The 144,179-nt window shown below is 39.4% G+C and overlaps 1 protein-coding gene and 2 long non-coding RNA genes across 3 annotated transcripts; 1 reads left to right on the top strand and 2 right to left on the bottom strand.

Annotated features, from left to right (window-relative positions):
- Positions 1 to 32,132: 32,132 nt before the first annotated feature.
- TRIB2 (tribbles pseudokinase 2) lies at positions 32,133 to 53,001 on the bottom strand. The gene is made up of 4 exons (XM_031610775.2): positions 52,918 to 53,001; positions 51,792 to 52,211; positions 47,629 to 47,921; positions 32,133 to 34,541 (listed from the first exon to the last, which is right to left on the bottom strand). Exons 2-4 carry the CDS (start codon positions 52,059 to 52,061, stop codon positions 34,073 to 34,075), a joined length of 1,032 nt encoding a protein of 343 aa, XP_031466635.1. The 5' UTR covers positions 52,062 to 52,211; positions 52,918 to 53,001; the 3' UTR covers positions 32,133 to 34,072.
- Positions 53,002 to 63,636: 10,635 nt separating this feature from the next.
- On the bottom strand, positions 63,637 to 65,348 carry LOC116240466 (uncharacterized). Its single transcript, XR_004169306.2, has 2 exons — positions 65,253 to 65,348; positions 63,637 to 63,893 (listed from the first exon to the last, which is right to left on the bottom strand). It is a non-coding gene; the product is annotated as an uncharacterized LOC116240466 (long non-coding RNA).
- A 134-nt stretch (positions 65,349 to 65,482) lies between these two features.
- On the top strand, positions 65,483 to 92,370 carry LOC149919206 (uncharacterized). Its single transcript, XR_016464846.1, has 4 exons — positions 65,483 to 65,570; positions 83,559 to 83,637; positions 84,050 to 84,188; positions 92,105 to 92,370. It is a non-coding gene; the product is annotated as an uncharacterized LOC149919206 (long non-coding RNA).
- The last annotated feature ends 51,809 nt before the right edge of the window (positions 92,371 to 144,179 follow it).

The following is a 144,179-nucleotide window of genomic DNA, read 5'->3' as shown; positions in this document are numbered from 1 at the left end:
CAGAGAAAGAACCTAGAAACTTCCTACAATCTAAAATCATCTCATGTACTGCACAGAAAATTAAATTGAAGTTTGTAACCTCCGTTTTTTAGATAAATTCTTCGGGCTGAATTGGTCAATCTGAGAAAGGTCACTGACAAATGCTAAGAGCAAAGAGCACTCTCCTGTGTCTAAGGGGGAGTTACATACAGGTGGGCCACTTGCAAATCTGGGGAACTATTTAATTCACCATCCACTTGAGCCAGTTACTGTGATGTCCTAGATACCTGGTCATTCACATATTGGCTCAAAATCTCTTAAAATCAGAGACTGCCTTTTTGTTAACTTGATCTGGCTTTGGATGAGGCCCATCAATGCTGTGCCAATGCCTTGGACCCCTATCCTGACAAGTAAGCACATATTTACCTTGCAGCATGAAAATAGTCCCATTGAACTTCTAGTATCACCCCCACTGTTTAAACACTTGCTTATGTGCTCTCTTTGGCTCACTGACCAGAATTTCAATAGTGTTGCTCCAGAAATTAATTTGGCTCAGCATTTAATGCAATGCTGCAAATATTTGAAGATGCTCGGTACAGAATTAAGCAGCAACAGTTTCATTGCAACAGTTGATATGGAATAGCAAGTGATAAATATTTCCCTTGTTGTTTTTCTGTTTGTTTGTTTGTTTGTTTTGTTTTTTGTTTTCTTGTTTTTTTTCTCATAGAGAAAGCTTGGAGAAGGTTCATTTCTACCTGAAAAATTGAAGTTAATAATGATCAAGTTTAATAATGATCAAGTTTCACATAATGTGAATTTCAAAGCAGGGTTCAAAGATGACAAGTGTGTATCTTACTATCTGCCTAGTGTTAATGCTTACATATAAGTGTTTCATTTATTGTAGGGGAAATATTGCAATGGAATAGCCTTAAAACAAAACAAAACAAAACAAAACAAAACAAAACATAAATATTTCTTTAGGATGACCATTATTTTTTTATGAATAGAATTGTAAATATGTAATGGAACATAAATATTTTGTATTTAGACTAATAAAAAATTTAGTTTCATGAAAGATTTATCCCCACTAAAAATAATCTGGCCTCAAATACGAATTAGTGGCAGTAATATCTGAGAGCAAATATTCCTCCTATAAGAAAAATACAGATGCTAAGCAATCACTCCCAAATACGTTTTACAGGGATTTGCACAAATATGAAATGAATTTGTATTGTATGCATTTACACTCGAGACAACAGGGAAATTTCCCTAAGACATCTAATTATATCTATACTTTAAAGGGTGATCTGACAATGTCATATAAAAAACATCCATAAGGGAAAATAAGACTTCCTATACAAAAGCAATTATTTTGTTCAAAACGCCTTCTTAAAACCGCACCTATACTCTGTACATAGCCAGTAGATTTTGCAATAATCTGATCCTGTCCTTGTTTTACACTAAATAAGCCTACAATTACTACAAACCAAACAGCTATTAGAAAGTCTAAAATAATTTCATGTATGCAGTTCATCAGCTCATTCCAGACTTCATCCTAAAATCTTTTCTGGTTCTTGTCTGCTTTCAATGTTGCTGAACTCCTACCATCTCATGAAACTACATACGAGCAACCACAATTAACCAACACAGCTCAGATTTTGAGTTCAAGTACTTGAAGCAAAATCTGTGTGATACCTCCTACAGAGTAAAAATAAATTCTCAGAAGACTACCAGACAAACCATAGTCATAAATAAATGCTAGGAAATTATGACCAGTCTGCAGACTTTCCATGAACAGAGGAAAAGACTAGTTTTGGCAGATCTATCTTTCATTATGAATTATTCACTTTTCTCTTAACATTTCTGCTTTAATACTTTTTAATTTCATTGCTGTTGGGTAGAGTTGTGAAACCACAATAGTAAAATTGGAATAGTAAAATGAAAGCAGCATGATGGATTTCTCTATTTGGGTTAAAGACAAGGAAAGTGCCTTCAAGAATACTGGGCCACGTGATGTAAGAATTGTAAGGATCAATGCATTTTACCTTTGATAAAATGAAGCAGAGTGTTTTACCCACACATGCACAGCCAGCTTGTATGCAGTGGCAGCAGCTCCATGGCATGAACCCTGGACAGGCAAGTCAAAGACTGGAAGAAGTATCCAGAGCTCCAGCCACTGCTGAATCACAGCACATTCCTGTAGTCCTTATTGGGCAGTTCTCAGCTAAACATTAACAGCTGACGAATGTTACAGAGCTGCTTCATGTGCGTAAGGGATGATGAACTCCAGAGGAGAGCTGTAGCTACAACACCTCACCATCTGGAAGCAACTGAGATTTTAGACTTGTCTTAACTTCAAAACTTTTTCTGAAGACTAAACAATTAACAGGTCAAACATCTTCGCTGACCTTGATTAATTCCTTGGGTCAAGATCCTCAAAAGCCAGAAGTGCTAGGTAGGCTCCCAGTATCCATATGTGAAATAAAGATAATAATCCAAGCAGGTATTACTCTTTAACACAACCAAGTAGGAATTACTCTTTAGGTATTCTAGCAAACCATGAGAATTAGAAACGTGTTAGTCACTTACAACTCTGTAGCACTCCTTAGGCCTGAAACTTCATCCAAGAAAGTGTTCTGTTTCAGAAGCATCTGGTTGATATAACAACTACTGCTTAGAAGAAGATTTGCTGCACTTAGTTTGTGCTTGAGGTTTTGCTCACCATTATTTTCATTGATTGGAGGGAAAATCATAGTGTTAAGAGCAAGACATTATGTCAGCTTTAAAATAGCCAATAAGGAGTGGGACATTTTCTAAGCAAAATTAAGTTTTGTTAAAACTCAATATTTTTTTGATAAAGAAGAATTGAGGGAATGTTAAAACAGCTTAAGGAAAGTATGTGCTGGATGTTAATCAAGTCCTTAATGAACTAATTCCTTTGCTCTCAAACTGGATTTTTGCATGCTGTTCAGACAGAAAGACAGCATAAAGAAAAGTTTGGATATAAGAGACAGGTTGGATAGTAGGAAAAATTTCCTCTCGGGAAGAGTGGCCAGGTGCAGTAATGGGCTGCCTATGGAGGTGGTGGAGTCACTGTCCTGGAAGCTGTTCAAGAAACACTTAGCTGTACTAAGGGACATAGTTTAGTGGGGGTATATTAGTGGTAGATAGATGATTGGACTGGATGATCTTGGAGGTCTTTTCCAACCTTGGTGATTCTATAAGAAGACTCTGATAAGCACACAGTGAAACTTTCCATAAACATTTTCTTATTTATATTTACAGACGGAAGTAGGCACCTCTTTAGTACTAGAACACATATGCCTCTGAAAGTAACATTTCAAAATTTCCATGGAAGATTTCAGTACCCCTGCCCAAAATCCCATAAAGTACAAACCTGGACAATGAAAGTGGCTACAATGCTGTATTTAAATTAAAATAAATAAATAAATAAATAAATAAATAGATAAATAAATAAATAAATAAATGAAAACTGAGAACATACAGATTTTTCAAAACTACTGACTTTGTGGTAAAAATATTGCAGAAAATAAAATTCAATTGATGCATCTCAATGAGAGGGCTTAAAGGACAAAGCAAAAATAATTATTTTGTTAATATCCAATATATCTGAAATCTAAAGCAGAACACTAATATTCCAGTCACATAAACTGCAAGAGTTCTGAATCACACAGTCTATTTTCACAGACTTTGCTTGGACATATCTTCTGACATAAATCCAAGAATTTTCTGATATCTACAGATCATCAATACCATATGCACACTTATCAGACTCAGAGCAACATCTGTCTAGCATATGCTTTTGGACTTGCAAAGAAACAAGTTGGAAACACAAGTTACAAAACTATTTTAAGTATTCTTTTGCATCCTGACTTAATGTTGTGCCAGGAAGTTTAAGAGACACTTTCTGTTTTTATTGGTTTGATAAGTAGCTAGTGGCTCTCTGTGAGTGTGGCGTTCTGCCTCTCCAATTGAGTTCTGAACAAATGAGGATGCAATCCAATGAGTCACTGGCCACTGGCAACTCCATCTGTTGTTCATCAGGACTTAGTACCACAAAGACTCTGCCCACTGTTGAAGAAGGAAATTATACAAGCTTGATTTTAATAAAACAGGTGTTCTGATCAACAACAATCTGTGTCAAAAATGAAAGGTTAGACATTCAAGTTTCTGTCAAAAATGGCATTTTGTTTTAAGTGAGGCAATGGAAAGCACATACAAAAAGCTTTATGGAAAGGGAAGCTCAAGAAACAGCCACATTGGAAACAAGTAACATTTTTCTTAATATTGGTTTTTGATCCTTTTTCAAGGAACAGTTTTTGTGAGTGGAAGAACCAGATATTATAAGTCAAGTCAATATTTTATAGACTACTGAAGTATTTCATGCTAAGAATCAGAACTGTGATAGTCCATGTTCAGGCATGACTCCAGCTATGGTGTCATTATAACACAGATCCACAAGGGGTAAAGTGTATTCCTATAACTCCTGTCTAGCATTCATTTGGTGGTTATTGCTGGAAAATAGTTATTCCAAAGACACTGTTATGACTGAAACAGTTAGCTGTCCGTATGTGCTTTGTTAGATATATTTCAGTCTTGAGACACAAATCTTTCTAGCTACCCCATGTGGTTCAAGGCTACATCACTACTGAAAGCAGATACTAGGTCCTCGTGCAGTTTTACCAGTGTGTTTCAGTATTGCTTTATAATACCTCTTCTAACATTCTTTTTATGAGATTGGAGTGTATTGCAATATGGAAAAGTAACTATAGCCAGACTTGATTCATTCACAATTTAATCTAGATTTAAATGTATCAAGCCAGTATAAAAGATGGCTATTTTGATACCTTGTATTTTGAGTTTAAACTGCTGCACCACACTGGGAAAGTCCAAAGGGGTGAACAGAGCTGCTGAGAGATCACTTTTTGATATTTTTCCAGTTTTCCAACCACAAAATTTTGGTGCCTTGGCAAAGCCAAATTTACACCCAAAACTACAAGAAACACCATGAAACACTATGATTTTATATGAGTCACTATGAAATATTCCAAAATTTCAGGGAGCAGATCAAGGAAATGCAGTTATGAGGGACCTCCAGATACAGAGAAGTATTCTATTCTTTGGGTTTAGCAAAAGTGACTGCAGTCTAAGAAGATTTTCCTAAACTTTTCCACAGCAGTGTTAACCAGATCACTTTGGTCACGGAGCTTCCCTCGAAAAGAGCCAGCGTGAGAGCATAGAAAGGGTTTCTCTGTTATTTCACAGGCCTTAAAGGTGAAAAAGAGTTAGGACACAACTGAACTGTTGCTGTAAGAACACATATGTTAGCCTATGCTAAAATATGTTCTCTCCTCACAATGATCTTGGAAAACAACACATCATTTGGCTCTATTCACTGCATTTCTCTCCAATTTAATTGTAATTCCTATAACTACCTTTTAACTGGAAAGACAGGCTCACCTCTCCATGGTCACATTACTTCACTGTTGACTGAGATAGCTGATAAACAAAACAAAAAATGTGTGTCCACATCTATTACTTTAGCTACATGTTTACATTTATTTCGTAAGTATCTTTCATGTCTGTGATTTAGATCATCTGGGTTAAAACTGGCTTGAAATGAAGAGCAGAGCACAAGAAAAATGTATCCATCAATATATGAGCATCAAGTAACCTGGTCAATTGTTATCATCTGACTGTTCCTGACCTTCCATAGCACAGGCAATTACAAGCCCGTTCTGCCAGCAACGGAAGTTGCAGAAAGTTAGTATTCCCTATTTGCCAAAGCACTTCTAACCTTTAGTATTTCCATCACATGCTTTATTAAAGTTTCAGTGTAGGTTTTATTTTACTTTTGGGATTGCACCACCCAATTTCTGATTACTTTGTTTTTTTCTAACATGTTAGCTACTAAGCTATGTATTTAAATAGTAAGGAAGATACTATCTGTTTTTCTCTATGATAAGAAAAGAGAGAAAAATACCCAATTAAACACTCCATAATACTGTCTAGACTTGCACTATATCTCTGATTGTTGAATATGGAATATTGGAGAGCTCTTCTCCATGTGGTCCTTGCATACTCACTACAGTAGCCTCTTAGTTTATGTAAACAAATTATAATAGTTGCCCTTGAAAAACTTTCCAGTTGTAACCTAAAATTTCCATCAGTATCCATAATTACCATGTTTAGTGTACTGTTAAACTCAGCCAACACAGCAGACTGTTAAAATAAAGTTTAAGCTGATAGTGATAAAGATATTTTACAAGGGATGTACAATTTCTGAAATGAGGAAACTTGTATCCCAGCTGGCGACCATCTGGTGTCCCTGACTGTATGTTTGAGTATTAGTCTAAGTTATTATTGTGTCAGTCTTCCACACACACAGACCACCCAGCACCTTGCTGCCCTACTGCTCAGCGCCATAACGGCACCTTTGTTTCTCCCTCAGGAGTGTCATTTGTGCATTGCAGACTACCTAAGGGCTGTATCCTGCCCACGTGTTCTTTGGCCTTTCTGCAAAAACACAGTCCTTCCAGGGGGGAGAATGAGATTTAATATTACTGCAAAATAAATAAATAAATAAATAAATAAATAAAACACGAAAATATATTCAGAGTTATAGTTAATTACAGCAATATGCATTTCCAATCCCATTTGGAATCTAATTACAGTCTTGCTCTTGACTCTCCATAGCAGTGAGTCCACAAGCTAATTACAGAATTATAGGTTGGGTGAAATAGTATTTTCTCTAATCTTTATTTTATTTGTTACTTTGTACTCTTTTATCACATCCATCTTCTATCAGGAATGGCCTCTTTCCAAGTTTCTTGAGCACTAGCACTATGACTTGAGTGGCTCCTCAAAATTCTTTCTTCAAAAGACAATAATCTTCACTGCATATTAACTGCAGATAAGGATATTCCTGGTTTACAGAATACTGTATTGATCTCCATGTGGGTTTTGTAAAAAAAAAATGAGCTGGCTAACCATGTTTCTGTTTCTGGTCTTGACTTCAAATTGAGCTGAAAAGTCTTGGCTGAGCTATCTGTGAAGCGGCCTACTTTATTCTCCTGAGTCATCTTGATTCAGCACCTCTCGTAGATGGCTTGTTTTTATGCTAACAAAATTTCCTTTGTCAATAATCAGCACAAAGTTTGTTTAATAACTGTTACAGTTCTACAACTTTAATTCAGACACAGGAGATCCTTGATTGCAGGCAGAACACTTCCAGCCTCCACATAGACAGGTAAATTGAAACACCACAGAGATTCAAGCGTTTTTTAATTCATGTTTTTTGCCTTGGATTATGGGTGAAGCTTGTTAACTGAAGAGTCTCTACTGGCCCTACTTTTGCTGCACGTTTCGTAAAAGCTAAAGGATCTTCATGACAAGAACAAAGACACTCCTACAGCAGTTTTAAATTAACTCATTCAGTACACCAACCACAGAAGAATTCATCATATCACCATTGACAAGTGGGCTCAGGTCACACAAAGGTTGAGGTGGGCAGGGACCTCTGGATCCATCCAGCCCCACCCCTGCCCCAGCAGGGACACCCAGAGCAGGGGATCTGGACTAAATCCAGGCAGCTTTTGAAGATCTTTGAGATGGTTTTTGAAGATCTTCTGAGGACTCCACAGCCTCTGGACAACCTCTGCCAGTGCTCCTGACTACCTTCACGCTCACTCAGGTCCTAGGTTGAATGGAGGGAAAAAAATCCTGATCAGTCAGGATAAAATCTCAGGCAAATCTAATAGTTCTTAGAACACAGTGCCTCTTTCTTCTTATGCATATCTGTGGAGGTATAGCACTGTAGCCATCTGCGTGGGTACTAAATTCCTTTCTAAAAGAAGATGAAAAATAAAACTGTAAAAATGTATTCCCTCACCAGCCATATTAGGAGTGCAATTTTTCTCTATGCTCAGGTATGTTTTTCTATACAGACTTATAAGAGGACTTGAATACAGCTGTATTTTTACGTATTTGATTTCTTTAGGGCACTTACTCATTTTCCTCCAGTCCTCAGCACCAAATAATATAGGATTGTTCAGGGTACAGAAAACAAACAAGAGCTTAAATAAGAGGGCAAGAAGAACTCAGTTCTTTCTTACAAAATGAAGTGAAAAGGTCTAGGACTATGTTTTAAAATGTTAGCAACATCCAGAGCCACATCTTAGTAGACAAATGTACGTACATTCATATGCAGTGCCTACCTTCAACTTGTGCCTCATTTATATATTCTTATTTACCTTGCATGATGCTATTGACATTTAAATTTCTATTGTCAGTGGCTGAGACTACAGATTTATACATCATACTGAAGAAAATTACTTTTGACTGAGGCCTCTATTCTGCATCAGGCTCAACAGAGGAGACCAATATACCATTGAATTTCTTTTGAAAGCAAATGTATATGAGGATCTTTCAAGGCTCTGCCAGGTCTGAATGCAAAAACTGGGGCTGAGTATACAGGCACTACTTAGCAGGCTTTGAGCATTAATGTACATGCGCACTGATTATAAAGATTAGACTCTAAGCCTTTAGTAAGAAAATTCTGTCTAGTTTAGTGACATCTTTTCACAAACATTTGAAACTGAATTCTGAAAATCTACACTAGGTAAATAAAACTTCTGAACTGATTGTAGTACTTCCAATATTCTCATAAGTATTTTGTCCCTGATACTTATTACAGGATCCTTTTTCAGAGATCTGTTCTAGGTTCCATAATGTGAGAAAACTTCAAAGTTGACCACTTATTCAGAGACAGTCTTATTAATTTATGATTTATGACATTAAGCTTTTATTATCGTCATTTTTTATATTGTTCCCATTTTGGATGATAGGATCTGTTCTGCAGGATTTATACATGGAGCCCTTGTAATCACTGTCCGAGTCTCAAACAAAAGGAAAATAAGCAAAGGTATGGAAATGAGTCATAATAAAATAAACCACCGCTCAGTGGGAGGAAGAAAAAGAGGATTCAAACCTGGCCAAAAAGGCCTAGAGCAAGCAATGTGCAAACAGCAAAACTTATAAATAATAAACACATCTTTCTAATTCTGGGTAAGATATCTAGTGGCATGCTGGTGGCATATCTATCCAAGGCATTTGTGGTCGTCATCTTCCTTTCTTTGGTGAAGATCAATCACACCCTGCAATATCCCCTTTTTCCTGATCAAAATAAATAATCACATCAAGTTATCCAGTTATGAAAATCAGGTTAAGGAGCCTAAAGTCTCAGAAGTATTGCACCTTACATGGTAGAGATAAATCACAAATGACCATCACTTTATAGATTTTCCCTCTCCTTTGTTTTCTGCGGGACAAAACACAATTTATTTACCTGTCCATTCCATCCTCATTTGAAATCTCATGGCTCCTTCAGAATCTCAGTAAGACTTCTTCATTTGAGAGAAATATTAGTAGAACCACAAGAAACAAGAAGCTCAGGAATTGTATGAATAGAAAATACAAGCTTTTCCTCTACCTCAAATTATCTGTACTCTTACTTCCCCCAAAAAAGCCAATGTATACTAAAGAACATACATCTGTCTGTGCTACAGCACAGCTTTCTCTTTTAGAGATGAGAGAACCAGGCCCAGTGACCCCCATACACTTATGAGGCTCACTTGTTTACTGGAAGAAGTTTTAGAAAAGAGATTGCAAAAGAGGAAAGTGTTCCAATCACAAGCCCTAATGCACAGGGCTCTGAGAGAGTCACTCATAATAAATTGCTGTTTCCTTTGAGCACTTTCCTAATTTTCCTGAGTCTGAAAAACTCCCTTTGAAAGAAATGTGATAGCAAGTGCTGGATAAACAATGTAGTTGTTCCAGAAGTAGAAGGGAGTGCCTTCCACTCAGTGAAGAGCATAACTGCGTACTGGGTGACAGCAGTGAGAAAGGCTTCAGCTGCAGCCTGACCAGTTTAGCTATGCCACAGACATGTCCCAGACAACATTTTACCTGCCTAGAAGCCCACTTCTATGTAAGATCTGTGTTAATTTCTGCACACTTACAGGGTTGCAGTTTTGAACTTCATTCAGTACTTGAAGGGAGCATATAAACAGGAAGGGGAACAGCTGCTTATGAGGGTGAATAGTGATAGGACAAGAGGGAAGAGTTTTGAACTGAGACAGAGGAGCTTTAGGTTAGATATTAAGAGGAAGTTTTTCACACAGAGGGTGGTGACACACTGGAACAGGTTGTCCAAGGAGGTTGTGGATGCCCCATCCCTGGAAGCATTCAAGGCCAGGCTGGATGTGGCTCTGGGCAGCCTGGTCTGCTGGTTGGTGACCCTGCACATAGCAGAAGGGTTGGAACTACATGATCATTGTGGTCCTTTTCAACCCAGGCCATTATGTGATTCCCCTACACAATTTTATTTGTTTATATGCTTACATGCCCTCTATCACATCTGTACCTTTCTTGTAACTCTGAAGGCTCTCCACCTTCACCAGTGCTGGTAACAGGACAGTACCAGGCACTTTTAGCTCCTCTTTGCTCCAAAGCCCACTGCTGTGTAAAGTCTCATAAGAAAGCAGGAAGACATTGGTGTGTCTGTATAGGAAACCAAAGATGAGAAGGCTCCCAACAGGTTTCTACCACTTATCATACACTTCCATAATTCCCTAAAGGGCAGAAACTGTGTCAGCACACTGAAGTAGTTCTGATTATTCCCTTGTACTCTCTGTATGACATGAGGAAGGCAGGCATAACAATAGGATTTTCTCACAACTTTTTAAAATCCGAGGAAGGATGTTGCCTTTTCCTGCTGGGGGAATTTCCAAAAGTGAGAATAAAAATGTCGTTTCTGGTATGTATAATGTTTTGAGTCGGTAGTATGTTACCCAGGCAGACCAAAAATTGTCTTTGTTTTTTTTCTGTCTACACATAAGTACTTCAGTTTCCTTACGTTAGTATATCCAGTGGGCACCTCCCACAGCACCCAGGCATTTTAAGACCAGTTAATACACTTCAGAACTGACCTAAAAGCAAGGCCAGAGTGGTCCTCTGAGTCTCTCTTAATGGACTGACTTAGCCTGCAGAAGACCAAGTTACTCAGTATTTACAAAACACCATTGGAATTGCTTATTAAGCATACCTGCTGTAATTTGCATCATGAGATTGCTAGAAATGCGCGGTTATCAGATGGTGAACACCATTAATGTTGATTTCTGGGTAATGGTAAATTACAGAAACAAAATAACAATTAGTGCTCATTAAGATTGCATGAAAATCACACCCTCTCAACTTTTCCCACCAGAAATGATGAAGCAGTAGGCTCAGCATAAAAACCAGGAAAGGTGGTAGCTTGCAGGACTCAGCAAATCAGACAAACTCAGTTCTAAGTTTAAACTGATTTCAGTATTGAAATAAAATTTTAAAAATATTTCTCCTTTTACATTATGATTTTGGGTTGGGTATCTAATGCAAGTACTAGCTCTCATCTTCAAGGTGATATAACTGCAGAGATGAGCTAATTTGCAGCAGCTGAGACCTTTTCCAACCTTGCATTCCAGGGCTGAGAGGCATAACAGATTGAATACAGCTACAAATAGCTATGGGCTTTGTCCTGTTTTCATGCATTTATGATTTCATCTTAACGTCAATGCTGTTCTAACATTGTTTATTGAGGGTTTAATTTGCTGAGCACACAGAATTCCAGCTGAAGCTCATATAAATTGCAGGTGTTTGAACTACTGAAAAATAAACTACCTCTTTTGTATTTAAATGTATGTTAATTAGGATCCATCAGGTTGCTGTGCTTCCATAATGATTAAAACATCAAAGAAGCCAATAAGTATATTCATAAATAAATAATAATCTTAAAAAAAAGAGAGAGAGAGAAAGAAAAAAAAAAGAAAAAAGCCAAGAAACCAACAGCATTATGTTGTACTTCACGTCCTTCAGCCCAATTCTTCCCCAAGGGCTTGATCAAAACTTCCTGATGTCAGTTAAAAACCTTCCATTTGCACTTAGAGGACTTTGAACCAGGTTCTGGGTGTCTGAGAAGATAAATGAGCTAACCAGACCTGAATGCATGCCAATTTGGGTCCTTGCCTTCTATTTCAAATCAGTACTAGAAGATGGGACATGGGATATCATGGGGGACTTTCTAAGCCAGAGCAGCAAGGCCAGAGTCCCCAGAATGTGCTGAGGTGTATGGCAAAATACAAACCAGGGCAGGGCTGCAAAAACATGTTTGTAAGCAGAGGTGCTTTCATCCTGCCAGCTCTGTAAGGCACAGCTCATGGGATAAGCAGGATGTCAGGGAAGATTATGTATCATTTCTGCCATTCATTTCCTTTCCTGGACTTCAGCCTAACTCTTCAGTTCTTTTTAGGACATTTCAGAAAGCATTACATAAAGTGAAAACCTCAGGCTTGCATCTAAACTCCAAAATTAAACTGTTATTCATGTATCCTGGTCACCTTCAGAAACAGAGAAAGATTGAATGTCGCCACTGGCCAATACACTGGACAACTTTTTGGGGTCATCTGGCCCTGACTATGTGACCGATCATGCATTAGGACCAGAACAGAGGTTCTCCAAACAGAGGAAGAAAAAATGTCCTATCACTGTTTATCATAGCAATACTAAAATTTGTAAATTAGGAACTTTACTTTTATGGCCGTCTCTGTGGCATTCTCCTTACATTCCTCCCTTCGCTGTGGGGGAGCCACAATGTATAAGTGCAAGGAGGTGGTTGGCTTGGGAAGATGGTGTTTGTTTTAAGATTCATAGCTGTGGGGAAAGGATCAGCTATTGCCCATTAGTATTTTTTTTTAAAACCACTTATTTCTGCATCTGTAAAGGAAATGTGGAATTCATGTAAATTATGGTCTTTCTTGCAGATTTCCAACAAATTCATTTCTTGGCCTTTCGTAGAATGAAAGCCCAGCTGGTGTGCTGTGTATGTCTAGGACCAAGCGTTCATCATGCCTCTCTACTGATTGAAAATTGCAGACTCGTGAGAGGAAATTTATTTACAGTAAGGACAAGAATATATTGTGAGTCGCTGTGTTTTCCTGTTGTCTGTATTACACTGGAGTGAAATTGAAATCATACTTCAGTCCCTATTTAAATGCCTTTTCTTGGCAGGAAAAAGGAGTTTGGCTTTCAGACTGGCAGGATAGTTCTTGGTTAGTTGCAAACCTTCAGCCTCATTGGGTCCTCCCTGTTGTCAACAGGATGGATCTTGTCCAACAAAAGCAACATCCTGTCAGCTACTCCTTCTTCCAGGAACCTGCCTTTTCCTCCCCCACAGCTGCTCTCTTTCTCCAGGTTCAGGCAAGAAAACAATATAACATGAAACGGACAGAACTACAGAAGGAATAGCCACCAGACCTTAAACACATGCTTCCTGTGGGACATTCAATATTCTTCCCTATTTGTAAGGTCATTAAGACTGAACAAAATCCAGACTCCAACTAGTAAGGAGAATTAGATAAAAGTGAAAAAAATACCTTTGTATGAGGAAGTCACAGGGGGAGAAGGGGAAATATTTTTAGACCGCTCTCCAAACATCCCAAGATTATTGTTGTGGGGTTGTGGCTACAGAAATGCCAGCAAAGAAGATCAAGTTATTCAGGACAGTGAGGGCAACTAGCCAGGTAAAATAGAAACAGTGTTCAGCATCTTGCCAGCATCTTGCCACTGAGGCAAAAAAATCCTGTACTTTAATGTTCTTTTTAAGGTCATATGATAATTTATCTCCAGATGTTAGAAAACAGCCATGTAGAATGGGAGAGAAAAGTGAGAGAAGGAAAAGGGAGTGAGAAGGGTTGCAGAGGTTTCAGTTCACAATGAAGGGTAGACAAGAGATAGTCCTGTCTTTCATGTTTTCTTCTCTGGGAATTAGTATTTCCTTCTTTAATCTAGCAAATTAGGAGGGAGAAGGCAAATACACCCTACTCTAGGACAGCAGTACAAAAGCCTTTCCACTGCTCAAAAGGGCAACTCAGGACCTCAGATTGTAATGGAGTGGGAGAAGCCTAGCTGCTCCCAGCCAAAGAATGTGAGAGGAATAATATGAGTAACTTTCCTCAGAAAGAAAATACACGGGTGAGAGATCGCTGGCTTTCACAAAGAGAAGGGAAAAGGCTGAAAAGCTGACCTAGAAACAGGGGATCACACACAATGGGGAACACACAAGAGAACTGATGACAGCCTTAGGCATGACTTCAATATAGCCTAATAATTTACAGGAATATATTAGCTGAGAACATCCCATAAAGAGTCCACAGTGTTTTCAATTAATTCTTAGGTATATACCATGATTATAAAATACCTTAGGGCTATCCATTTTTCAATGACATGTCTATATTAATCCTGTATTTTTTCACTAAATGATGGCTGCTACTGACTGCTAAGAATGTTCTGCTTCAGTAAACTTTGATTTCACTTGCAGTTGTGCATTTATTAGGCAATATTATCATCATCCAAGTTTCCAGGGTTGGGAATTCGTTTGAAAAATATGGTCTATTTGCATTTAATTATCACATATTTACTGAGGAAAAATATAAACACGCCTGTTCTTCTGCAAGGAAGGGAGCCAGTAATGTACTGCAGACTTGGGATTGTGCTTTTTAATATAATCAAACTACTGTTATAAATAATTCACAGTTTCCACTGTGGAAAAAAAAAAATGAATAAAGTTTTCCTGATAGTATTTTTTTACCTAAAAAGGCAGAAATTATTTATAAGATACTAAAATTACTGAGACAAATTGCTCATACCATACGAAATGTAATTAAAATTCACCTCGAAAAAGGATGTAAAGTGGGAAAAAACATCCCCTGTATAAGAAGTAGCTATGAGTTACAGATGCTGGAAGGAGAAAGAAGAAATACATTCTCCGTAAGACAACTAAGCTAAACAATAAGAATACAAAATGAGGAAATGTAAAGTTAACTTTTGGGAAATAAATCGTCTATTTAAAATTTACCTAGTTCCAGTCACTGAACAGAACTCTTACATTGTCCCCAGTACAAATGAGTCATAGCATGAAGATGAGGGATTCCAAACTTACATAAGAAAGGCAGAATTATTGAACTGATATTATACAAGAGGAACAAATTTCATGGCATTTCAAAATTCCTTAGTGATTTTTCATCCATCTGCTGTGACATCCTCTGTACTAATTTTTGTAAGCTGAATCAGAGAGAGTTGGAGTTGTTTAGCCTGGAGAAAAGAAGGCTCAAGGGAGACTTTATAGAAGTCTACCGATATCTAAAAGAGGCCGATAGGAAATATAGAGAGAGACTCCTTATCAGGAATAATAGTGATAGAACAAGGGATAATAGCTTTAAACACAAAGAAAGGAGGTTAAATTAGATGTAAGGAAATTCTTTATTCTGAGGATAGTGAGAAGCTGGAACAGTTTACCGAGAGAAGCTGCCCCACCCCTGGAGCTCTTCAAGGCCATGCTGGATGGGCCCTTGTCAGCCTGATCTGGTGGAAGGTATCCTTGTCCAAGGCAGAGGGTTTGGAACTAGATGGTCTTAAAGGTCCCTTCCAATCCAAGAAATAAGAAAATAAAAGAAGAGAGAGAAAGGAAACCACCTCTCTACGTAGGACTTGCTGCTTGCTGCATAATGGGATGGGTTCTGCCTGCTAAGAGCAAGCTGAAGAGCGGGGAACATGAGGGCAAATACGAAAGTCTGAAGAGATTAATTATTACCATACAAATGAATATTAAGATTTATTCATGTTACTGCAAGAAGCATAATATTCTTTTTTATTAATTTATTATATAATTATTAGCTTTTACTTTTTAGCTTCTATCCTCAACTTCATGTGAACATTGTCAGTTGTGTCATGTCTGTTTTTCATGGTCTTGTACTTGGTGTTTCGTGTATCAAGTAGAATAATGGTTTCTCTGCACTACTATGTGCTTCTAAAACCAACACTCAGTGTGATGCTGATAGCATGAGACAGATCTAACTTCATATTTTTACTCAGCATTTCAAGTGCCCCTATCTGGCTCTGCCCTAACCACATCATGCCTTTCTTTTAAAATGGCTTGCATAACAATTTTCTATTTCTCAGTTTGATTTCTTCTATCAACCTTCTTTAAAAAGTAAGAAATGTATATGGAGGTGTATAACTTGCCAGGAGCAAGTAAATTTATACAAACAGATAAGGATTTGTGACATCTAGAACTTCACTCCTGAGTTTACAGGATATTGTCACGCAAGCCTTTTAAAAAAAATAAAGTCAATTCACCTCTACTGCTAATAGGACTTCTTAGGTGTGTAAAACATTCATACGAATAAGCACTTTCAGTTATATCCCATGAAGAAAACAACAAAGAAAAGGCTTCAGGCAATTCTCCAGTTGATTGTTGATGACTTGAAATTTATACAACTCATTCTCCTCATGAACAATAACATTTACTGTGCTGAGAGTTCAGGAACTAAGTGTACCTTAGTACAAGAACCAGCAAAAGATGGCTAAAATTAAAGCAAGGCAGAAAGGAAGGCCATAGTGTTAGGGACATGGTTATTTTTTAATTTCCTTTCAGAAATGACAGGGAAAAACAGGATAATTCTTGCATTCATTTTTATCTCCACAAAAAGACCCACAAAAGCAACACAGTTGCAGAACACAGTAACTCCAGACAAGAGATTCTGGTTTGTTGACTTTCTTTATGGCTTAACTAGGAACATGATACAACTGTAAATGAAAGAAAGATTTAAGCTGAATATGAAGAACCTCATTCCAACATTCACTGGTACTAAAGAGAACAAACAGTGTCTTGAAGAAATATATATTTGTAGGCATATGTATTCAAAGGGAATGAAGTACAACATACACAGAAAGACAAGACCAAAAAAAAAAAAAAATCACTGTCCTCTCATTTTGATTTTTGTTTATTCACTGTCCCTGGGGAAAATAAATAAATAAATAAGAAGAAAGTTAAAGATTCATTCCCATCACTTGCTCAAGGAACCAAATTCTCAGAGAAAATGTGGTCATTCCTTCTGACAAGTATCTTTAAAATTTGTACTTCTCTTTAGATTTACATTTGAGAAATCAGGAGGAAAGATCATTCAGTAAATGTACAGAGCACCTAAAACAAAACTCAGGTCCTGAGGAGGTCAATAACAGGGCTTTTATTTCCTACTGCAGTTACAAGATTTCTACCTCAGAATATTTTAGGATTTCATATATAAAAAAAGAGATGATATAATCACTTTTTTTTTTTTTTAATTTTCTCAGTATTGGCCAACATTTGGCTAATTCACTAATGATATTCAACTAAAACTATAATTTTCAGAAAATGCCTAACTGATAAGAATTAATTAGGAAGACGAAGGAGAACATATCCCTATTAGTTATGTTAGCAAGTTAATTTTTGTGAGTGCCAAATACAGACTTACAAAACTGTAAATCAAGGAGAATTCTCCTTAAAAAGGAGCTAGATTTTAATCTGGAATAGCTGGGATATCTTGATCGTGGCTTAAGAAGGAACATTTTGCCAAAGACAATTTCTGCTTTAAAGTATATGTTTCCTTGTAGCATCTAGTCCAGAATATCTTGAAGAGGAACAAGACCGGAAAAATTAAGGCCTACAAGGTTAATTTCAGAAAACCTATCCCTCCACCTGAAAAGTATGTTGGGTATGTATAGCTTCATATTTAAATCCTTTTATGATGCTGATGAATAATTAGCAATATCCTATTTAGATGATCACATAAAGTAATACTTAACCAGATTTGCAATATTGGCCAGGAAAGATGAAAAAAATGTTTTTCTCAAGAGTGTTTTGGCTCCTGCTCACGTAGAAAAATATTGTAAGAATTCCCTTTCATGCTGCATTTTGCAGTCCTGCTTTCAAAGAAAAAATAAACAACAGCAAAACAATAAGCTCCAAAAAACAAACACGCAAAAATTCCCTGATGTGTTTTGTTCTTATTAGGTTAAGGTTGAGTAGTTCGGGTCAATTCTTCTTTTATCTACATGTTGCTACCATACACGCTTAAAGACTGTGTATTTACAAACTATCACTTGCTATATAGAACAGAAAAGCAAAGCTTTTGGTAAGAATGGCTGTATTATTACTGTATGCACACCAGTCCTACTTCAGCAAAGAAAAGTCTTATTGTTCAACAGACTGAGACATACTAAAGCAAAATCAAGTGACTTGCCGGCTGCTAGACAAACTGTTAATTAAAACAATTTATGCTGATTTCTAAAGGCTGGATCATAGAAAATCTACATTAAATTCTGCTAGAGTGCATTCAAGTTTAATCAAATGTAATAAGAGTTGGAAATACTGTTTGTGCTATAGCATAAAGCCAACTGTCCAGAGACTAACATAAAAATTTAAAAATGTTCTCTATCTTCAGCTTCTGCATGATTCTTCAAAGGTGTGGGGAGTAGAAGTGGAGACAGGGGAATACATCCCTGACTGTAGATTTTGCAGGAAAGAAACAAGTATGTCTTTATAGCACTCAAGTCACTGTACTCATAATTTCATCACAGTACAGGAGAAAGCCATTCAAAGGGACCTGGACAAACTTGAAGAGTGGGCTGTGTCCACGAGAACCTAATAATGACATTCGACAAGGCCAAGTGCCTTGTTGCACTTGGGTCAGAGCAATCCCAGGTATGAGTACAGACTGGGAGAGCTCCTGGACAGCAGCCATGTGCAGAGAGACTTGGGTGTCCTAGCTGGACAAAAAACTGGACATGAGGCAGCAGTGTATGCTTGCAGCCTGGAAAGCCAACAGTGTCCTGGGCTGCATCAAAAAGGGGCGCCAGCAGGGAGAGAGAGGAGATTGTCCCCCTCTGTTCTGCCCTCATGAGGCTTCTTCTGGAATACTAAGTCCAGATGTGGGACCCTCAAGCACAAGAAAAGCATTGAGCTGTTGGAGAAGGTCCAGAGTGGGAACACAAAAATGATCAGAGGACTGGAGCAGGTCTCTTATGTGGAAAGGCTGAGGGAGCTGGGCTTGTTTAGCTTGGAAAAGAGAAGGCTCCGGGAGATCTCACTGCAGCCTTCCAGTACTTGAGGGGAGCTTATAAACAAAAGGCAGACTGACTTTTTACATGGTCTGAAAGTGACAGGAGCATTGGGGAATGGCTTTAAACTAAAGGAGGGGAGATTTAGATTAGGTTTTAGGTGGACGTTTTTTACTCCAAGGGTGGTAAGGCCCTGGCACAGGCTGCCCAAAGAAGCTGTGGGTGCCCCATCCCTGGAGGCATTCAAAGTCGAGTTGGATAGGTCCTGGGCAGCCTGAGCTGGTGGGGGGATGGAACTGGATGGTCTTTAAGGTCCCTTCCAAACCAAGCCTTTCTATGATTCTATGATTATATGAAGCATGAGGACAAATCCGAGGTAGGAATGAGATGGGGGAGAGGAGAGGAGAGGAGAGGAGAGGAGAGGAGAGGAGAGGAGAGGAGAGGAGAGGAGAGGAGAGGAGAGGAGAGGAGAGGAGAGGAGAGGAGAGGAGAGGAGAGGAGAGGAGAGGAGAGGAGAGGAGAGGAGAGGAGATACTAACTATGGAGACTGAAGTTCTTTCTATCAGTTTGCATTCCTTATCTTTGTGTTTGCTGACGTTAGCTCCATCAGTAACCTGAGTCTTTCTACCTTAGAAGTAACCTTGTGTGAAAGGAAAATATGTGCAATGAGTCATTTGCAGCCTGCTGCTTTCTTGCTAGAGACTCTGCTTAGTCTGGTTTGTATGAAAAGAGCAAGCTAGTGAAATAACTCTGTGTCATGCAGCATCAGAACAACTTGTTCCTCACCTAACTGAACAGAAAGTACTACAAAATGGACTCAGGTTTTGTTTATAAAAATGTATTTATATAAATACTAAAGTAATTTCAATCTATATAGATAAATGTATAATATACATTTATATATAGTAATGTGCTTTATAGTATAAATTATATAAAATGTTTGTGTATGTAAGATAGATCTTAATAATTATATTTATAAGTATAAATATAAAAGACACTGTCAAAATAATATAGTGTTATAGTAAATAATGGTGTGGATGGTTGTTCAGCACCAGGGGCAAATGAAAGCAGATCTCAGCATTAGGCACAGTTCTATCCAAACACAGATAATAATTTTGACAAGCACCTATGCTCAGCATGTCACTGGCCACAGAGGTGACCAGAAGATCTGGGCAGAGAAACCTCATTACTCCTGAAGCTTCACAGAATAAAATGGCCATGTGAGTGGGGATTTGTTGTTGTTGTTGTTTTTATTATTATTTTATATATTTTTTTATTATGTTGTTATTATTTATTTATAATGTGCATCATTTTTATAATCTTTCTTACTTTAGAAGTTGATGATATTTTGCAGTAGAATACTGAATTACAAAACAATATTGTATACTATTAAAACATCATGCTGCAAATCTTCTACTCTTAAAAGATACTATTTCTGAGAAGTCCAGAGCTTACAGGAAGGCTCAGTCTCCAGTTCTGCCTTTCAGTTGCTCACCCAGAGTGACCAAAAAAAGTTTGCCTTGGATATAGATACAAAAAAAAAAAAAAAAGCAATGGCATGGAACAAATTAACATTTTTTTCACATGAAGAGGACCCAGCCAGAGCTGCGTTCCTTGCAGTGGTCACATAAGCCCTCAGCAGCTGAATGAAATAAATTTACAACACAGTAGTTAGAAAGTAGTACTTACAACATTTCTTGGCTTTTGCTGTTCAGTTCAGCTTCAGCACTAAAAATAACAAACAAGACAGGCCTCCAAAACACACATAAGTTGTTTAAAAACTGTGAACCTTTGAAAAATAACACACCAGAAGATACTTTATGCAATTCTGTCTTTTTAGCTTTACTGTACCATCGTATGAGACATAAAGTTTAAACCAGAGACAGAAGAAAAAAACCTCCAGAATACATGGTCTTAAAAATGCTAAAACTACAAAACTGCTGATGAAAAATTACAGGAGACAGCACTCCAATACAACCTAGAAATATGTTATGAATGACTCTATGAAACTCTTTTAAGTGTTGTCTTCTACCAGGAAACTGTGCATTCCTATGGGAGATGGCAAAAGTAATACAGAAGTAACCAAAAAAGACTGAGGGTGGTATCTAGCTATTCTATCTGGGAGGAGAGAGTATTTTGCTTTCCAGTTTGTTGAAATTACATTTTAATTTAAAGTCATTTTTAAAAGTTTTTTTTTAAAAAAAAATTGGTCTTTACTTTTCCTTCTTAATCCTCAGTCTCCCATTCATGAGAGTTATTTGAGGAGAAATATGAAGTGAGAGATACCCAGAAAGAAAGAGGGGGTTAGTTATAATTAACTAACTATAACTAACTATAGTGTAATTAATGCATTAGTAAATGTGCACTGTGTTAGCCTTCAGTAAGTGCTAAGCATGGGCAAATTGTGACCCTATGCTTTTAACAGTAGCATTTCCTCTTGCAAAGAAAAAACCCTATCATACTTGTTTATAAAGGAGAGAGCTACCTATTCACAGAATTACAGATTGGTAGAATCAGTTATGTTGGAAAAGACCTTCAGGAACATCAAGCCCAACCATCAACTGATCTAACAAGTCCCATCATTAAATCCTGTCCCTTAGTGCCACATCTACAAGCCTCTTTGAAATTTGCCCTATGAAGATATCAGCTTTTGGCCTTATGTGGAATTGTCTAAAGGTTGGATGGAGGATCGTGACAAAACTGAACCATGGCACAACTCTAACACTTAGGGCTCCCCAAAACTCAGCTCCACTGCACACCCCAGTATTTACTATGGTTGCAATTCAAGGACCCCCAGAGCAGCTTGATGTTTGCACAGGTTCTGCCATTGCAGATTACAGACCACAGGACACAGTTGGAGAACTCTTGCTTAGGGGTACTTGGAATTGGGTTCAAACCTTGAAGATGAATCAAGGTGAGCAGCTTATTAGGTGAGCACTGGCATTCAAACAGTGGAGAGCTTCATGGACATGGCAGTCACAACAGAAATCTTGTTCCTGACAGTGTCTTCAAAGTTATCCAGGGCTGAGCATAAGTAAACATATGAACAAAATACACAATGGCAATAAACTCAACAGAACTCTGCAAAATATCAGTATGGATCAGGAGAGATTACTGTTACATTCTTACACTTTTTTTGTTGTTGTTGTTGTTTTGTTTTTTTAAACCCATAAACCATGTTTATCAAAATGGGAAATAGAAACTTCTCAAAAATCTCATGCTTTTTCTTTGTTTGTTCCTCATAATTCTGAAGGAATGATTGCTTGCTCCAAAGTATAACAACATAATATATATTGGGAAATAGTATTGGATATAACTAAAAATAGTGCTGCATTAAAAAAAAAAAAAAAAACACCTCAGAATACTTACTGTATGATTTCTCTTGGACTGATACTCCAAGGCATACTGCGAGCATCTGAAATTGCAAACAATACCTCAGCTGATGAGATTTCTCTATGACCTTTTTTTCAGAGCAAGACCAAAAAAAAAAAGGAAAAATATTCCATTGTTTTCATTTACCCCTACTAGATTATCTTCTGAGTTCAGTTGCTGAAGTAGATTATTATATTATGTTTTCTTTTCAAAAGCTGGGTTAAAACCTGCTTAGGTTCTGTGAGAAATAGGTTTGGAAATATTAGGTCAGTCGCAGCTAAAGTTCATACCAAAAAAAAAATGTGTTCCTTTTGCACAAAAACAATCAAACAAACAAAAAACCTGCAGAGAATTCAATTAGAATAGAGCATTTGCCTTGTCTGGAGAATAGGAAGCTGCTGATCACATAAGATAGGACATATTGTGCTTGATCCTAAGACTGTTCAACCATTTTAATGTATTAGTTTTACTCCAATAGTCAGAAGGACCTTTAATCCCAGGAGTATTCAGACTTCACTGTGCTACTATGTGCAAAGATGCAGCAAAAAATTGTCCTTATCTCAAAGAACTTGCAATCTAAGTACACATTTTAAAATGATTAATATACAAATAGTTATACTCTATGCTATTATTTATAAATGCATATTAAATCTTTTTTGTATGAATAACTCAACTCCCACACTTAAGGCCTTAGTCAAGGCCTATATAAACCAATGGAAATTGAATTATTTTTTTTTCCCTGGACTCTATGACAGGCTGGAAGTGAGGCAGAGCTCTCCCAGTTTCTGGGGTCTACAAGGTAGCTATCTATGTATTTGAGCTGGATTTTTAGGCTTCTGGTAAAGAATAAAAATTGGAAAAAAAAAATAAAATTGAAATATCAGGGAGTATGTGTAGGGCCACTCATCTCATCAAATATTAGTGTCTACTTTAGGATGAGATTAACCTCTTCCTAGGCTCCACAGGTTATGCTGGCAAGGTCTCCACCAACTGTGTCAGACCTCCTGCAAAAACCTAAAGTTGAGGGGGCTCAGCTTACCCAGGCACGGTATTTAAAGAAGTCAAGTACTGAAGTGGTTTGTTTCCCTGTTATATTTTATATATGTAGAAAGTAACACAATTTTTCAGTTAGAAAACTTGTATATTTGCACAGGCAAGGATTTTCTGAAAAGATGAAGAAGCCTCCCATCAGCCATTCTCATAAACAGCAGTCACAGCAGCTTGCAAACCTGCCTACAGAAATGCCAAACTCTTAAGGACACTTCTTGCTGAAGAAATAAGCTGCAGTGCTCTGAAGTAAGTGGAGAATATGTCACTCTTTCCTATTTCAGATTTTTATCCAGATTGGTGCAGAGATGTGTGAGAAGAAGAGCTGCACTACCCCTATCCCCTCTCTAATTCAGGATTGTTCATTTATGCATGTGTGTGCACACCCTTATGCACACATGCAGGCATACAGACTCACCCATCTCCATTTTTACGTAAGATCCTGTTTGCTGAAGAAAGACAGAAAAAGTTCCAAGCCTTTTATTTATTCTGAATATGATTTTGCAACAGTTACATGTGTAATTCGTCATGGGTGATGGAGTTGCAACATCACCAGTGGAGCAATTTATGTACTACAATACTGCTGGCTAAGTACAAAAGGACAGAGGATTTTGTTTCTATTTTTGAAGGAAGAGAGAAAAAGTATACCACTGTTTGGACTTCATATCAGTATCATGGTCAGATCTCACAGATACAGTCTTCGATACTCTTCAGCTGCTAGTTGTTCCAGGGTAATACAGAGATGAGCATACACTAAGTGCCAATCTGGGCTGATAGTAAATGGAAATTTTTATGTCATTTCAAATCTATCATTAGGCTTTTCTTAATTGTTGATAAATGTGCTTTTCTCCAACTGCACAGAAAGGGAAAAAAAGGCTCATAAAAAATTCCAACCGTGCTTGTGACAGCTATGGGATGGCTTAAGCTGTAAACCTAGCCCTGATCATCAGTTGCAGTCCACACTCATCATATGTCATGTCCACATGTTTAAATCACAGGAAGCATATACATGTAAAACTACCATTACAACATCACTTTCATCTTTGAGGAATGAAAAATTAGTGTTAGATCTTCAGCAAAAATGTAACACCAAATAAATATTATGTAAGGACAGTGCATAAATGGGTTATGGAAGGGCAGAATAACATCGTTAAGGGAAAGTATTTGTGACTCATTTAATAAGTGAGTTTTCCTAATGCTCAGTGTACAATTGAAATAAATGGAAACTTTAAGAAATATTCTACATAAGGCAGAATCCAAAAATGCAGAAGGTTATGCAAGGCTAACAGTAAAAATAAGCAGATGAGTCCTCTAAAATAATATTGCAACATTTTTTGGCTTCCATTTATTGGTTGCCATAGGATTTTTACTCAGTGAGTAACTGCTAAACACAAGGCTGCCTCATACCATAGCTTGGCTTTTAAGAGAAGAAAAACATTAACATTGTTTAATGAATACAGTTGTCTGGAGAAGTATTAGCAAATGCTAATCCTACTGATTGCCTAAACCAGAGCGATTCGCAAGTGCTGTGTTTATGGTGCTGAGCTTGCTTGATTGGAATTTTTCTCTCTGACAACATGTAGATTTCTCCTTCAAATAAAAACTACTTGTTTTAGCAGGAAGTTCTGAGGGGGGAAAGTCTGAGAGTAAACAGGTTAAAGTGCCATGTACACAACAGAAAGGATCACAAGGCATCTTTAATGAGTTATTTGAGCTGCACCAGATGCTTCTGTAGCCAGAGAACCGCTGGTGGATGCGGTAAGAAATAAAAGGATTTTTTTTCTAAAACTTCTAATTTCTCTACCTAGCAGGTGGTAATTTTTGACTTCAGGAGGAGCATGCCCTACACTGAGGTGCAAGAAGAGGAAAATAAAATAGTGACATGCTAAAGAAAGTAAAGAAATGCATTTTGCTCTTTATCTCTTATTTAGTTTCCCAGTATAACTTAATATATCAACATCTGTGGCTATCTTTTTTTTTTTTTTTTTTTTTTTGATGATATATGCTGCTTCTGCAGTTGGGTTTATTTCTGGGCTTTGTCCAGTGACTGCTTGATGTAAAAGGCTTAAAGCAGCCCACGTGTGCCCGTGGCTGAGTGCTTACTCATGGATTACATAAGGGTCAGGCCTCCTTCAGCCTGAAACCCTTATTTGCAATCTTATTTCACAGTGTTCATTTCTAAAGGGGGGGAGGAGAGCATTTTTCTGCATAAGCTATATGTGTATTTACATTTATAAAGATATCAAGTGTTGACATCTAGAGAACTCACAAGCTAGTAGATGTACCCACCTAGTGCCATCTGAGATGACCACAGTCATCCTATCGCATCTCCTGCTGCCTCTTCATAAGAGGTCCTTCCATAGCTCACATCTGTAGGCCTTGTGTAGATGTCTTGAATACCTGGTGTGTCTCAAAAGGAACTAGACATTTCTGTGTATGCAAACAAATGGGGGCCTTGGCAAGCAGGGAGGATTAATCCCATCTAACTTTAGACATCCATGTTTGAGCTAGTCACGCTGAACTCCTTTTATAGCCAGCAGAGAGAAATATAGTTGTCAACGTTTAGCTGGATAAATCCCACCCCTAAATTCCACTTGTGTAAGCTGTAGCTACCTGCTTGAATAGCATTAGATGGTCTGAATTTTGTCCTTGTTCTCTCTCTACATGTAAAGCTGGCAGTGGGTTCTCCATCCCTCTGGAAGGAACTTGATTTAAGAGCTGAGAAGCAGAACAAAGCTTGTATTTGTCTATAGTAACTTCAAGAAGTGTGGTCAGACTCCCCTCCTGTGCTCTGACAGGGTAATCTTTTGATGTGAAAACAACCTTGGAACAAGATTTGAAACTGCCCTAAATATCACAATCTTCTGCAACAAAAGGATGATTTCACCCCAAACAATGAAGCCCACAGCCTGTCTAATAACCTTGTTTAAGAAGGTTTTCCCTGGACCTCTAGGGATGATACCTGTTACTGATTTTTCTATTGGGAGCTCATAGTAAATTGATGGTGTCAATAAGTCATAATATTCAAAGATGAGCTTTGGACACATTTTCTACTCCTCTGAATAATTGGCATCCAACATATACAAGGTTAGAAATATTAGTTATGGATGGAAACAGCAATATTCAGGTTTTTAATCCCACAATACCATTAAAAAGATTATGAAAAGCCTTCTGCCCTTCAGACAAGTTTGATAATTCTGAGACAGCTTTTGGATATAATCCATGTATTTTTCCCTTACTTTTACAGTGTGCCTACTATAGTGGCCTTCAAGTGTAACCTAGCAGCACCAAGGTAGCAAACATCAGTTACATTTATGGTCATCCTAAATAAAAGCAAAGTGTATTGGCAAAGTAAAGAAAGCCAGAAAATAAAGCTGTTAAGACAAAATTACCATGGGATTTCTTTCTTTGTTCTGGCAGTTTAGGAAAACAGAATGTCTGAAGGCTAAGTTTTCTTTCATAAATACCACATACCTGATGCTTTTTCATCTTTGTCTCTTATTTTTAGGCAAGGCTGTCTAAGACCTAAAAACTTAATCTCTTGAAGTATTACAGAAAAAAAGACAAAGGAGAATTGTAGAAGGAGCTTGTTAAACTATGGGGGTATTTTATCAATATATTTCAAGGCATTTTGCAAGATCAGTTGAAAAATCCCAGTTTACTGCATGGAAAAAATAAGGACCAAACTACCCCCTTGCTCAACTAGCAAATAAGTAGTACTCAAAATATTCTTTCCCAGGCAGGTCAGGATGCTGAGTCACCCCAGAATGGCTCAGCTGCATTGCTCCTATGCGAGGGGTAAGGGATTAAACATACAGATAGACAACTCTGAAAGAAAAAGATGAAGGTCACAATAACTCTGTACCTTCTATACTCTAGAGACTTAAATGCAACCTTGGCCTTGTCCTGGCTGCCTACACACAGCTAAATTTCTTCTGGCAAAATTTCATCCTGCAGTAAAATGTGGGCTATCCGATGGCCTGATCAATCAGTGGGGATGAAATCAGACTATTCTGACTACTCCAGTTTAATCAGCTGCACTCAGTAGTAAAATGTGAAGTTCTCTGAATCATGCATTTCATGCTGTCTGCTGTTCCTTTTTTGAATTAAAAACAGCACTTTGGTAACTTTCTGACAAATCTTGCTGCTGTCCTCAGGTTACATGAGATCACTGGTTATTCATGTTAGCAGCTCCTCAAACACTGCAAAGATTTGATAGTCTACACAGTAACAAGAAAATGAATTTGTCAACATTGCACATCAGTTTGAAAAGATGAAAAAAAAAAAGGTATTCTTTCTCTGCCATAAACCTGTGTTGCAATCATACTACTGCTCTTCCAAGATGTGCTCATTTTCTGAATTGTGGTTATTATTAACTGTTGCTAAAAGATGCATATACTTACTCATCTTGAGCACGTTGATTTGATTTGCCTTGATTTGAGTTACCAAAGAGAGTAGACACATTATGTAATTTTTGAAACACACTAATAAAAAGCTTGTATGCAGTAAAATCTTTTTACTCTAATGCAGGCAGAACCCTGTCAGAAATGTGGTACCCAGAAGGGCTGCAATTTTTACCCACAGATCCAACTTCCTGCTGCTCTAAAGGCTGTTCACATGGATTAGGCACATTTCTTGCTAATGCAATACCTAACAATTAATTAGCAATTATGAAGACTTAGAAATTACAAATCATTTCTAAAAACCTGTAGTTATGGTGGTTACACATAGGAGGGAGTAGAATACAACAAAATACAAAGTAATAAAGAGCTCATTGGCATTTAGTAAGTATGAGCTCCTCGCTTCAATCAGGCAGATACTGAGGTTTCAGAGTTACACTGAAACTGCATAGATGGGACTGTGCTCCAACCCACGATATTCTAAAGATGTCTGAAATGCATGCTTAAAATTTATCCTTGTATCAAGTGACTGAGTTAGATCAGAATTTAACTATAAAGTGTTATGAAAGGAACAACAAGCATAAGGAATAGGTAAGTGAGAGAAAAAAAAAAAAGAAAAAAAAAAAAGGCTGAAACAGTCATTGCATCAGGCAAGTGGTTGCTGAGATTTGTGGTCCACGTGGAGCAACGAGACTTCTAGCGGAGGCGCACACAAGTATCTAAAGTACTCACTGGAAACACTGAAAATGTTGAAAATGTCCTTATAAGGATAAGCTCAGAACATAAACATGTACTTAAAGACATCTCCATATAACACCAATGTGGGTGTCAGAGTCCAGATGTGCCAGCTCTCAGAGTCAGTATGAGGAGGAGTCAGACATTTGTCCACCTCGTACTTTGAAGAGCTCGGTTTGAACCATGAAGAACATTACTCCTTACAGACACTGACTTTAACTTGTGTTTCTTTTTCAAATGTACGTTCAGTCATTACTGAAGGGGGGAAGGCACCTGTCTTCTGCTGCTGCCCCCCACATCTCAAGCACGTGCCTGGAGACAGCTGGCATCAGCTCTCCTGCCAATTGGTGACACCTGTGGTGGGGGGATTGCAACTAGATGATCTCTACAGGCCTCAAAGAGGTCAAAAGTTCAGAGCTGGAATTCCCTGCAAGAAGAGGCTGCCCAACACTTAAGTCGGATAAAAGCTATGTTTTAACAGTGATGTTTGGAGATTAACAAAGGAAAAAATCAAGCCCAGTGGCAGCTCCACAGAGTTTCACAGGAGCCTTATTGGGCAGTTTGTGTTTCAGTCTTTCCAAGACCTACCACAGTGTAAGAGGGCAAGTGAGAAGCAGGGAGAACCACACCGTTTCCTCCTGTGTATGCTGGCTTTGCAGTATGCATTTTACTAACCTAATCAGATGAAGATAAACACCTTGCAATACAGTGTATAGCTGACGTCAACTTTATTTGTGCACTTGGGATGATGTCTGCACCACCTCTACAACTGCATTTTAATCTCTTTGAGTAGAAATAAATGCAGCAGCTAACCTATTACTTTCCACAAGCTGCCACACCAAGATTATTTTATATTTCCCCTGCAGGCTACAGAAGTTGTGCAAAGGAGGCAGGAAAGCCAGAACAATGGGATCTGCTCTTTTACTAAGGTCATTTCTCCTGAGGAATCTAAATGAAAGTTAATTGAATAATAGCTAGAATAAGTGACACCTCACAGCTCACAAGTCAGGCTCATTTAGGCCCTTAAGAAATGAGTTCCAGGCTCATCTACATCAGTGCAAATAATATAACATTATTTTTAAGGACTTACGCTGCTATCACTGAAAATATATTTTTACTCCCAATTAAACACACTGACCAATATACTTAAAATTTTCCAAGCCAAATATGGCTGAGATTTTCAACCTTGCATAAGGCTTCTTGGAGAAAGCAGATAGGCTAAACTGGCTTAATTCAGAAGTCAGAAATGCAGAAATGAAGGCATGGGAAAAGAACATAGGGAAAGGCAAAAGTCAGTGCCAGAACTCATTTAGTTTCATCTTTTTTTTTCCCCCTAGAGAAATTCTCCTCGGTTGTTTCTTGTGTTACTGTGGAATTATACCATACTACATTTATACAGGTCATTTATACCCTGCTTTCCTTACGCTTTGATTTCAATTTGTCTCATCATGTTACCAATTTTCAACATTTTCTTCTACTGGAAGAATAGGAAAGTTACAACTGAACTAAGTTGTTAGCTATACCTTCTTATTAAATTAGCAAGTTTTTTTTATAGAAACCTTAGACAAAACTTTAAGAACAAAGAATAGATCAATACTAATTCTTTTGGTATTCATTATACTATTAGTCACAGAGCTCACTCATACATTTCCAAATTTTAACAAAATCATTTCAGGCTGAAAAGTTGTTTTTTTTTTCCCTTCCCAGTAGCTTTTCCTTGGCATCACATTTCACACCCTTCATCTGTCAGGAAAGTGCAGTTTAGGGTTTCAGGATCTCATTTTTTGGTTGTTACTGTTGTTTTGTATAATAAATACAGGTTTCTCAAGGTTGCTGCTTCTTTGATAGAATGCCTTTCTAATTGATTGTTTATTCCCCTAGAACATACACACCTCAGCAAGGCAAAGGAATCAGGTTATATGATATCATGGTGCCAAAGGAATAATTGCAATGTGTTCATGACACTCTGAAGAAAAACTCATAGCTTGGAAACATTCCCATTGTACTGATGAAATTGAAGTCAGGATAAATAAAAAATATAGGTTTGCTTTGTTGGTAAGTTTTGGGGCTTTTTTGTTTGTTTGTTTTGACCAAGGAGTAGCGTGGGTAGAGGAGAAACATATTTGGAAGTCAACCACAGGGTCATGATGAGGGAAGCGGCTCAGTTTGTGGGCACCATATTGCGCTCCATTCAACTGCAAAGGGCTCAGCCCCTTCCCCCCACTGGGAGGTAGCTAAGATAAGAAGGAAGAAGAAAAAAAAAAGAGGCCAGAAATCAGCTGTTTAAATCACAGATTCCCCTCTAGGGTTTCACTTCAGGGATGAGGAAGCTCCGGAAACAGGGCACTCCTTCAGCATCTCACAAAGCTGACTGCAGCTGCCAGAGGATTCCTTTGCAGCAATACCAAGAAAGCTCTCGCCTTTGATATAAAAAGCACTGTGAATGAGCAATCATTAGTCAGCCACATTTTTCATATAATTACTGGCAGTGAAAAAGCAAGCATGCAGGTTGCTGTAAAATAAGGTCTAGCTACTTCCACCCAAACAGAACAGAAGCCGCTCACATAAGTTTTAGTGGAGGAGAGGGAAATCCTCAGTGCTTCCCCCCCTCCCCCCCCCTTCCCTCTACGACTGATTACAATCTGCTTTTTTCTATGAAGCACATTTATTGTGGGAGTTCAATTTGAAAGAGTTTCAAGTAATTTTAACTTTGGCTGAAGATATGCACATCATTTAAAAGCTGATCTTCAAGTGTTTCTGTATGTTAATAACATTTCTGGTTGGTGCTATAACCAACAGTTAATTTTCAACCTATCAACCAAAATACTCAACATGTGCTAGAATTACCTGGACTGAAATCATGAATGCAACATAAGGTGGCCTGATAATAATCCCTGTGCAGTTTGGGTGCAATATTCTGCTATTTTGGTGTACAGCAGCTTAGGGTAGAGGGTTGTTTCTTCTGGGGGAGGACATCTGCTACCTGTGGCTTTTTCAAACTCTAGAATTGCCAAAAACAGACTGTATCCTTGTTCAAATCACAGGCTAAGACTCATCTATCTTGTCTCACATGGACAAAGCACTGTGTACTCCACATGCACTTCTACGCAATCTCACCATGCAGCTATAAATTACTATGCAGAGTGAATAAAGTAGTAGAATGTGGATTTAAATAAAAAGTAGTAAACTATGAGACATTATTTCAGATCCATCCTTTCTAGAATTGGAAGGCAAGTGCAAGATGCGTATTTTTCTAGAGCTCTGGCAGGTGGATATGCCAGCTTGCTCAATTTTTATTTCTCCCCACTAACAGAGGTGCCTCTCATTACCAAATTGACGCAGTTCTCACTGCATTTCGGTACCCTCCCTGAATCAGGTAAATGGACTTGCTAAATGGCAGGGACAAGCCAGAACAGTTCCCCTCATAGCAGATTGCAAATTATTTGATGAGAAGGTGCACAGTGTTACTTTTATTTACAAGTGCTCAGCTTTCTCAGCTCACAGGTCTGGCAAGAGCACAAAACAGCAGGACAAAAAATAGCAGCTAAGCAGCCCTACCAGAGAAAACTCCTGTAGTGCTTCAAACCTTGAGTAAGAACGTGGTTCACAACTGAAATTTAGTTAAATATGCACAATTTTATTTATTGAAGAGATTAGGACAAAAACATTAAACCAAATACATGACAAAGCACCAGAGGCAGTAAAACCCCACCATGCACATCACCAATCTTTCCTCCTATAAGGTATTTATAAAATAAAAAAAGTCCTTCTTGACACAGCACCATCTTCAGAGTGTAAAAACATTACTCCTTTATATTCTTAGTTACCAAAATAGAACCAAGGCAGGTCAGCTGCAGCTAGCTTTGTCTCTTGATAAAGAACTGTGAAACATCCTCTTGAGAGTGGGACCATAACTTTCCTGCGAGGCAGGCAAATAGCATCCATACGTCAAATGCCAAGTAGCTGTACGCACATGCCACATACTATAATTAAGCACAAATTCAAGTAACATTTACATACTACAGAGTCCACATGTACCTACCCAAAAAACATGACCACTTCACAAAACGTATACAGGCAGTAATATCAGAACAACTGAGGTACTGGAAACACAAATATTTATGCCAAGAGATTTCAATATCATACAGCAATATAAAAGCAGTAATAAAAACATTTGCCAGTCTAAATCAAATAAAGCTATCCAGAAACAAAACCAAAAGAAAACAAAACAAAACAAAAAAAAACCAAAAAAGCTAAATAAAAAGTTATTTAGGGACAGAAATACCTGAACAGAAAAGAAGTGTGTTAACTACAGCATGTAACATGTCATCCCAAGTCAACCCGTAATTGAAGTACTGGCTTAATACATCACTACTGTGACATTTTCTTCAATAAATAGAATAAGTCTTGACAATACAAAAGGTGCATATTACTGTGTATGTTTCAAGAGGAATATCTGTAATATAAATGTTCAGCTTATTAATACCCTCTTATTTCTTATTCTGGACATAAACAAAAAAAAAATAATAATCAAACCCAAACAATTCATTTCCCAAGTTGAGAGGAATTCAAAGAAGAAAAAAAAAAACACAACCCACAATACTCTTCTTCAATAATAAAGAGCCCTCTATGTACATGTGGGCCAGTCAGGTAAAGAAGAGATCAGTTCTCAGATAAAGAGACGATTAAGGGCTTTCTGTCCTCTCTAGTCATATACGTGCAGCATGGCAGATATGGAAGCCAGTATCTCGTATCTTTTTTAAAAAAAATTACATTTTTTTTCTCTCCTATTATAGCAGTAATGCATCTGGAAGTTCGAGTTATAATAGCTTCCTGCAACAAACCATTTGACACAAAACAGAACAGCTTGTTAAATGACAGTTACTTCCCCTTAAGGGAACAAAGCATTAAAATGTCATTTCCTGACAAGAATATTAAGTAGTTTATTTAGAAGAAATGAGTTGAAAATAGCTATCAAGAGACATGAACTGAAATTTTGTTTGTTTTTAGCACCCACTTTTCATGTCCATCTTTGTGCACCTAATTTTTTCTTAAATTAATCCCATCAATTATTAGACATCCGATTAAAAAGAAATGTTAGCCAATTGTACTTTCCCTGAATAATGGCTGAAGTTAAATATTTAACAGTGCGATGCCAAGATGTGAGCTGAGGCAAAAAGTTTCTATTTGTTGTGAGTTACCACTATTTTTAATGGAACAGAATCAGGAGTGATATAGCTGCACCAGAATTGGCATGTGCAGTCTCCTTGGCTCCAGAAAGGTGAGAAGCTACAATTGCTCCATGCTGCCTTTTCTCCTCCAAATCAATCTAACCTGATAGCAAGCTCCCCCCACCCCCCAGTCTGTCCCCATGCTACATTTGTTATATTAGCTCCTTGTGGAGGTTCCTTCTCAATCCAAGGACCTCCGAGTGTCATTTGCTACCAAGCTAGGCTGATGCAGGATGTGATTTAACACCATCAGGAAGGGCTCCTTCATGTGTCCATCTCCAGGTTGTGTACCTTCTGAACACCCAGTCTTTGTGCTCAGTTAAAGAATGGGTCCAAGTCTTCTTCCATGTTGACATCAGGCACCAGCTGATCTGATACTTCCTTAGCACCATATCCTGAATTCGATACATTAAAATCTGTAGAAAACCAGGGATGGTCCAGAATTTCCTGTGAAGTCAGCCTTTCTGATGGCTCCCGACGCAGTATGCTACGTATGAGGCATTTTGCCTTGGGGGACAGAGTTTCTGGAATGTTAAATTGCCCACGCCGAATCTTGCTGAAGAGGGAACTAGGCTCAATGTCATGGAAAGGATAGCGTCCAACTAGCATGGTATAAAGCATGACACCTAGACTCCATACGTCCGCTGCTTTGCCAGAGTAGCTGCCATTTGTGTTCAAGATCTCTGGACTCACATAGGCTGGGCATCCATGCTTATCAGAAAGAGAGTCATCATTTCCTCTTAAAATATAAGCATCTTCTAAGCTTTCCAATTTCACTCTAGTCCTGCAGGCAAAAGAAACAAAACAAAACACAAAACAAATAAGGTAAGCAAAGATCAGAACACATATTCTGGGCTGTTACATGATTGTAATGAAAATACAAAATTCAACAACCGCTGAAGTGCATCAGTTTAGATTCCCATCACAGAACTTGTTACAGTTAACTTGTATAGATACCAGTTAAAAAGACATGAAGAATATCACCATACACTGTTACAAGATTTCAATTGCATTTATGTCCAGTAAACACATCGATAAGGTCTTCTACAACATAAAAATAACTGCTGTATTCATGTGTTTGATAACACTTCATAAACACGATTTCCAAAAGGAGATATGAGTCTCATGATTATTTGTTGACTGCACTCCATTCCTGTTCAAGACTCATGTCCAAATCCAAGTCAAGTCCTAAAGTTATTTTGACACCTTCACACTGGTCAACAGTTTACTTGCACTTTCAATTCCACAAGGCTTGAGAGGAATAAAAATTTCTGCTCTGCCCCTAACCAATCCCTGTAGACTAACCAATATTTTGCTTTATCCTTATACCCAGGAAGAGCAAGTTTAACCTATTCCACTCTTCCTAATCAAACTTTCAGACAAAGAGAGATCAGGTGAGCTGAACATCGAGATGAACAATGAGCTTATCTACTTGGCCAGACTAGAAAAATGCCTTACATTGGAATGAACAGAGGCTAGCAGTGGGCTTGCAGAAGGATGGTAGAGATGCCTTATTGTAACTGCAAACTCCTTTTTGCCTGCAAAGCACTATGAACTTGTCATAGTGCTACAGTAATTACCTCTGCAAAAGAATTTTCTTCCATTATAAATACCACACGGACAGAAAAAAATGCCAAAGTTGCTTGTCATGCCATGAGATTAATATAACCTTTCTTTCCTTTTAATTTGGACAGCTAGCATCTGTAACTATATTCAAAAGTTTGTCCCTTTCACAGGCAACCAAAAAGGATTAGCAATTATCCTTTAGACTATTTGCCAGCAATAGTTGGCTTTAAGAATAGAATGAGCACAACACATTAGGATTTGCCCAGTGCATACAGATGGAAGAGTGACCAAGCAGCAGTGCAGACTTTCAGCAACCTGGGGATCAATTGCTCGTATTCCTGTCCTCACACCTTAACCTCATGGTTCTCTGTGATCACCCCTAGTCCAGTGTCATGATCATACCCTGCCCTGTATCACAGACATTCACAGGCAGAGACTGAACTTCATTCCAGAAAGCAGAACTTGTGTCTTTTGACTAAAACACATCATTTCACAGGTGCTAAAAACAGACAAGGAGAGCCCTGTTTCTTAAATGTTTACTGAAGACAACATAGCTTGGGTTTGAGTAGCAAAAGAGTAGCTGTGGCTGGAACTTGGTTTCAGGGCAGCTCAGTGCTACCATCTCTGAACCAACAGAAGAGCATTTCACTCCGTGGAGTACTCCAAAAGCAACTGTGCCATAAACTCTCATAATGACACTTGGACCTTTTCAACAGCTAGAGACGTTTCCTAGCTGAGGTGAAAGCCCCTTTGGCAATATGCCTTGGATCAGGAAGTCATAAATACAGAACGCAGGATACCTGGCTCCCAAGCAAAGTGTGTTCAGGCAGCTCCTTCCCTCATTAAATAAGCCACTGTTTTCTCCAGCGTGGATGCTGATGGGGTTTGTGCAACACACCTGCTTCCTGATTAAGTACCCACTGCCAGCCTAACAGCACTTCTTCTGGCAATAGACAACAGCTTGTTAGCACACTAACAATACTTTACAGCAGCAATACTTCACTTAGGAAGCTGACTGCGAGGAGAAACTGACTGTAATTATCAAGATCACAACAATTTCCCTCTGTACACAGCTTAGAGGGTCCCAAAAAGGCGAGTGCCCAGAGAAGGGTCCCTCCAGCATGCTCAGCTTCACTGTGCTCCCACATTTGTGTGGTACAGGAAGAGCAGCAAGGCAAAATGCCCAGGGAGAAAAAACACTCCCAGCAGGGCAGAGAACAGAGAGGAAGAAATGAAAGGGAAGGCAGAGACACAAGTTGTGGTTCCATTTACACTGCCCACCTCAGTTTTTCCACAGAAAAGTATGTGTAGCAATGAAGTGGAGAAGCCAGCTACTCAAACGTGCATTAAGTCACTGAACCACCAGCCAGGAAAGCATCGACTCACTGCTGCTCCCAGAAGCAGAGCACACAGAGGGAATGGGGCAGGGTATGCTATTTATAAACAACTTGCAGGAGAGAATTCACCCACACACACAGCCTTGCCACTGGAGTGTCAACAGTGCAGGGAAGCGGTGTTTACTCTCCTACCCTGTTTTACATTTCTGATCGTTGCCAAAAAAATTTAAAGCAACAGCTCACTGAGCAGCTGCTATACTACAGAAAATTATTTTAATTCCTAAATCTCTTCTTTTCTATAATGAAGGCCGCACAAAAAAAAAAAGCAGACAGCAAGGTGTGTCAAAAAAGCTCAGAACCCATCTTCTCCTAGAGGAGAAATGTATTGCTAAAAAACCAGATGCAGCACACAAAGGCAGTATCCCTCCCTCCATTTTCATGCAAGGTGCTGCATTCTGCAGCCAGCAGCCCTCCACGCATGCTACAGCAGGTTTTGTTTAAGCAAGCAAATGGAACAACAGCTGGCCCTTATCTGCCTGCTCCTCCATAATATGCAACCAAATGAAGCAAACACTCAACCAGGTTTTTCATCCCACTCAGCTGACAGTCTTTGAGGAAACAAAAGGTCCCAAACCAAACAAAAATACGATGTTCAGCTCTCTTCTGCCCTTCTAGCCAGCACCCAAACCGTCACGCATTAACACCCTGATGTACAAGGTAAAAAACAAGGAAATGTCTCCTTCACCTGGCTGCACTCCAGCATGGGTATGGGCACTAGATGCCCCCTCAGCACAAAAGCACCTCCCTCACAAGCTGCCGTCCTGCATCACCTGAACACCCACCTGCTGGGTATACAACCCAAGTGTTCCCCTTTACCAGTAGAAACAACTGGAATGGTCTTACTTCCCTAAGGGTTGAGTTGTTCTGGAGGAGGCAACCACAGCCCACGCATAGAAACAATCATGAAATGTCGCTGCTGAAGGCCCTAGTTGTGTTGTTCTGGGCTGCCCCCCATGACCCAGAGCCAGGGTAGACCCAAGCTAGCCTGGCTTCTTAAGAGACAGCAACTCCACACACCTCAGCCTCGCATATAGCACACAGCCACTGCGCAGTTGGGTGGCATGCTGCTATGAACTGCAAGTATCACTCCACTTTTTACAGCCATTTCATGCTTTTTTCAGGCAATTGAAAAGGAGCAGTCTGGCTTAGGAGCTGCTATTTCCGACTGTACAGCCTCTCTGAGAGAAACAGATATCCCTGGCTTCCAGCTCTGGCTAGCCTCCCCTTCCTCCAGATTTCAAGCACTGCCTAAAAGAGCTCTGTTTTCTGCAAGTCTGAGATTTTTATTTTTTCTCTCTAGAGGGGTGAGAATGGGGGAGGGGAACAACAGGAAAGAGAGGATCTAAAAACAGAGAAATGCTCACAGACACTCTGGATGAGCACCGATTTCTTCTCCTCCACCTCCTCTCTCAGAGGAAGCACTGAAATAAAATATCCAGGAAAAAAGAATAGAAGCCAACAACAACAAACAGACCCTCAATACTGCAAGGAGTTGCTGAGAACACAGAGCCTCTGCAGCAAAGGCTGGAAGCACATCCAACTGCAGAACAAACAGACAACCCAATTCAATTTGGCCCTTGGCAGTCAGGGGACAGACTCGAAACCAAACACTGAAATGTGAAATCAACATCAGCTTTGAAGCACTTCCTATTACAAAGAAGAGAAGGCACAAACAAAAATGAAATCATTCTACTTCTTTAAAGTCACATTTCTAGAAACAAAAACAAAACCACCAAACCTATCATTCCTTAAATAATTAACTCACATCAGCCAGCTGAAGGACCCCCACAAGAGAAAAAAGTTTTCCAAAGCATCAGCATTTGAGTTTGGCCATTTAAATGGTTGCAACAAAAATTAATCCCTGAAGCTGAAACATAAACTACTGCCAAAGCCGGATGAGAATCACTTTGTACACACACTGTAGGGCAACAAAGACTTTTGTCACGGCTTACGTAATTACAGTACATAATTTCAAGTTTTAATGCAGACCCTGAATAAGCACTTGGAAAAAGGGCATTATGCATCTATCAGATCATTGATAAAACACTGCATTAGTCTAATGCGTTAAAAAAAAAAAATACAACCCTGAATCATGGCTATTTAAAAAGGGGAAGCTATTCTGCCTATGAATGCTTTCCCATTACTGGTGAATGAAACCACAGAAGTGCAATCAGAGGGCAGCAGCAGCACTCAGACGGGAAATGCGCCTTTGTCCCCATAGAAACCGTCAGGGAAACCCATGAAAAACAATACCACTCTGAATTTCTTATCAATATGCCATTCATTACTTGAATGCATTCAGACTTCGCTCTTCAGTACTGTAACAAAACCTAATCAATTAAACGTCTTCCAGAAGATTCTTCAATGACGCCTCCTGAGTTAGCACCCCTTTCTGGCAGACGGCTTTGTTGCACATCCTACACCTTTTTTTCCAGGGTGATTCACATTATTCCTCCCCGCAGAGCTCACGGGTTACTGGCAAACTACTCCCCTGCCTTTTGACACCGAAGCCAGGGCTGTAAGAACCCGGCGTTCACGGCTTGCTCCGCTCTTATTCTCCAAAAGCAAACACGATTTCCATACCAGAATCAGTGGAATTATTCAGAGGGCTCAAAGCTCGTGAGGCAGGGAAAAAAAGAAAAAAAAGGAACATTTAAAGCAGAAATACTGACTGAAAGACTGAGTGTTTCAAAGGAAAATATCTTTACTACTGTTTATTCACTGCAGGAATCCATACCTGAATAAATGAAAGCAGCTGCTTCCAGCCTGTCCCCAAAGCCATCTGATGGGAGATAGTACCTGAACCACAGCTGAGCCACTGCTACCATTTTGGGAACACTAACTGCAGACTGTGCCCACATTTATGGTCCATCATCACTTCCAGTGTGATGACCAAAAATCAGCTACTCTGGAAGGAGGCATCCTGCTTCAGACTGCAGGCACACCTGCCACTTGCTATTCAGTTAGGGTCAAAACGAGATATTCCAGATTTACAGATCCTATAGAGCAGCTTCATGCTTCCCAAGATCAGAGAACAACCATCAGCTGAATTGAAATTGCCATCCAAATTGCCATTTTAGTGATGTGACTGCAGGTAAACATAAAACAGCAACTTCTAAAGAGAAGAAGTGCCTCACAGAATTCCCCCCTAAATTAACCTGCCCAGAAAAAACACAAAGGCACTCAAGCAATCCTCTCTCATATTTCAACATTACTCTGACTGAGGCCAGGAAAGCCTTTTCCTAGGTGAAGGCACTCAAGCCATCAACAGGAACCCATAACTGCCCAAGAGATCAGGGATTGCTCCTGTGTGGCCAATAACTTACAGGTCATTTAATCAAGGTCAGTTGCTAGCACCCCAACACAAAGATGAGCATGAATGCAATTATGCCATCAAGCAGGAAGAAAAAAAAAAAAAAGCTTGACACTGGAAACAGTTCTCTTTTACTAATTGATTATTTTAACTAAAGGAATCTCTCCTAAATAATGCAGAAGCCTTCGTGGAGGCAGTGAGGTGGGGATGGCAGCTAATGAAATCCCACGCAGATGATTTGCAGCTTGGTGCAAACACCCATCCTGAACTTGGAACTACCCGATCTCCTCCGGGGTAGCGAGGCACTCAGGATCAGAGGGGAAACGTTACGCCATCAATTTAAATCCTGTTCCTTTCGCTGCTAAGATCCTTTCCAACACATAGCGGCACACAGCCTGGGAGTTCACTGCACAGCATCCCACGCAACTCCAGGAAAAAAAAAAAAAAAGCCCTGAACAGAGGCTGTCAGACAAACCGTCTCTTGCATAATGAAACAGGCTCAAGGATATGTTTCAAAAGGCAACCGGGACTTGCAGGCAGAAAAGGTTTTACAGGATGAACCTTGTTCCTAAGGGAAGATTCCCTCACCGGTACTTCCGTGGAATAAGGAAGCCTCTAAAAATTACATATCCCCCCCACCCTTCCTCCAACGGGATCCTATCCGGCCTCACATCCCCTTGTCAACATGCCACACTTACAGCTTTTAACTTGACTTTAGCTGGTTTCCACTTAGAAAAAAAAAGAACCCAGACCCACCTCTCACAGTCTTCCAGGTATGGCTGGAGGCCCCACGGCCTTGTCCTTAAAACATTCAGACAGGGTTGCTGGGAACAGCCCAGCCTGTGTGCCATGCACCAAGCTTCTTCCATGCTCTCACTGCTTAAGGTGACAACAAGCTTCCCAAAAAGCACAGAGGAAGGCAGTGATGCGTGACTGTCTGTGTGGGCTAAAGGCTCTGAAATCCAGTGCAGAACCTTTCACAAAGAGACCTGGTTACAGCCCTGCAAGAAGGCCATTATACGATAAGCATCTGGCCCATGGCAGCTACTTCACCTTGCTGTTACTTTTTAGATCACAAGAAAGGTCAGAGTTTTAAAAGGCTCTGCTCTCACCTGTGTGACATATTCATCTTTTATTTTTTCCCCTCCTAGGTCTGTCCAAACAATGCATGGTGAAGGTTCACAGGGGAAAAAAAAAAAAAAAAAAAGAGTGAAAACTTGCTTTTCTTTTTTTTTTTCCCCCCTCACATAACCACAAATTGCAAACAAAACTCCAGATTTTTTGAGCCTGCAGTGGAAGCCCAGCACCTCTAAAATAAAGCAGGGCCATTATTTCACAACTCAACTTGCAAACCTTCAGCTTAGATGACTGTAACCTGTCTCTAAGTAATATATATATCTACAAAAAAGCACATGCTTAAAACTAAATTAAAATTCCTGGTTGATACCGTTTTATAGTCCACTCTTTTTTCTTTTTCACTCCCAGCCTTGAAGTAATTCCACAATGTGATGATAAGGACAATTAAAAAAATATACATGAACAGAATTTCACCACAGCAGCTGACACTGCAGGTGTCTTCCAGCTCAGAGGCCTGCAGACTCAGAAACCAACACAGAATATATTTTGCATTGAGTCTATTGGTGGAGGTTTCAAAGTATTCAGAATGGCCAGATGTTGAATTCTCAGCGCAAGATCTCTCAAACATCTTTTTCCAGGGACTGCAGAGAGTATATTCTCAGAAAGAAAAATCTCATGAAGGCATCGTGTGACGGGCACCCAGCCATGCCAACCAATACAGCCAACATGCAAGGCAGAACTGAGTCAGTCAACTTTTAGAAAGTCATACAGAAGACCAGAAAGTCAGCATGCAGTCTTCACAGTAGGGGAAATGTGACAACCCCTGCAAAAGAGCCTTCCAAACCATGAAGAATGTCATGCAAATCCAAACAGTGCTGAGCCATCATAAGAAAGTGATACGGGCACTTGCCAACACAAACCACCTCAGCACACAGTGAGGAAGGTCTGTCAGCAGTTGTGGTGGGAGAGGCTGGGCAGAACACAGAGGCAACCTGCAGCCTGGAGTAAATGCAGGACCCCAGCAGGGCTTCTCTACTGCTCCAGGTCCCCCACAGGGCTGCCTCCCGCACTGCCCTTCAGAAGGGAGATAAGGTATTACATATCCAGCTACCAAGCAAATGCCAGAAGACAGCACAGTCTGAGGGCAAAACCTGCTGCAGACTCCATAGGAGCTACATCACATGCTCTATCCACTCATGGTCTCTCTGAAGGATGCTGAAAGTCTGGACTCAAGGCCCGTTTGGAATTTGAGATATATCCTGGGGCCAACCAGCAGACAACTTCTCCCTGGCTTTTACTTTCATTTATGACCTAAGGCACAGCACTTAACCTCTGTGGCTCCATACACCCTCAGGAGATTTAAGCACTTCACAAAACTGACGTGATGTTTGACATCTGCAGATTGCCTCCCACGCCCCATCAGGAAAGGCATCACATCGGCAATAAACCCATAGCACTGTGATCCCAGGAACACTGGAAGAAACAAGCAGCTTTGCAACCAAACCCCAAAAAGGCAACTGGAAACACTAACTTTTCTGCAAAGAACAGCTGTGTAGCTGCTCCTAGGTCTGAAGTTTGACAGAAGAGATTTGCAGAGAAGTTTGCCTTCCTACCCATATTTCAGAAGAGGCAAAATAGTAATAGTTTAGAAGGATTGAAATTTTACCTACAATTCTCTGCTATTAAAGAAGTGGCATTATATAGTCCTATGGCATCCACTGAGGGTAAGGTGAAGAGCTTAAACACCAAAACAGGTAAAGATGAGCTCTATTTGTAATGTACTTGGCATTTGAAAACCAGAACTTAAGGAAAGCATTAACTTACCTCTTCTCTATTGAGTCATCAGTAAAATAACAGATTCTTAACACCACGGGAAAAAAGTGCTGACTGGATTACAGTTTGACAAATACAGGGAAATAAACTTAGAGCTAACTATCAGAAAATGAAATGTCTACTTGGAAAAAGGCACATATGTACAAGCATTCTGTGTTTTTTGTGGAATCAAGTTTGTACCACTAGGATTGCAGATAACATAACTAGGTCACTAGCATCATCCACTTGAAGCTGAAAAACTCAGGGTGGGGAGGGGAGGAGAAAAAACAATTCTAAGAGCATCAAATAAATATGTTATGCTAACACACTTTCTAAATCGGCAAAAGTAGGTGGATTGGATTCCCCGGTACAGAGCAGAAAGTGTCAGATGATATTATTTGTATTGAATCCCACCCACCTATCAATCACTTCTCATATTTACTCAAAGTATACGGGAAAATTATGATATCTAAATACCAAAATTATTTTAATTTTCCCCTCAACAACTATGATGAATGTTCAAGGTCTTTAAGCTTCAACGACAGCTAATATTTTAATATAATTAAAGGCTTAAAAAAAAGCACTAAAGAAATTAATAATTCCCTGACAGCAGAAGCGTTCTTGTATTAGGAAAGCCACTGGAACAAGCAGCAGATAAATGCTTGATTTAATTCCGAGATCTTTGAGGTGGCTCTCTCAAAGCATCTGCTGTATATCACACTGATGAACTGCTTTATTAGCTATCCTGTGAATACCACTATTTTTAGCGCAACCTAAAAAGCCCTGCCCGTTCTGCAACATCATTGTGGGATCCCAGAAGGGCAGAGCTGCTCTGCCCAAGGGCCTACTATGAGGGCAGACTATAAAACCGTAAATACCATTAACGGGAATAGAGCAAAAATAATCAAAAGAGCACCGCAAAGATCAGCAGCAACACCGACCCACCTTCATATCCAGGATGAGAAAAGTGACTGACACACGTGGAAATAGAAAACATAAAGGGATGCTTCATCCTTGCTCATCTCCAATGTATTGGATTCAAATTTTATTTAGAAGTTTAAGGACCCAATTTTTAAATAGCCAAGAATCTAATACGTAATTTTAAAAGTCTGGTGAGACCAAGCGTGGCAAATTAAGCGTTTTCCATGTTTTCAGGACTCTGACAGTCACTGCCCTCATTTAATGGATGTGCTGCTGCTTGCTAACCCAGCCTTACAAAACATTTCCAGCCATGCGGTAATGTCTTAGATGCTCTGCTTCATCAAGATCAGCTGCAGGTTTAAGCAGCTTAACTGTGAAATTTCAATACTTTGCTTATTTCACCTACAGTTTACAGACAGAAAAACATAGATGCACTTCCCCCCAAAACAACACCTCCCAATGTTCCTTTATATGAAACAAACAAAAACAAAACACAAAAGAGCTAAGATGCTTGCCAATAGCACATCATTTTCATGGCATGCAATCTTCAAAATTTCTGCAGTTCAAGACTCAAGTTCTAAGACGAAGCATCTTGAAACAGATGATTTGTTTGGCTTCCGCAATGTGGAACTTCACATCTAAGTGCTGATATTTATATACACACAATAGCAAGATGTAACATCATCACAGTCTAGCTTTGATTTAGTAAGTCAAGAGAACGCTGCTGGTAAGATCAAGACCTCTACAAAACACGTAGCACCACCAGCCTCCAACATTTCTTTCTTCCACTTTCTTCTTCCTCATTCATTACTCTTATGAAAAGGGCACTGTAATTTGCAACATCCAAATAACATGCATTCTGGGCAGTGACATCAGCAGAAGAGAGCACTCCTAACTCTACTAGATCAAGATCTTGAATCTTTACGAATTCCAGCTGTAGTTTAGATAAACAGGAATGAAGTCAAGAGAAATTTAATGTCATATTCACCTGTCTGCAAAACTCACAATTTCATACCCAACTACCAGGGCAGCATTGGGATCAATGGAAAGAGCATGTACTATGAAATCCTTTAATTGATTTTCTTTTTTAAACAAATGGAGCTGCCTTCATGTATCTTTCACACTCTTACTGGTTTCTGCATTAAGTCTGGCAACTCACTCTAAAGGCTGGAAGAAACAGTCAGGAAAAGAACTGCTGAAAAAGAGCTCCAGTAAGGAACAGGTGACACACAGCAGCAGAGTTCACAGATTTTTCTTAAAACGCCATTTTTTCCTCTTTTCTTTCTCCCTGCATTATCACAGGTATCAAAGAAAAGCAGATTCTGCAGAACCCATCTCACAGACAGCAGTTTCTGAATGCAAGGCAGCTCAGAACGATAGAATCATTACAGTAGGAAAATCCCTCTCAAGATCACCTAGCACAACCGTCAGCACATGAGCAATGCCAGCAGGCTCCCAAACCATGAGCTCAGATGGGTGCGAGCAATGCACCAACATGCTGTGAAGTCCAAAAGACTGGGAAGATCTTTCAGCCTAAATATAGCAGCTGACTGAAAGTGATAACTAATTACAGTCTGATGATCAGAGCATGTGAAAAAGCCAGTCGCTAAGAGGTTCTATTTCCATCTCCCACTATTTCATCTCACTGTTTATTTAGTGGAGAAAGGATTGCAATACCTCCCTACATCCAAATCAACAGCACATCCAGAAGAGAACCACATTACGGTTATCTTAAAAATAACCAACAAGTCATATTTGACCTTTAAAGTGAATTACAGTACAATTAGAAGACACTGTTCAAAAGTGAGCAACTGTGTGATTTCGCAGACTAGTTATGCGAAAAGCATTCACGAATGCAAACACTGCTATTATAGTACACACCACTCTTCTTGGGTGGCTGCAGGACTTGGCCTCGTGCCGTGGGTTGCGTTCAGTTCCTAGTAAGCAGCAGGGTAGGAGTTCAAAAGTATTCAGCAAGGGCCTGCACCCGCCCCCACTACACTGCTCTGAGCTCATGCTGCCTTCGTTCACAGCGGAAAGTAGGCTCCAGTCCTGTCCTTCATAGGAAACCAGACAAGTTTCTGCATATCCCCAGGAAAAATCCATTTTAATGTAAGGACATTATCAGCCACAACAGAAATCTCCACCTACTCCACACAAGTTTCTTTGTTATCTACATCAAAGGTGCTATAATGGTGTTTAATTATTAAACTCAGAATAAAAGTCGTGAAAGCGCAGCTTACATCTACTTGCTTTGCATTTCTCTCTGAATGGACACAAAGCCAGCTGCACTTTAAGCTTTCTTATTAGAACAGAAGCGAATGGTAATCATACATATAGAATCTGCAGCAAGAAAATGGGGAATAGCTTAGTTGCCTGAACTGAACTAAGAAACAGTCTTCTACTTTACTCCTTTTAATTTCTTCACAAGCAGAAGTACATTTTAGAAAACTTACCTTTTAATAAAATTTAAGTAGAGAATATTTAAACAAGATAGACATTGTCATTTCTTATTGTAGGGTCAGGAACTTCTCTTTAATGACTGAATTGTCTATTAGCTTTCTGTCGTTCTCTGACCGTGGACTTCCTGAGCCTGCAGAAAACCCTACTTTTCTTGTAACTCCACAAACAGCCCCAAGTGGAATTAATATACATTGGTTATTCTCACTGTCTCTCTCCAGAACATCTACTTTTCCCTTCGACAGCTTGAGCAAGCTTTCAGACAACCTGTGGGGTTGAGCCAGAAGGGAAAAAGTATCTCCCCATCCTCCATCAGGACATGAAGAAGCACAAAGAGAGGCTCTGTCCCCATTCAGTTTTTCTTTCTGCTGGCCTTCTTCCCATTTAATCCGTCCGTGAAAGCCTGACTTTACTCTGGCAGAGTTCATTACCCTGATGGTTTGCATGGAAGTTGCAAGAAAATACATGACATAACATAATTAAGAAAAACTAGCAGCCACAAGGAAAAAGACGTGAAGTTTCCAAAGGTTCAACTGTGTAGCTGTGGCTCAGCATCAGAAATAGCACTTTCACAGCATACCTGGAGCACTCAGCTCTACTTCATTCCCTGTCTTCCATCTCCCTCCCAAATCATTAACCAGACAATTAATGAGAAAAAAAAAAAAAAAGCATGTAGGGAGGTGATACAAATAAAACCAAAAAAGGGTAGTTCCCCAAGTACCAGAATAGCTGATACTAAAAGCAGGTACCCACACAGCAAGGCAGTTTTAGCTTATTGCAGTCAATACACTCAGCAGCAGCCTCCAGACCCTTCCAGGGCAACAAGCAGCTGTCTTCAGAGTGGTCCTTCAAAGCAATGCCGGCCCTTCCCTCCAACCTATATCTGCATTAGCCACTTGCTGTTCTTCCTGTTCATGCTTGCTCACTGGAATGAGCCATTTCAGACTCCAGCAGAGTCTGATCTTTTAGTCCTTTCCCCTTTGAACACCAGTTGTATTTACGTTAGTGGAGCTCCTACACCAGTCACCTCCACAGAGCCTTCCTGCAGGAGACATCCTCTGCTCAGGAATGAGGGTGCTCCTCGAGGAAGAGCTGCAGAGGCCAGGCAGAGACGCAAACAGCACTGTACTTACTTTACTCCAAAGCCTAAGTCAGAAGGTCATATGGTACATCCATCCCATGATCAGGTTGCAGAGGAAAGTAAGGAAAGTGAAACCCCTCATGCACCACAAATGAACTGTAGGGTGACAAAGAAGAGCACAGCATCCCATAACACTGAACCTGACCTCTGACAGCCCCACCTGTAACATAAGAAATGCTCTTACCTTTCTTCATCCTTGAAAATAAACTTTCGCAGCTTCAGATCTCGCAGTACCAGTCCACCATCATGGCAGTGTGCAACAGCGGAAGCTATTTGATAGAAGAGTTTGGCTGCCTCCTCTTCTTTAAGCTTCTTGCAGGTGCGAACAAATGAATGCATGTCCCCATAGCTCCTTTCAAAGAACACATACGCTTTTGTCTCCCCGAGAATTATTTCAGTAATTTGGTTGATATTTTTATGTGCAGGCAGACAAAAACATGGTGCTAATAACTCCTGGTAGCAGCCAATATCAAACACCTGCAGGAACAATGATAGTAAAGCCAGGGTTAGCACTGCGAAGGACAGTGAATGACAGAGTATCTAATTCTGTTAACAGAGCACCTCTGAGCATAGGGCATACTGTACTGATTTAAACAGGATGTCACGGGCTCACGGCACAGAGGACAAGACAAAACAGGCTGTGCAGCCCCTCACAACACATACGTGGAGCCTCTTATGAGAAAGGCAGGCCTCCAAAATTTGTAGCAAGAACAGACTCATTAGCTAATAGCTGATCAAGTTAACAATGTAATCTGAATTAAGCTCTAAAGATCAGTGACAAGCAGCTCTCAGACTGAAGCTTGTTTATTTTGCATCCAAACAAACTCACATCAATTTGACCAGTAGTTCTGCCTTGAGAGAAGCTGTCGGATTAAACCCACTCTGATCCACATGCTCCCTCTTGACTTTACTAACCCATTAACGACTGACAGATTCTCAGGTTTAAATATCATCCTTCACCATTCATATTTACTTCCTGCATTTCTTTCCCCTCCCGCAAACAGCAAAGTCACTTTCATTTTCAAAGTCTCAGTTTTACAATGGCTGTTTATGAGATCAGAAGGACAACCGGGGAAGCAGACCCAGCGCTGGAGTGCAGACAAACACCCTTCAAAAGGGAAAAGGCAGAACCACCCCGAGCTCTCTGTGCTTCAGTCGAGTGCTCCATTAAAAGCAAAGTGTCCCTTTAATAGCGAGTATGTTATCACTGATCTTGTGAATGAGCTGTAGGAATTAAAAAGGCTGCTGGGAAACCCAAACATAAAAAGTTACTATAATCTAGTGATGACGAATGAATCAGTATGTGAGTCGATTGAGAAATGCCCACATTACACGAAGAAGAAAGACTTCATTGAGAATAACAGCAGTCAGTGTGCTGGAGGAGAATATAAGCCAAGTATTGATGGCAGGGATTTTTGTTTTTAATTATACCTGCTCCGGATGTGCTACAAAGCAAGGGATTAGTGTTTCCACCAGCATAAAAATGCTATTAATATGTAACTCGCTCTCCAGTGTTTTGTTACTTGGGTAAAAAGAATTTAAGGTAGTCACGTCCCATTTTAATTGAACACAAAATTGAAGAGCCTGGTAAAGCTACCAAACACATTAGTTTAAACCACAGTTTCTTATTTTTGCATTCTATCTGGCATTTTTATTGCAGCAGCAAGTATTTGCGTACTCTCCCAGAAGCAAACCTCCTTGCTTTCTCTGAACCTTTACAAAGCTTTCAGGACTGGGCATTGAAGAGACAGTTAAATCCAAATTTCACCACCTGCACCACGTACTGCTTCAGAGCACAATCCTAACCATCCCCTTCCCCAGAAGAGGATCCAAACCCACACCATGGAGAAACCCCCTCCTCGCCCCACACCTGTGTGGCTGCACTCCAGCATAGCAGACACAACCTTAAGGGCTGCCAGCCAGATCCCACACGTTTTGCAGGGGGCAGATCAGCACGGAGGCATTCTGGCGACACAGTGAGCCAAGGAAGCAGAACTTGGGAGGGGAGGGGTGTTGCTTAAATCACCCGGGCGTAAATCATTCCAGAGGAGAACTCATTGACATTTATATCTCAGAACTCTAAGTGAATGGCCGTGCTACAAAGAGGCTGCTGTAAAATAAAATTTAAGTGGGAATATTCACAGAGCTCAAATCCCTTGTGAAATAAGTGCAGAACTCTGTCCTAACCAGATTGTCCTGATAGAAATTTGCCACATTTTCTGGCTGCTGGGCTAGGTTAAGCAGGTATGGATCTGTATCAGCATAGTGCGTGAAAAGGAGGAGATGGGAAGCACGATCACACTGCTACAGGGTAGAATACCTTTTATAAAAGGCTTCTTTGTATCCCAGCTTTTAAAATCCCTGGCCTCAATTCAGCAAATGTCCAATAAGCTGCAGTTTGATTTAGTTCTTGCTGGGAATTGGAAGTGAGAAGTTACCATTGTTTGCATGCCATAGAGCCTTGAAGCAAATAACGGCATCTGTACAGTCAGTGGGTGCAGCCAAATGAATCTTGAGAATCATCAGTATGTGTCTGTTATCCAACCCAATGTTTGCGCAAGCAATCTCCAAGAGCATCTTCAATAAGATACCAGATAGCAGGTCTCTTTGCCGGAAGGCTACTTGACAAATAGCAATCATATTACTGCAGGCATTTTAAAAAAGGCTTTAAATTAAAATGAGTTCAGGACTGACAACTGCATATTCACAAACCCACAATTCGAGTCAGGATTTATATTTTTGGAACCCTGCTAGAAGTAGTGCCTTGCACATATGGAAAAACTGATACTATTGAAATGTCAGGATCAGCTTAAAAACACACAGCTTAAAGGGAGGAAAGAAATCAAGTCCAGCCTTTGTGAGCTGCAGCCACGCCACTCCTGCTGTTACCAAAACACCACCTTAATCCTGCAAACCAAACAGGAAACAAAGGAGAGCAGAGCCCCCGCTTCACCACTTGCCACACGAGTTCACCTATGATTTCACACAGAGCAGCAGCTTTGTGGGATCTGTTTATTTCATGAAAAGATGCCAATGTCCTAGAGTGCAGCACTGTGCTGCTGCACCGAGCTGGCTTTCATTCTAGAAATTCTCCTGCTCTGTTTCAGTTTAGTAACAAAGCATTCACTTCAGCATGCAATATTAGCCCTTTGCAAAGTCATGGGCCCTTTTTTCCCCTGAATAACCACACAAAGTCCGAAGTTGCCTTAACATCAGGTTGTATAACTCAATCAATGAACACATTTAAATCACCCTCTGAACTCCAGGCTCAACAAAGAGAGAAACAGGAGCAATTATTTTCACTTCCCTGCTACAAGCCAGTCCTGAACTTATGAATTGAGCACAGAAGTATGAAGCCATCAGCAACAAGAGTATTAATCCCTGGAATGTGAGCGAGTTACAATATGTCTACTTTTCAGTTTTTGCATTAGTTTGACACCCAACATTGCCAAAGGGCACGATTCTCTAATTCAGGAACAATGCAAATACTGCAGCGCCCGCTGCAAGGTTGCAATCTGCTCCACAGTTACAAGAACTACTACTGCGGGGCACGAGTCTGGCTCACTACAGACAATGAGATCTGCAATTTAGGAACAAAGGAAAATATTCCCTCAGCCCAAAAGGAGGATAACATCCCTCGACAGACGTGCACACATGTGGGGGTATTCCTCCAAAAGCTCACCTCTAAGGGCAGAGCAATCAGGGAGGAGGCACGGAGGGCAGACGGGCTACAAGGAACGGGCCAGCTATTTTGTCAGCTCCTCCGAAAGCCGTAGGTGTGCAGGTTTTATTCTTGCTCAGTTGTGCAATGGGGGAGGATGATGTTTGCAAACAAGCTCCATGGTGAGGGAGCTCGGGCTGATTCATTCAATGTGGGTTTTTTTTTTTTTTCTTTTTTAAATCACTTTTGAGACAAAGCTGATTGCGACCTTCCCGCTTCCGCATCCTCTTCCGTCCCAGAACAAGGCATGGGGAGAAAAACCGAGGCAGCCAGCAGGTCCCAACACCTCCAAACAAGCTGGCGATTCCCCATTCCATTTTGAGAAGTGAGAGTGGGGAAGACGAGGTTTTCTCCTGCCCTGAACTCCCGCTAAGACCTACTTAAAGGACGGCTCTTTCCAGAACAATGTCCCCGGGGTGAGAGGCAGAGCTGGCTGCGGGCCACCGCTAGAACGTGGCCATTGTCTGGAGAGAGGGAAAAGTTCCAGGATGCGCCCTGACTGCTGCTCCTGTGCCTTTCATTTTTAAAAGTGTTTAATAATTGAAGCCCACGGCTGCATTCAGCTCTCCTGCGAGACACGGGAAACTGACACGAGACGCGAGGATAACAAGGAGGTGAGGCATTACCTTGCAAACCAGCTCCTCGCCACTGTGCAGATGTACGGCTCGGAAAACGTGGTCTCCCTCGAGAGGCTCCAACAATAAGTATTTCCCGATGCAAGAAACGCAATGCGACAAGTTCGGGGTCTCCGGCGGGCTCGGCGAGCCTAGATTCGGGCTAAAACTCTGGCTTGGCTCGATGGACCGTATGGACGAAAGCTCCTCAAAATCCTGGGTTTTATTCCGCGGTCTCCCATATCGTGCTATCGTGATAGGGGTTGACCTTTGTATGTTCATGAGTATGGAGAAGCCCAGCCGAGACGCTGCACCGGAGCCCTGGCGTGGAGAGCGGTCCCTCGCCCGTCCAGCTGCGGCCGCCTTTGTGTGCGCCGGGGGGGCGGGAGCGGGAGCGCGGCGGCGGCGGGCGACCAGCCTCAGCGCCGCGTCCTGGCACGGGGAGAGAGCGCTCAGCCCGCCGCCCTTTGTTCCGCCGGCGGCCGAACGCGGAGCGGGGCGGGGGGCGGCGCGGCGGGGAGCGGCGCGGCCGGGGCTCGGCGCTGCCGCGGGGCGAAAACAAAAGGTTAAGTCGGGCGCTACGCGCACGGGGACCGTCCTTTCTCTCTCTTCTACAGCGAGGCTGATCCGCGCTGCCGAGGCCGGGCTGTAGATGGCGTGGCAGCTCCGTCGCTGGCGCCCGCGGCGCTCCGAAAATGCCCCGCGAAATAGCGAGGGAGCATTTAACCGGGAGCGTGCAGCGGACGCCGGGCCGACAAAAGGGAGCGCGGCGCGGCGGCTCCGCGTGGGGAAAGGGGAGTCGGGTGCCGCTGCGACCGCCGCTCCGACAGAACAAAAAGTGTAAGGGAGGATGAACGCTTTCACCGCACAGCGGGATTTGGGATTGGGGGCACAAAGGAAAAAGGGGGAAAAAAAAAATAACGCTGCGAGAAGGGGGCTCAATTCTCACTGCGGGTGCAATCCCTTAAAGCTGTGCAATCTCTTAAAATAATAACAATAATAAAAAAAGCGGATCGCAGGTTTTGTTTGGGATTCTCCCCCCCACGCCCGAGGGTTGCACAAGAGGGAAGGAAAGGCTGACCGCGCCGCTCTCCTTCAGCAGGGCATCGTCTCCCCCCGCCGTATCAAAGCTACTTACGTGGCGGGGACGCTGGCTGCTCCGAGCCTCGCTGCCGGCCGCCGCACGCCCGCACGGTGCCCAGCGCGCAGGCTGACTGCCCCGCCGCCGCCGCACGCCCCGGCCCGGCCCGGCCCGGCCCGGCCCCGCCGCCCACCGCGCCGCGCCCCGCCCCGGGCGCCCGCCGCCCCGCCCAGCCCCGCCCCGCCCCGCCCCGCCCCGCCCCGGCCTGGTCGCCTCCCCCCGCCGCCAGCGGCGCTAGGGGTAAACAAGGTGAAACGGCTTGGGGCTGTTCAGCAGTCGGATTCTGTTTCTCGGGGGCTTGCCCTTGCGGTTGGGGGTGAGATGTTAACTAATTAATTGTAATTAGTAATAACTTCCAAACTCGAGAAGGAATGAACCTTCCTAAAAGAAGAGTGCGGCCGTTGTATGCGGATGCCGGGTGCGTTGCATGTGCCGGAGCCGCAGCGGGCGTGTTTGGTTTCTCTTTTTGTCAATGAAGAAATTGCTTTTTTTTTTTCTTCTTTTTTTTTTTTTTTTTTTTTTTTTTTTTTCCTCCGGGCAGCGTGGGGATGTACGTCCTTAGAGCAGCTGCAGCTGCAGCCGGGTGGAAGGGGTGTTCCCTTCAAAACAACGACAGGAACAAAATAAAAATAATAATTAAAAAAAAAAAATGATAAAATGAAGAGTAAGAAGAAGACAGGGAGGTGTGGGAAGCAATGCTCTGCCCCATGGCCACTGCCTTGTAGGGCAGAGGAGCCCTTTTGCAGGAAAATGAGGAAGGGCAGGCTGTGTCTTGGCTCCCTTGCTCCCAACATCAGGATAGGGAATAGGAAAAGAGAGATATGGGGATATCACCAGATATGGTGAAGTCACCATCCCTGGAGGTGTTCAATAAATGTGGAGCTGTGGCACCGAGGGGCGTAGTTTAGTGGGTATTGGTAGTTGGACTAAATGATTTTAGTGGTCTTTTCTAACCTTAATGGTTATGTGCTTTAGATTATCACTCAGAGGGTAGTGTTACCAGGTTGCCCAAGGAGGCTGTGGATGCCCCATCCCTGGAGGCATTCATGGCTAGGCTGGATGTGGTTCTTGGCAGCCTGGTCTGGTGGTTGGCGACCCTGCACATAGCAGGGGAAAGTAGGTGATCATTATGGACCTTTTCAACCCAGGCCATTATGTGATTCTGTGTTGCTGGTGAATCAAGGGAGCCTGCTAATAATGAAAAGGCCTTGGTGGCGAAGTTACTCAGAGGATAACTTTGGGACAAAGAAATGCCTCTGAGCAGGACTGCAGAGAGGCTGTAGGGATTTCCCCACAGTGGACTGGTCTTGGCAGGGAAGGCACAGACAGGGATGTAATGAGGGTAGTTCTCATGGCATCACACTCACCTCATCACTCCTCCTCCGTATAAGGGGCTCTCCGTGCTGTGTTAGGTAGTTGTAAAAGGAACACTACTGAGAAAGGATTGTTGTAGTGCTGAATTAACCTTGGAATGGGGCAGATGAGCCTCAGACAGCAGATATTACTGAGATTTGGTCTTGGTGAATGTCCCTTAGGCAGTGGAGAAGGACACAGAACCAGTGATCTGCAGCACTCTCTAGGATGACTTGCAGACCCAATCTTTGCTATCTGCCTCAAAATGAAGAGGTGTTTCCCCCCATTCTTCAGTTGTTCCCTTTACCTCTGAATTCCCTGTAACTCTCCAATACCATTTTTAGAAATGGGATGAGCAGTGCCGGATACTGAATCATTGCAAATAAGGACAAGCCATAAAGTTATGCAATTTGTTCTCCAGTCTCACATCCTGTGATCCAAATCAAACATTCTTTTCTTAGTAGATGGCTTTTTACACAATTTCTCCCTTCCTCCCCACCCCCCCCCACCTCATACTCCTTCTGACTTTGACAAAACATGAGAGATCTAAGCTCTTGCACCAATCTCTGTTCTTTCAGCCAGTGTTTTCTGTTTCACTTGCTTAGTTTCCCAGCACTAGCTGGAGCCACAAGCCCTAACAGATCTGGAGAGGATTCTCAGAGCCTCCAAACCTAGCAGGAGAAATGAGTGAAAGGAGATGGATGAAGAAATGTAGATTACTCTAAGACTCCTGTTGGAAATTCATGATTTTTAATGGAATCTGAAGCAGTGATTCATAGTGGAAGGGGATACATTTGCTGTAAATGTAACTATTCAGTTTTGGAAGGAAGAAGTTTCACATTTCAATTTCTGAAATTACTCCTGCTCTTCTATGCCTCTTAGAGTAGTAATGACACATGTCTATCCACGAGGTCAATTTGGCTTTTCCAGTATAATTTAAAAAATTATACTTTCATTTCTTTGATATCTTTCCTCAAACCTAAAACTTCATAAACATTACTTCTATTCTCAGATATGTCCGTGAAAATATTAGCATTTCAATCTGATGTTAAAGGAACAAGCTCTGAATGAACAGTGTATGCCTTATTGAGACATTAGGTGAATATAATCCTGTCTGTTTTTACCAATGTAATAATTTGTATCAGTTAGCTGAAATTGTAGGACAAAATCAGCATATAATATTTGAGATATGAAAAGGAGTCAAGTCCTAAAAGTCAGATCAAAGTCTGTAGACCAGCTCAGCAATAAAGTTTTGTCTATCTATCTGCTGCCTGCCTTGCATAACTTTGGTGCTTGTATAGAAGGCATTAACCAGAAGTGATGTTTGACTTGAAAACACATTGGCCAGAATTCTGGATTAAAAGGGTGCCATGGGCTGATCCAATATCTTATTCGTAGTACTTGGAAATTCCTGTTTGAAATTGTTGATAGTGACAAACATTGTTCAATATATTTTCTCATTCAATTAAACGAGAGACTTTTTTTTCTGAACATGAAATATAAAACATGGCGTCTCAATCACTGATACTGAAGAGCTAACCAGTTGAATGGAATGTGACGAAATGATCGTGATATCCTCATGATCTTTTTGAAGATAGCACTATCTGTCAGAATGCTTGTTGCCTCCTTGCCATCAAATGAGCTGGGGAAGATTCCTTTTGAGATTGTTTACTGGATGACTTTTCATCTCTGGACTTCATTGTGCTGACCTACCTTGTCTGGAAGTCGTCACCTAGAGAGAGAATGCTATTAGAAGTTTCTTTATCTTTTAAATGTATTCTGCAATTTTATTTATTTATTTATCTATCTATCTATCTATTTATTTATTTATTTTTAATGATCATGTCCATTATTGAAGTGCTGAATTCATTCTCTGGAATGGCTCTTCCTGAAGGAAATGCAATTCAGTGTCAGGAACCTTTTTTTTCCTTTTCCTACTTTTTTTGGAGTCCAAGGTGCGTCTATGAAGGAGGCCTTCCATTTTTATGTTATAGAAAGTGTGAACCAATCCTCTTTTCTGTACCCAAGGCTTATCTTTGGGTAAACAGCAACAGCAGATGTTTACTGTGTCAGAAACTAAGAAAAAAATTTAAGTGAAAAGATATCGAATTGTGTTATAAACATTAACCATGTGGAAGGGTTACAAAAAAAGGTATCTTTTTTGTAACTTGTAACTCTGACTTTCAATGTGTTTTATCTTTTAGCATCTGCTTTTGCGTATATGGACACTGTGTGGACAGGAGCCAACCCTTCCCCCCAAGCTGACAGCAGTCTTTCTTCCATTGATGTCAATGAGCTTAGATCAGAGCACAAGTCTTGTGAGTGATCAAAGACAGTTCTACATAAAAAAAGACTTCCTTTTCCAGGTCAATCTGCTCCTTGTCCCTTTACAGAAAATATATTATCGGCATACAAACGCAAGCCAGAGAAAAAAGGATAATAATTTTTGAAGTGGTAAAATAAAGACCTTCATTTTATTTTTTGCTGATTTACAAAGTGCAGGGCTGAGCCTGTTGGGAGCATTAAACAACTATTAAGTGTTGAGAAATGTCATATTGAGAAGACAGTCTCATTCCAGCAGAATTAATCAAAATATCTAGCTCAAAATATGCTTGTGAGTACCTTCCCATCAGTTGTCAAGACTGAATCTCCTTGCCAATTTGAATATAATTTTCTATTTTCTGTAAGAAAAATTTTCATCGTTTGCTATGGAACTCTAGTGTGCTAGTAAGACACATTCAGCAAAATGGTAAATTTGGGACAGTAAGGGAACATGTCTTTCTTCCGTACATCAGAAAGGGTAATTCAAGTACACAGAGAGAAGCATCTGTTCTTCAAAAAGAGGTGTGAGGTGTGATTTTTGCATGTGGTATATGAGCTTTTTTTTTTTTTTTTTTTTTTTTTTGTCTGAATGAGCTATTAATGAGAGGGAACTCAACAAGAAACATAGCCATTTGCATGAACTGCACATGAGGGGTTTACATGCATGTTCAATAAGGGTAGAACAAAGCATGTTGGGATATATACCTGTGCATATTATCCATAGTCAGAATCAAGCCTTAGGCTAAATTCTTCACTCAGATAGTAATAAAATAAATCAAAATAAAGTGTTATCGAATAATACAGTGCAAGATTTACTACTAACTACAACGCAATTTAAAAAAAAAAAGACAACACTCTACAAACTAATTTACATACTGAAGCCATTAAATGAGGCAGAGGAGCAGGTCCAACATTTCTGCAAACTGCCTTTCTGTTATGTTGTACTGAAATTGTAAAGAAAAGAACTGTTAGCTGAAGTGTGAGGTTTGTTTCCATGTGCTTATTCAGCTGGGATCTAAGAACTGTCTCAATTGTTTGCAGGACAAATCTCTGCATATAGGAGGGTGTTCTGCCTGAGAGGGAAACCAGTTCTCGGGTGAAAAACAGCAGTCTTTGTTTCTGTGTGCAGATCCCAGTGACATGTTAGATTTTTCAGTGATACTATCACATAGCCAAGTTTCAGTGTGGCCATGACCACAGCAGCCTACCCAGTCCTGCTAGTTTGGAAAGCTCCATCACTATGTCGGATGTGTTACTGATGGGTCTCAGATAGCATGAGGAACAGCAAATCAGCTTTAGAAATCACAACACTGACTTCCAAATCAGGCTGTCAAGACTGTGGGTTGTTGGCTATCCTAATCAGACCTTACATCTCCCTGTTACCACTAGCTCTGATTATTCAGGGATGGCACCATTCCCAGAAGCTAAAAAGTGGTTCTGTTATGTATATCCATATTAATGTTATCCCTCACTAATTGAAATCAATCTCTGTGGTGGAATTCTCTTCTGAACAGTCTTTTTTTTTTTTTTTTTTTTCCCCACACACAGGATTTCCAGCCCCCTTTTAGCTGTGTGAAAGTACCTGTAGGAAGAGCACACACTCATCACGTGTAATAGTGGGAATGCTTTTATATTTCCTGCATTTTAAGTCATGCTATTATTATTGACAGAAAACAAACAAACAAAAAACTGATGGGTTAGTTTCTTTTAAATGGAGAACACATCCATGGCTGTAAAATCAAGAAAAGGAATGTTAAGTTTTCACATTCTGGGGAATCCCTTATATGCAAAAGGAGCTATGAAATATTACAACTATTCCTAACCTTTTGGAATTGAACAGATTCGGATGGACTCTGAGTTGCCCTTAACGTGTCCCTTCTTTTAGGGAGATACAATGCTCATTTGTTTCTTTAGAAATGAGTTGCCATGGGAAGTTATTTTCCAGACAAGTATACAACCTGAACATAGTTTCTTTTAGGCCACGTTTTGCTACCTTGTTTGCACTCATCAGCATGAAGCTGGTAGAGGCGTATGTGAGAAGAAAACCTGAAATCTGGATGTGTTTCTAGGAGATGTTCTCCTAAATTTCATTGCAATTTGCATTGCCAGCCTTTTGGACAGCACTGAAAAATGAGCAGGTTCACTAAACAGAGCTGAAATGTAACATCATCCCTATCATTCACAAAATACAAGAAACTTCCCTTAGCCAAGTTTGTATCCCATTCCTGTCACAAAACCATGACAATTCCTCATTCAGAAGGTTTTTATTTTATTTATTTTAAAATAGATGTTGATGCAGTTTGTACAGTTGCATTCACAGATGGTAAGGCTGTAAGCCATCTTATGACCAATTTTGACTCTTCATCATGGGTCATGAGCTCACCTACAACTGATTCCTACTTGAGCAAGAGCAGGGCTTAAGACTAGAAAAGGCATTTGATTCTATCACATTGTATTGTAAATGATTGCAGTTGTTACCTATCCTTAATGCAACTAAAATTATGTGCTTTCAGCTTTGTACTGGATTTCCTTGTATATATTTCCACCGGAGTGAAATGTCCCCTGTTAGACAATGCCTGTTCCACACAAAAGCACTTACAAACCATAATCAAGTTATTCTTTAGCTTTTACTGTGACATACTAAATCTAAATAGACTTACACTGTGGTTTTGCTCCATTTTACAACTTACTTTTTTTTTTTTTTTCATTCATATCCTCATGGTTCTTCTCAGAACTACCTCTAGTTTGCCAACATCCTTCTTAAGTTGCTGACATCAGTGCTGACATTATTCCAGTAGCTTTCACCAATGCCAAACACTGAAGTAATACAAGTTCTTGATTTCCCTTGATACCATCCTCTACACACAGAAAAAGATTAAACTGCTCTTTTTTGAAGCTCAGTTTCAGAGGGTGCTTGGGCTTAGCTAGATGTCTACCAGGACCCCCTGTTCATTTTTCAATTTCATTTTCCCAAAGAAGAACTCATCTCATGTAAAAGCCTGTGATTTTTGTTCCTAAATGGATACTTTACATTGGGTTATATGCAAGATGCATGCTCTCTCTTTGGCACCTCCTCTTCAAGCAGTGTCTAAAAGGCCTTCATCAAAAAATGCCCACCTCCAGATTGTGGTTTGTTGAAAAATATTATTTGCATTGGCATTACTTTCTCCTGCACTGCCAATAGCATTATTAATAAGCACAAAGCTGATAAGAAGCTCCAGCAGAACCCAGTCTCATATCCCCATGTTACATTGGCCTGAAGATTTAGAATTACCTTGTTTGAAAACAATTCAGTTTGCCATGTATGTTCATCATATTAGTTCTGATTTCTGACAGTCTCTTGTGATACTGAATGGTAAATGCACTCAAAATCAAAATATATTACCACAATTGCTTTTATCCACCAAATTTGTACTAGCATAAAAATAGCATATTAATTTGATAAGATCTTTCTTCCATTAATCTGTGTTGATTGCCATTAATTAAATTGCACTGTTTTAATACTTTATTAATTGACTTTCCTATCAGTAGCTCCATCACTCTGCCTGGAATAGACGTCAAACTGACAGGCCTATAATTACCTGGTTGTCCTATTTTGTCTGTAGAATTATCGGTAAAATACTTAACTTTCTTCCAGTCCTTCCTCAGAAATATGATGTTTTTATCCAGCTTGGGCTTCTTTCTTAATCGTGGCTTTTTGAGGATCTAGTGAAGTTTTTCTGAGTTGCTCTGACTAATTATTCACATTTTTGTTGGTTTAAATTTTCTTCTCCAGTCTGGCTGATACATCCCTTACTTGTTTTTAGCTTTGAGAAATGGATCTTTCGAGGCAAAAGCATAAATTTTGCTGGTTAGGACTTTAGCCTGCTTACATGTATAACATGTAAAATGCATTAAAAAGGCACATAAAACATAAAACCAAGTCATTACCACTTCCACCTAAGCAAACTTTAGATTTTGTGGTTAATATTTCCCTGTCAGGATGAGGTCTAATGCAGAAGTTTCCCATGCCAGATACAGCTCTTTTTGAGTCAGGAAGTTGTTTTGTGTATTTTTTCTTGAAAATCCAAGAATGCTTTAGTACTTGCATCATGAGACATCCCTTTGCTCTCCCTTCAGACTTATCTTGCCAAGATTGAAAATGCCATATATAGTGAAAGGCTTTTAAAAGGCTAATCTGGAAGGTCACCCTACACCCAGAGGTAGAGCTGGTTAGATGAGCCAGTTCTGGGTCATTTGGAATAAAGCCTTCATGGTATACAAGCAGCATTACCATGCTGCTGGCACTGAAAACTGAAGTCCATGGGAAAGCTAAAACCTGAGTAGTATTCCTTGAGTGCTGGCCTGACATATTAGTGAGAGAGAGTTACTGTCCATCACGCTTCTGGCTCATTGCTGTGTTTCTTCTGCCCAGGTGTGTCCTAGCTTTCAAAAGATAAGTATCGGTTCTGCCATAATTTGGGGGAAGGGGGAAAAATAAAAAAGAGAATGAGATCACTTCATTGTTTGTCTGCATCTGTGCTTTGGCTGCAGGTAGCAGAGGTCCCTTTCAGGTCCCATGAAGCATGAAGACTAGTAGCTCTGCAGGCACCAGCCTGTGCCTCTGTGTTTGCAGAGTGCTTCCTGTTTGGATTTCCATCAGCATTTTTTTTTTACCCTTCACTTGCTTAAGTGATGATTCAACTGGACAAAAGTTATGTATCTTTTGTCGTCTTCAAGGAGAGACATATAAAGATGTTAAAAACACAAGAATGGCTGTGCAAAGCCAGACCCATGGTCCATCTCACACAGTATTCTCTTTGTGGTGTGCAGCAACAGTAAGCATTCATGGGAGGGGATAACAGTGCAGTGCATGATACTCCCTCAAAGCAGTCTCTCAGGCCCCTTCCCTGGTGATTTTCTCACTGAACCAGCAGCAATGCCTTTCTGTTTGATATCCATCAGTGGCATTTTCTTCAGTGAACTCTTCTGATTTGCTTTTGAGCCCTCATACACTCTTAGCAACCACTGCATCCCGTGGCCAGGCATTCCATAACTTAATTGTATATATGAAGAAGTAACTCTTTGTTTGAACTTCTGTCATTCAAGCCTCCTAATTTCATTTGATACCCCCCTGTTACAGTGCCAGAGGAGGCAGCAAACAGTAATTCCGTACTTACTTCCTCTCTGCCATTCATGATTTTATAGACCCTATATTATATCCTCTTTCCCCAGCTGAAGAATCTCAGTCTTCTCAGTAATTCTTTTTATGAAAAAAAAAAAAAAAAAAAAATCTCATTTCACTGTTCCTTTTCTACTTCTATTATATATTTTGGGAATCCCACACAGTATTCAGGATGCAGCAGCATTATGGATTTATAGTGACACAGTTGGCCTCTAGATTGTTCTGTATTTGTTTCCAGCAGTTGTTGATGATGACTTGTTTTTCTCACCACTGCAAATTGTTCTGCTGAATGTGACAATCTGTGACTATGGCTGTGTGTCATGACTCCAAGATCTCTGTGTCCCCTCGGTGATTAAGACCAGATCGGAGCTCACTGATAGGTCAGTATTTATTCCCCCATGTGAACTGTTTTGTGTTTGTCAACATTGGTTTGCCTCTGCCATTTTATTACCCAATGCTTCCATAGCATAAGGCATCTCTACAACTCTTCAGAATCAGATTTTGTTCTTGTTACACCACATAAGCAAACATTGCAGACAATGTTATTTGTTCTCATTTTCTAATGGTTTCAAAAATAGCCTACAGTGTATGTGCTAGGTGTTCAGAAAGGGTAACAGCTGGCATCACAGGGTAATGCCAGAACCAACCACCAGGGCAGCATATGGATTCATCCTCTCAAAAGGAGAGAGAAGGGGCTCTGAAAAGAGAACTCCGTCTTCTTACTGGCCTTTTGGAACTTCAGAGATACCCTTGACTCCTTCACTTCTCTTCAAGAAAGTTGAAGTGTGTTAGTGAGGTACCTGAACTGAAATCAGAATCACCTTGGGCTTCATCAGTAGCCAACAATGGTGTTCATTGCAGGTAAGTCAAATTCTAGGTGTGCTAAAATGAAGTTCTCAGTCTCTTTTCATCAACCAGAAGAGAAAATTCTCCATTCTTAAGCATTCAACTGGGAAATTACAGCAAGATGGGATAGATCCAGACTTCAGTATGTAGGCTTTTTTTTTTTTTTTTTTTTTTTTTTTTTTTTTGGTGAATTGTAGACTGTGCAATTTTACAAGCACAGGGAAAGCAGAGTTATAAGGTATCACCTAGACTGGAACACTGACTATTTGAAGCATGTTATAGCTGATCTATAATTCACATGCTTATTTTGACAGGCCAGCTCTTGTTAGTTTTCAATGGGTGTGGGAGGAAATAGCAGTGCATAAAACTTGCACATTACTAATACCATTGCCATATAAAACAAATATTTGAATAGGAAGTTTCAAAAATGATTCAGTGCTCTAGCTACAGAATATCCTACAGGACTTTTTTTTTATAGTAACAGAATTAATGAAAAGCAAATCCTGTTTCTCTACCATGGGCATAGGGTGGTCCCAGTGCAGCAGAGCCAAAGTGATACTGTGTCTCAGGGATAGAAAAAGCAGCCTCTACAGATTGCTGGCCCCTTGGGTGAGCAAAGCTTGCTTTGAAAGGACTCCTTGAGCTCGGAGGTTGCTGTATGCTTTTTAAGTGACTGTACCAGATCGTGTGTGGGTGCAGCAGACAGGGGCTAAAAGCCCTGGGCTGCAATGCAGAAGCAATTGAAAAGCCTCTCTGTTGTCGCTGTTCCACTGACTGCAAAGAAAAACTTTCTTACCACCCCTACAGACTATTCTAACCACATCCTTTGAAGGTACTGAAGCTATTTAAGTCACTTAACTCAAAGTTTTCTCAGCATTAAGTCATAACTTTAAAGCTACAGGGTGAGGAGACAATTGTTACGTCAGTAACAACATTTCATGCAGATGCTTTCATAAGTGGAGGATTTCTAGGTACTAAAATGTGATATGACCACCAGACAGAGAAGCCAAAATATCACTTTGAAAATAATCTCCTTCATAACATAATTTTTTAGTTCACAGGGAACAATTTGCAGGAAGTTTGGTTCCAGATCTCCTATCAGAAGTGTGGTTCTTCCACTGCACAGTGCTGTTGGGTTGCACACAGAAGCAGCCTGCAAACAATTTGGAGCAGAAATATTGCCTGTCTTGTGCCTTATGTCTTGTGTCTTGTCTTGTATCTTGTGCATACTTTATCACAAAAATTCTTGGAAATTTCTCATTTTGCGTACTGGATCCCTATTGAACAACTAGAAAAAAAAAAAAAAAAGCACTTCATTAACTTCTGGAGAATTCACATTTCTTCTGATGCAACAGTGAAAGGGGATGTGTGCATCCATGAAGACACATTTTACTTATCTCTGGCAGCACTTTGACAACCTTCAGAACGTGCAATAACACAATGTTGTCTGATCTTCAACAATGTGATCAAGGACTTTTTATTATTATTATTATTTTTTTTCCAATTTTCAGTTACTTTTATAATGTTGATGAGTGTATAATAGTTTTTTGACTCTGGAAAATCCACCTCAGAGTGGGGAATCCCTTTTATCTTTCTGATATATGGAAAAGTCTGTGTCTCTAATCTGTGCTTTGTTCCTAGAATCATTTTTAGACTCAAATGCAGTATACTACTATTTTTTGCTTGCATCTATTTTAATGATCACATATATGTGATACTGCAGCAGGTGGAGTTATTTATACACATGGAAAAAGATGTTATATCTGTAAGTTGTTCAAGATCTTAAAATAACTTGTGTACTACAGGAATCCTTTCTGTTAACCTTAGAAAAGGGTGGCGGTCTGGGGAGGAAATGAACATAAAGTCATTTTATTTCTGTCTTGCAAGACATGAATGAATAACTGTTGTCATCTGATCTTCCAACGTTGATCCCATCTGCGACTTTTGAGCATTTTGCATTACTTGTTTCTCTAGCTTCCTCAGCTAAGATGGGTAAAGGAACATTAAGCAGAATGATGTCATTTTATGCATTCAAAATGTAATAGACTTGAGAAATATATATATTTTTTCCTCAATTTGTAGGTATGTGGAAATAAATGGAAATAATCCTAAAATAAAAGTAAAGTGCTGTCCCTTAAACTCAAAAGTTTCTAACATCGCTCAGTGATGATGCAACAGCCAGTAAGACTGAGCGAGTAGCCAAGTGTAATTCTGATCCCTGTGCTTTGCCAGGCTGTGACACTGGCACATTTCCAGAATAAGCCAATTTCAGAACTATGGAGCCTCCAAATATGATCTTCTGTCAGTCTCAGGGATTTCAGCTCCAGGAAAGGAAAGATTGATCCAGCAGATTATAATCACCACTGTACGAGACAGCGAAAGCAACGATCTTCCCTGTAGCGGAATGCCAGCTACTCTGGGACTCATCATCACCTTCAGCTGTGCTGGGAAGTCGTGGTGACTTAGCTCAGGTATCACTGTGTCTCATCATGCTCCTGTGATGCAAGCCACTGTTTTTTAATAGGTGCTACGGTGGCAACTCCCAACCCATGCTAAAACAACCAAATGCTTCAGAGTTTCCAGAATCATCCTCATTTCAGCCTTTTACTTCCCATAAAAAGAGAAATAAAGTGAAACTGAGGCTCACATTTCCTCTCCAGACACTCCTGATTTTTGGACTCTTTCTGTAGGACAGAGCAGCCATCCCTGGACCAGTTCCTGGGGGATGCTCTGCCCTCCCAGTGCCATTGTGAAGTAGCAGCTGTACACCTCCAGACTAGGTGCCATATCATGTCACAGTCACTGTGGTGCCATATCATGTCACAGTCACTGTGGATTCACAGAACTGAGACATGCAGCAGTACCTCACAGCTCTTGTGTGGTTTCCCTCTCACATGGGACACAGGACAGAGCCAGTTTGTAGCAAGAGAGGAGTCTGGACAAAGGCTGGTCATAAATTACCAAGGTAAGTTCCTCAGTGCTAAGGATGAAGCCAGCATCAGTATGACCGATTGAAATTAAATAACTCTGATAGACCAGCTGTAACAAACAAATTGACCTGAATGTATTTGCCCCAAAGCAATGAGATGGCTCTATTTAGGTAAGATATTCTTCATAACCTTTTTCTCATCTGACTAATCAAAACCCCAAACTCTCTTTCCTTGCTGATCCTAGAAAATCATTTGAAGGAATATACTGTCTGTGACATAGATCCCAAGGGGGGTGCTTATAATGGGATATTTGGTTAGGCACTAGCTTTAGTTTTGGTGAATTGTATGGCTCCCACCAACACCTGAAGAAGATTACCTGTTCTGATAAGGGTTCAAAACATTAATGGAAAACTAAATGGGAGCACATTCTTTCAAGAGAATAAAGCTGATGCTGTGGGCAGTTGCAATGAGCTACATCAGCTTTCAGAGATTTAACAGGAAAAAGTGCAAAGATTTACTAGTCAAAACTCTATGTCATTAGAGATTGCTTTGCTATCAAAATAAAATGCAAAGGGTTTTGAAAAGTGAAACCATGTATGTTTGCTCGTGAGTAGGAACAAACAACTATTCCTCCACCTACTGCTCATCTGCTGCTTTATATAATGAATGACTACTCATTTTTAACATTCGTGGCGTTTTATCAAAATGGAAAAAAAAAGATAAAAGGACAAAACTGATTCAGAAAAACAGCTGCCCATCTTGATACCTGTAATTATGTATTATAACTTAATATCATGGGCAAGACTGCAATGCTCTGGCATTCAGTAGTTCCTTATTACAGTTATGAGAAAAGTTAGTTCACTGTCTGTTGTTAAAGTTGACTAACTGGGTTAGTCAAGAAGAACGTTGTTTTTAGTTGTTTATAATCTTATCAAACTCCAACCAACTGAATTTAAAGTATCCCTGCCAGACATCTGTTTCATCCTTTTTTAATGTGCTTCCTTTTGGAAAATTTCAGCTAAAATGATGTTTTGAAGAAAAAAAAAAAAAAGAAAAAAACAAAGGAGACTGTGTTTGGCCTCGTGTGTCATTGGTAGACTGTTACAGCCCTGTGCTTAAAAAGAAAAAGCTAAAGAGGGGTTTTGTCTTACCGCCAGAGAAGTGGTCCACCAAATGGCCCTGGCCTAATTGTTAGCCTCTGTGGCATATGCTTAGCAGAGATGAGATTTAAATTTGCTGATCTCTGCAGTGATTATGCTGAAGGCTATTGAGATTAAGCAGCATTGTCTGAGCATTACATTGATGCTGCAATGATACTACAGTAGTGCCAGACAGGAGCCAGCCCAGCTCCTTCTCTGTTCTGGACTGTCCAGTCATTCTGCATGGATATAAAAACACAGAATGGTTGTGCATTTTTCTTGTTTGAAGGAAGCACTTCAACTACAGAGCAACTACAGGTCTTCCTCTGCATCTTTCTCAATGTTGTTTGCATTTGCATTTTCTGGTGTCCTGGATTCAAGAGAAGTTTTAGGATGAGTCTGTGTTGCGTACAACCTGTGCAAAGCACAGTCCCCCATTGTGGGGCCTTTGGGTCTGCACGTCTCCCTCCCCAAGTTCACATCCAAACCAGCAGTTTGCTATAGAAATCATCAAAAACAGCACCTTTCCTACTGCTGTCTGTGTCTTTATCTGAAGTAAGACATGAAAGAAGGCTTGGTGACTATGCAGATGTGCATGAGACTCCTCGCTGCAGCAGTGAAGTGCCACAGATGGAGAGATCTGCTTACTCTGGGCGGTCTTCCTCATGTAATATTTTGTGGCTCAGCTTTAAGAAAGGCAAAACTCTTCCTGTTGCCCCTGTTTATCTGAATTACTTGGTAGGAACAAAAGAGTGTGTTATTAGATGTCTCTGCATCAATTGCCAGATGATAGGAATAATAATATCACAGAATCTCCCAAGAAACCTGATGCAAACAAGCTCTGTAACGCTTATCTATGGAGGGAGAACCACAAAAATGTCAAAATGAGATTAGTATATATTTCGTATAAAGTACTGTTTTAGGGTTATTTGTTAATAAAACTGGAGATCTTTGAATAAAAGGTCAAAAAAATCTGTAAAACTAGCACTCAGTGTACAAAAGGGAACTGCTGAGGGAGAAAAAAGCTAAAAACTGTATTAGAATGGATATTAAAAATACTAATATTTATATATGATAGAACTCATTATTCTTAAAAATTGGGAATGTTTGAGTTGCCATTTGGGGTGAGTAGTATGGCTCACTGTGGGTAATGTTTAGCTTCTTGCTTTTAAATAAGAGGTCACTGTTTCAGTAACAGGAAAAAGGAAGCCATAACATGTAATAAATGTTCAAAGTATTGATTGTATTTGCCAGCAGGTAGGAGAAAAAATAGTACATACATCAGTTAGATCCAAAACAGTCCCTTCAAATTGTAATTACCTCTCTCTCAAATTAAAGGGTCAGATACTTGAATACACACTGGGAAAAATTTGGATAAAAGATCAAATCTAAGACAGATTGATCAACAACAGTAGCAAGGAACTTGCAGTGAAAATTGCTGTGCTTTAGCAGCTCTCAGGGTACTTGGGGCAACGAGGTAAATATTCTGAGGGTATTTTTTTAGGAGGCAACAGAGGAGATTTCGAAAGTTAAATCTCTCAGCTTTCTTATTACATTGTGTTTACATAATCATATCCAGATGCTTCAGGCAATAGTCGTTTCCTGTGCTTACAGTTTGCTGTTGTCTCATCATTCCTTTATTAATCTTTGTAAGGATTAGCAAAACAAACAAGATAACTGTGAAACTGAACACAATTTCAAATGCTGCTTCCTATGAGAAATTGTTTTCCAAGGAGCATTTATCTTTCTGCATACCCTGATTTTCCTCACAAAATGCATTGGCAATTTTTCTTTATGTTCAGCATCAGAAATAGCAAGGTGCTGGACTCCCCACTCCTCAGTGTAATGTGTAGGTAAGATTCTACATGCTCACAGCTCCGGGCAGGAATGAGGCATTGGTTTTTCAGGCCTTCAGGTTATTCACCCAGCCTTTGTATGTAAGACCATGTACACCTGCAGTGACCTATAAACAACATCCCTTTCACATTATTGTCCAGATAAAAATACACTATGCACTTACTATAACATGGCATTTAACAAGTAACTATTTTCTCTGCATGTCAGCAGAATAAAATACACATAAATAAAATATGTCCTGTACTCTGAAAATAGCACACTATAGTCATCACAGTATACGGTTGGAAGTTATTGTGCAATGATAGCACACCTTGTTGAGTGACAGTGCAGGGCTGTTGCCCTTTGCTTAGCAACATACCAAAGCATGGGATCAGAGTCTACACCCTGTCTTATTGCTCAATTAGGATCTGGCATATGTCCTTAGATGTTACCCTGGCCCATATCCACATATTTTACTTGCATACGTAACATCATATTGATGTTGTGAAGGGTAGACCTGATTAAAAGTCTGCAGGATGTGGGGCCAAATATATCTTGGGTTCTCTTGCAGGAATCAGAACCATCAAAGGAGAACAGCCTTCTTGGTGAATGTCCTTAATTTTCTGTTTAGTATTTCTAATATTGGCTTGAAATAATTTTAAGTTTCCTGGTAAAATTTGACTAGTGATTAAAGTGAAACATCCTATTATCTTAAAAGTCAGAAGTATTGTCTACCTTCATGTTGTGGGTTATTGAAGTGAATTGGATAAGACCCAGAAAAACACAACTGTTACCTGGTGCCTGCTTGCCTCCAAGCTGAAATGCTTTATTTCCTGGTCAGAGCAGGAGCCAAACATCATGAAAATTTCTCCATAAATATTCTCTTGGATTTTAGAAGACCTATTTGTGAAAGACTCGTGTCTATTTTAATTGCCTTTTTTATAGTTTCCACTGAATGGTGTTACAAGCCCTGTTAATCACGGAATCAACAGTGGAGATCTTAGTTCAACCACATCCACACAGGGATGGAGCTCAAAGCTGGAGTGTTGCCTACCTGAATGCTGAGGGTTAGGGTTAGGGTTGGATTCAATTGCAAGAGAGACCTGAATCCCTGGAGCAGTAATGTCTGTCATGGTCACAGGAAATAAATTTATAATAGACAAACTAGTAGGCAATCAAATTGGACCACAGTTAAAATCTCTAGAAAATTATGAAATATTATATGACAATAAACAGTAAATTAAGATAATGTTATTAACTGAGTTCAGCTTCAATTGCAGGACTGGTGTAGCCCTTACCCACGGCTCAGGGAAATCACACAGGTGAGATAACAGCTGAGAAATAGATCGCCCAATATTGACTAAAGCACGAATGCAGTGGTTGGCACACTTCTGTTTTGCATTTTGGATGCTCTGATGTGTAATCACATTGTATCCCTATACCCAGTGGGGATAATTAACATCATATTTCTGACATAACCCATTCCATATTTTCAAAACACTTAAAGCAGGATGATAACTTTGAAGTTTCTATTTCTCTGAAATTATCCACTGAGTTCAAAAGCAGTTTCTAAAGACAGGCAGATAGAGTAGCATGACTGATGGACAGGTAAGTGCATCATGGTCATGTTGGCACCTCTAACTTAGGAAGCTAGAATTAGAAACAGAAAAGCTATTAAATAATTTTTTTTTTTTTTCAGCAGTTTTATAGCTTTAAAAGAGTACACAATTACTCTTATTCTGAAAACATTTTACCTAGTGATACCTTAAAATTATATTTAAAAGAAATATAAGATTTTCAAAAGTTTGATAAAGATGATGTTTAAGAGCTTATTGCTACAATCTTGTATAAAGAGGCCATACTCACACCAGTACAATCACGACCTCTTAAACGTTTGAATAATGGATTCTTTGGCACCTAAGCACCTGGTATTTCCTTAAAAAAAATAAGCACATTAAACACCAGAGGTTTTGAGTACCTCTGTGGTTATAGACCAGAAGCCCATCACTCTCTCATGTATGTATCTTTAGTTCAGCATGTGGAAGATGGCCTTATTTGCCTCTGTGAGTCTCGCCCTTTTTATCTCCTGATTTCATCCAAGATCCTGCAAGAAGTTGATGGACAAAGAAAGAAATTGTAAATAACTGTAATTCAAAAAGCTGGGACTGTAAAAACAATTTTCCTCAGTTACAATTTTATTAAATAACTAAAGTGTTTTTCATTTCAGACCAGAAGAAAATTTTTTTTTAGGCTTACACATACCATCGATGGAGTTTTAGAGGGAAATCAAAGAATGTTTCTTATTCTCAGTTGAGTGATGAGACCAAATGTTTCAAGGCAAGGTTTTCAAATACAGATTATTCCATTCTTATACAATGCCTCTGTGAGAAACGTGGTCCTCGGAAAATACGAATACCTCTGTCTCCCATCAAAACATTCTGATTGTCAGATATTAAAATTGTAAGGTTTTACATTATAGGATCTTCCAGCAAATCTATGCAACAATTTCAGAGTTTTTTTCCTGTCGCCACCATCACTACGACTGCTACAAATGCACTGCTACTCATGCTTCTCACACAGGAACAGATAGAAGATCCCCATTTGAAAATCTTCAGAAAAAGAAGAACAGAAAAACAATGATAAGAGAGAACATGCCTTGCATATAGCTATATCAATTTTGCTGTGTGCTAGAGAATGCACAGCTGGACTATCACTGCATAACCCTAGAAACCAAACACACACCTTGTAAAAACTTGTGCTTGCTAAGTTGCAGGGTGATCTGGCCTCACGTAGGGTGTATAGTTCATTGCCAGTTCAGGGTGCATAAATTTGTACTATCATAATCTTCAAGGAAAACTTTGATGCAATCTCTGATTTTACACTGATATTTAATGGTACCTCAAGGAAATGTAAGTTCTTTACAGAGAGAGTGGTGAGGTGCTGGAACAGGCTGCCCAGAGAGGCTGTGGATGCCCCGTCCCTAGAGGTGTTCAGGACCAGATTGGATGGGGCCCTGGGCAGCCTGGTCTAGTATTAAATGGGGAGTTTGTGGCCCTGCATGTGGCAGGGGGGTTGAAGCTTCATGATCCTTGAGGTCCCTTCCAACCTGGGCCATTCTGTGATTCTGTGATTCTGTGATTCGCTGTAAGTAAAATCGTCACCCACATTGCAAGCCTATGCAAACTATATGAGAACTATCATTTATTTCAATGAGATATTTGCCCTATGTGCTGGAGCAATGTCTGGAAACTCCTTACTTATATTAATAATTGAAGGAATCTAATTCAAGCAAGTCATACTCAATTTTCACATAATTTAAGATTATGATAGCTGCAATTTCAGTACTTTCAATTAGACAGGCATGGGTTTATCTGGAATCTAGCTATATGCAGTTATTCCTTTCATGGGCACTACGTGTTTGTGCATCAAGCGTGGTGGTTACATGCACTCCATTTTCCCTCTTAAGTCTACATCTGTGTCTCTTAGGAATACTGAGTCAGTACAATGCCAGCAAATTGTTAAGAAAATATTTTGTCATTTTATGAATTATAAGGTCTGGAACCAAATTCAGTAGCTATTTGAACATACAGGTTCATGCTACTGTAAGCCATCTTCATGAGTTCAATGCTACTATTCACATTTGTGCAAATCCCTCATGTGCATTCATTTGCAGTATCATGGCTTTAAATAGCATCTTTGTCACATATTAAAGAGAACAAACTCTTTCAACCTACATACTTACATCAGTCTTAAAAGAATATGGTGTTTTAAAGGAAAAATTTACTCAACAGACATTCAAGGATTCCAGAATTTCTGCACAGTGCTAAAATACTGAAATAGATAAAGGAATAAGTGTTGGTGTTTTTCTGTTTGATTGTAAGCACAAGCTCTTTTTGAAAACATGTTGCAGTTGTTTATGCTCTGGAGAGAGCAATATTTTTAGTCTTACCACTTACAGTACTGGGATGTATTGCAAACTTTTTGATTAAGCATCATAGGCTACAGTGAAAGCTCAGAGCTGTAATGCCTCTAGCACATTTTTAGGCAGTTACCATGCCAACTGTAAAATGATGAGCAGAATGAACAAGAAGTTTCTTTGGAAATAGTGCAAAGTTAATGAATTCCAAAGTTTTGGAACGCTTTATTTTGCTGTTGGAAGATTTAACATGATCCATATATAAACCTACCAATGGTACTAGGAATTCATCAGCTGTCTCTACCTTAGACTTGCAGACCTGCAGAGGTTTCACTCAAAGATTAAATCATCATCTGTCTTAGCTTTTGCAGAGTTTGGAATTGCTACAGAACTACAAGCAGAACTTCAAGCAAAGAATCACTCCAGACTTCATGCTAGAAAAGTGTATGCTTAGTAGTGAAAGAAAATCATCAGAATCTCTAAAAATTCCTGGGTGGGATCTCCATGATGCTGTATGAAAATTCAGTATACACAGAGAAACACAAATGCAAACAAATAATAAGCATTCCAAAATCAAACCTTACAATATTGGAAAATCAGAAGTGAGGTTAATGTAGAAGACATCTAACAAAGTTAGGACTGGCAGCATGTCCAAATACCCTGAGCCTTGTGTTGTGGTGACGTAAAGAAATAGCAATGCAGTTAGGATGGGAGTGCAGAGCTGTTTGTAGTTACAAGTTAATGTCACTGATTTTTAAAAACACATTAGATACTTTTTTTTCCTCATGTGGCAAAGTCTGCAATATTTAGATACCACAGTTGCACATTTCTCTATATTCATGTGTTTGGGCCATATTTTCAAAGGTGAGTTGTTTTCAGAAACTGATGATAGGGGAATGAAGAAAAAAGCCTTTTCAGATAAAATCCCCTGGAAAACAATGAGATAAAATCAAATCAAATTGAAAGAAGGAAGTTATTCATTGAATTTTCTGTGAAAGAAGAATCTACTCTGAGTCTGCAAAGAACAGTCATTTAGGAAAACAAATATAAAAAACAAAAAGTCATTAATAATCATAGTAATATTAACAATAATGTTATTGTTAATTTCCTACTTCTCCCTCTTCCCCCAGTGACAGGAAACATAAAAACTTCGTGTATTCTACTGTGTTTACTTCAAAACAAGGACTTTAATTAATGTTCAACAGTCAGGCTCCTTTAATATTAGTTTATCTTTTCAATTTTGGTGTACACTACTCAGTGTTGGATAGCGGTCAGTGGAATTACTGAGGTTTCCCTCTACAGGAGCAGATCCAGGCCGCAGGCGAGGTGTGGTCTCAGGTGGGTGGGTTTGGAGCAAATTTACACAGTTACGAAAAAGCCAGCTGCCTTTCTTTATTCATAGCTTGAGGTGGAGTAGGAAGAAGAGGAGGCTGTGGTGGTAAGTGGAGGACACCAAATTGTGCAATGCACGTAGGAAGGCAGCCAACATAAAGAGGAAAAAAAATGTGAGCAGTGGCCAGCACACAGGCTACTTTTACACAAGTTAGATGAATGTTCATCTGTGTCTTGCACCAGGTCATATAAAGCAAGAACAAGGGGGATATTTCCAGCCATACCTTTCTGTAAGAGTAGTTGTGGTTTAACAATCCACATATATGTGACAATAATTAATTAACAGTCAGTCCTTTGTAGTGCCCGGAGCCCAGTGCTTCTATGTGTGTGTTTGGAGCCCTCTGTGCATTCATTTACCAAAGTCTCTGTACTTGAAATTCAAAATAATCAGTTTACCCTTTGAAGAGTTAATCCTCCTGCTCTCTTCCACATCCCCTCTCAGATCCCGCAAGGCCTCAAAAATTAGGCTTTATGGAAAATTGCCAAACTGAATCAATTTAGGCCTGAATTACTGAAATAATTGTATCCTAGGATTACCTTGGAGCACAGGACACTGTCCTCTTCTCACACCATGCTGCCATCAGTGTGAGTCTGCAGCTCCATTGGTCTAAGCTAAATGTTATCCTGTGACATAGGCCTGTAGAAATGAGAGGAGATTCTGGCCACGGTTTTAAATATTTGAATAGGGTAAAAGCCAAGAAGGGTTGGAAATTATTTAGCCTACTATTAGGGGATATAATTAGACATACTTGGGTATAATTAGACTTGGATTAAATGAAGGGGGAAAAAAAAGCAATGTGAAAAAACAACCTTGCTAACAGTGAGATCCCTTGTATGTGGGAATAAGGCAAGGAAAATGTGTGAAAACCACAGCAGAAATGGACTAGGTAACAGGATGAGTCTTTTATCTCTAATACTTTGGGTCAGCTTATGCCTTTTGTTTGTGAACTGAGAATGAAGAGATGCCCTTGGAAGCTCACAAGCACAGCTCATAGTTTATGACTGAGAATACCATCATGCCCAACATGTCCCCAGTTGACCAGGGGATGTAAAGCAGGATGCATAGTTTCTCTCTGAACCATTGTGGGTTTCCTTGCATGAGAAACAGTATTAGATTAAGTAGGATCAACAATGAGCCTTTTTTTTTTTTTAATGCTCCAGCATAGGTGAGATTGTTTATCAGGAGACAGTGTTAGAATAGGACATAGGAAAGAATGATAGTGCTGCATTAGGCAGTAACCCAGCAGAGAAAGTCCTGAGGCTTTCGTGGGGATATACTGAGAATTAAAGTTTTTTTTAGTTCCACACAGTGAACCATTCACAAGTTAGGCCACAACTTCTCAGTTGTAGTAACTGAGGTTTACAAAGGTCCACTGCAGAGTTTTTCTCTGAACGTTAGCAAAAATAAAAACAAAACTACTGAAAGAAGATTAAGGTGGAAAAATCAAGGACTTAAAATGTAGATAATTCAGCTAACTTAAATTCAACTTTTATGCAATCCTAATTTTACCCTTTTTTTTGTTTTGATACGGTCTTTAATTGCACAATCACATACTATTTAGTGAATAATTCCAGACCCAGGGCTGATTTGGGATTGTGTGAACTAAATAAGGCATGAGACCACACACAGTGAATAAAGTGGATAGAAAGGAATATTGAACAGCTGCCTTGTTTACTGAGTACCACCCTCTAAACGAAGCAGTGATTCTGCAGAATTATTATTATTATTATTTTTAAGTACGTGATCAATATAATTAATCACCGTGCAGAAGTACAAAGAAGAGCAGAGGGTCTATGTGAGCAAATCGGGCCTCTCTCTCTCTAAATCTGCCACTTAGTCAGATCACACTTCTTGCTCTATTTTTTGCAGGTCCCAGGAAAGCTTTCTTTCAATCTCCTTTTCAGTGACCGCAGTGCATTTCTGATTTAGTTAAGCCTAAACCAGCCTACCTCAGTATAACAGCTGGAATTGCTTTCTCAGCCTGTTCTCCTTTCACACATTGTTATAATGAAATACTTTTCAAAATATGTTTGTATCTGTCCTGATGAGATTTTTCATTTTCTTTTGTTTATAAATCCCTGACCAGAGTTTCCAGCACTAGAACTGATGGATATCTTTGCCCAGTTTCTAAAGGGAGCAGATGAGTCTTTCAAAAATTTATATGAGAGAAAGTAGTGTGAAAGGTAGGGTCCAGAAGGCCAACAGAGTGTTCCTGTTTATATCATATTAGTTTGCTGCTGACTTTTGGAAATCACATCACTTGCTTGTGCAAAGCTACTTTATTTGTAAAATGGAGATAATGTGCTTCATAAATTTTATAATCTATTTTGAGCTCTCTGCTGAAAGTCACAGCAGAATTGCAAAATATTCCTTTTAAAATTTCTCCATAGCTGAAAGCCCATCCATCTCAGCTAGTGTTCAGGTGTCACCAACAACTCAGAATCAATTGATTCTGATATTCTAAAATGCTTGGTTCTTTGAAGTATAAAAATGAAATATTTAGTTATCCGTGATTTTAAGAATGAATAGTTCCAACACATCCACACATCTAATATACAACTATTAAGTATTTTTCTTGACCTAGGACTATTGTTCAGCATCTTGCAGGACTGAATCAATGTATCATGCAGTTTAAGAGCAAGCATGAAGTACTTCTCAAAAGAGATACAAGACTTCACTTCAGGAATGTATCATCCTTACCATTGGTGAAAATGTCTCTGGGTACCTCTTGCCAACCTCACTGAGGTGTTGTAAACCTTCAGTGTTCTCTGAGTTTGGATGAAAGATGAAGAAAAGGTATTTTTATGTCTCATTAAACTTGAAAAGAAGGATAAAGTGATAACCAAAACAAATCCAGGAGAGAAAAAAATGTGCCTATAAAGGGGATATGAGTCAGTGGTGTCAGCCATGCCCATTTGTTGAGGTAACTGAAGTTCTCTGTGTTCTGCAATTTTGCTATAAAGTAAAGAGATCTTTAAACAGATGCTGTACCTGCCATAAGAGTATACACACTGTTTGAAATCTCCTGTCTTTTCTCACTGCCCTCACACACAATATATCTTTGAACTGTTGCTGAATGGATAATATATATTTCATAATTCAGACTGTCAGTATTTCCTTTACATAATTACAACAGCAGGAAATATACAAGGCCTTTGTGGAACTTGAAAACTCTATTGCCTTGGGCCATATTTAATATGTAATAAATTATTCAACAACAAAGCACTCTTCATTCTATTTACAGTAAGTTAGAGCTAAGTGTATGAGGTATATATAGCTAACATGAAGCAGTATTTAGTATTGCTGCCAAGGCTGAAGTTTTTTCAAAATCCATTAGTCTCATATTCAGTGAGTCGGATCCCCATCAGTTGAAAATTGGCATAGACTCATTGACTTTACCTTGAAAGAAAGGGAAATGCAACGGTCAGTTTTCTGGTCCCCAGATGAGAATCAGAAATTTCAAGGAATAACTGTTGTGGTAGCTCACATTTAAGTAGGTTGTAAGCTACTCCATACATGTGTTTTTCTGTCTGGCTGAATACAGTGCTCTTGAACAGCAATCTGTGAACAACAATGTTGTGGAAAGCTAGTTTTTAAATGGAAAAAATATAGACTAATAATACTGGTTTCTCTGAGTTGGATCCACCAGTTGTGCATCAGCATATGCCTGAGCTTCATCACCTGACAGCAACCAGAAGGGAAGATGTGCTATGTCTTTGCTGCTGACAGAAAGGGGTTTTTGTTTCATGGAGCATGTGCTTATTGAGATTGAGATTTCAGGCATTTATTGACTCACTTAATTTTTCAAATAACAGTTGCTTTTTTCACACACAAACTAGGCCCAAAAAACTTTTACTTGTAATGACCAAAGCCACCTACTCCAGCTAGCTTAATGTTACTTTGAACACAGCTAGCAAAGTACATGCACTAGTGCTTGTGAGTTAAAAATAATAATAATAATAATAAAAGCAACTTACTCTTCTAACAGGTGAACATTGAGATTTATTGGGTAGTGTGAGTTCAGGGTAAAAGTCAGAGCAGAAAGAATTAAAAGATGTGATGCAATGTTGTCGTTTTAAGACAGACAGACAAGGCTTCTGTGACAAATGCAGGAAAGGACAATAAAATAAAGCAAATGAAAATATGACAAAACTCATATATTGTTGTTGTTGTAATACAAGTACCAAACATTTGCTGATTACTCTGTTTCAGGAGTCTCAAGAAAGAAGAAATCAAACTCCTTGTTGTATATATTTCTCAGTTCACAGTTTCTATCCAATCTCTGCTGAGACACAACATTCCATCTTGTAGAAAGTCTGACTTCCTGCAGAAACAAAAAAAAGACATTCTTAACCTCTGTCAGGAGTAGGGTAAACCTTTTATTAGTGGCAATTATATTTCCTGTACATTTCTTCACCATACAAAATAACCCTGTTATATTTAGTGGACACAGAGACAGTGGAGCAAGAAACTGAAGAAGAGAGAGTTGTTTTATGTGCAGCCATACTGTTGAAGTCTGCAGTTCAGTGATGAGCATCTTCTCTGAGGAAGCAATCTTGTGAGATTTAATTTCTTCTTGTGGGCAGAGCATGTCTATTTGTTTAGTTGAAAACTAAGCCACTAAGAGAAAGTGAAGCTTCTGCCTTTGCTAGAAAGCAATGAGCAGTGCCTTAGGACATAGTAAAGAGTTTGTCTATGTTGTATATCTTAGTAGGCTGAGTCACGTACCAGCTTGCTTAGCACTGAAAGAGAGATGCAGGAGTGTGGATAGAAACAGAACTGCCCACAGCTGAACTGGTTGCTGGCTCGTACTTCAGGGAGAACAGTCTAAGGTTTTCTGCCCAAATTAAACTTCTGAATCTTTTTTCTCAGATGCAGCCTAAAGCAGTTTTCCAAAATTAGCCTCATTAGCTCTGTTCTCAGACAGACCATCTGATTTCTCAGAGCTTATGTGGCAAAAAGTGGAGAGTCTTGGGCCATATTCTCTCCTTAAAACTTAACATGTAAAATTCCAAATTAAATACTTTCTCTTTTCAGTGGAATGCTGATGACATGCTGTTTGACTGTCAGTAGAAAGAAACCATTCAGTGCACATTTAACTCTGGTTCTGTCACTCAGATTATTGCAAAACTTCTATTATTTAAGATGAATTTGCTAGTGTAATGTGTGTAGGAGCAGACCAACTAAAAGGAGGAAAAAAAGAGAAAAAAAAAGAAAAAAACCCATAATTTTGATTTATTTGCTCAGAGGGATGTGTGTAAGTTTTGCGGAATAAACTCAACAAGTTTTAAATGTACTTGTGGAAAGAAACGTCTCTCCCCACCATGTTAATGGTGGAAACTGAGAATCCTTTGCAGCTGCTGCTGTGTTATTTACAACACAAGTTTGGATCAAAAGATGGGTTTTAAAGAATTCCTAATGCTTTGCTCCACTGCCAAGTATGTTGAGCTTTTAACAATGTTGAAACAGGCATTTCTACAGTGGCAGTTCCTCTAGGGTGATAAATCCCAGTTTATGTTCCACAGACTGAAGGTCTCCATGATCACTCAGTCTGTGTTCATAAGCCAGGATTCAAAAAATTGCACAAAAAAGTTCATATGTTCACAAAATATGTAGGATTTACCCTGATTCCCTTCTATTTCCTCTAATTAAAGAACAGGCACTCTTCCATTAAATGACTTATGTTATGCATTTCATTTTCATTACCAAATGCTCCTTTCTATTCACATGCTCAACATTACTGATAGCTATAGCCACCCAATTCGATCCAGGTTTAATGTGGTTTATTACATATTGAATTGTTTATTTTACTTCTGAATTGCTCAGTTTACTTCTGTCTGGTTTAGACAATCCTTTACAAGGACTTCAAGCATTGGACAGTGTGATTGCTAAGCTGAGATTAAATATGCAGCTCTCTGAGCTATTAAAATGGCACTTCCTAACTCAAGTAGAAATAGATCAAATAGCTGTCTGTGCTATTGTTTTTCTTCTCTTCAGCTAATCCCTGTGTCTCAGTGATGCTTTCTATTACACTGATTACAAAACAAAGTTTAAAGTCAAACAGGATTAAAAAAAAAATTGTAGTGTTGTGACTCCCAACCTAATTCCTGACAAACCTGTGATGCATCAGATGTGCTTTCCCTCAGGATGGAATGATACATGGCTCTCTTTGTATTATCACTGCACAGACATGTTTACTCCACCTAATTTTCTCACATGGGCACAAGAAAAGACTGTTTCAGAGAGGCATGCTTTCAAAGCCAGTTAGGAATGGGAAGAACAGAAAGCAGATTTCTTGCTTCTTCACATTCTTGTTCACATCTATTTCATTTCAGTAGCATTTCAGAGGAAGGAAGTCACTGGCTATGTTAAGACTTTAGCTGTTAAACTGTGGGAGCTAAAGCTCATTCTGCAAGGTAGCCTGTAGATAAACCTCCATAAACATAAGAAAGAAAAAAATCTGTCAAATAAAATGATTTAAATACACAATAAAAACTTCAGATTTTTTAATGTGATGCTCTTAAGAAAGCCAGGAAGAAATTAGATATAATTTTTAAAAATAATAATAATACTTTCCAAGATATCTTTTGAATTCCAAAAGCAAGAAGCAATAATTATTTATAAGCTTCATTCAATTAAACTCTGCAAAGTCTCTAGACCACTGATAAACCAAAGCAGATGAAAAGTGCTAGGCTGGTTGCTTTGCCACAGAAGGAGCTCCTGGAGGAACGAAGATTGGCAAGGATGCTGTGTGGCGTTCTGCAATGAATGGGATAGCTAATATTTCAGGAAACATGATGCATGCTCACTACAGGCCCAGTCCTGCAACTATCAATGTTAGCAGCAACGTTCTAATGATTTCATTAGGAGCAGGACCAAGCCTGCTTTCTGAATTAGGTACTCACAACCTTTCAAGGTGTGGAGAGGAATTGTCAGGAAAATTATGAATCAAGAGGTAAACCTATGTCAACAGAAGAGAGATCTGTCTTGGGTCTCTGTCCCTGTTCATACAGGATGTCATATTTTGCCTCTGGGTCTGTAGACATGCAGACCCAGACAGACATCTTATGTGCCAGCAAGAACTGCTCCTTCAACATTAGCAACCTTTGCTTGGGCCCCAGCCCCATCTGCTGGGCCTGCAGATGGTGTGTGTGCAGCTGCTTTGCAGGACGGTTACTGATGACAGCAAAAAGAAGAAATCCTCACTGTAGATAAGGCCCAGGGCTGTCTGTGTGACCTGTCAGGGTGACGTTTAATATTTATCACCGACTGTAAACTAAGTAGGCACTAGGAGCCAAGCAGAGATCTGTTCACCTAATCTACCTGCTACAGCTCTGCAGCCTGGGGCTTTTTCAGTAAAAGCCTGGATGTTAACATCTCTAACTAAGTGGATTAATCCTACCCAGGACCTGGCTTAACTCCTTAAAAACAATAAAATAAGCTGCAGAAAAATTTCCTTCTGTGCAGACACATCCACAAACTAAGATTTCATTCAGTCTACTCTAATCATTACAAAAAATATATATATATAGAGAGAGTGGGAATAATATATACTAAGACTGAGCAACTATGGTTTTCTCAGTAAAACCATCTTTAATACAAAGTATACTGATCATAGAAGGCCCTACTAGGCTGTTGCTACAACCTAAGTACTGTCAATTCATGTAAAAATGTATTGAACTCTTCTCCTCCTTGGGTAGCTCTGCACCCTTTCCTTTTTTGACTATGTATGGTTATTCTACATGCTTTAAACTACAGATGAAAGAATTTCTTAACTTAAAAGGAATGTTTATTTTACATTTGAAAAGAAAAAATATCACTAAAATGGTATATTTTGTGCAGACTATCCCCGTTTCTGAATTTAATTTCAGTCCCTAGTTTAATCTAAAAAGTATTTCCTGAGCCTATGCTGAAAAGTGGCTGAAAATTGAAGATCCCCTGAATCAGCAGAAGTATGAAGAATCTCCAGTTAATTTAACCAACAAAACTCCTTCAGAACTGGTCATGAAATATGAGGAGCTGGAACATTAGGCTGAGTTTGAACCAAATGTATTCATGTGTACTGATACTAATGAAGGAAAAGAAACCTCTGCACCGTAATGACACCTTCCCAGGACTAAACAGCAACTGGAGCACTGACAGCCAACAAAACAAAAGCAAGGGGAAAAAAAAAAGTGCCTTAATTATGCTCTACAATAATAAAGGTTAAAAGTTAATGTAACAATGTATGTGATATGCAATAACACACTGACAGCAAGTTTTGAGGAAGAGAAACTGAAAGAAAGTAATCCTTTTCTGTATTCCTGCATATCCCTCCTTAACATAAGTGTTAATATTGAATGTAATGATAGATACTGCCAAATGCTTCAGAGTTGATATGGACTGTGACTCCACACAGGACATGATAATCGCATGATTCTCATCTGTAAACATCAAACTCTCCCAGACTTGATTTCAAATGGATTTGTCCATCTCTTCTGATTTTTTTTTTTATTTTTTTATTTTTTTTGGTGAAGATATTGAAGATCCCACTATAAACTGGCTGAGACAGTTCTGCAGAATGCCAACATACACTTTATAGCTTCCCCATGAGATAGCTGAGGGAGTATAGCACACAGCATGAATAAATCTTCAGATTCACTGATGACACACGGTAGGAAGAGATGGATTGCACTGCAGGTTAAACAAGAGTATTTCAAGTAGAAAAAAAAAAAAAAAAAAAAGACCAAACAAAACAACAGAAATTAGAAAACACTTTCCTTCAAATTATTGAAAATGTGTGTCTGCCTGCCTTTTAATTACGTGTGGAGAAATTGTGCTGAATCACCTCACTTGGTATGCTCCAGAGAGCTTATTGTCATCATCTTGCTCTATGGACTCCATTTTGCTTGGTAAGAGAGAACAAAAACAAGAGCTATGATCTGGGGCTGATTCAATACAATTTCACAGGCAGACAATGCATTATAGAATTGCATTTCACTTATCTAATCAAATATTATATTGCACACCAAAACATATATAACATATAAGCCTACTGTCAGATAATTTGTCCCAGCTTTAAATCAAGCACTTAAAAATCATAGTCCCTCCACACAGTATATGGAGACATAATTCTGTCCATTCATGTAAGAGGCTAAAATAGGATTTCATCTGCTGAGAATCTGTCTTCAATACATGCAAGGTTAAGTGTGTTTGGAACTCAACATTCTGTGGACAAAGTCACAGACAAACTTTCCCATTCCTAAAAGATAGCAAGTGTGATGTTAAATAAGAATAACAGCATTTGATTTGAAAGTATAATCTGACACTGTTGTGTCTGTGCTGGAATATGCACGGTGCTTTACAGGTGGAAAAATGGTTTGGCTATTTTACCAAAAAGAATAATTGAGTGCTATGATGGTGAGTGAATTTATGTTTTGAGTTCTGTTTGTTTAAGATCTGTTCTCCATATGTCTTTTCCATGCTTTTATCTTGTCATGCTCAAGTTTGCTCACGGCCATCTCTATGATTTCAATGGAAAAGAAGGAGTTCTCTAGAACACTAAGAGTCATAGAAAGAAACAAAGCTTCTGTAGTGTGCTTTATTTCTTAAAACAAAGGCAAATTCCAGTAAAATCTGAGAAGTCTAGAAAGCATGTGCCAAAATTAGGGGAAACTGAAGCTATATTTGTAGGTAGGTACTAATATGTTACTTAGAGCAACTAATTAAAATGTACTCTCCTTTGCATGAACCAATACAGATTTTCCTCTATGAAGATCCAACTTATATAGGATTGGTCCTCTGGAAGAACTGTGAAATCCTGATACTATTCCTTTCAGGTAAAGATTGCATTACTTCTTGCAATTTTTATTTTTGAAATGGTATCATTTGACTACAGGATTTGAGACTTTCTTTGCTCACTTTTCACTGTTCTGCTTCTCAAAAATACAAATCCATCAGGCTTTTTTTTTTTTTTTTCCTTTTTACTTTAAACAAAATATTTTGTTTAAATTTGGATATCCTGCCATATGTATACAGTGGAAATGGTCTCTACAACATATAGTAGGTGTACTCTTGTATTACCTTGTTACAATTACTTTTGTTTGGATATTATCCAGTACTTTATTCAGATACATTTTTGAAGGTTGAAAGAGCATGACTATGCCTGTTGACTCTGTTGAATTTCTAAGCAACCATTGTTCTTTGGTTTTGCTGTTGATTTTTTTTATTATTATTATTTTTTATTTTTAGTAATCTGTTTCCCCAGTTTCCAGTAATCTGAAAAACATTCCTTTCTTGGGAACTAATGATAGCATTCACTCTGAGTGGAGGCACAAATACATCTCTTCTGGCTTGTAACAGCAAGATACAAATCACAGGACAATTGCAGGTAGGATGTAAGGACAAACTAGTCATAGTCATCTATATCACATGGGCTCACCAGCCCAAAGGACATTAGTTTGTTATATTGTCCCTTCACATGTTACAATCTCAATTTTGATATTACGTTATACTGACCTTTAAGTTTACTCACTAAAAAGAGCAGTTATGTTAGTGGCATCAACTAAACCAAACCAAACCAAACTACAATGAGATGGAATTCAGATCCAGGAAAATACTCCTGCAGAAATACGAACTGCTTCTCACAAATTTAGCTGAATGCACAGTTTCATTGTGGTGTTAAAAATGGTTTCTTTTAAAAGAAAGCCTACCACTATGATCCAATTCCCTTAAGTCTTTTCTCCTAACAAGATAACTTCTTACTTATTAAAGCAGGCAGAGGTTCTAAACGGTCTATGAGAATATGAAGGTGAGAGCAGATGGACAGAGACATGTATAAGCGTTTCGTTTCCCTTTTTAAGGGTTCTTAAAATATAAGCAGGTGTAATATGTAGCGCAGACCCTGATTAGCTGAAAATAGCTAACACTATTTAAAAAGATGGCCTTCTAAGAGCAGGTAGTTCTGGAAGGACTCCCAGAGTAGAGTGGGAAGAAGGGCTAGGTACAGCACAGGGGCAGAAGAAGGCTCTGAAAGCAACTGAGACTGTCCTAGGTTCAGTCCTGGATTTGCTAAGAGTTGAGTATGGCCTTAAATGTTTTATATGTAGTAAGTTCAGAAGGGACCCTCTGCTCCAAAATCCATTAATTTCACAATAGTGCCATTCTCTCCCACTGTCTGTTTCTGGTGCAGCTTGTTTTTAAAAATATGCTAGCACTCTTAGAACAGGCAGAAACAGCACTCCTAATTTTCACCTGCCTTATTTTGGCTGTATAGTACTTCTACATGGCATTTTGAGCCATCTTCATTGTTCTACAGTTGCCGTTTTATTGATTGCCCTGACTTGCAGATGTGCTTCACTACACATTGATTGTATCTAATGTTTTCTCTGTTCTTTCTCAATGTTGATATTTTTCCACTTCATACTCTTCTCCTCCACTTACTTGATTCTTGTCTTCAGACCTTATGTCCTCCCTGATATCATCGGAATACATTTCTGCTGAAGGATAGGAGCTGTCAGAGCCTTATAGATTAGCTCAACACTTAAAAAAAAAGAGAGAGAGAGAGAAAGAATGTGGAATTTGCTTTTATTTCTAGCTTATTCAAATGCTTGTATATCAGTTGTTAATCAACATAGTCATTCATGATCAGCTCATAATTTTGTTTTTTGTTGTTGGTGGTATTTTTTTTTTTTTGACTGAAAGATCAAACACTCCTCTTCCTTTCTTCCACAATCTCTGTCTCTAACATTGTCTGAAGGCCCACTGCTAATCATGACTCCTTCTGTAGGCATTTATAACAGTTAAAACTCAGCATTTTTTCCTGAAACAAAAACTTGCTTACTAGCCAAAGAAAATAACCTTTAAGGCTATGTGTAACAATGCCATCTGGTGACTCCTGCCATAACAAGATTTTTCCTCTGCCTTTGTGTCCCACTGCTTCCCCCACCCTTTCCCATCCATGTCATCACTTATATCTTTTCCTTGCATTTCTTCCTCCTTTTTAATCCCATTATTTGTCAGAGATGTAATGTCTCCTCCTCTGTAATGTCTCCTTTTGATTCACCTTTTTCTTTCGTTGTTGATGCCCTTCCACCTCCACAGCATAACATCAACCCCCCTTTGTTTAGTCTGAAGTGCTGTCTTGATTTGTAGCTTCCCCAGGATTTATTACCCAGTGTACATCTCTCATCTAATGCAGATGTGCTGTTTACCACTTTTCCATCCTGCCTTCTAATAGGACAAAGCAATGCATAGGCTTTTCTTTTTGTATATACTAGTAACCACTTTCTATGACTTCTCCTGGAAGGAGAGGGTGCTCCTGAGTTTGGAGTACAAGTCTTTTGAGGAGTGGCTGAGGGAAATGGGATTGTTTAGTCTGGAAAAGAGAAAGTTCAGGGAAGACCTTATCACTCTCTACAGCTGCCTGAAAGGAGGTTGTGGTGAAGTGGGGATTGGCCTCTTCTCCCAGGTGACAGCAATAGGACTATAAAAAATGGCTTCAAGCAGTGCAAGGGGATGTTCAGGTTGGATATTAGAAAAACCTTCTCAGGAAGAGTGGTGAGGCACTGGCATAGGCACTGGCATAGTCTGCCCATGGAGATGGTGGAGTCCTCAGAGGTGTTCAAGAAAAGTGTAGATATGGCACTGAGAGACATAGGATATTGGGCATGGTGGGGATGGGATGCCAGTAGAACTAGATGATCTTAGAGATTTTTTTCCAACATTAAAAATTCTATGATTCTGTGGATTCCACTGCAGATTGCACATCAGTACTTCTTTTCCACCATATTCTACTCACTATCTCACTGTTCTTCTTAAACTTCTTTTAGCTTCTTTTCTCTTACCGGAAGAACTTTCAATTGATTAAATTTTCTTGATCTACTTTTTCCTTTTTCTTTGTCTCCTTCATACTAATGAAAGCATTTTTTCCTAGAAAAGCTGGTGAGAGAAAGTAGGTCATGCCTCCACAACCTCCATAGGAGGTGCAATCTTGGTAGGAGGCAAAGTTTACAGAATCACAGAATCACAGAACGGCCAAGGTTGGAAGGGACCTCAAGGATCATGAAGCTCCAACCCCCCTGCCACATGCAGGGCTACCAACCTCCACATTTAAAGCTAGACCAGGCTGCCCAGGGCCCCATCCAATCTGGCCTTGAACACCTCCAGGGACGGGGCATCCACAACCTCTCTGGGCAGCCTGTTCCAGCACCTCACCACTCTCATAGTAAAGAACTTCCCTCTGACATCCAACCTAAATCTCCCCTCCCTCAACTTAAAACCATTTCCCCTTGTCCTGCCGTTATCTACTCTTTCAAAGAGTTGATTCCTCTCCTGTTTCAGTACTTTTAGTTACTGGAAGGCTGCAATGAGGTCACCCCGCAGCCTTCTTTTCTCCAGGCTGAACAAGCCCAGCTCCCTCAGCCTGTCTTTGTAGGGGAGGTGCTCCAGTCCCCTGAATAGCCACAAATACAAACCCCTGAAAATATGCTGACAGTATGTTTGGGTGTAAGAATGGGAGAACTTAGAATAGGACAGGGAAATTTTATTGATGCAGTGCTGCAGACAGTGTTTTGTCAACTTTTCAACAATTGTGTAACTGGAAGAAGTTAAAAAGAACTTCTATTTTTTTCATTATTATTAAAAGAAGAGTTGCTTCATTGGATTGTATGAGGACCTAATACAAGAGAAATTTCAAGAAAAAGATAAAGTGACTGGAAAAAAAAAAAGACAAACTGAGGCTACAAATGTACAGCAAAATATTATTCATGAGGAAAAGCAGCCAATGGAACAACTGAAGTTAGGAACTTGAAAAAAAAAAAAAAGAAGACGAAAAAAGCTGCAGCTAGGAATTCAGTTTTGTTGTGCTGACGATGTACTACTTACAGAAGTCAAACATGATGATCTACATGGTCCAATTTAACCTCCAACATCTCTCCTTGAACTAAGGATACGGTCAGGGCATGTGTCAGTAAAAGCTACAATCCTATTAGAATTCAATAGCAGAAGTAGATCTTGCAAGAAGAAATTTAAGAGAAATCTGAAAGTGAGATTGTGAGTGAAGCCTTTAGCTTAAATGTCTGGATATGGGAGAGCTCAGGATTCTCCCAGGATTTCTCTGTACTCTGAGGTGTTCTTTCCGCCTCAGTAACTGCTTTTCCCCAATGATATCCAGAGTGAATCTATCTGTTGCTCTGTCTTTTATGAACTGTGCCTAATACCACTTTTGACTCAGCATCTTTGTTCCTCACCAGTCTCTCCTGTTCATCTTTCTTAAATTCCATAGCTGTGCCAGTTGACTTCTCTATGTCCTTGCTATCTCTTGTTTTTCCTTTCATTCAAACTCCTTGCCTGACATGCTGTCCAATGATCATTGCAGAGTGAAATCAATGGGCCAAAAACCTAATTTCTTTCACTCTTTTTTGAAAAATGTTCCAGATGAGATCCTCAGTTGTTGAAAGTCTTGTAGTTTCAAAGCTAAAATGGCTAAGCTGCAATTACATTACATTTAAAGTTTCCCTCACCCTGTCCTTCATTACCTGATTGCCTTCATGCCTGAAAACTGCCATTACTCAGCACTGAACTTCCCTTTGCCTTGCTAGTGGAAGTCAGGATATTAAGGAGGGGAAACAAAGAAAGGAAAAAATGCAAAATCACAAGTTAATTAAAAAAAAATATACAGAAAAAGAAGACCCAGTCAGTGATGTAGGAAAGAAATGTGGAGGAGTCAGATGGATGGGCAGAAGCAACTATTGAAAGATGCAGTATACTTGCTTTCTCAAAACCTCAGTCTCTTAGAAGAACTTCTTCAAAACAATATTTATTACAGAGGTAAGCACATTTATGATGTTGGGGGTAACTTTAGTCTGTATATTCTTGTGAATAACCCCTAGCTTTAGCTGCAGTTCCATGCAGTACTCCTTAGTACGTAGAGCACATTACTGAATGCATACACAAGTGTTTCAAAAGCTTACCATTTCCTAAGAACGAGGGTTTTCTTTTCGCCCACAGTAACTGAATGCTTCAGGTGGTAGCAGGTTGTCAATAAGATTAAACATTTTTGTGATGTGCAGGACTGGACAGTTTTTATTTCATTTTCCATAAAGATTCATTTTTTATGCTTTAGATGGTATTCTATGATCACAGCTCATTCATAATATTCAGTTCTGGCCATACAAGGATATTCTTTTCTCAAACTTTTGCAGATCATCACAATGGTAGTGAAATAGAGCTCCTAGTGAAGGATGGCCACCCACCCGCTTTTCAGAATAATAACAATTTGGTGTGCTTGGCTTTGTTTTGCAATTTGACTCAATTGCTCTGAATTTGTAAGTGTTCAAAAAGCATAAAGCACAAGAGAATATTACAAGTATCTAATGTTACACGTTACATTTGTATGCATACCAGGATATAAATATGTGGGACATGTGCTTGGACTATTAATCAAATTCTTTATTAAGCTTTTGAAACAGTATGAATCTATGAATAATGCATTATTTCATAGCACACTGTTCACCTTATTTAAAAACATGGAGCTTCATGATTAAACATCTACATTTTTATCCCCTATATCTAGACTTTTGGATGTGGTTTTCACAGGAGATTTATTGGAGCATCTGAAATAATTCTAATAAGCAGTGAGCTGTTGAATCTGCCACTTCATGAATAGAGCTGGTAGTAAAGCATCTGCACAGCTGCAGGATCTATCTACAGCAGTAATTTTAGATCAAGTATTTTGTATTTGCTTACAAAGCACCCTCTGCTGTTTGAGCTGCTACATGCTTTGTAGATAAAGCTGCATTTTGGAAAGTTCAATAGTCTTTTTGAGGGTCCCTGTAAGAGCTGCAAAAATATCCAGAGACAATCTTATCAATCTCATTCCTGTAGAGCATGTCATCTGGCTGGGCAAGTAGGAATGGCGTGGTGCTAGGAGGTGTGTTTTTGCTTGTTTTCTAATCCCAGAAAGAACAAAGCTGAGACATAAGTAACAGGAAGGGTAATAAACCAAGCAGATAAAACTTCCACATTTGACTGGGACATTAGCGGAACAGCAATGGATCCTTCCTCATTGCAAACAGATTTCCTCTCTTGGAACTTGTACTTCGTGAGACAGGACTACACCGAGTAGAAAACAGCTGCTTAACATGATAGTTACTTCATGGTTATGGCTTGAGGAGTTAAGTTTTGGATGGATTATTTATTGAATTGGAAATACGGAGACTAAAAGAGAAGTTTGTAAAAAAAATATAAATACTTGCTTGCATGGCTTTGTTCTTCAACATGCCTTTGAGATACTGTGCAATATCCCTTGCTTGGTTTGCATATTTATTCCTGTGACTTCCAGAAGTCAGTGGGATTGTGCATTGGTGTCCAGTACCAAATCAGAACAAACAAGTTCTTTTACATAACAGAGGTCATGATTTGATTAGTCTCTTTGCCCTGGCTGAGAATGCAAAGGGATGTCAAATGTGTACTTTTGTTTGTCTTTTCGTTTGTTTTTATTTTCTGAGAAGTGAGAAGTCTTAAGAAATGGGCGGCTGGATGGGAACAGGGAGATCTGCTATGGCTGAGTGACATGTAGAGAAGGAATTATATCTGCCCCGACACTGGTGACTATCTGGTGTGTACTGAATGTCACTACAATGAAAGGAATAAAACCTTTCCATGCTTTAAAAAATAACTTTCACTATTGGCTTCAAGGGCACTTGTAATACATGTTGATATTCCTTGGTGTGACTGAGCATGCCTAATTAATAGACTTAGGAATTTTGTAAAGAAAAACCACTTCAAAAGAAAAAGCAATTTCTGCAGAAATTGTAATTTTCCATGAGAGAAATCAAAGAACACAAACAAAATACATTGTTGTAGCCTATTGAAAATCAAAGCACTTCAATTCCTTGAACTGAATGCAGATATAATTTCAGTTCACTACAAATACTTGGAGACACTATGGCAAATACTTTGTTAAGGTCCTAAACGTTTAAATGTGACTTGTGATTTTTGGTTACCAGATCTCTAATGAATCTCTAATTGCTAGTGCTGAACACCTATTTCAGAAAGAGGACCTTCCTGTGATTTATTTTGGACACCACCACAAACCACAAATGATTCTTGACAATTTGGGTCAATGCATATTAACATTGGATTGTCAGAAATACTCAGTACTGATCTAGCTTGGTTCCCATTGACATCACTGGGAACAAGTCAATTTAACTTCAATCAGAACAAAGTCAGGCTGATGCAGAGTTGTTTTGAATTCTCCACCCTACATCTTCCGCATTGCATTAATTAATTATTGCTCAAGTTGCAGCTTAATTTAATACTGTCTTCCAAAACATGATGAGCTTTGCTACATTTCCTTCTTTACCATTCCCCTGTCAGTTTACTAAGAATGGGGAAATACAATGATGTCTTGGTAATATAATTTTCCATATTTTCCCCCTAGCATTCACTTTTGTATGACACAGTGTCAGCTCTGTATAACAAACCTTCAGATAACCTTTTGTATATCTCATTTAATCTACAGGTGTCTCCCTGTGGGCCACTTTCTATGTACAATGAGCAATCTGAATAATGGCATAATTTGGATGCTAGCAATGCTATTTTAAGCAATGTTCTATACATAGGATAAATCAGCAAAGGGAAGAAGATAAATTCAAAATCGAAATGGGCAGTATTTATAGAGACTCACCAATGTACTGTATGCATTTAAAAAAAAAAGTTAACAGGGATATCTATATCAGTTCTTGTGTTTGGGTGGTTTTTGTTTTTTTTTTTTACTTGGCATAATTTGCAGTAGATTCTTCTGTCTTTCAAGTAGAATAACTGACAGTTCACCTTTCCTTGCACACCAACCTAGGGAAGTCTTTTTTTTTTTAAATGAGACTGCTTATGTTTCTGAACTGAGCAAATCCTGGGATCAAGCCCAGGATCTGGGATTTGGTCATCTGCACTGTTGTTAACTTGAGGGCCTTGCAGTTTTGGCCAAGTCCATCTTGTTCTCAGCCAAAAAGATTTGCAGTTATGACTCTGGGCAAGAATAGATCAAAAAGCCAAAAAAAAAAAAAAAAAAAAAGAATCATCATCCTGTTACAGAGGTTAATAGAACTTAAGATCTAGATGGGGATCAAATGCAGCACCTTGGTTTGGGGCCACATTATGGCCTGCAACTGTTCGGTTACCCAATGCAGAGGTAGCCTAAGATATGCAAACTGCTTGTAAGGATCAAAAGTGTAAGGTAGTCTAAGTAATGTAATGATTAAGAATATGTCATCACTGCAACAAAACAAAATGATGTGATAATCACAGTATCGCAGGTTGGAAGGGACCTTGGAGCATCTCCCAGTCTCATCTCCTGCTCCTGCTCAAAGCAAGTCCAGCTGAGCAGAACACACTCATGGACATGTACTCAAGGCATGAACATCTTCAAGGACTGAGTTCCCACAGCCTTTCTGGGCATTCTGTGCAGTATTTGACCGTGGTAATTTTCACGTGTATCAGGCTGGATTTTCCTATGTTCCAGACAGTGACTGGGGACTCATCCTTCAAGTTCTCACCTCTATATCTTTTCTATGTTTTCCCAATAAATTGTTGCATACAAAAATGATATTGCCTTCCTCTTTCTAAGGCTGAGTGAATTCAGCTCCCTTAGTTACTTCTTATACCCTTTATTCTCCTGCTTGGTTGTCCTTCACTGGACCCCCTACAGTACAGCACCTCTTTTGCTGATGAATTGTAAACAGTACATACTATCCAGCAGTGGTCTTACAAGTTCTACTCAGGGGCAAGGACCACCAACCTGGTGCTGCTGGTTGCACTTTTACTGACAGTCCAGGATGAAGATTTCTTCTTTACAGCATGAAAACCCTCATGACTGCTGTTCAGCTTCCTTTCTAGCTTTCCATGGGTTTCCCAGAAACAGAAGTAAAGGTAATATATACCAACAATAAAAGTACCTTGGATATAAGAAGAACAGCCTGTATTGGTGACACCAAAATCCACATTTCCCAGTGTCTGGACAGTTTAGCTAGTTGTGTCCCAAACCCCAGCCCCTCTTCCTCCTTTCCACCTCTCTGATAGGATATCAGAGAGTACTTTATTTCAGTGGGATACCCAGTAAACAGAGATATCATCCTTATGAGCCTGCAAATTGTAGTACACAAAATCCATGATATATGACAAACCACCTTTTCTTCACTTGAGCAGTCCTTGTATGAATGAGGTGAATCATCCCTGTGCTACAACATATGGAGCAATTCTCAGAGTAAGCGTTCATTGATGTGGTCCATCATTCATAAAGCTTCCCAGTAGGGAAGACGCTTGGTCAGTGAAATCAAAATTGATGATCTGGGTTCTGCAGCAGTGTTTAGATTGATCTCAGCTTCAGCGTAATCAAATTACTATTGCACTGGGTTTAAAATGGGTAGAATAGAACCTAGTATAATTGTGGGGTTTTTTTATTTGTTTTTCTCCATACACTTCAGAATATTGATCATGCTAAGAAAAGTGAGGAAGCGATTGGTGTAAAATAGTGGTTAATCAGAATAGTAACATTTTCCATGAGGGTTTTTTTTTTTTTTTCCCAGACATAAGTGTTAGCAGAAGATTCTGAACTATTAAGTCAGGTCTCTTCAGATTTTATTTATAAAGATAGAAACAGAAACAACTGCCATAGGAACAGACCTTCCAGTATCTCACAAAACTACAGAATGAAATCTTTACAAAGAGGTCTTCAGTAAAAAGAAAGAGATGACTGTGTTTGTGGGATATGCCATAGCCTAAACACCTTCCATCACAGTGTTTTTTCTCCATAAATCTCGAGTCTTGAAGAAGCTTTATTTGCTTTCAATCTCCCTGGGAACTGCTGGTTTCTCTGGGACACCCAACTAAATATAATGCTGAGAATATTTTTTATTTGGGGATAATAGTATGTAGGCTTCTTGAATCTTATACTGCAGTCTTATGAAAGGATGTATTAAATTCCTCAGGATTGTGGATGTTTGAACTATGGGAAAGCTTGGTGAGCCTTGCTAGAAAATAATAAACACTAATCACAACCCACAATCCTAACCACAATCTGCAAAAAGAAACTTCTCTGACATAAGGCCAGATTTTGAGGACCTAATTTAGCTCACATTTGGACAAACTCCCATTTTCTTCACTGCAACTTACCCGCTTAAGAACAACAGAATTTATACCATTGATTTGAAGGAGATATTGTCAGTAAAATTAACAGGAAAATCCTTTAACTTTTTTTCCCTAGGTTCTATGGACCTCAGCTGGCAAATTGAATCTTATATTCAAAGCAGTAGAAAAAAATATATATTTATTATTGTTCTTAATCTAGTATTGAAACAATCCTATTTGATTCCCAAGATAAAGGGCTGCTTGGTGCATAAGTTGAATGTGAAGGAAATCCTTTTGCTATCTTACAGGAACCAGAAATAACCTCAGACTTATCCAGTAGGTGATGGGATGGCAGCACGGTTGCCAAATGAGAGCAGATACACCTGAAACTGCTGATAACAGCCAGATAAGAGCCTTCAGGTCTGCAGTGACACCAGCAAGAAGTATTAACAGACTGAACATGCTGGAGGGACCCAAATGTCTTTTTGCAGTTTGTGGGCACCTTAGAGAAGGGGAGAAGATGGAGGGCTCTTCCCCAGGCATGCTCAGCACCAGCCAGCACAGTTGCTTGTAGATACAGGGGTAGAGAGGTGCTCCCATTCAAAAGGCCATGACCTGCTGGGCTATTACACTCCTGCTATTAATCCACAATTCAAAAAGAAGTCAATTCTGAAGAATTTCTACTTTTATTTCTATTAATGTATGTCTGATAGCTAAGAGAGAGAGAGAAAGAGAGAGAGAGAGAGAAAAAGAGGAGAGAGATTCTGGTCTTAAGCATGCTACAGTACAAAAAACTGCCAAAAGACATCATGGTTACACTGAATTTGATTGAAGAATCCAAAATATTTGCAGTTCGGTCTTGCCAATTAAAAATACTTGCCAATTATGAACTGCTTGTAGCAGCAAAAGTGATCATAAGCTTACAAATCGTGTGTTAAATCCAAATAAGTTTGTCTGAACAGCTTAGATACAAGAGATTATGCTCTCGATCTCTGGGAAAGTTTTCTTAAAATACTCTTAAAGACAATAAGAAACCATAAGGATCTGCAAATACCAGCCATACATAAATAGAAATCCTGTTGTGCTCTCCCACTTTCTCATACTAGCCAGAACCTTCAGGGTGAGTGCTTACTAACAAACGAACAAAGGGCACATTTATAGTTAAGGTAGAATGATTTAATTTCATTAGTTTTGATTCAGGAGTGGTTGTTACAGTGATCAAATCTGCAGTGAAATCATGTTTTCTTCTTGTTACTCCATATTTTCACTGATACCAAGAGTGGATTTTTTTAACTGTTCTTCTGTTATTCTAAAATGATTTTTTAAAAATCTATATATTGGTGTTAAAATTGAAAGGGGAAGAAATACAGCAACACCACCAAACAGAACAACAAGCCATTATCACCACAAATAGATCATTTTAGTTGCCATGGGTAACCAGTGCCAGTAAGGTATTCAGGCATTGCAACAGCCAGTGCTGATACCCTGCTTTGAAAGTGCTGACTGTGCGTCACATCGCAAACTTCAATAATTATTATGTGTAGGAGGGTGGTGGCACCAACAGGATATATACTTGTAATGAGTCATCCTTTAAGTAGTTTAATTTATCATCCTGAAATAAAGGGGGAAGGGTTTATCCAGTACGAGGCAGTTTGAAAAGCCTGAATTGTTAATAAACTGAAGTAACAAAGCAGAAAAAGCTGAAAAAATACTTACACATACAAATTTTTGTATGTATATATATAAGCTTCTATGTGCAATATATATAATATATATAATGTGAGTAAGACTGAAGGAAGGCACTTCTGGAAAAGTATAAGGCATAAACCAAGAAAGATACAGAAGTAGCCTCACAAGACTGCTGCCACGCTCCATTTATTCATACTGATGCACAAATGTAAATAGCTCCATAAATGTGACTCATGGACATCTAGGCTTTCACAAACCATGGACACTGGATGTGCTCCACAGTTAGGGCAGTGCTTTTTTTCTTTCTTTTTTCAAAGAAAAAAAAAAAAAATCAAGATCAGAAATACTAAACAGTGTCGCTGCATGAAGATAAAGCATCCTAAGGATATTTTTAACTTCTGGCAGGAAATGTAGCACTTACAATATAGCACTCATAATTTAACACTATTTCTGAGATAAAATTTAATAATACACAGTTATTCTGTTCTTAACCCCCAGCACACAGGCACATGCAGTAACATAAAGATGGTGCGTGCTGTGAGATATGGTCACATGGTCAATCATTAATTGAGGTGACTGCACAATTTTTGATAATATGTTTCAAAGCAGACAAGAATATTGTTGTGATAAGACAAGGGATAATGGGTTTAAACTATAAGAGAGTGGATTTAGATTATTTGAAAGGAATACATTCTTTACTATGAGAGTGATCAGAGATTGAAACATGTAGTCTGGAAAACTTGATGAACACATCCCTGGAATTGTTCATGGCCAGCTGAATGGGGCTCTGAGTATAATAAAAGTTGACCCTATCCAAGACAAAAAGGTTGGAGCTAAATGATCATTAAGTGCCTTCCAACTGAAACTGTACTATTATAGAAATATAAATTGAAAGGCTACTTCCAATGAGGGTAGCCCAAGACTCCAAGCAAGGGGAGAAAGTAGGTGACCAAGAGCCCTTCATCCTCTGCTCGAGCAGAGGGAGAAGGATCTGAGACACATGCAGAAGGGACCAGCAAAGACTTTTTTCCAAGTTCCCACCTAAAGTGATCAAGGATGGAGGGCCCTAGAGTGCAGTGTGCTCCATATGACTATCTATGATGGGATGTGGATACCTATATCACAAAATAGAAAAAAAAAATTAAAAAATCACCAAGTTCATTTTATCAGATTGAGAAGAGGACAAAACAGCAGGCAGTATTTCTGACAGAAGTCTATCTCCCAGGACAGAGAATCTACAGATTTGCTTGGTTGCCACTTTTTCATTTATTGAGAAGCAGATTTTTTTCCTTCATCTTCTCTACTGAGCACTTCTCCTCATCCTTCCACTGTGGAAATTACACAATGGCACAATGGAATTGCCAGCCCCTTGCCAGCACTCTGTATGGTTGAAATCTCTCCTGTCATGTCACACAAGAGGCTTCACCTCAGATTCAGCTTCCTCTTCCACCAGCAATGCTTTGTGTCATGTTTGCTAAGCTTTGTGTTCGTTGCTGTTCTCTGAGCTCTTTGCACTGTGCATCTGACAGTCAGTGCTGGATGTGTTATTTCAACTGCTGCATCCCTGACCAAATCAAACACAGGAGTTCTCTCATTTCCAACACTCAGTGTTTCCCTTAAAGTATTAAAGAAAGAGGTTTGCATTGACTCGTGTTTAGTTTGTGAGCTGCTAAGTCTCAGGTATTTTTGGTATATAGCTAACATTACAAAGCTGAGTGAATAAATTCATTGTAACTGTCTTAAATGATTTTCAGATTGCTATTTATCAAGGTCGTTTTTTTTTTTTCTTCTGAATACTTTTGTCTTCTCATCTGGTGCCTTTCATGGGGGGAGTGCCATTTTATATGTGAACTATGTTTCCCAAAATCTTTCTGACAATGTTGACTTAAATTTGCATACACTGATTACTCAGTAACTATAAATCACTCCCCTGAAACATGCAACATACAAAGATATTTTATGGTCAATTATAAATGCATCTGAGAGATATTAAATGTGGAAGCTTGCATATGGGGAAGACACATTGAACAATGTGAAAAGCATTTGACATGAGAAACCGAGAAACACTTCACCTGTAGCTCCTATCATACAGGTTAGGCCTGTATGATAGAAGGAAAAAAAAAAAAGAAAAAAAAAAAGGAGAGAGAAAAAAAAAAGTCTGCTTCCACTATCTGCTCTTGCCAAATATGCATTGGCTGTTTTAATCCGATTGCTACCTTCTGGGTCACTTGCAAATAGTCTCCAAACATTTGTTCCAGAATTCCCAAGGGGTTTATGTAACACTGGTCTGCAATTCCTCGGGCCTCTTTTTTAAAGATAGGTGCATTGTTTGCCTTTCTTACTGTGAGCTTCCCTACATTATCCTGTTCTTGAAAGATAATGGTGAATGTCTCAGAGACTATACCAAGTGGCTCCTTAGGGCCTACTGAGCTAGATACAACTATCTTATCTAAAATCTCTTCATTTCAATCGTCTGTAGCCCATAGTGTCAGTCTTCAGGAGACAGTGCTCTGTGGTAACACAATCACTTGTTCTCCCTGACTACAGTTTTGTGTTTTTATCAAAATAACCATTTATGTAAGATATTGTAGTCAACAAATATACCACAAGCCATGTCATAGAAAGTATTGATCTCATCTTTTCTTCTTGAACTCTTGATTGCACCCCTATCTGCTGGGGTAGCAGTAAGCTTATTACTTATTTAATTGAGATACAGCTTCATTTTATAACTCCTTTCTTTTCTCCCTCTCTCTTTTTTTTTTCCAATTTATTTAAAGTAATGTAAATAAGATATGGAGTACTACAGCTTATAACTTTCTCCCTTACACTCACTGTTATCATTTTCCATTTGAGAATAGACAGTTATTTCTTTGTTGTTTTCCTCTTATTTCTACTGCATTTTCAATCTTAGTTTTAAAGCAATATACTTCTTATTTTCTTTCTTTGTTGTTGTTGGTGTTGTTGTTGTTTTCATTTTTAACTTGATATTTCTTCCATTTTACACTAATTCCTCCCCGGATTCATTTCAATTGTTTAGATCATTCTTTAAAAAATATTGAGATTACCAAGAGTCACCAATATTGTATTATGTGTGATTACTCTCTCTTATTCATTTATTTTGAAGCAGTTCACCATTGTACAGCAATAGCTTCATCTTGCATAGTGTACTAATTTTCAGATGACCTTATTAGTAAGTCATACTTACAAGTCTTGATTTTTTTTATAAAATATCATTAGTTTTCTGGTCTTCTGATGCTTCATTTTCCTTAGAATAAGATTTTGTTTCTTCATTGTCAGTTACTCCAAAAGTACTTTTTTTGACTGTATTTCTGATGAATCATCCCATCACAAGCATATCTTGGGGCTTTTGCATTTATGTCAAGGAGAACTGTGCAAACTCATGAGTGCCCCTTAAGAGATGAATAGCTGGCAGGATAGTTTTCAATTTATAATCCAGTCATTTAAAATAGTCACAGTTTTTAGACATCCTTTTCCATGTACAAAATGATTGTACTGAAATTACACGCTCACAAACCCGTGCTTTCCCAGGGGAGACCATGAAGTCTATAAAATACAGCAAAAGACTTCCTGTTGAAATATAGCAATTACTTTAATGAGAATATTGATTGAATTTTCTACGTTACATTATTTACCTTTGATATCTCCAGATGCTTTTGAGATGCAGGCTACATACTGACAAATGTTGAACGTCAGTACATTTTCATCATAATTTGAGAACCACACAAGTTATGCACACATGAGCAAGAATAATGCAGTTTATTCTAACTCCAAACTGAATGAATTCACAGGAAGTCCTGCCCTCTCTCCTAGAAATTGCCTCCAATTTTTTTGTTTAAAAAGAGTATCAAAACCTCCTTCCCCACTTTTCAACATATTACAGTGACCCCAAGAAGGTCCTGCAACATAGAAATAGAAGTTTTCTTTGAAGGTATGAAGAATGATTAATCTCATTCCATACGTTTTTCCTATAGGTCATAGCTTGTACTGAATTTCCAATTACTTCCAGCTACTATCCTTAATATGCTTTACATGTTGCTTAAAAAAAAACAACTTTTGGATTGAGTGCTCCATTCTGGACACTTATCTAGATAATTTTCTTGCTTTCACTGATTGTCTTTACACAGATACGTTCAGCAAGTCTGTTACTCTTATCTTTTAGAGTTCCATAATGACAACATATTATCTTAATTAGATATCTTGGTGTCACATACATCACAGCTTAATAAAAGCTTGTAATTTGGCCAGCTTTCATATTCCTGACATTCGTGCATAAAACATATTTTTTTGGTCTGTTATTTTTCCTCTTATGTCAATTACGGCTGCTGCAGTTTCCCACTTCCTCCTCTTCTCACTTCATATCTGTATGTAGGAGTCTACTTTTTGGTACTCCGGTATTGCCAAATCTCTCCAAATCAAATTTAAAGCTTTCATCCATTTGATTCTGAAGTGCTATCTGCACATCCAATTATCCTTCTGGGTTACATGGATTTGTGTTTCCCCTTGCTTCTTCTAAACTTCTGAACTTACAATTTAATTTATGACACCATAAAATGAATACTTACTCCCTGCAGAACTCAGCAGACTGAATTTTCAGCAGACCAAGAAATCTTGCTTGAGAAATCTCAAGCAAGTTAGACAGACACACTGCTGGCTTTTGGTAAGAGAGCTTTGAACTGACTCACAGAAAGATCAAGTCTTATGAATGTTGAGACCTTCAAACATGAACAACTGCCTACTGCACATTTGCTTGATTGTCTTAATAGTTGAGGAAGATTGTTTGGAAACTTGTTGAGTCCATGTGGGAAAGTAGACTTTAAAGGTTATGAAAGAAAAGGATTTTAACATAAAATGTTAGTTGCCATTTAAAACATAAGAGAATAAATAAAGAGTAACAAGGAAGGAAGGAACATATATCAGCTTCATAGCTGAAAACTGAAACAATAATAATTGATTCGATGCATTTTACAAATACAAAAAAATATAGGGTTCGGGACTGGTAAATTGTGGCAGCTAGCTGTTGAGGTAAAATGGTAAATAGCTTCATAGACTCTTGAGAAATAATTTATTTTAATTGTGTGCAGTCATATTCAAATCAATATCTGAAAGATCCATTGGGATGCAGAAAACTGGAATAAATCAGAATTTCAGAACTCAGATAATAGATTTTTGTTTAAAGCTGACAGAAAATAAGACTTTACATTTACATACAATTTACATTTTTGGCTCTTCTGTTGTGAAATGTACTGATACTAAATCAGTTTGGTATGTGATCTGGATGAAAAGGCACATAAAGCTTAAAACAGCTTCAAGGAATAGCTACTGCTGCTGATGCTTGTGCTTTGTCTAGGTAATCATTAATATCACCATAGGTAGCTGTTCATTGTACTCCACATTTGTAACTCAGTCATTGAAATTCCTTAAACAGTATTGGCCAGGCAGTAAAACAGTAAGCCTAGAAATGCTGCACTATAAAAATCTTTCTGTAGTTTGACAGACATATCTGTGAGATTTTATAAACATATAATAAACATATAAAATAATTTTCTGAAGAAATGTGTGCAGCAAACTCTTAATATATGCATGACTGAAAATCAATCTGACATGAAAGATATTATTGACAATAACAATTCTGTGTTCTGATTTCATGGTTAAGTTGCTTATCTAAGCCTTAGATACCTATCTCCCAGATAGGGATGAGGAGATATAGACAGTCATGTAGGACTATTTCTAGGCTTAATTAAATGTTTATGAAATAATCTATAATTAGCAGGTATCATCAAAGCGAGTCAGAAGATGAGGGAATGACATTCAGTCCATTGGGTTTTAAACAAGGAGGAGCTATATTCTAACTTGATGAAATGCCTCTCTATATATTATGAAAGGTATTTGTTTGTAGACAGACAAATCTTGTTAGGCATTCTAGCCAATTCCACTAACCACTATAAGTAAATTTACACATAAGGAATTAAGTTATTCTTATGTATACAACACCTAACTGGTTGCAAAGTGAACATATTTTTAGCATAGTAGAAAAATGAAGGACAGTAAAATGCCTTTTTTGTATTTTGACAATTTTGAACAATCACAAGGCCACTTTCACTATGGCAGAGAAATGTGGATAGAGCTATGTGTAGTGTCAGGAACTTGGTGAATAAAAATCAACTGGAGATGAGTGAGCTGTTTTTCAAGTTAATATCAACCAAATCAGTGTATTGTCAATTTAAAAAATGCACCAGAAAAGTACCTGTATAAATTCTAGCAAATAGTTTGCCATTCAATTGGAACTGAAACAATGGCAAGATAATAAAAAGACACTTTATTATAGAGAAGCATTTGAAGTCTCCCTGGAGTCTCCCAAGGCCACTGAATGATGAGCACAGTATCATGAATGCCAATACTTCACTGCTGATTTCATTACTTGCCTTCACTTGGGTATTATAAGCCCAAATAAACATCAGGCCCTAAATTCACAGAGTATCAAAAGCTCCTTCATCAAGCTCATTCCTCTACTTTCTCTTTGTGGCGTTTAGTTGTTTTTTTGTTTATTTGGTTTTTTTTTATAATTTTGTAATAAAAGAAATATAGTTAACTGGACAGATATTATTCTGCACACACTGGAGTCAGTAAATTTTATAATTATTCATTCAGTGGATTATTTAAATAATAATCACTCTATTCCCACTGTTCCAAATCAAATGCAAGTACAGCCAACTTTCCAGAAAAATCAAATGCATGCACATTTCTTACTTATCATTTAAAAGGGTGTAAAGCCTTCATTTTACGTCTAGGGGAAATCTTCTGTGCCCTTTGTACTGGTTACCAATGTTGTATATGTTGAAATAATTAATCCCTGGTCTTTCACAGATTCTTGCACTGCTAGATTTCTGAAACATTCATTTTGTTTCTGAGTTCCCCTTTGTGTGTATTTATCTATCTGAGTATTTACATCATGACCATCATTTCTGTGGTATCTCAGCACCTGCATCCCACATTGGGCTATGAGCTGTAGGTCAAAAGTTGTAACTTATGCTTTCAAAGAGCATGAGGGAGTAATGTTTTTGTAAGAAAGCAAGAACAAAATACACATTCCTTTTCAGTGTTTTTTATTTTCGATTACAGAAACTAACCAGCAAGGAGAGCAGACAAAACACATGGTATTTGATCTGTGGATAAATGAGTACCACCTGTCTCTTGTGCTTTAATTTCAGCACCCTTCAAGATCCCCAGATTCTATCTGTGGCTTGTGTTCTCTTCACTTAACTTTGTTAACATGCAGTACTATTTTTTTTTTTTTCTCGGAACTATAGACAGTTCTTTTTGGACCATAGTTGCATTGTTTTAGTGTAAGAAAATCTAAGAAATCATGGATGGCATGAAAAGGTCACAGGATTTTATTTAGCATCACTATCATTGATTTTATTTTGTTCTCTGACAGTGCTGTAAATAAAAAAAACTACTAGAAGAAATCTGCTTTTCCCAGCAAAGTACTTCAGTGTTGTTTTTAGGGACCTGTGGCACATAGCCATGGCAGCATCATTTCCCAGGTGGCTGAGCAGGGGGGGCTTTCTCCTCCTTTGTATTTCCCTGGGGGTAACTCATGCACTCTCTGTGCAGTATCACAGCTTTTCACTTTTGCACCACTTATCAGGTATAGGTACTCTCTGGATAGAATTGGCTGCTCTCTATCAATTATTATTAAACAAAGATGTGCAGAAAGGGTTTAGGGTATGTTGCATGCTAAAGACATCCGATCAGCACTTCTGCATTTAGCAAAGGTCATGTAACTCTTCAAGGCGATGTCAACCAAAACACCAGAGTAAGGCAAAGTTGAGCAAGTGCTTAACTGAACAGACCAGGTGGTTTCTAGTGTTTCAAGAGCACAAATCTAAGAAGCGTAAATATAACATAGGCGCACACACTGGTGGTACAGCCCCAAGGAAAGGCCTGAGAGTGGAGAGTGAAGGACTCTTAGAGCAGTGAGCAAAAATCTGTACCCCCCTGGGCTGCCTGGCACAGAGCTAGAGAACTTTGCCTTTCCTCTGAGAGCAGGATATGTTAAAGATACAAGGCTTCATCAACTATTTTTCTTTCTAAGGAAGAAAAGTCTACTGAGCCCATAGTCTGCATAACCAAGTGGTTCAAGAAAGAATCGCAAAGTTTTAGAGGCTCTTGAGACAGCAGCAAGTTATCATGCTGCTGCTGCATTTAAAGCTCTGCATTATACGCACTGTGAAACAAAAACTAATATGTAAATCCCTATAGATCACATTTGTTTACTTCTTCCATCCACAAAGCAAGAGTGGAGGCTCAGGAACAACACGTTTCTTTCAAATTTCTACAAAATTATTGAAGTTAAATGGAAAAACAGAACAAAAACTGCATTTGAAAAAAGAGCACTATATCATTCCATCTTATTTATGTAGAATCACTCATGCCTTTTCAAACTTCTCTAATAAATGCATAAAAATAAAAGTCTTTTAGTGTTCAGATTTGCTACAAATTTGTTCAAACGTTGCTTTCAACTCATGAGCAATTTCAGGGCTGTAATGGAAAAGCTGAATCAGCTGTGAAATGTAACTTTTGACTTAATTATATTAATTGACATACCTATGTATAATTTTTTTGGAGTATTTTGTATAATTGCTTCAAATGACATTTAATTTGTCACTTCAAGTACAATAATTAGAAAGAGTTCATGAAAGAAAGTCATTGCAACTTCAAATGAACTGTATCAAAGGTATAATTATTTTGAATGTTATAATACTGAATAGTTACACTCATGAGGCTGGGGAACTAACGCTGCCAGCCTTGAACTCTATGGATCAGAGGGTCCCCTTTGTTATATACACCACATAGTCATTATTTGCATTATCTGGGGGAACAGCACTGGGCAAAAAGAAGAAAATGCATGATAGTTTATCCTTCCTGAAGGCTAGTGACATGCCTTCTGTGCAGAAATAAATGCTTGTGATCTAAATCTCATTAGAAATCAATGGAAAACATTCCATAAAACTCAGTGGGAACTGAATTGATCCACAAGTATATTTTTGTCTCTGTTGGAGACATGTGAGGCATGTTGCTGGCTGACAGAGCAGCTGCTTGATGTGAATGGTCCCCACTGAAATACTAACATGGTTAATGCAGCCCAGCACAGCACCAGCTCTTGTACCAGCCTCCACCCCCATCTCACCTCCAAAAGCAGCAGGAATGCGTAGCGGGGGGAAGAAATTAACAGCAGCCTTAATAATGTTAACTGGCAAGAATGGTGACATAGCTATGAAGGTATTGCCCAATATTGCTTAATATCTCTCACATAAAGATAAATAAATCGAAACCACAGAAAATTAAAGCAAGTAAAAGGAAGGTGAGTTTCCAATTCCACTTCAGCCAAAATGGCATGCAATGGTTCAAAAGCTAGAGGCAATAATCATTTGCACGAAAAGTGGCCATAGCCCCGTGGTCTGTCTGGAAAAAGTTTGTGAGGCACTGTAGGGAACTTTCTTCCTTAAAACACTTGGGCATCTCTGAATGGTGTCTGTCTCTTGGAAAATAATAAGATTGGCTTTCACAGCTTCTCAGCCTCAAACATGGAGAGCCTCTAGGGCTGAAATGCAAAAGGAAGATCATGGCGCGATGTGATAGGTTCTCCTTGTGCCAGAGCTCTGCCAATTCCCAGAGAACATAACCTGTAATGACAGCAGTGAATGCCAGGATCAAAACTAGAGTAAGCAAGGGATGCCAGTATTGGGAATAAGCAAAGAACTTCATTATTATTTAATTGCTGACTGCAGCTTAGGCTTTAACTCTGTGTTCTAGATAGAGATTTTAAGGAAAAAATATCAGAGGTATCTGTATTTTAAGTCTGAATTTTGGCCTAAAAGTTTTCAGCAAGCTTTTAGGGTTGAAAGTGTACCTATAAACAATCAGTATAGCTGTTGTTCACCTTCAGAGAGGGATTTTCCTCTAGGTAATAAATCCAGCCAGAAGCTCTACTACAGGCAGAATAGTTGAGTTTCAGGATCTAGAAAGCACAGCTTTTGGGCCTTTTTTAGTAGTCCCATTTAATGTTACATCTTCTCTCTGTTGCTCAGTCATTGCCTACTTCAATTCCTTATATTAGAAGGTACTGATGTGGAGAAGGACTGGTGGGGTGGTCTGGAGCTGCTCCAAATGCTGGCCTTAAAGGAATGTTCTCTCATCTCTTGGCAGCTGTGGCTATAGCCATAAGTGGTCCAGGTTAATATGTATTTGGTTCAGAGATCACAACACCTATAATGTTATGTTTCCTTCCAATAATTTGTAATCATAAGAATCAAATTTGATGTTGCATAAGTTACATATAGTCTGTTACGTGGTTTTCACATAGTAAATCTTTGAGAACAATATTTTGGTTTTGGCATCCATACCAAGCTTTCTACATTAATCTTGACTTGAGAGTAGAACACTTCTGTTGGGCCAGGAACTGGAATTTTTTTTTTTTTTTTTTTTTTCCTTTAGAAAGTGTAGTAATCAAACCTTCATCAGAAGTGTTTATATAAAAACCAGCACTGGTCTGGAAATGCAGAGTGCAGTTCAGTTATAGCTAAGGGCCAAAGTAACCAGACAAGCTCAGATTTACATCACTAAGTTGCGCCAAGAGCACAGCTGTATCAAATTACTGTCTTCAAAACAGGAAGGACTGGAAGCTTGATTACAAGTGCTACAAAGATGACGAAACACAATCTCATCTGTGCATTGTGTACGAGATCTTTCTTTCTCCTAGGAGTCATAGTTGGTAGAAGCAGCTAGTCCACAGAGGAGATTCTAGTTTTCTGCAAACAAATCTGGTTTTTTTATATGAATGTTCAAAACAAAACATTTTTTCAGAAAATAATATACTGAAAACAGGCTTTTGATGTTGGTGGTGGTAGTGGTTTTTTTTTTTTTTTTTTTTTTCTGTCAGTGAAGGTCAAAATGTGTCACTCGGTTTTCAGTTAACAAATGGTAATAACCTATAGACAGTGCATACAAATTTCATGGGGCAGAAGCTGGCACTATTTCTGGTTTTCCTGAGAAATCATCTGCAGCTGGGTGGTACCATGGTCTTTGCTCTATGGGAACTGAAATGTTTGTATCTTTCTGAATCTATTTAAGCCTGCTGATTTTCTTCCTGGGCTTCTACTTCTCATTTAGTCTCGCATCCCTCATGGCTTTGTAATGATATTATGCCAGTAGAAATCATCATCTGTTGTCAGTATGCCTATGCTTACTGGTTAACCATTTTACAAGATTAACTGAGATATACCAAGGCTGTGAAACTAGCTGTGCAGCCTAGGGGCTTTTCTATGTTTCACAGCTACTACTGCAAAGCCTAGGATGTGACTTCAGTTAATAGAGGCTCATGGTGCTCCAGCCACATAAAACTAAACACAAAAGCCAGGACCAAGCCATCTCTGTTATCATCAGATAGCTAACATTGAGACTGCAGTGGGGACATAGAAAATTGCTGTGAATGAGAACTGTGATCTGTGTCTCATTTAACTTGATGTTGACTACTCTATCTGCTCCTATTCCTTCATCTACATACAAAAAATGAATATCTAAGTTATCTGCCTTTTTAATATGTCAGGTTACTATATGTTACTATATGTTACTAGCATTCACCACTCTCTCTCACTCTTCTTTTACTTTTCAATCCAGTGAATCTTTACTAGAGACAATATTTCTCCTACAGAGATGCAGAATTTGCCAAAGCCAAGGAGTTCATTGCTGTGGGTTTTCCATGCTCAGCAAAGAACTGTACAGTGCACAACCGAATTTCATGTACTATAAGCCTTTTAAAGGGGAAATTTACTGTGATGTCTCACCTTGAGGAGCAAACCGAAACAAACTCACTAGAACAATAATTTAAAGACTGAACTTTAAAAGAAGGGGAGAGAAATAAAACTCCTATTGTACTTTCTCCTAAATGGTCAGGATCATGTGAAAATCAATATGCTGACCTCTTTCTTGCTTTTTTTTTCCCTCATAACACTGTAAATAGTCTAACAGTAACATCGTGCACTTGTTAATCAGAAGCTGCTGTAGGGGGAGTGTGCACAGAGGTGAAATGGGGTCCTGGCCATAGCCCATCCAAGGTAGAAGGAAGTGCAGCAGACATAGAGCAGCTTCAACCTGCATTTCTGAGGTCAGTATGGGATGGCTGAAGACACAAGTTCTGTCCTGCTCCCTCAACCTGCATGTTTGTCTTCATGTACCTTGCTTACCTGAAACCTGGGCAGATGCACCAGGAGCTCTCTTGCTGTCTCCATGGAGTTATCTCTGACTCAGAGCATGTGAGCAGCAAGACAGATTCCTTAATGTTCTTTAAGTGGGGCTGTTCAGTCCGGGAAAAAGGAGGCTAAGGGGAGACCTTATTGCTCTCTTCCAATATCTGGAAGATGCTTACAACAAGAGCAGCGTTGGTCTCTTCTCACTGGTGACAGGTAAACAGGAAATGGCCTTAAGTTGCACCAGGGTAAGTTTAGGTTGGATATCAGGAAAAACTTCTTTACAGAAAGGGTTGTTAAGCACTGGAATAGGTTCCCCAGGGAGGTAATTGAGTCACCATCCCTGGATATATTTAAAAACTGTTTGGATGTGGTGCTCAGGGACGTGATTTAGCAGAGGGTTGTTAGGGTAGTTTGGTTAGGTCATGATTGGACTGGATAATCTTTAAGGTCTTTTCCAATCCTGAGCGATTCTATGATTAATGCTGCACAAATTTACTTTACATATCATTAAGATTGTATATATATATAATCCATTATATTCAAGAAGTCTACCTTCAAGTTTTAGAGCAGCAGTCTATCCAAAACCCATAACACGGAGTATCAGGCCTCATAAAGTCCAGAGGACTTGTTCTAGGAAATATCAGGGAACAGATCAAAATTGGGGCAGCTGCAGAGGTAAAGGAAATGTGCTCTTCCATCAAGAAGTTCTAACAGCCCTGCAGCCAAGGCCCTGGGTGTCCTGATGGACTGCAGGCTGGCCATGAGCCAGCAGTGTGTCTTCGAAGCTAAGAAGATCAATGATATCTTGGGATGCATTACGAAGCACGTGGCCAGCAAGTTGAGGGAGGTGATCCTTTCCCTCTACTCTGCCCTGGTGGAGTACTGTGTCCAGTTCTGAGCTCCTCTGTACAAGAAAGACAGGGAACTGCTGGAGAGAGTCCAGCAAATGGCTACAGAGATGTTGAGGGGCCTGGTACATCTCCTGCAGGAGGAAGGGCTGAAAGATCTGAGACTGTTCAGCCTGGGGAAGAGAAGGCTGACAGGGGATCTGGATGGATGGGGCCAGGCTCTTTGAAGTGTGCAGCAATAGAACAAACAGTAAAACGCAGAAACTGGAACACAGGAAGTTCCATAAGAACAAGAGGAAAAACCTCTCTACCATGGGAGTGACAGAGCCCTGGAAGAGGCTGCCCAGAGAGACTGTGGAGTCTAATTCTTTGGAAATATTCAAGGCCTGACTGGGTGTTTTTCTATGTAAGCTGCTCTAAGGAACCTGCTTTAATAGGAGATTGATCAGGATGATCCCCAGAGTTCTTTTCTAATCCCTAGAATTCTGTGATTCCATGATTCCGTGTACAAGATGGAAAAGCAAAGGCTCAGGTTGTGAATGGGAAGATACAGGAGCAGCCTGCCTGGCAGAATCAGCGTGCCAGCTGTGTGAGATTGTACTGAGTTGGCATGTCCCTGACCTGAGCTTGGATTATCTTGAACGGGATTATCCATTCATGGCTGTGTGTGTCTATGATAGGACTGGTAAATTTGCCAACCACTTTTTAAATTCAGTTTTCTTAAACTGGGATAGAATTCCTGGATGAGATTTTTAGAAGTGAGACTCCTAAGTATGGCCAACCAGTGTATAAAAACATCTCCTGTGATAGGTAAGAATCAAATTCCTGATCCAAAGGAAATATGAAGTTGGGTTCCTGTATCCCAGAAAATATTGTATTCATTAGAATATTTACCAGTCTGTGAACTCCTCCTTTGGAAAAAAAAATGTTCAGACCCGGTTTTAGCTAAAATTAAAGTGAGATTAATTTTTTTTTTAAGTTTTGAAAGAGTAGAGAGTTGTTTTTCTACAAAGTTCCTCTCAGCGCATACTAAAGAGGCTGCAAATGAAAAAGCATCCTCCTACTGGTCTTGCTAAATGAACAGAAACAGAGACTTCACATTCTAGACAAGGCAGAAGGGCTCTTTCCTTGTTTTGCTCTTCCACCTTGAAGCCATTAAAGTCTAAAGCCATAAATCTGGAGAGAGCATCAGGGCTCACTCTATCATGTGCGTTCTTAATATGCTCTGACCTCTGTGCAAGGCTGGCAGAAGTACTTGAATCACACTGTAGTTTGTATTGCAACCAAGTGACTTGCTTTTCATTGAAAGGCTGATATAAACTCCTTTGATCACGTAAGGACTTGTGCAAGAAAGAAACTGGAAAACTGCTATTTAAGAGGAAGATGACTGGCTTCTAAGGTCTTATACTGGAATGTATGTTATTGGCATTCTTTGTATTATATTGTTAAGGGGAAAGGTGAAGTAAAATTTTACACTTATTTTTAGATGTCCCCAGATCCAAGTGTAAGGCCAAGATGTTAATAGTCACAAAAGGGACAGGCTGTTTGCACCTTTGGAAAACTGCTGTGCATTATGGAATCTTCACAAATAATACCGAGGGTACTTTGTTTGTTTAAAATGATTTTGTTCAAAAAATTAGGTGAATTTTTAAAAGCAAACCAATGAAAAGAATAGTGAACTAGCTTTCTTCCCAGGGCAATGGAAAAATGGCTACTTTAGTAAGGAGTAAACATAATCCAATTATATTCATTTGTGTCTGTACATCATTTTTTCTAAATGCCAAAAATTACTTAAAAACTGTTTCTTGAATGAAAATAGCATTGGAATCATCATTCTCATTTCTGCAAAGCACGTAGCATGCTTTAGACACTTATATTTATGTTGAGTTCTTTTGATAGTGCTGAGGAAAAGGATGTGTTTTCAAATAGTGAGGGAGGAAATGTTATTGCTGCTGTTGTTTAGGAGTTGCACAGACAGCAGTTAGGGGAAATAGTGTGCATGCTGTCTTGGCTTGTTATTACCACTGGGAGGCTGTGGTACAGCTGTATGTTGGGAGAAGAATTACCCCAAACCATAACAGATCCCTGCTGGTCAATCAGGCATTGTGTAAGGGATGAGAATATGTCTCCAAAGATGTAATATGGAGAACGTAGATAATAAAAACAATGTACAGCCTATGCAAACATTAGAAGTGTGAGAATCTAAATAAATCATGATTGATGATTATGTTTATGTAAAACTGAGCCCAATAATAACAAAAAAAAGGCATAGTGTTCTTTATCAGAGCATCTGATATGCTGGTTATACAAATGATTCATTCGACCATTTTCTGATCCTTTCCTCTGGAGGCTCATTTTGCTTGGGTTAACTCTTTAGGACAGACATTATGGGTTTGCTCCACCAGAAAGAAAATTCTCTAGATCTAGAAAGATGAGGCACACTAAAGTTTCACCTGAAGAGCTGGGAAGCTTGTTTACTTATTACTACTGCGATACCTTCAGCCTTCCAAGTAGAGGCTGCTTCTCTAATTCATGACTTTGGATAAGGCAGCAAAAATAGAATGTAAAGTGCTCTTTTGCCAAGCAATGTTTGGAGTCCATTCTTGTGCTGCCATGGTCCCAGGAAAGCAGCCATGGAGCAGAGCCACTGCATGAGGGAGGCCTGGTTCTCAGCCATAAGGTCTTTCTTTTTCTTCGGCTAGTTTCCTTTGTAAATTAAATTGCAATTGCAATGCCTGCTTATATTCATTTCTATTTATTGGTTCAACTATAAGACTGCTGCAGCTGGGCAGCAGGAAGGAAATCTGCCTTCTTGCTGTGGCCTGGATGCTTATTCTGATCCTGGTGAGACCTCTGCAAGAGGTACTGGGTAACCATACGCACATGAACACACTGAGGAGGGAGAAACGTGCACTGATGGCAACATGCCTGTCCTTGTGCCTGCCTGCATTGCAAGAGGAGATTCCTGAGAAGGGCAGGGAAGCAATGTCTGCACTCCAGAAGTGACAGAAACATCTCTTTCCCATGGAAGAGATTGCATAATTTACTGAAACTTTTGAAACCACTGGAAATTGTTGAATGAAGTAAAGATATTTTTGAGTCTTGTAATTTCCTTTGCCTCTTCAGATAAATTTCCCATATCTAAAAGGTTGTTTATGTCTCCTAGAACATATCTATAATGACTGGATGTCCTTTTGGGTGCTTTCTGGAAGGAAAGCTTTCTGTCACATTAAGCCAGAACTCTCCCCACAGCCCACTGAACAAAGGTCAGCCTCTGATGTCCCTTTAAATGCAGGTGTAGAGCAAGTCTGAGCAGATTAACACACAACCAGAAGGATATCAGATGATTCTAATAATCTGCTGCTCATGTGGCAAAAGCTGAAAGATCATGGGGAAAAGATCTGAGGAATGAGAACAGTATTCAGTACTTACTTAATGAAACCATGTCTAGATAAAGTGGAAAGGAACTACTAGGAACAGGAAGATCTGTTTGGGAAGAAAGTTACCTGGCCCTCTGTTGCTTCACAGATTGTTTTATTTTGGATTTGATTGCTGTGCAGCCTTTGGATGAAAGCTCTTAAAAGCATTTGAGCAACAATGTTTAACCTTTCTAGGGAGGAGTTCCAGAATTCAGTGATCTTCAGAGAGCCCTCGCTGCAGTAGCTGGAACTGTGTTACCGTTTAGAAATCAAATTTATGCTGAGAAAGACCTGAATACTCTGACCTGGTGGGATCAATAGCAAATAAGGTCACAGCTGAATAAAGTTCTCAAAAGTTTCAATTCTTACTTGCTCGAACCCCTCTCTTGCCTGAGGCTAACTCTATCAGCATTTTCTCAGGATGTTGAAGCTATATGCAGCACACTGTAAGACAGTTCTGCTGTGATTAGATGTAAGGAAATACATCAGCTGTCAGGGCATTGCTGGTATTTTAATTTGAAGTGTCACTCAGTCTCCTTGAGTTGCTTTGTACTGATATTGAATAAAACTGGAGAGGAATGAGTTTTGAGAAAAGTGATGAATTGATGAGTGTGTTGAGAGAGGGGAGATCAGCTTGGAAAAAGACACTGGATTTAGGGGACCCTGCCTGGCCTCTCTACCCAGACCAACTGTCTCCCTGTGAAGTCCCTTCACTCTCACCTTCTTGAAACCCTTATTGTTGCACCAAGCAATTGTCTGTGCAAGGAATGGCATTATTTGATTCACACTGAATCACATAAAAACTGATTTAATGAAGCGTCCCTTGATATTGTCTTCCTTGATATATGTGTATTTCTGAGGAGGGGTTTCCACTTGCCTGGGGCTTTCTGAAAAGACTCAATTGCTTTTTCACCTGAATTCTTTTCTAGCTTATTCTTCCTAGTATTGCTTCCTAATGAACCCGTGACATTTATTCCCATATCTTTCCACCCACCCTTCCCTAACTTCCTGTCTTTCCTGAGGTGAAATTTTAACATTTTCTTTACTAGGTAAAAGAGAAAAAAATAAAGACTTAACACTCCCCAGAGCCAGCAACTGCAGGTTCTTTCAATTCTTTCTATTATGACAATATGTCAGATTCTTGTACTTTCCTGGCTCCCAGTGGAAACATGAGGCTCCGAGGAGACAGAGAGAGGAGTAGAGAGATGGAAGGCATTTACTCTTAGCAGTGATTTTTCTAATGAGAGTTTTAGTGGTGACATTAACAAACTGTTCTCTCAGAGAATTTCCTGGGGGCTTCAGTGTCACTACACACAGAATCAGGTAGGTGACAATCTCTCACCATCACCTCCATCACTGCAGGAAAGGCAGTCCTCAGCAGGAGTGAGACTGAGTGTGGGCATTTGACAAAGAGATGTTGAGCAATGAGCGAGGGGAGCAGCACAGCAACTCTCAGTGTTTGTTTCTAGTAGCTTATATCTTGTTATTTTTGGTGCAAGAGATATCAGAAAACAAGAATAAAAATGAAAAAAAATTGATGATCTTTAAGTTCCCTTCCAACCTAAACAGTTCTATGATTCTATGAAACCAGAGAAGAGTCTTGTATTCAGGGACTGAAATGTTTTTACAAAGCTTAATTAAACTTCTAAATCTTTGGTCTAGACAGTTAAGCGTTGCACTAGGTAAGATGAAACATGGAGAAGTCAAGGGACTTACTCAAGGTCAGTGATGGAGTCACAAGTAGCCCCTGGGAGTTTCACTGTGCTCCTCTGATAGTGTAAATCATTGCCAGTGATTTCAGCCTGGCTAGCAGATTTCTCCTGGTCTGAGACCAGTGAGAGCTAGGAGAGATTTGAATCTGAGCCATCTTTGTTTGGCTAGCAGACAGCCTTTAGCTCCTGATGGTAACTGTTTTATGTATTTCATAGAATCATAGAATCATCGAATAGCCTAGTTGAAAAGGACCTAAAAAATCATCTAGTTTCAACCCCCATGCCATGTGCAGGGTCACCAGCCACTAGACCAGGCTGCCCAGAGCCACATCCAGCCTGGCCTTGATGATTTCTGTAGTTATGTTATAGTCCTTTGTTATTACAATAACTAGGATAGCCACAGTTTGGTTGAGAAAACGTAAACAGGAAAACTAAAAAACATAAAAGTAAAAACTAAAAAAAAACGTAAAAGTAAGAAAACATAAAAGTAGGAAAACTAAAGTGGAAAAAGAATACCCAAGTCTGTAAGTGGGCCAACAGGCTTTCAACCTACCTGACCATCAGCAAAACTGTCTGCATCCATCCATGGATGCACAGATCAGGTGCACATCCACCAAAGAATGACCCACGTCCAGCCTGGACCACTTGGTTCTTAGATTTTAGTGACTGTCGTTTAGACTGCAGTATATATTTTGAAAGAGATTCTAAGGTCTGTTTTGTTTTCTACCCTAATTGCATAACCTTCAGAGTATCAGACCTTTACATACTGAGAAATCCATTTTCCATCCAGCTTTACTTGTGATACTTATCATGAACCATAGATTAACAAGTGATTAAAATTGCACTACAGAAGGCATGTAAGTGTAAATCTGAATGATGCATGATTACTCTGAGCCAGCAGACATGTACAAATAATTGGCCTTTAAAGTTCATTAGTCAGTTTTATTACAAATAGTGCATTTGCATGATGTTTGTAAATTTATGCACCAGCGGGCATAAGTGATGACAGCATTCCTCTAAATAGGCAAAGCAATTACAAAAAGCACATCCACTAGCAGGAATGCCAACGCAAAACACTTGTTTCAACAATTGGTCATAGCGTTTTAGTCCTGGGAGTGAGAGCTGCTAACCTCTTTAGTTACAGCAAGAGGCATATGTAGACAGAGAATGCCAACATGCTGAACAAATTGTTTTCACCATTGATTCACCCCCACCCTCAGTATGTCTGAATTAGATCTAGAAAGCTTTTGAATCGGATGCTGATAGATTTACCTTTTCCTTTGGATGCTGAAGAGCCTCTCTATGGCTGTCACGGGGGATTTAGTTAGATAGTTCTATTCTCTATAAGTGAATCCAATAAGAACTGAAAGATAATTGCGAAGATTGTAGGGGTTATAATGCCATTAGTACTGATGTGTTCCTCCCTGGGCTTGATAAGAAGATTAGTAGTGAAAGTGAAGAGAAAAGCAGCCTGGAAAAGAATGCAGACTAAACTGTTAGGTGCTGAGCATAGGTACACCCCCTTTCCTTGATAATTTCCTAGGCTTTAAGGGTATTTTTAATCTATGCAGATATACTTTTGCACCTCAAGAAAGTGACAAGAAATATCTTTGTCAATTAAAAATAAATAAGAGATAAGATCTATGTGTGATTACACACATGCTGCACGCTTTTGCTGCCTTCAGATAAGGACTGCTGCAGCATGCTTTGAATTTCCAGGTTATCCATAATTCCCCACTACGAAACCATTTATTTTGGGATACCAGAACTAATAAAGTGCTGTCAACTTGAATCTGTTTCTCCATTGCTTGCTCATCTTTGCTTCAGCATGAGACAATTAACATACCATATGTCTCTTCATTAGCTATTACATTTGCAGTGCGTGTAAACAACATGCGTGACATCCCTTTTTATGTACTCTCACACAGCTGCATTAATAAAATCCGAGGAGGCAGGTGTGTGCATGTGCATATATATAGAGATATATGCAGGCATGCATGGCAGTTCAGCTATAGGAATGGTAAACACTCACAGCAGGAACAAACCTATGACGAGTGAACCATAAAAGGTTCAGCTGAGAGAAACTTACAAAGACTTGAAGGGTGCTTTGAAAGCTGATGATATGCTTCCTAAGATTTCCATTATTTCACTATAATGGCAAAAAAAAAAAAAAAAAAAAAAAAAAGTCTTTCATTGGGTTAATGATCTAGTAGCATTCTGCAGTGTATAAAGAATATCTCACATTATCAAACCAAACACAGCCTGTTCCAGTTAAATTGCTTCATTGCTTGTGTTCACTAAATTTTGAACTTTAATATAAAAAAAAAACCCCCTCCAACTGGAAACATATGAGCTTCAAGTGCAAATACCTTCACTTGTAATAACAGCAAAAATCTGGGAAACACTACCCTGTACTAGATCTTGTTCTCTTCTTGCCACAAATTGTAAGACAGGCTACACCAAGTAATAGCATCATGAGGCATAGCTCTGCAAATTACTCACCGAAGTGGGTAAAGTGGTGTTGACTACATGGTATCCCAAAACCTGGCTCTGACACTGAAACTGATTGTTTTAGGACCACTTCTTGTCCACTGATGCTTTCATTAATGAAGGAATCTGCTGTGATGGCTGCATTGGTATCACTTGCACTTTGCCATCTGTGTCACCCTCTGAGTAGTGCTTAATGTTTCCATTTGCCATATAATGAACTAGTAGAAGTTTGCCCTCTCTGAGCAGATGATATCGTATATGCTTTTAGCCAAAATCATAAAATCATAGAATGTCCTCTGTTGAAACGAACCCACAAGGATCATCGTGTTCAACTCGTAGCTCCACACAAGACTACCCAAAAATCAGACCACAGGCCAGAGAGTGTTGTCCAGGCGCCTCTTGAACTCTGGCAAGCTCAATACCATGACCACTTCGAAATTGGGCCAAACCAAACTAATTCAGGGGTAAGGGTTAGATATTTTTAAAAATTAAACAGAAACTCCCTTCAGGATGACCCATGGGAAGTCACCTTTCAGTACAAGGTGAATTTCCAGTCCAAGTCTCTTTCTGATTACTTTTCAACTGATTAAACTACTGCATAGTCAAATGTGCTCCAAGTGTCAAATGGACACTTGGTACCCCAAACACAGAAGTGATATAAGCATTCTGTGCAAAGTGTTGCAGAGCCAAAGGATCACAGTGCAGTCATCTTCACAGCATTGCCTGCAGTGTGTTCTGGATAAGAAAGGTCCACTCAGTGATGCTCAGACCTGCTGACTACTCACTTGCAATACAGAAAGTGACTGCCAATTCTTTTACAAAATCAAACGCTTTGCATGGGCATGAGCCATAGCTATTGTGGCTAAAGGATGGCATTACATATTAGTGTACATTTTGTGCTTTCACCACAAGAGAAAAGATGAGTATCAGAACAGATACAAACACATGAAAAATAAAGGAATTCATTTCAGATACTTTGAGTGTATTTTCTGGGTGAACATCACCAGTGAGAAAAATATTCTGCCTTTTTTTAACTTACAAAGCTTTTCAAAAGTATGGACTTTTTTAATTGTATGCATTTGAAATTAATTTAAAAATAAACTACAAAAAAATTATCGGGCTTTGATAATCACAAGCTTTTAGAATCTGATGTGAACTGACAACGAACATATGGAAACCATGTACACTGAATCATTTCAAGCTGACGTTGAAGTTATCTCTTAGGATGTTAAAAAAATTGCTCTTGCAATGTTGCTATTATTACTTTTGTTTCTGCTTGCTTTTACTGTAGGCTGCTCTTCTTTTTTTATTCTCTAATATAGTAGCAGTTTCCTAACCTTAGTTTTTTAGCAGGGGTAAAAGATTCTTTTCTTCTCCCCAGGTATTTTTGTCTTGTGAAAATACAGTGAATCATAGAATCACAAAATTCATACAATGGATTGGGTTGGAAGGGACCTCAAGGATTGTCAATTTCCAGCCCCCTTGATACAGGGGCAACGTAAGTTCCTTTATTCCACAGATACATTTTTATCCAGGTAGAATGGATGTTTATTTTGTTTATCTTTTTCTTTTTTTTTCTCTCTTTTTTTGTTTTATTTTTAGGGAAAGCATTCTCTAAAGGATGTCTTCAGGTAGGACAGTAGTTAGAGAAATAAAGAGATTGGAGGGACATGCTTTGACTATCCATAGGGTAGACTGCATCTAAACCTGTTTTTGAAGACTACATTTCATCATGAAAACCTTCTGCTGTACACAACCACTCTGTTTAAGGTTTTTCACAAAACAGAGAGTACACTGTGGCTGTATATGGCTAATCCAATTTGGGTGGGATTTTTGGAAAGCATAGCCCATATCTGTTAACAGAAATATGAACAATGAAGTAACCCATTTTTGTGTGCGTGTGTGTGTGAAACACATTAATCACAAGTTGTGGCATTCCTAATAGGTTTGGACACTGTGTTGATCAGGAGAAAAGCTTTGTCTCCTTATTTGAACTTCCTACCATTTAATAAAACACTCTAAAATGCCTGAATGAAAACTTATCATTCTGAGGGAATCAGCTCTTTTCCAGGCGGTCTCTTAAAGCAGCCATGCTAGCAAAGAAAAGAGCTTTATTTACTGCTATCATTCCCATTTAAAGTGTCTTTTAATTTCTTCACAGTTGTCCTGTGAGGACTGTCAGGGATTTTCAAAGGCTTAAGCTGCTTTACTTTTACCTGTCAAACTGAAAACAAACACACAAATCCTTTTTTAGTGACTTTACAAGCTCTCTCTTTTTCAAATAAAACCCTGGCATGTGCTACATTTTCAATTGCCTGAACTGTAACTGCTGGCCAGACGGTCAATGTGTGGCTCTTGCCCTCCAGTCTCTCCAGCATATGAGGCTATGGATCTGCTTGCTGCCAGACCCCAAATAAAACAACCACCCTGCAGCTTGGCTGTCTGAGAGGAAACCAAAACAAAAGCAATTTGATTTTCTTCGCGTTAAAGACTTTAACTTGAAACAAGAAGCTGGAGTTTGGAGCTAGGGCTGGTAGGAGGAACTGGAGAGCTGAATGTCCAGATGTGTTACCTGGACATTTGATGCATCCTCCAAGAGAGGACTTTCTTCTCAGTATATCCACCTCTGTTCTTGCTACAGACAAAGTCTACTGCTAGTCTACTAGTCTACTACTATATTTGGACTCGCATCATACAACTTAGTTCTAATGTTATGCAGATTCTTTTTTTTTTTTTTAATTGTAAATGAGCTTTATTTATGGTGATTACACACACAAAAAGAACCTCAGTATCATTTCAGCCCTTTTTTCCTTTTTTTTTTTTTCCCTGTTGTTCAGAAAACCCTGCAGGAATAGAAGGAGAACCAGTGGGTCTGGCTCCAGGCTTTGGCAGTCTGGTTATTAAAGGCTGAAGGGAAGGATTTTCGCAGACTTCAAAAACCAGCTACTTTAGTTAATAGTCTAAGCCTTGATTGTACACCCCATTGTGACTTACACTGATTTCAGGGAAGGTTGTATTATACCAGACTGAAGGCAGGAGGTTATGTTTCTGCTGAACTCAACAAAAGGTGGATTGTACCCTTGTAGTACAGTTGCTTTGAATAGAATCTGGACCCATATGTTGAAACTGTTCTGGTCTCTAATTAAAGACTAGTATCTCTGCACTGCACATTGAGTTATTTTGAGGCAGTGAGAATGCCACAGCAGGGAGTGTACTTAGAGAGTTGGTATTGAAGGCCTTGTTACACCCTGAATTAAAGATATGTGAGTTACTCTGAAAGCTTCAACTTCACCCGAAACTGTTCTTTTTAATATTATTATTATTTTTTTTTTTTAAATCTTTACAGTAATTAAATCTTTCATTGTGTTGGATGGATCAGAGGCAGTTTTGAAGCACATTTCAACTAATCTTTGAAACAAAGCAAATAGAATGTAGGAACAGGGTAGGACTCTCAAAGGGATTTAGGTGCTCCTAATAGAAAAGCAGCTAATTTTACGATGCTAATGTCTAGATCAGCAAGAGTTATAGATCCACATTCTCTCCTTTTGCAGAAAAATTCTGTTACTTGTCCTGCTTTTTCTATCTCTGCAATCACACACACAATCTTTCATGTTTACCACTTGTAAATAGAGCCTATTTCATGGCTTCTGTCTATTCATAGTGCCTAAGACCAGTCAAGATGTTCAAGTTTGAATGTCATGAGCTACTTCAAGAATCTAGAAGGCCCTATAAAGCAGGGCATCTGCAAGTGCGCTTTCCAGAAGAAGCAGAATGGGTAAATTTAATTTGGATTTAAAGTTACCATATGTAAACTCATCTTGTCTACCTCTAGTGAGCAAAGTGGTCTCCATTCTAAGCTGCTGTCAAATGCAAAGGGTTCAGAGAATACTTCTTCTCATGTACGTGCAAACATTTTCTAGACTACCCTTATGTGATCTCTGTATCAGGTGGCTAATGATAATTGAGATAAATCCTAAGGGATCAAATTGTTTGTTTCAGTAGTGATGATCATGTAAAAAAATTCATTTAACCTTAAATTTGAATTCTTCAAAGTAAGAATTTCTGGCTTTATTCAAAGCATTACTTTTTTTCTTATAGATTCAAGAATATTTCAATATTTAGCTTCAGGAAAAGCAAAATATCACTTTCATACTACTTTCAGCCTTCTCTCAGCCTTCCTTTTGAGTAACAAAGTGGATGCCTTTAATAAGGAAAGTTAGTCAGTCCTTGAAACATGAAGAAATTAATATGGAAGATCTGGTCCAGTTGCATATGAAATATTCTCTAGTTCCTTATGTGTACATCAGAAAATATTATAGTAGTTGTTTCAAACGCATTCTTTGGACAGCTTCAAAACACATTAATGTTAAGGATGTTTGATCTAGGATCTTAAATCCAGTCCTAAGTAATATGCAGTAAGATTATGTATCACAGAGGTAGGGCATCAGACAGAAATATTTCGACACAGTGAAACACTACTGTTGTCCCAAATAACCCACAGCTGCAGACAGTTCCTTTGTAGCTTTCTTAGTAATCCTCTTCAGCTTTCAGGATTGTTTTTGGTCCTAGAAAGCAAGGCTAGGTAAGGCCTAGGGAAGTGTTATGGACCTACTCCATACTTAAAACCAGGATCAGTTACACTTGTACAAATATGCCAATAGTTGCTTACTTTCTTTTTTTTGAGTTGTGTTGTTGCTTGTTTGTTTTGTTGCTGTTCTTGCTTTGATTTTTTTTCAATATGAATAATAAAAAAATTCAATAGTCTCAGAGAGAGAAAATAGCAAGAACACCAGAACTGTATTGTACATTACTGTACACATCTTTCTAATCCTGCTTCTCTCTATGTCTTTCACACATAGCACAGTTCTGTTAATTATAGTTGTCACTGTATTGTGCTAAGAGCTCATGTTGAATTTTTCTCCATTGTGTCACCGAGCTTTGCTTTGTTTATCCCAACGTGCAAAGGAGGTCTTGCACAAAGATTGTTTTGTCAGAAGAGACCAAAATTATCCCTCTGGGCAGGTTCCTATGTTTTCACTCTGCCATTATTCCTCTTCTGCAACTGAAGCTGTATTGACAATATTGACAACACACATTTTCTGAAGCATCTTTTTTTATCAACTGACAGATGCTTGACAAAAAAGGGTTAAGTAGCATTTGACAGAAGACTAGTCTGCAGTTTAACATAAAGAAACAAAGTCAAGAAGTCTTATGCAAGTCTTTAGTTTCTTGTTTTATAGAATTGTTGTGCTTTTTTTTTTTTTTTTCCCCTGAGGGAAATAGTACATGACAATTTCTTTGTATGCTTTTTACTATATACAAAAGTTTACTAACTATCCTTGGAAGGCTGCTAAAGATTTGCTGCTGCTTAAAAATATTTCACAATGAGAAAGTCACCATTGTTAGACAGCCTCAGTAAACCCCTTATGTATGGACAAACACCAACATAAAGAATATTACATGCATTTAAAATGCAGAGATAGCATTATCCTTCTTGCTAGCAGGACTAGAACATAATCATCAATCTTTGTCAGGATATTTTAACATACTGATCCTAATATTGTCCTTGTGAAACAGAAGTCTCTCATCTTCATCATTGTCTCCCTAGGTACTCTAATTTGCCAGGAATTGTTCTGCAGTTTAAAAAGTATTTATTTTAGATTTTATTTACTTGTGATCTTTACTTCACTCTTTTGCATGGGACACACTTAAATTCCTTAATCTGGCTAATGGCAAGACATGAAGAAAATTTTATTTTCAAGGATGCAATATTATTTTGTTCAATCTATGTTCATCAGAATAATTCTGCTTTTAATTCTACATTTTGTGCGTATTTGCAAGTTTAATTTTAATAAATAAAATATAACTAATTCATGAGCTTGTCTGATTTTTCTTTATCCTTCTTTCCTTCTTTCCAGAACTCCTGGAAATAATTAATTTAATGGAATATCTAGATTAGACTGTGTTTGGGTTTGCTTTTTCACTGTAGTCTTCTGGTTTTCCGTGACCTTACTAACTGCAATAACTGAAAGTGATACTGAATCATCTCTTCCCATACTAAAGTGACTTTTAATTACAGTCAGCCACTCATAAATATGTATCTTATTTACTGTGTGCTTTCCCAAAATAGCAAATTGTATATTTCATGATGGTACATTCTTTTATATGGCTCTGTTTTCACTTGACTTGTAAATACATAATGCACAAAATATACTGTAGCCTCATTCCAGCAAGCTATTCTGCTTGTATTAGGTAGTTATCAAATAAATTGATGATATTTCACTGAACAAGGCTGCATGCTGATGCATACTTAAACGTTTTACTGAATTAGGGCCTCAGGAGACAAGGTCACGCTTAAAGGATTTTCCATTGTAACCTGAATGTTGATAAATGCAGTGGTGAGGAAGGAATGTGACTCAGTGAACAGTCATTTGAGCAGATAACTTGAATGCTTAAAAAGAGGAAGCATGGAACTAATAAGTTAATTTGTTTAAAGCTCTTTATGTCTCTTCTGTTTATGACTCAAATGGAGGAATCTGAGCTATGAAAAAATACCTCAGAGGTGATGGTAGTCTTGGCACAAGTCATGATTAGCTCCATGGACACAAGTCCTCATACTTGTATTCCTCTAGTTTGTGGCTGTGTGTGTGAAGAGCGCGGCTAAGCAGTAGCTTGTCACCTGTGATACAATTTCAAGAAGGAATAAGGCAACTGTGCTAAGTAAAACATATACTTAGATATGTAATAGTCAGAAAGCTTGTTGAGTAAAACTAGAGTGATTTCTTATGTAAGTATTAATCATCACTTTAGCTAGTGGTAAGGCAATTGGTCAAAGCAAATTTGATTTAAAAAAAAAGGAAGACAATGTAGATGGCTTTTAGAAAATTGTTTTACTTATTTAAAAATAATTATTGTACAATTGCAATTATTTTTGAATTTCTTTTCTTGTTCTTTATCAAGTCTTAACTAATCCCTTCACCTGTTTTCCTCATCTCTGTACTAGAGTCTGTAAGACTTGAAGATGATAATGTGCCGCTTATTTACAAAATATATTCATTTACCTCTGAACAGAAAGCAATTCAATATTATTTTCCTGTGCTTAACATTGAACAGGCTATTTTGGTTTTGCCCATATTTGTTTGTAGGCCATATTTATATTAAGTTTTCAGATATGCTTACCTTCACCTAATTAGGAATTGAAATATTTGTTGTGTTGCAAGTAGAAAGAAGTATCACTATGTATAACTCAATTAATGGTTCCAACTCTTGTGCTCTATTCAAGCTATTCAATTTATTGTAGTCTTGGTAAAACTGTACATATATTACAGTCCTTCTTAGGAACAGATTACTATGGCTAAGGCTGATTACTTCAGAAATTTCATTTTTGCCACATCTTGGTGCAAATGAAGTCTCAAATTGTCACTGTTGGTGTGTGTTTAGTACAGTAAGATTTATTTAATTTTGGTGGCAAACACAGCTCTATGAACTTTGGAAAGAGAAGTTGGGTGTTGAGTAGAGTCATGGGCTCAACCCACTGTGGTGTTTCTTCATGCAACAAAACTGAAATACATGGTCAGCGTCACTGATATTAGTGGAGAATTGGTGTCCTTAAAACTAAGCAGCAGTTCAAGCTTCACTGAACTTGACTACTTCTAATAAGACATAAGGAGCTGTATTTGTCCATAACTCCAGATTAAATGGGAGCCTAACAGTATTTTTTGAATGAGAACATAAACTGCCGGCAATTGTTACGGTGGTGGTTAATGTCTTGTTACTGGCTGTCTTTTTTTGGCTGACCACAGCACAATTCTCCTGCTGTATCCCCAGAAATTACCAGGAATGGAAGCAACAGTGATGTGGGCCTATAGAAGGCCAAACAAAGGAGGGCTGAGGAGGAGGGTCAAGATCAATAAATCACCAATGTTGGAACCATATATTGAATCATAGAAAGCCAAAAGGCAACACTGAGCACAGCATCATTCTGATGGCATCTCACAAGCCAGTAGATAATGCCTCAGCCTGGGTAGCAAGACAAGGCAATAGAAATGAGGAATGCAGTGATTTGGATTCCTCCTCAAAGTCTTCTTCCTCCCAGTGCTGTCCCAACCAGCTTGGGCACAGCCAGCGCAGGTCAACCAGAAGCCTCCAGTATGAGACGCCAAGTGCTGATCTCGAGGACACTTTGGTCTGACCGAGTATAAACATCTCTCTTTTTATGCCATGTGTAGGTCTTCAAGGCCACCATCTGAGCTGCCAAGAACACAATGTGCAGTGCACAAGCATCTGCTTCCAAAGACCCTCCAAAAAATGAACTATCATCTCCCTGGTACCATGTTTGTGTGTATATATATACATATTATGTAGGTAAAATATATAGAATTTTACTGGAAATAAATTGCAAATGAAGTGGGAGAGAAAGAGTTGAAATACAGCTTATCTTCATTAGCATTTGTTGGAAATAGCTGAGATCTCACAGAGTAAAATTGTTAGTTAAACATTAGCCAGTACTAAGCACAGTTTAAAAATATCCTATCTGTAATAACTAAAGTAGCAAGAAGTAGTTTCATCTGTATCAGTTGACATGTTGCATAACATATGTGAAAGCTGCGTATAAAGCCAGTATTTCATTTTCACAGGTATCTGGAATCACCACTTTTTAATTAAAGGCTTATCTGTTGAACTGCTTATTCAGAATACTTTTCGTAGTTTCAATGTATTTTAGTTCTCACATGGTATGTGTGTTATACCTCATTGTCCTTTCTTTCTAGTAGAAAATTTTAAGTTCTTGTGAAAAGACTAGATCATTGTCTTCATAGAGCCCCAAATTCCTCTCCTGTCTTGTTCTGTCAAGTATGGAAGACAGAAAGGAAAAGAAAAAGGAAAATAAAAATAAAAATAAAAGTGAAAAGGAGAAGGAAAAGGAAAAGGAATAGGAAAAGGAAAAGAAAAAGGAGAAGAAATTGAAAGAGGAAGAGAAGAAGGAAAGAGAAGGGAATGAAAGGGAAAAGGGAAGAGAAGAAAAGGAAAGGAAAAGAAAAGAAAAAAGAGAAGGGAAGGGAAAGTCAATAGGGAGGGGGGAGGGAAAGGAGAGGGAAGGAAAGAAGATATTTTGTCCTTGGAAGGGACAAAATGTTCCTCAACTTTGTTCTTTCATTGAATTGTGCAAAGAAGTAGAATGGCAATCTCTGAAAAGCTAAAGTTTGTAGGTGGAGGAATGAAATTTAGCCTTATGTGGATTAATTTACAAAAAAAACTCAGCAAGTACAAATGGGTGGGATAGTGGCACATTCATCTGTGCAGGAGAAAAACTATGTCCTTCAAAACTTGCGTTGACTTATAAGGACTCATGTTGGTTTTTAGAATCTTTTTCATTTTCTTTCAAGGGTAAATATCTATGGCGCATATACACCCTTCTGTACCATGAGGATCTGAACGAACTAAACCTGATAAATGCTTCTGCAGGATTTCATATGCTGTGTAACCTGAGTCACAGCATTTATCTTCAGAAGCAGTCAGATTTTAGAGGTATAAAGTATGACTCCATAAAATGACTCCGTAATATAAAGCCCTTGGGAAAAGATCTATCCCTTCTGGATCAAATGTGTGTAATTTTAATGTAGCATGAATATCACAGGTATTCTTTTCTTATGTGAGTTATTTAAAATTAGAAAAAAAAAAAAAAAGAGAATGAAAAAGAAAGAAAAAGAAACAAAAAGAAAGATAAATTGAGGGGGATTTTCAGTGGACCAACAGTTAAATAATGCATAAATTAGATTGTGTGTGTTTAAACAATTTTACAACTTGAATTCTACATTTCTTCTTTCTTTGCCATACCTAAGAATCTACTGAAATTATGGTAGAAAGCTCTGCTTCGGTGTTGTTTTCAAGTGGGCTGTATTTTTTTTATAAGAGCAAATGCTCCCAAACACACTTCTTCTCTCTGTACTGATTCTACACAGATAACATGCAGCCTCTCTGCTTTACTTTTGTTCTGAAGAAAGAGTTGTTTCATATAGAAAGACGCTGACTTCCTGTCTCAGTAATCGCAATGGAGCAGGTGTTCCATCTTCCCACAGATTGCAGGTGTTCTCCTGGGTAGCTTTCTGAAATCATTTTGATGTGTCCATGATTGATGTTTAGTCAGCAAAGCAAGTAATTTTGCAGTAGACTTTGTTTGTGTTTTTTTTCAACTGGGCTAGACTATTCTATTTTTTTAAGCTTGTGTAGGTAAAAACTTCAATCTTCAGAGCCTGTTGCCAGGCTTTATATTTTATTAATATTTCCAAAGGGCCTTATATAAGGTGCTGTACATCTGTACATCCACAGATGATGTCATATGGAGTTTTCTCAGTAGTTTTAATGTGGCGGTGATTTTATTCTCTCCACCTCCACATCCAGAATTAAAGGAGTTTGAAGGCATTAGCGATAAGTGGTGTAGATTCAATTCATTATTTTCGGTTGAATGTCAAGCAAACTTGAAGCTGAGCAGAAAATATTGCTTTGATCAATATTATTAGGAAACTCTGTGAAGGCAGTCACTTGATTTCTCATTTCTTAACATTTTTACTGTTCCACATATGTACGTAAAAGGGTATACACATACAATGCATTGAGTACTGTTGCACAGGGTAAAACATGAATACCTCTCATTGCAAAAGAAGATATTAAAGGTCTTATAAAAGAACAATTTAATATTAGTAGTAAATCTTTCTGAGAACAGAGATACATCCATGATATTAACAAAGTGATGATATTTACATGACAGCATAGATTAAAGAAAGAAGATATGATGGTATAAGACACAATGGGTAACATAGTGAGAATTTAAGGGATTTCAGCAAATAGGTATAAAATTTGAAATGGTGAAGGAGTTTAAAAATATTGTAATAGATACTGATAGATCTTTAAAATGAAATCTGTGTGTTCTTTTAGAATGGGTTGTATTGTTGAAAGATCCTTTAAGAAAGTTAATGCAAAATATTAAACATTTTATTGGACTTATTTAATAATAATGAATAATTTTCTCGCACATGTAGTACTTACAATTAAAAATACCACATGTTAAAGGTTTTAGAAAGAATAATAAAATGCAGTTCACACTTCAGCAAACATGACAAAATAGAATCACAGAATTGCAGGGGTTGGAAGGGACCTCAAGAGATCACTGAGTCCAAACCCGCCTGCTAAAACACGTACTCTATAATATGTTGCACAGGTAGGCATCCAGACAGGTCTTGAAAATCTCCATAGAAGGAGACCTCACAGCCTCTCTGGGCAGCCTGTTCCAGTACTCCGCCACCCTTATGTAAAGAAGTTCTTCCACATGTTAGTACAGAATTTCCTGTGTTTAAGTTTTAGGCCATTACATCTTGTCCTGTCACTGCACACCACTGAAAAGAGCCTGGTCTCATCCATTTGCCTCCCATCTCCCTTTAGAAATTTACAAACATTTATGAGATTCCCTCTCAGTCTTCCCCAGGCTGAGCAGACCCAGATTACTCAGCCTTTTCTCGTATGGGAGATGCTCCATGCCAAAATAATAAAAGCTTCATCAGGCCACAAATGTATAGGCAAAACTATTACTGTCATTTTTTGACTTCTGAGCATTACACCTCACAAGTTTGCAGCTGTGTAATAGATTGCATTATCTGTATCAGATGACTTCTCTATTCATCTTCTTTCTTTTCCATAGCTGATTAAACTGTAGAAGATATCATTTCAGTTCTTCTCAGAGGATTTTAACCTGTTTTTCACTTCTGCCCCAAACTGTCACAACTTTAAGGATGACTGCAACTGAAACCTCCTGGAGACCAATGAAGTAGGGTGCCTGTAGCTTATTTTGCTTCCTGACCTACTTGGGTAGGTGTTCTCTGATCACCAAACTATTCTCTGTGAACACACAAGGAAGAGCAAGTGGTGTTAGCTCTTCCTTAACTGTTATTAATGTGAGCAAAAAGTAGGACAGACACCTGAAAATCTGGATATACAAAATGAGATGAAGTATCTTTCTAGAGATGAGCATAGTATCTCAGATTTAATATAGAAAGCAAAGTTCAAAGAGCTCTTCATCTGAAGAGGATAGGTGTTTGCTTCAGGATAAGTGAAATTTCTCTCAAGGTATTATTAATTGTAAAGGAAGCATGGAAACCTGTTATGTGCATACATTTCCACCAGAATTTCATACTGACTTACACTCCCAGAATTTGTATGTTTTGTAGGGTCTAGACTAGAGCAGAGCCTCAGTCTTTTATCTACTATGGCTGTTATAATGTAATTTTAGCATTCTTTTCATTACTACTGAATCTCTTTTGCTGAACTGAATATTTGGCTATTCAACCCAAGGTGAAAGGATTTCAATCAGAGCTAGTGAGAAGAGCCAACCTCTCCATCACCTTCCCTATTCTTGAACAAACATGAAGTCTTCCATGATAGCCAGGAGATTAGGGAGTTATGTCTAAGGTAGAGACAGAAACTCAACCTATACCCTCCACTTAATACAAAAAAAAAGTGATCTTCCTTTGAGAAATGTTCTAAGTGGAGTCTGATTGAATTGGCACCATGTGCATTTTCATTTGGGGCTGGGCCTAACAGGAACAATATATGGAGAGTAAGTATTATACTGCTAAGTGCTTGATCAAACCCAGCCACCAAAACAATTTTAAAGTATCTTCAAAGCAGCACAAATACACTTCTTATTCTACAAAATTTTTCAGCTGCAAAATTCATAATTTGGGCAGATTGGTGGGGAGTTGAGAGAATGAAGAACAGATGGTTTGTTGATCTTTTTGTGGAACTTTAAAATCTAAATTAAGTTGTTAATACAATAGAACTCTTGTGGGTTGGGGTTTGGGAAGGGTCATAGTTTTTGTTTATTGGTTTGATTTGGGTTTTTTTGTTTGGTTGTTTTTTTGTTGTTTTTTTGTTTGTTTTGTAAGAGGTGTCTGTTTTTTTCAGTTTAATGTTGTCAACAGCTGCCAAACCACAAAGAGGTATACAACTATTATAATGAAAGAATCTATTATCAATTTAGGTAATGCTTTTCACACTGTACTATGCAGAAGCAGAATCAATGCATATGACAAATACGCAGACTTTCCTCTTACTTGTAAAGTTAAATCCATCTTTCCAGTTTGGAGCTTCTTCACAGCATGCTGGCTGAAGGTCAGTGGTAGCACCTCTCATACGTACTGTGTCTGCCACATGTTGGAACAAATTTTTTTAGTCAGACCATCAGGTTCTATAAATAGCGCTTTTCCATCACTGTTGTTCTTAAATTAAGCTGATATACCTATAAGTTGGGGCTAGCTGTTTATATTCAAGTTATCAATGACTCTTCAGTGAAAAAAGAAAGACTTTTTAAAAGCAGATCTTTTTTATACAAATGCTGTCTGGAGGCAGAGCTGTTCAGATGTTACGTGTGCGCCTCAGTTCTTCCACCAGCTTCTTTACCTCCATTGCCCTTGCAGGGAGATTGTGTGTAATGTAGGAAGTTTTAAGTTTCCTCTAGAGTTTGTAAGAAACATGCATAAATAATAGTGAAGTACAGAAATCTCAGCCTGTAACTCTTGAACTGCTAGTCCTGTCACAGCTGAAGTACCAGAGCCATATTTATCTTTCTTTACTCCATAGGGTTATTTTGGGTTTCCACTGGTGTTTGGAGAATCTGGGTCACAGCTCAACCATCTGTCTGTACATGACTTTTCCTCAGAAATGCTTTCAGTCTCATTTTACTCTGTACCTATGATGTGAAAAGCAAGTGGAGCTGGCTCTGATATTTCCACAAAGTATGTTTTAATTCAAAAATGCTGCTGAGTTGAAACTGATACTTTATTGTGGCAGTTTTCTTTGTCAATTGTTTGTTGAGATTATTTATTTGCTTTAAGGTGAGGTTTCTTTCCAAAACTGGCTAGCCCAAAGTATCCTAGCAGTTAGAGCACTCCCTTGAGATGAGGGAGACTTAATGTCAGATCCCTGCTTAATGTGATTTGAAGCACAGACAAGAGCTGGGGTTAGCTGAGGAGGCTTCATAAGTAATTTTCATTGCTTTGGAAAAGTTACTGCTTAGTGGAGAGCATTGTGTTCCATGATTATGACATTTTGTGACACCAGTCCCCAGTACAGCCTGGTAGTATGATGATAAATTCCCACAGTTGAGAACCTGGAAGCAAAAAATGGAGAAAATTCAAAAAAAATCTAGTTCCTTCTTCTTTTACCCTAAAGCAGAGTAGTATGTAGGTGTTGCTTCAGGCTTACTGCAAGTTAAGATTAAAGGTTAAATATCTTGGTTTCTCCTACCAAGATAAAGGTCGAACAGGTTACAGAATGAGGAAACAGGTTTACATAGTAAAATCAATGGAACTCATACTCCATTCCAAGCATTTGGTTCCTGGGCTCTGCCAGAGATGCTGAGAGGTCAACTGAAATTGTGTTTGATTTTGTTTTTCTTGTAATGATTCTCCCCAGCCAGACAGGGCTGCTCAGAAAAAAAAAAAAAAAAAAATTGCTTTAGTTCAAGTCTCTAAATTATTCCTCTGCTTTGACAGGAAAACACTAGTTACAGGATGTCTATCATTCATACCAAGGCTTTATTTTTGCTTTTGTGAATCTTTTGAAATGCTTTGAAATGTCTTGTTTTGTTATTAATAAGAAGATCTACTCTAATGGATGTAACTTTTGCCATTTGTTATCTATAGTGCTAATGGAATGTTCGTAAGTTTATTTGAGAAAGGGTCTCTGAGCCCTGAAGTAATCTGAAGTATTGCTTTCACACTTCTATCAACTGTGTTTCCTAGTAGATTCAAACTCAAAGATTAAATTTGTCCTACAGCATTTCACAAACCCTAGAGTTCTTTTGTATTCCTGTCACAGTTTATATCCTGGTTCATCCCTCCACAACTGCATGATTTGTAACAGAAACATTTTCATACTTTGATAATACCATATAAATTCCCATATAACAAAAACTATCCTCAGTAGAGCATCTCTAACCTGTTTCACAGTTGATGTTATATTAAAGATTTTCTGCAGGGCCTCCACATAGCTTGTCAAGGTGAGACACATGATTGATTTGACAGTTCGAATGTCACTATTTTCTCTTCTTTATAGGAATAATTTCAGCATTAGCACCCACTTAACCCCAGTAATGAACAGACTTTCCTACAATATTTCCTTAGACCTGTCTGCCTGAGGTGAGTTTGTGCTTCTTTCTGAGCAAGCCTGAAGATCATGATTGCAGGGCATTTTTGCAAAAGTGGCATTGACTTTACATTGCTTATCTTAAAATTGCATCTCTTTTTATACAGTAGAATTTTATCTTCTATTTCAGTCTCTTGAGACATTTGCCAAGTTTATCTTTTAATCCTTGGAAAAGCAGGATTTTGCAGTATTTCCTTTCAGATATTAATTCCTTGCACATTGGAAGGAAGTGTCAAAATCCCTGCAAAGGGACAATTCTACTGTAACTTGCTCAAAGGAGAGTTTCTTTCTAACATTAGGCAGTAAATCCCTGGCATGTGTCCCAAAACATGAGGATTATATCTCTTACAAGCATGGTATTATCTAAAATCTCTATAGATATAAGCGTTGGGTCATATGAACATGTAATTCTCTGTGTAAGACTTTGCTTTTTGTAAGGCTACAGAAAAATAACTGTGCTGGCCTGAAACCAAAGACCAAAATCATGCTGAGACCAAGGGGATTCTGGAACTGTGAGAATCAAGAGTTTTATAGTGGTTGTAAACTAAATTAAACAGTGAAGTAGAATGACTTAAAATATGATCATTATACACAATAAGGGCACTTATAGTTCCCTTAGTGCTGCTGCTGTTACCTGGCTAAAGATTGGGCATGGGCAGACCATGGGACCATCCATATCAGTTTTGTGGATCAGTTCCCTTGACTGTGATGAAGTTAAAGAGATGGATGGGGAAGTAGCTAAGAACAGGAAAAAAAAATGCAGTCCCAATTCCCTAATTCACTCTCTCTTCATTGTGCAGCCCAGATGTTGAAGCAGGATCACACAATATCCCATGACAAGAAATTTCCACAACATAACCATGTCTTTGATGGGAGGATAAGGCCTCCGTCTAAAAATGTTAGCTGAAATGTCAAAGTATAAGAAACTTCAGGGCTGTGGTATATGAACATTTTCAGATGGTGGTTGGTTTTTTTCTTGATCTGATGGATGCCTGTGGAATCCTAATGGCAGAATAAATATTTTATTTTGTTTTTATTCTGCCAAGTTGTTAGGTAGCTGGCTGTTAATGAAAACCCCTGGTACATCATGCATTTGGAGAAACGGTCAGAGTTTATATTTGACTTCTTATGATATTTGCTTTAGATTTGAATTCAGTACTGGCACTTTGGAAAAGCAGCAGCAGGTAATGGAAGAAAAGGAAGACAGATTTTGATCTCTTTCTCACCGTTCTATTTGAAAATATTCTGATTCCAATCTATGACAGAAAGTGTATTAACTTTCTCAGCAATTGCAAGCATTTGTGAGAACTATTAGCTACTGAATATACATGAATATTTTTCTGGTAGATTTTTATGCTGCAGGGCATGAAGAGCTCCTTGCACTTTTTATTCTAAGATTTACACAATTTAGCATGCAAGTTTTGGAGTACGTGAATATTGCAGTTGAATCAAAAAATATCCATGCTACTTACCTGCAGTGGTTAAAACTGTCCTACCAGGTCAGTTGTGCCTCAAAAACTGTGTAAAGTGGGACAATCACCTGTCTAGCTTGCAGGGATTTTTTCTTCCCACTTTGCAGTCTGTGTTATGGTCGCAGATATCCAAGCTAGCCCGAAACAATCCATGATGTGCTAAAGTTGTGACTACAAGGGCAATGTGTGCTAATGTAAATCCTAGCTGCTCCCACAGAGGCACTATCAGCTTCCCCCTTTAGTTTTGGACGCCTATAGATTCAAGTTTTTTTATATGAATATATATATAAAGTATACACTTCTGTGTATCTGCATATATTATATACACAAAATGGCTTCATCTCACTTTCAGGATTAACCTGTTTAAATGCACTGGAGCAGTCTCTAGTTCGTAACTATAAACTGGTATTGAAAACCTATAATATTCAGCAGAGGATGGGGAATCTGTGTCATGCTGCTGATTTTTGCTTAATTGTTTCTCCACTGCTGTGAGTTGAGGGTTAGTGTGTTACACCGTGCTCACGCTGCTGTGTGTCCTCTGGCTGCTGTCAGCTCTGGACATAGCTCCCTGCAAGCATGCAGTTCCATGTCCGGATGAACGCAGCCATAACCTCATCCAAGAGGAAGGGGTGCAGTCGGATGTACACGTCCCATTGCCTGCAAATGGCTCTGCCACCCCATTGTTCCCGTGTCTCAGTGGAAGTGGATCAGGAAGCTTATCTAAGGCCATCCCCACCCTTTCATTGGAAGCAGTTGTTTTAAAGAAACGTACCACATTTCCCTCCCTCTTCCCTCCTCCCCTCCTCTCTGACATGGAGCTTGCAGCCCCAGTTGTTCATATGGCACTTAGCTCACGGTGTTAGCCATTTGGTGTGAAGAAATCTCATTTTAATTCCTTAAGCGCTATCTCTTTCCCTCACTTGGGGCTCATGACAGGTGCCCCTTTGTTCTTTGATTTGATATTATCTCAAATAGCCTTGGAGCTTCAGCCAGGCTAAAAAACTTGCACTGGCAGCAAAATGCCCAAATTAGCATTTTTGCTAATTCCAGAGAAACGCAAAGTTGCTGAAGCCCTGCCAGGAACCTGTCAAACTAATTTGCAGTGGGAGAAGTGGATCTGGGGTGAGGAAAATATTCAATTGAATATGGCACAGAAAATGGCCTGTATAGACTTTACTATTCCTCCTTTTAAAGATAGAATTATGAATTTCAAAGTCAGGTAAAATAATTTGAGAGACTTTTTTCTTCTAACATGATTGAAAATATTATCATCTTCAAGTGTTATTTCTCATCTGCATGCTACTAAAACAATATTGTTTCTCTAAAGCACTTAAAATGCTCAATGTTTTTTTTTTTTCTCCTGTAATTTCCTACATATTTCACTTTCAGCTACATTGTTCTTATATTCAGTTGTGAGCCCTGAAGTTCAGTTCCATTTGGTTGTTTGTTTGTTTTTAGTGTCTGCATTGTTAAATATATAGTTAAATAAGATTTCTTCTCCCCTCCCTCTGCATAGTTTGAATTTCATGCTTTGTCTGAAAAGTATATGCCCTCCTCTCATCCAGTTGACTCCCTGACTATTGCCTAAGATAGGCAGAAGTGAGTGGAGCCCTTGATTTAACTTTCCCATCCTCTACCTTTGCAGTGTATCTGGAGAACACAGAAGAAGCACAGGGTTATATAACAGTACATGAGCCATTGTAGGGTGGGTCATATTTTACAAATGGAGTAGCTAAAGAATGAACTATTATATGCCAAGAGCAAGAAAGAATTGAGGAGAGAACTATACATCTGAGTCACAGTGTCCCTCCCAGGGTAGTGTGGTTCATGCCCTACCTTTGCTGAAGGCATAAGATTTCAAACCAGCCCTTTATATTTTTCATAAGCAATATCAGTCTATGTCCATTACTCATTTTGAGTGGATATATTATGTAATCTGTGGTTACCAATACCTTGCCATAGTCCTCAGGAAGAAAGAAGTAAATTGTCAATGAAATAAAATTAAACAATTTTAGTGGGGGAAAGATCAAGGAAGGAGATACAGAAAGTTAATAAAACTAGGACAGGCTGAAAGAGCTGGGGCTGTTCAGCCTGGGGAAGGCTGCGAGGTGACCTGATAGCAGCCTTTCAGTATCTAAAGGAGAGCTACAGGAAAGAAGGGCACAGGCTCTTTAGCAGCATCTGTGGTGATAGGAAAAGGGGATTCCAGCATAAAGAAGGTAGATTTAGGTGAGATATAAGGAACAAATCTTTTACAGTAAGATTGGTGAGGCACTGGAATAGTTTGCCTAGATATTGGTTTATGCCCCATCCCTAAAGACTTTCAGGGTGAGGCTGGGCAACCTGATTTGGCTGTGCTGTCCCTGTTCATTACAGGAGAGTTGGACCACATGGCCTCTCAAGGTCCCTTCCGACTCTAAGGATTCTGTGATTCTATGAAAACAGTTTCCTTTTCTGTACATTACCAGACTTTTGCATTTCCTTATTACACTCATTATTGTCATACTGTGGTGTGTGAAGAGTAAGCTAGCAAATCATTGTGTTATAGACAAGATTTAAAGTACAAGAGAGAGGTGGCAGGTAGAATTTCAAACTGTAATGCTTGGGGAATTGAGGGGTTTGTGTTCAAAACAGGACTTGTTCCCAGCTGCAGTGGAATGCAGGTGGTAAAATCAGCTCCGAGCTCCAGTCTCCTGTTCCTAATCTTCCTCTTTCTTCACCTACGCTGTCAGAATAAAGGTTGTAGAAACCGAGGATGAAGCTGTAAATGGTGATATGCAATGTCACAGGCTGAACTTCTCTCATACTTAGTAAACTAGCCTTGAAAAAAAAAAAAAAAAAAAAAAGAATTTAACATTCAATTGTGTATTTCAGCTGAATAAGTTTCTATTATCTTCCATTTCTATTATTTCACTGTATAGAGACTGAGCAGTCTCTCCCTGTCTGATGTTAGTATGTTAAGCAACATGATCTAGCTTTGAAAGTAACTCCGCTTTTGAGCAAGAGGTTGGACTATATGACCTCCAGAAGTACCTTCCAACCTGATTTTTTTCTATGACTTTACTAGCTCTTACAGAATTCCTATTATCTGAAGCTCTGAAACACTAAAGTGAACATCCCTGTCTTCTCTCACCCTCACCTATCTGCAGAAACCCATCTCTTTTACCCACCAGACCCCCAGTTCTGATTTTACACAAACTGTAGCCCAGAGGATATAGTTATTGTGGCAATCAGTCACAGATATTGCTATGGTCTCCCAGCATCCTGTACCTGGGATCTGCACTGATTTCACCACCCATGATGGCTCATGTTTGCCCTTGGCAGTGTGTCCTGTAACATGTTTTTTTCAGCATTACCTGAATACCCACAGTGCATTCTTGAGATAGGACCAGGCGTAGAGGATAAATAATCTATGCTCCTCTTTGCTAGTGCATCTGTGAAGATGACCGTGGTGTACATGCAATCACAATGAAAATTCAGTTTGGTCATGTTTCAGAGGTATTCTTGTCAAGTGAATGCAAACCTAAATGTAATACTTAGACTTTATCAGGTTAGTATTTTTGGGGTTTCCCCAGATCCGTGACTTGTTCCTCTGCTTGTTTCCTAAAAGGATCTTGCTTCTATGTGCTGACTTTTCCAAAATACAACAAAATATGACAATGGCATCACTAGAATCCATCCTCTATGTGAAGTTCATGTATTTCATGCTTTTCTTATTGGAGACATACCTTGATTGAAACAGTCCACTCAATAAATCCCAGAAGAATTTCTAGAGAAGATGAAGGGAAAGAAAGTTACTTGCTTTATCAAGACTCAAAGAAGCTTAAGAACTGAGGTTTTATAAAGAGTAGTTAAAATCTAAAGTGTAATTCTGTGTTTCAGTATTTCCCAACAACAATTATCTGTTACGTGATGGATACAAAAGCTGGGTTTCACTACTCCCTCAGCAACCCTGCTTGGTGGACTGAATTCCCTGGAGCTAAGTTGCATGCTGGGGAAAGGAGCCCAGTCCTTGCTGTTCTCGCTAGCCATTGCTTTCAGCTTTCTCCTTGTGGGCTTTCTGCCTCCTTGCAAGGGCCTTGGCACACTTCTTGCTTTCACTCACTTATTTACCTGTCTTTACCTTTATTCTAATTTCCTTCTTCTCACCTAGTATCAGTGCAGATTGGAGGAGTCCTATGCCCAGCATCCTGTGCCCTACCTTGTGTTCACAGATGTAAATGCAGTTTGTGGGATTCCTCAGTTATGTATGTTTTTTTCCTTCTCCTCTCTCCTAGATTAAATAATTTTCATACTTTTAATAATGCAATATAACACAAAAGCTGTTACAACGTTTGCAGGATTGGGGGTTGTAGTTGGTGATACTCAGTGCATTTACACTGGTGCAGCTTCTGGTGTGTTCTTGGCATTTGTTAGCAGCTACATGTGATGTTTTTAGACTCATTGTTAGTCTAGGTGGCACACTCAGAGAAAAAAAACATGCTCTGCTTGGGTGGCTTCTGAAGAATCAATGTTTTCACTTCTCTAAACAGCTGTTGCCTTTTGGGGGTTCTTTTATCATGGGGGTGTTATGAATTTTAAGTGTGTTCCCCCTGCTCACAGCTAAAAAAAAAACAACAAACCAACAGTTAGAGAAGAGGCAATTAACTAGCACTCATCTGTTGCAATGCCATAATAATAATGGTGTTTGGCTTGGATGCCTGTAGGGACATAAAAAATTCCTTATCTTGTGCAGTTACTGGAGTTTTAATTTTACTGTTTTCACTCCCCTTTCTTTTGCATAGAAAAGGAAAACCAGAAAAATAAGCAAGCTTTTTAGAACCTTAAATAAGCAACTATTTAGAACCTTTGCTACTCAAAAAAAAAAAAAAAAAAAAAAAAAAAAAAAAAAGTTGCTTTGTTGACTTAATAAGAATTATTTGCAGAATTTTATTAATAGAATTTAATTAGCATCTGTTACTGCTAAGGAAATTACTCAACAATTTTTATGCAAAAATTTTCCCCAGGCATCTAAAAATTGCGATATGGACTGAGTGGAGGTGGTCAGAATAGCTGCTGTGGATTGGCTCATTTAGGTTGCAGTGGAGAAAACATAAGTCCAAATCTCCTAAAATTAATATGATTTTTAATGACTTGGTTAATACTGAGGAAAAAAAAAAAAAAGTCTAATTTATTTGAGTATCAGCAGTATTCAAACTCAAAATAATCAAATACCAACCTGGTAGCCTTCTATGATGTTGTCACTGGCTGGGTGGATGGGGGGAGAGCAGTGGATGTAGTCTACCTTGATTTCAGTGAGGCATTTGATACTGCCTCCCATGACATCCTTATAACAAAGTTGAGGAAGTGTGGGATAGATGAGTGGACAGTGAGGTGGGTTGAGAACTGGCTGACTGGCAGAGCGCAGAAGGTCGTTGTTGGCGGTGCAGAGTCTGGTTGGAGACCTGTAACCAGCCGTGTTCCCCAGGGGTCGGTGCTGGGTCCGGTCTTGTTCAACATCTTCATCAATGACCTTGATGAGGGGATAGTGGCCACCCTCAGCAAGTTTGCTGATGATACGAAGTTGGGAGGATTCTGTGAAATACATTACTGGAAAAACAATTGAAGGATACCTTGAGAGTATCTACATTTCATTTTCAGGAGTGTATCAATGATGGCAAGCTTACTTAAACAGCAAAACTAAACCAAGCAAAAATTTCCATTTCATCAAGAACATGAGTTATGGCCTACCTTAATAAAGTATAACGTTTAAAAGTAGAGTAACTTGTGTTTGCAACTCACTGCTATGATGCCACTGCTGCTTTTGTTTTTAGTATAGTTGTTTAGCCTGGAGTTCTTTTGCCTTTGTACAGTGGTGTTAATTTCTTTCTTAAAGCAAGCCTAAAAGAAACCAAAGATTTACATCTCCTCTTTCCTGCTGAGGCTAAACCCTTCAAACAAGCCTAAATTCTGTCATTGCTGAGGAGACCAGCTTCAGAGCAGGTAAGACTGCGCTGGGGAAGGGATCTATAGCAAAGAAGCCGACGAAAAAGCTCTTTTTAGGGCTGGTTTTGAAGGCAGCAAAAAGCACGTGGTCGGCGCCGGGAGCTGGCAGCTTGTGGGCGGGCTGCTGAGGCAGCAGGGGTGGAGCTGGCCCAAATCGCGGTATAATTTAAACAGCTGGCCCTTATCTCTTGTACCTGACCTTGACTGCTCATTGGGAATTTAAAAGCAGCTCTTGGGAGGGCAGGAGCCGGCTCCTGCCCACATATCGCTCCAGGTGAGAACGAGGTGTTACCCGCCTTTGACACCGGAGAGGGTGGTCAGAGTGTGAACGCAGCCCACACTGCTCATACATTACTGCAGTAGCTGGTGTGGGAGTTGTGACTTGTGGCAGGACACATCAGTGCTTTGTCCTTGTCTTTGTTCAGGTGATCAGCTCTCCTACTGACAGACCTCGAGACCGCAGGTTCAAACATGGTCTCTACCAGGCGGCGGGCTTCCCCCAAGAGGACTGTGGCGACCCAGACAGAGGGCCTGCCAAGAAATGTAGCAGTTCAGGTCTCTGGCTGTAGGGAGTGCCTGAGCCTGCTGCTGCCAGGGGAGAATGGGAAGGATGCCACTTGTGCAAGGTGCGAGCAGGTGGACGAGCTTCTCAGCCTGGTGGTGGAGCTTAGGGAGGAGGTAGGGAGATTAAGAGCCATCAGAGAGTGCGAGCGGGAGATAGACTGGTGGTGTGACTCTCTGCGTGAAAGACAGAGAGATTGCACCCCCCAAACAGCAGTGGACCCTCTCCCTTGCCACGATCGAAATGAGAGAGCTAATTTGAGGGCAGAGGAGGAATGGCATCAGGTCCCAGCTCGGCGATGCGGGCGACCCCCATCCTGACCTACCTCGGTTCCCCAGGTGCCTCTATGTAATAGGTTTGAAGCCCTGAAACTGGAGGGTGCGGTGGTTGAGGGTGAAGTGGGAGAACTGCCTCCAAGTGTTCCCAAGAAGAGGCATCCAGCTCCACGCTTAATGACTGCCTCCTCCAGAAAAGAAAGGAGGGTAATAGTCATAGGAGACTCCCTTCTAGAAGGAACAGAAGGCCCAATATGTCGGCCTGCCCCCACCCGCAGGGAAGTGTGCTGCCTCCCTGGGGCCCGAGTCAGGGATATTTCCAGGAAACTTCCTAGTTTGATTCGCAACTCCGATTATTATCCCTTATTGATAGTCCAGGCTGGCAGTGATGAGGTCACTGACGGAAGCCTGAGAACTATGAAAAATGACTTCAGGAGACTGGGGAGGTTAGTTGAAGGAACAGGCGTACAGGTAGTATTTGCCTGTATTCCTACAGTGGCAGGGAAGGACGCTGAGACGACCAGAAGAACACACCTTATAAACACATGGCTGAAAGGATGGTGCAAAAGTAAGAATTTTGGGTTCTTTGATCATGGGGCGGTCTACTCGGCTCCTGGCCTGGGGTCTGCTGATGGGTCTCACCTGTCTCGAAGGGGGAAATGGATCCTTGCCCAAGAGCTGGCAGGACTTGTAGAGAGGGCTTTAAACTAGATATGAAGGGGGTAGGGGATAAAACCAGGCCTGCTAGAGATGAGCCTGGGGGAGCGGCAATGGGATTAGGGATGAGGCGAGGGGCTCGGCTGAAGTGCATCTACACCAATGCACGCAGCATGGGCAACAAACAAGAAGAGTTGGAAGCCATGGTGCGGCAGGCAAACTATGACCTAGTCGCCATTACGGAAACATGGTGGGACTGCTCCCATGACTGGAGTGCTGCAATGGATGGCTACAAGCTCTTCAGGAAGGATAGGCAAGAAAGAAGGGGTGGTGGTGTGGCTCTGTATGTTAGGGAGTGTTTTGATGTTACTGAGCTTGTGGCTGGGGATGATAAGGTTGAATCCCTATGGGTAAAGATCAGGGGAAGGGCTGACAAGGCAGATGTATTGGTGGGTGTCTGCTATAGACCGCCGAACCAGGATGAGGAGACAGATGAGGTGTTCTATGAGCAGCTGGCAGAAGCTGCGAGGTCGCCAGCCCTTGTCCTCATGGGGGACTTCAACTTCCCTGACATATGCTGGGAATTCAACGCAGCGCAGAAGAAGCAGTCTAGGAGGTTTCTGGAGTGTATAGAGGATAACTTTCTGATGCAGCTGGTGAGAGAGCCTACGAGAGGAGCTGCCCCGCTAGACCTGCTGTTCACAAACAGAGAAGGTCTGGTGGAAGATGTGGAGGTTGGGGGCTGTCTTGGACAGAGTGACCATGAGATGGTAGAGTTCTCGATTCTTGGTGGAGCCAGGAGGAAGAACAGCAAAACTGTTACCTTGGACTTCCGGAGGGCGGACTTTGAACTGTTTAGAAGACTAGTAGGGGGAGTCCCCTGGGATTCAGTCTTAGAGGGTAAAGGGGTCCAAGACAACTGGTTGCTCTTCAAGAAGGTAGTCTTACAGGCGCAGGAGCGGGCTGTCCCCCTGAGCTGCAAAATGAGCCGGCGGGGAAGGAGACCGGCGTGGATGAATAAGCAACTATTCTTGAAGCTCCGGGAGAAAAAGAGAATCTACCTCCTGTGGAAGAAGGGACGGGCAACTCAGAAAGAATACAGAGAAGTTGTTAAGATATGCAGGGAGAAAATCAGAAAGGCGAAAGCCCAGCTCGAGCTCGACCTGGCCACTGGAATAAAAAGAAACAAGAAATCCTTTTACAAATATATCAACAGTAAGAGGAGGACTAAGGAGAATCTCCATTCTTTACTGGATGAAGCCGGGAATGTGACTACTGAGGATAAAGAAAAGGCAGAGGTCCTGAATGCCTTCTTTACGTCTGTCTTTAAAGGTCAGACCAGTTATCCTCAGGATATTCCACTTTTCGACCAGGTGGTCTCGGCTGGAGACCAGACTAAACCACCCATGATTCAGAAGGAAACGGTCAGAGACCTTCTACTCCAACTGGACTGTCACAAGTCCATGGGGCCGGATGAGATTCACCCGAGAGTGCTGAGGGAACTGGCGGAGGTGATAGCCGAGCCGCTTTCCATCATCTATCAGCGCTCCTTGTTGACTGGTGAGGTACCAGAAGACTGGAGGCTTGCCAATGTGACTCCCATCTACAAGAAGGGCTGTAAGGAGGACCCGGGGAACTACAGGCCTGTTAGCCTGACCTCGGTGCCAGGGAAGGTTATGGAGCAGATTGTCTTGAGGGAGATCACGCGGCAAGTGCGGGACAACTGGAGCATCAGGTCTAGCCAGCATGGGTTCACGAAGGGTAGGTCCTGCTTGACCAACCTGATCTCCTTCTATGATCTAGTGACCCGCCTGGTGGATGAGGGAAAGGCTGTTGATGTAGTCTACCTAGACTTCAGCAAGGCCTTTGACACTGTCTCCCACAGTATTCTCCTGCAGAAGCTGGCAGCCCGTGGCTTGGACAGGTACACTCTTGGCTGGGTAAGGAACTGGCTGGAGGGTCGAGCCCAGAGAGTGGTGGTCAATGGAGCTAAATCCAGCTGGCGACCGGTCACGAGTGGTGTTCCCCAGGGGTCGGTGCTGGGGCCTGTCCTTTTCAATATTTTTATTGATGACCTGGATGAGGGCATTGAGTGCACCCTCAGTAAGTTTGCAGATGACACCAAGTTGGCTGGAAGTGTCGATCTGCCTGGGGGTAGCGAGGCCCTACAGAGAGATCTGGACAGGCTGGAGAGCTGGGCTGAAGCCAATGGGATGAGGTTTAATAAGACCAAATGCCGGGTCCTACACTTTGGCCACAGCAACCCCAAGCAACGCTACAGGCTTGGGGTGGAATGGCTTGAAGACTGTGTAGAGGAAATGGACCTGGGGGTGTTGGTTGACGCTCGGCTAAACATGAGCCAGCAGTGTGCCCGGGTGGCCAAGAAGGCCAATGGCATTCTGGCTTGTATCAGAAGCAGTGTGACCAGCAGGAGTAGGGAAGTAATTGTTCCCCTGTACTCAGCTCTGGTGAGGCCGCACCTTGAGTATTGTGTCCAGTTCTGGGCCCCTCACTGCAAGAAAGACATTGAGGCCCTGGAGCGTGTTCAAAGAAGGGCAACAAAGCTGGTGAGGGGTCTGGAGCACAGGCCTTATGAGGAGCGGCTGAGGGAGCTGGGATTGTTCAGTCTGGAGAAGAGGAGGCTCAGGGGAGACCTTATTGCTCTCTATAACTACCTGAAGGGAGGTTGTAGCGAGCTGGGGGTCGGCCTCTTCTCTCGTGTAACTGGTGATAGGACTAGAGGGAATGGTTTCAAGCTTCGCCAGGGAAGATTCAGGCTGGATATTAGGAAATACTACTTCTCTGAAAGGGTGGTCAGGCACTGGAATGGGCTGCCCAGGGAGGTGGTGGAGTCACCGACCCTGGAGGTGTTCAAAGAACGTTTGGATGTTGTGTTGAGGGATATGGTTTAATGAGAACCATTGGTGACAGGTGGATGGTTGGACTGGATGATCTTATAGGTCTTTTCCAACCTTAGTGATTCTGTGATTCTGTGATTCTGTGAAATGCAAAAAAGCTAAAAAGCACCATGTGTGAATAAGGTCAATAAATTCCTGTACTGAATTATTAACATAACTGACTCATCACCTGTTGAGGCAATCAAGGGGCGTTTACTTTATTCGTGGCCATTAATTGAGACCTTGTAGAATTTCCCATTCCATTTCCTGCTACATCCAGCCTCTGGTAATAACATGACTATGCCTGGAAAGATTGAGAATAATGCTGCTTTTTTGGAAAATCACAATAGCATACGGAGGGAGTCAATTATCCTCGGACAGGCACCATTCAAATTCCCAGTAGCACTAGGAGTGCCAAGAAAACCCCAAAAAGTTAAATGGCTTTGTTTGACTTGGAAAAACACTCAGAAATTTGGCTTTTCATTTCTCCACAATCCCAACAGCAAGCTTAATCTTAGCTGGAGTCTGGCTGAATTAACTGAATTCACATTGTATATTTTTTTATATATAAAATATGTCACTGAAGTTGTATGCAGGAATAGGACTTCTAAATTGTGGGCCTGGCCTCCAGGCATGAGGAGCTTTTCGGCTGATTTCAGAGTTTTAGACTGGACTCTTTTTGGACTCTGCCTAGTAAAAGTGCAGTTCTCATAAGGTTTCCAGATCACCATGTTACTAGGTGGGCAAAAACCACCAGAAAATAGTCTCTTGGAATTTGATTGGA

Source organism: Phasianus colchicus, chromosome 2 (assembly GCF_987193195.1).
Source record: "Phasianus colchicus chromosome 2, bPhaCol1.hap1.1, whole genome shotgun sequence".
NCBI lineage: Eukaryota > Metazoa > Chordata > Aves > Galliformes > Phasianidae > Phasianus > Phasianus colchicus.
The sequence above is the reverse complement of the archived record's forward strand: the minus strand, read 5'-3'. Positions and strand labels throughout refer to the sequence as shown.

What these genes read in the sequence shown, in the direction of transcription:
- TRIB2 (XM_031610775.2), bottom strand. Translation starts at nt 52,061, where the DNA reads ATGAACATACAAAGGTCAACCCCTATCACGATAGCACGATATGGGAGA. An exon ending in GCGAGGAGCTGGTTTGCAAG is followed by an intron (nt 47,922 to 51,791) that starts GTAATGCCTCAC and finishes TTGTTCCTGCAG; the next exon opens with GTGTTTGATATTGGCTGCTA. An exon ending in ATTTTCAAGGATGAAGAAAG is followed by an intron (nt 34,542 to 47,628) that starts GTAAGAGCATTT and finishes TTTTGCCTGCAG; the next exon opens with GACTAGAGTGAAATTGGAAA.